Source organism: Nelumbo lutea, chromosome 3 (genome assembly GCF_056320005.1).
Source record: "Nelumbo lutea isolate HS-2025 chromosome 3, American lotus-T2T, whole genome shotgun sequence".
Lineage (NCBI taxonomy): Eukaryota > Viridiplantae > Streptophyta > Magnoliopsida > Proteales > Nelumbonaceae > Nelumbo > Nelumbo lutea.
The window spans coordinates 58,165,010-58,309,188 of NC_142686.1; the positions used below are offsets into that span (position 1 = coordinate 58,165,010).

The 144,179-nt window shown below is 37.2% G+C and overlaps 4 protein-coding genes across 8 annotated transcripts; 3 read left to right on the forward strand and 1 right to left on the reverse strand.

Annotated features, from left to right (window-relative positions):
* Window positions 1-7,121: 7,121 nt before the first annotated feature.
* On the reverse strand, window positions 7,122-8,179 carry LOC148865161 (photosystem I reaction center subunit IV A, chloroplastic-like). Its single transcript, XM_088975579.1, has 3 exons — window positions 7,888-8,179; window positions 7,613-7,678; window positions 7,122-7,437 (listed from the first exon to the last, which is right to left on the reverse strand). Exons 1-3 carry the CDS (start codon window positions 8,113-8,115, stop codon window positions 7,330-7,332), a joined length of 402 nt encoding a protein of 133 aa, XP_088831705.1. The 5' UTR covers window positions 8,116-8,179; the 3' UTR covers window positions 7,122-7,329.
* An 865-nt stretch (window positions 8,180-9,044) lies between these two features.
* LOC148865162 (uncharacterized) lies at window positions 9,045-52,259 on the forward strand. 2 transcript variants are annotated; one of them, XM_088974545.1, is made up of 7 exons: window positions 9,045-9,283; window positions 28,249-28,353; window positions 28,529-28,654; window positions 28,836-28,955; window positions 50,074-50,179; window positions 50,256-50,313; window positions 50,452-52,259. In XM_088974545.1, the coding sequence occupies exons 1-7, from the start codon at window positions 9,175-9,177 to the stop codon at window positions 52,033-52,035; spliced, it is 2,208 nt and encodes a 735-aa protein (XP_088830671.1). In that variant the 5' UTR covers window positions 9,045-9,174; the 3' UTR covers window positions 52,036-52,259. The 2 variants fall into 2 exon arrangements, with proteins under 2 accessions (XP_088830671.1, XP_088830669.1); XM_088974543.1 differs by having other exon boundaries at window positions 9,054-9,316.
* Window positions 52,260-60,290: 8,031 nt separating this feature from the next.
* On the forward strand, window positions 60,291-67,030 carry LOC148865163 (uncharacterized). Of its 4 annotated transcripts, none has more exons than XM_088975581.1 (8): window positions 60,868-61,104; window positions 61,469-61,552; window positions 61,639-61,684; window positions 62,417-62,619; window positions 63,376-63,443; window positions 63,645-65,471; window positions 65,930-66,047; window positions 66,131-67,030. In XM_088975581.1, the coding sequence occupies exons 4-8, from the start codon at window positions 62,475-62,477 to the stop codon at window positions 66,856-66,858; spliced, it is 2,886 nt and encodes a 961-aa protein (XP_088831707.1). In that variant the 5' UTR covers window positions 60,868-61,104; window positions 61,469-61,552; window positions 61,639-61,684; window positions 62,417-62,474; the 3' UTR covers window positions 66,859-67,030. The 4 variants fall into 4 exon arrangements, with proteins under 4 accessions (XP_088831709.1, XP_088831707.1, XP_088831708.1 ...); XM_088975582.1 differs by having other exon boundaries at window positions 61,664-61,684; XM_088975580.1 differs by lacking the exon at window positions 61,639-61,684.
* Window positions 67,031-128,470: 61,440 nt separating this feature from the next.
* On the forward strand, window positions 128,471-134,001 carry LOC148865164 (GDSL esterase/lipase At5g33370-like). Its single transcript, XM_088976921.1, has 5 exons — window positions 128,471-129,132; window positions 129,269-129,396; window positions 129,516-129,758; window positions 131,621-131,873; window positions 133,374-134,001. Exons 1-5 carry the CDS (start codon window positions 128,886-128,888, stop codon window positions 133,610-133,612), a joined length of 1,110 nt encoding a protein of 369 aa, XP_088833047.1. The 5' UTR covers window positions 128,471-128,885; the 3' UTR covers window positions 133,613-134,001.
* Window positions 134,002-144,179: the final 10,178 nt, after the last annotated feature.

Here is a 144,179-nt window from a genome sequence, read left to right on the forward strand (position 1 = left end):
AATGGGCAATTTTGACCATATCCATTCAGAACAACATGCTTACTTTGGTGCAAGGTAGAGAACTTGTATTCATGAATGATTTCAATCAATAACAACTAAGAACAACAAGGAAGAATAGTGAAGGTGCCAATTGGTTGGTTGGTAAGGTCTCCAACTGGTTGTAGCGGAGACAAGATCAAATCCCACTTGCACTAGGTTGGGGAGTTATAGGTGTACAGGATGACCTACCCACGTTGTGTAGCCTCATCACCCATAGAGATGGAAAAAAAAGGAAGAATGAAGTTGTTAAAAAGACCCTAAGATCAGCATGTTTTTGAATTTCTATCATCTTATTGAGACTGGACCTAATAGGCTCAACATAAGTAAGCACGTTAAATGAGCACTTGATAAATATTTTGACAACTGTCAAAAGTGGGTTTTAATCTTTTTCAAGGGTGGGCTGAGGGTATTTTAAAGAGCATGTGTCAAAAAAAATTTTAAGTGCTCATTAAATGTGCTTACAACATTGTGCCTACCTAATCCGAATTGCAATTTTAAGCCTTGTCCCAACTATATAGGGTTCATTACATAATCCTATTTTACTATTTCCACCTAAGTCCTTTTCAATCTACAATCTACCTCTACCTCTTTTAACCTCTTCAACTCGTAGTAGACCACTTCTTCTACATGTGTTATAGATGGTGTTTTACCCTTTATGCACGTGACCAAAACACTTTAATTTACTTTCTCTCATTTTATCATCTACCTATTGGAGCTACTCCTAGGTTATTTCGTATTATATTGTTTCTTAACTACCTAATTATCCTTACAAATGTTTCATGAATTTTCATTTTAGCTTAAGTAATATTCACCTATCACATAACACACTAGATTTACCCCTTTATTTTATCCACTCATTTCTGGTTTGAAAACGATAAACTTCAAAATCCATTTTTTTAACTTTCATTTTGACTGTTTCAGAAAAAAAAAAAAAAAACTTGTTTTTGCTTCTATTGTTTTCGGTCAATAGACATCCCATTCTCCATCATGTTGACCAAAGATGATTCGTTTCACCCCTTTAACATTGACAAAGCTGCCAAAATTAGGGGTAAATCTATAAATTAATTCAATAGGAAAGTAGGGTGAATTTGATCATAACCAACATTTGGACAATCTTTAGTTCCCAACCTCATGAAATTCCAACTCTTCTTGTGATATTGGAGCTATTCAATTTAAACCCATTGTTTCTTGGTGACCGGTAAGATGTTTCCAGCACAGCTGGTTTATATTATCCTCCAATGAGATCCAAAGGTTTTTCCCCCTTTCAGAATACAACAAATTTTCAGCCTGATATACCTAGGTCTAGATTTTAATTTCTTCAATTGGTTCCCGAAGATTTTGAGGAAATGACAAGACTATATTTTTTTGAGGTTTCTTCCTAAGAGATTTATGATTTCGTGGATTATATCTTCCAACACTAAAGAAAGCATGGTCTGAAGTGGTGAAAAACGATTCCAAGACTATAATTTTATAGAAAATATGGTTCTTGATAGAGCACAATAATAGGACATGTCTAGTTGGTTCAAACATGTTTGAATTGGATCCAATGACATCCTATCTGATCCAATTATTAAAAACTTAAATCTAAATTTGATTTGACATATAATTTAATCTAGGGGTTTCCAGTCAGATTGGATCTGAACCCACAAATTAATTTATGTAAATATAAAATACTAAATTTATTAATTATAAAATTCATATATATACATAATTATATATTAGTTATGAATATAACTAATATATAATTTATTAATTATGAATATAATATATATTATCAACAACTCAATATAACATTTTTATAGTATCTCGGTTAATAATTCATAAGAAGAGAGAGATTGAGGAGGATGTCACACATAAAATTAGAGTATAATGGGCAAACTGAAAGGGGTGCATCCCAAGTTTTATGTGAGAAGTGAACAACTAAGAAACAAAGAAAAAATTCTATAAAATGGTTGTAAAACTAGATATGTTTGTATGGAGTAGAGTGTTGGGAAATCAAGAAGCAATATGTCGAAAAAATGAGTTTAGAAGAAATGTATACTCTAAGTTGGATGAGTGAAAAAATTAGAAATGATAAGATAAAAAAATGAAGTCATTCAAAGGGACCTAGCATAACTTCAATAGGTGATAAAGTGAGAGAAAGTAGATTAAGATGGTTTGATCACGTGCATAGAAGACCATCAACAACTTAACACCTATAAGAAGAAGCGATCTATTGCAAATTGTAAAGGATAGAATGGTTAGGGGTGGACCAAAAAGGACATGGGTTAAAATGGTAAGAAACGATTTTAAACACCCATAATTTAACAATGGACATGGCATTAAATAGAATATAACAAGATTCATGTAACCAACCCATATGGTTGGGATGAGGCTTGGATGATGATGATGATAAAATTTAATTAGACTCAAGCGAACTTTGCAACCAATTCCATTATTAAAAAGAACAGAAGTTCTAAAATTCAAAATCAATCCAATTATATAAATGGATAAAATCCAAATATAAAATAATGGGATTGGGTGTTGGATTGAACATTAGAGAACTCCATTGATAGCCTTGATTTTTATAATATTTTTGTAATGTATTGTAAGCACAACATATGACTTGTTAAGTTAGAAGTTTGAATTTGTATTACATTAAAATGCTAATTTTATGTCATGTATCTCAGGGCCCGATTGGTTTGTAGGAATATGGGGATTTGGAATCGAAATTAGAATGGGCCATTCCAATTCCAACAGTTTGGTTGGGTGGAATCAAAATCTCATTCCCATTATTGGTGGAATGGCATTTCCCCATTTGAGAGATTGGCCATTCCCTCTCCCTCCTTTGTGAATGAAATTCTATTCTAGTTGGTTTCAATTCTCATTCCCTTTGAATCAAACAAATTATGGGAATACCATTTTGATTCCAATTTTGATTACAAACCAAACAGACCCTCAATCTAACTTTATTCTTGAACCATATCTTGTTACTTTAAGAGTAGGACCCTTTTCTAAGAGAAAAAATGAAAGAGAAAAAAACCTTTACAATGATGAATATGATGTGTGTAATGAGCAAAGGTACTACCCTTTAAGGTTTGATTGTTAATATAATCGACAAAAGTAGATTTAAAAACTGAGCCTCTTTTTCATGTATTCTACATTGTTGTTGTTATTCTTCTCATGGAGGATTTGCAACAAGGCTAGCTATGATACCATATTTGCTAAATTTTCCAATTAATGTAGTTGGATTATATAGAGAGAAATTAATGGTGTTTGATAAGGAATCCTTAATAGGGGTTGACCTAATCTTAATTTAGGTTAATATTGATGTCTTTGTTGAGCTGCTTTGAAGAAGTTATTGAAAGAAGCTTAATAAAAAACCATTTTTTGACTGATAGACAAACACATTTGGGCTTTTTGAATTTTGCACCAAACGTTCTCCCAAATGGGCACTGAAACTCACTAGAAGAAATCTATAAATGGAATACCTGAGTTCATTTCTTGCAAATAAAAATCCTAAAGGGAACTTTCATCAACTATTTGTAACTATAGCATCTAGCATGCTCTACTCTTGGAAAAGGTCGCCTCATTTAGAAAAGACATTCAAACATGCCATCAACATTCTATAGAGGCATGTTAAAACCCATAAGCTTTAAAATAATGTTGGAAAATTCCCTAAGGTAGAATCTACTAAGAGAACACACACACACACACAACTATTGGTCATCCGTCACGACCCCATTGCATTTTGGATATAGAAGTTTTATTACTCAAGATACTCAATGGGTTTTGGTTAGGGTTGTAAATAGATTGGATCGAATTTGGATAATATATCTAAATTCAATTTGATAGGTTATATCTAATATTTGAGTTTGATTTGAATCAAATAGGATATGCAAAATATTGGTTTGAACTCGATTTCACAAATAATTGGATATCCAACAAGAAATCCAATTTGATTGATAAAATAAATATGAAAATAAAATAAGAATAACATAGAGAAAAAAGTAAGGAAAAAAAGGGTTAGACACGCATCTAAGAAGCTAAAGAATAGAGAGTTAAGATGTGTTTCTTTGTTAGTCTCCCTAATTCCTCAATGTTCCATAAAGGGAGCAAAAAGAACAACATTTTTGTACATGGTTAGGCATATTTCAACCAATTAGATTGAATAAGAGAAGGAGGGAAGCCATACCCAAAACAATGGCGAGTAAGTGGTGGTGGCCTTCAATGGTTTAGCAGTGCAAAGAAGAGCTCCATCATTTTTTTACTTTTTTTTCTTATTCTTGTTTGGGTAGTTGAAACAATTGATGCATTGTAAGAGTAAAAACCCTCTTGTTAAAAGGGGAGGTTAGTAACCATTGATAGTTTGGGCTCTAAGAGGGGGAGGGGGTTTTGATGGTGGTCTGGGTTTTAAAGGGAGAGGGTGGTTTACTTTACCAAAAGTAAACTACCAATGGTAAGTCTTGAGTGACATCTTTACTTGCTCTCCTTTTTTTTTGTGCTTCCTATTTGTATCATTTGGCAACTCATTACCTCTAAAAAGAGGGGTGGTTGTTGACACTCAAAGTGGACCTCTTAACACTTGATATTTCAATTAAAACCCCTTAAATTGCAAATCTTCCATTGAGACATCTTTATTAATCGATGAGCCTTTACCATTAGGTATACCTTGAAAGCCTTATTTGTCAAGTTTTGTCCTAAAACACCCTTGTTTAACCTTCATTCAAATCAGATTTCATTCTAGCCCTTTCCAAGACAAAACCTTTCAAACTATACATCTACATCTTCAATATGTCACCTTACTAATCAAACACCACCAAAAGACTCAAAATGCCCTTTACCTACCAAATTTCACCTAAAAAATCCCTCATCAATCAGGAAAAAATGATCTCAGCAATTGATACATCATAGGACCACCTATCATTCTAGAAATTAATTGTCCTATTATTACCAATCTCCCAACCTATGCCCTTGTTAAGTAACTCTCTAGCCTTTAGAACTCCCCTTCATGCCTAGGCTACACTCAGGAATGAGATTATTGAATTCCCTCATTTGGCTCGAATAAACCTGCCTTTTCTTTTATTTTCTCTTGATGCGAAAGAGTTGAAATCACCAATTAAACACCAAGCCTCATTAGCAATTTCTGCCAGTTCCATACTTAACATTGTTCAATTTTATTGGGGGGTGGCACATAAACAAAAGTACAAAACCAAAATTTATTCATTGAGATTTCATTAACACTAACTTTCAAAAGGCAAAGATATAACAGTCTTTTTAGCATGTTCAGGATTGACTCTAGTTTCTATAAAAAAACCTAATTTATGGATACGATTGAGATCCATAACTTGTCTTGGAGGCAAGGTCTTCCTGCCTCTTTGACATTCCAACTAAGTAGATTCATTGTTCACAATGGAGATACTCGGACCCATATTGTCCATTCCTATCTTCTTCCATTTCACCATCATCCTCTTCCTCACCCTTATATTCTCATTATCACTTATACCTTCATCTTTGTCATTGTAGAAATTATCCTTCTTTTCGCATTTTTCATTGTCCTATACACCAGAAATGTTAATGTTGTTAGTTGTTTTAGCATTAGTGATAGTTGCACAAGACTAAGAAGGTTGTTGGATAAAGCATTGTTATTCTTCTCAGTGGCCTCCATTTTATTCTTTTGGATCCACTACCATTGAGGTGATGTTCAAATCAGCTGGCTCGATGGTAATGTGCCCAACATTTATGAACCTAGCCCTTGAGACTTCTTTAGCATGATCAACCTGGTGTCATGGCCTACTCTATTCCTTGAACTGCTAATGTCATGGCCTACTCTATTTCTCAACAAGCCAAATTGTTTTCATCCTAATACATCTAATAGAATTATCGCCCCTCATGGATAAAACAATTTGTACTCTGCTTTGTTAATTAATAGTTAGTCTATCTAGTTGTTGAATTACCACCCCACACCCACAAAAAAAAAAAAAAAAATCTAACCATTTAACAAAGATTCAATGGTAAACTTTTTTTTTTTTTTTTTTGTTTTTGCTAAATGACAACAAATCTGGGCTTTTATAGAAATTTTCAACAACATTCTCCTAAATGGGCACTGAGATTCCCTAGATGAAACTTATAAATTAAATGGAATATTTTGCTATGTTGGTTTAATAAAAAATAATTAAAATGAAAAAGGTAAAAAACAGTTGTTCGGGTCGAATGGATCAATGGTTCAACCACCTGAATCAACAAGTCTCTGACCAAATCATTGGCTTTTGGCAAAAGAACAGTCCAGGGGTGAAATGGAATCAGTGCCTGGATGACTTCTAGGCCAAACGATCCAACCATCCAGGTCAATGACGGTTTAAAAACCATGTATAGGTATGTTAAAATTCCACAAGCTTTAACATTATGTTGGGAAATTCCAAACCATGAACAAATTAATGAAACATTCAGTAACTTCAAAATTCTAAACAATTGTTTTTTCAGTTCTTATTGTAAGTTTCATGCAAAAAAAAAAAAAAATCTCTCTCTCTCTCTCTCTCTCTCTCCCTAAATTAATTAAAAGATTCATAGCCAATAAAACAAAGATCCATAATTACATTTCAACAATATTTACCTAAATACAACCAAATACACCAAACAACTAATAATTAATATAATTAAAAACACATCTATCTTCAATACTCACAACTTCTAATAAACCAATTACACATAATAGGAAAGTAGGTGTGTGAAACTGATCAGTTCATTTAACCAAAATTTCGAAATGAACCAACTGATAATGGTGGTTCAGTTGATAGGATCTCTGACTTGTTGGAGTAGAGACTTGGGATCAAATCCCGCTGCCACCAGGGTTGTGTAGCCCCATGAAGCAAAAAAAGAAAAAAAAAAGGAAATTGAACTGAAAAATGAACTCTTAAAAAAAATAAAACCAAAGATTATTCCAAAGCCAGCTGAAAATAGAGGTTCGGTTACTCAAGATCCTAAATGGGTTTTGGTTCCCAACAGTACTCAAAGATTATTCCAAATTAAGGCAACCCAATTTCTCCTTTGTTATGATTCAATATCCAAACACAGAATTCTCTAACCAGTAGCCCAGTAAATGGTTTTATTTAAGAAAAAAGGAATCTCATTTCTCTGCAGTCAAATGCTTGATTATCAACAGCCAAAGTTATGCAAATTTCATGTGGTATTCTGAACTGACTTGGACTTGAAATCATGAACAAAATATAAACAAATAAGAGCAGAAGAGAGAAAACAATACACAATTAGTGACAGACTACAATTTACTACCCATTTGGTAGTATAAGGCTCTCAGCTGATGGCTTCCTCAATCTCATCCAATGCGTAGTTGTTTGTAGACACATTGGCGTAGTTGACCTTGTTGAACCGAACCACGACTGGGTAACGAGTCTTTGGATCCTGTCGAGTGTAACAGATTCCAGCATTCAGAAGAAATCAATACAATGAAATGGAAACTTAGCTTAAAAGGGTTGGTCTCAATTGTTTGGTTCAACTCAACTCATCAAAATCTATTCAGAGGAGAGAGAGAGAGAGAGAGAGAGAGAGAGAGAGAGAGAGAGAGAGAGAGAGAGACCTGATCCACAGTGACTACAGAACCAATGCCATTATACCAATAGGATTCCTTCCTGAGAATCTTCACCTGAGGATAGATTGAGGCAAGAAGATGAATGAACCAAAGAACAATAACTTAGAAGTAAGAGACTAGCAGTAGAGTAGGAACGGTGTTCTTGTAGTTAGGGGTAATTAATGCTGTATCAGCTCATCCACAGCCACCCCTTTGCAGTGATCATTAATTCCATCACAAGAACGACCATCTCTCTTACTTGGTCAGAAGGAAACAATCAATACCTTAGCACCTCTCTTGGGTCCAATCGGGGGAGGCTTGGGAGGTGGGGCTCCGCCCTCCTTAGGGGCAGCCGGAGCCGGTGGCGCCGCCTCGCCCGCCGCCCGTACAACCAGCCGTGAATCTCTCCTAGTCGAGAAGGAGACTGCGTTCCTCGAAGAGTTTGTGGTGGACGTCAAGTTTGATGTGAGCACGAACCCAGAAGCTGCAGATGCCATGGTGCAGCTCGCCATTACTCCTCTCTCTCTCTCTCTCTTCTTCCTTTCTTTAATTTCTGAAAAAGCGAAAAAATAAAATAAAAAATATTTTTCGTTGGAAAATAGACAGACGATCTCAACTTTCCACCATTGCCGTGATGCCACGTCAGCAAAATATCCATCCTTTTCGGATAACCCCATCCCTACCGCTGTTGTAAAGATTTGTTTAATTAAAGTTATCCATAATTCCAAAGTTGCCCCCATTATTTTAATTAATTATGAATTTGCACTTCACTTGTTCCCAGCTCCCTACCCCGTAAAAACTCTACCCACAACACAATACACTATCCCGTGCATAGACGTGGAGCTTTTATGAGCGGGAGATCCGGACTTGATTGAGACTCTCACAATAGAGATTACCTTCTATCAGTTCAAGGCTGTCCCCACACCGGTCTAATTGTAACATTACATTGGAAATATCCCTTCATAAAATAAAAAACATACAAAGATATTCACAGCACCAGTTTTATGGTAAGTCTCATTCTCACGGTGGAATGTGAGGTGTCAATTATGAAAGGGGGATCACATCTGCGCCCTACATACGGCGCCTCATAAACACCCTACACGCACATCTCACCGTGCATTGAAAACATCAGTGGAAAATGTTTCGTTGAGATATGCGGTGAGGCGCATATGTCAATTCGTTGGAACGTATTTTGTTGGCGGGAGATCCCATCCCAACTCTGTTCACACGTCGAAGCATTTAGGTAAACCCAATCTAACACTAATCCAATGGTTAAGAATGTCTCTTCATGTGGGGACGACACTTGTAAGGAGCACAAAAGATTCGTAATAAAGTGCACGCTTGATTGAAAAAGGTAAGCAAATCGAACGGTGAAAACACAGTCAATGAATTTCTTATCGGGTTTGTTTCAAAATGGCGGGACTTGTGGCAGTTGAAATAGAGTGAGTTGCATTTGAAGCTTCAAGCTTAGCTGCAGCGTAGGGTCTGAAAGAAACCTGATCAATTTCTAGGGTTTTCTTTCTTCGTTAATTTTCTGCGTGCCGCAAGAAGGCGATGAAGAAAAATACAAAATGTATAATAAAGAACGAATTCAGATGCGAAGATCTCTACGAAGAGGCTTGGATGGAGTTCATGGCTCTAAAAACCTGTCTGGTTCTAGGACTGGCGACGACGTCCCAGGTTTCTCTTCTTCAAAATCGACCACAGACTCTGGTTTTCTTCTCACTTTCTGTTAATTCGGTCGTTTCCTCATGGCGGATTCTTCGAAGTTTGAACTGATCTGATTATGCCTAGATTAGTTTTTCTTTAACTTGATTTTGAATGAACATAACGGTTAAGTCTACAGCCTTTATCTGGGTTAGACCGACGAATGTTTTTAATAAATTTGTCCATCTTAAATCATTATATTGCAATTTTGGTGCATAGTGTTGTGATTAATCAAGTGTTGGTTGTGCTCATGCTCTGTAATAATATACCTGCCGATGGCTGCAATGCAGTGTTTTATATTAATACTTAATAATATATATTCCTGGATAATTTGGAAGTTTCATAGCAATTTCCATCTTGGTTTTGGTTATGGCATGACTTTCGTGCTTATTGAATGTTCTACAGAATTTTTGTAATTCTGCAGATAGAAGATAGACACGCATTTACATGCATGGGGTGCTAATCAAAAAGAGAAGAAAAGAAAACAAAGTAAATGTACTGCAATACCTGTTGGCATAGTTTGGATCTATACTTAGGTTTAATATAGTGTCATACTGTTTGTCAATCCTGTAAGAGAATACAATTGTTATGAGATGAATAAACTTAGATGGTTAAGCAAATATGAATATATAATTTTCAGGGATGCTGGTAAAACAATTGGATTCATGAGAATATGGTCGGGATGTTGGGAAATGTTTTGATAAGAAAGAGCTGGAAAGTTGTTGATGGTTTCTTTAAGAATGTTTAGGATTAATTGTATAATTTACTTTGTCCCGTATGATTTTTCTACCCAGTATGGGCTTTATTGCACTTTATCATAAATTTGTCCTCTTCAGCTATATGGTCTAATTTTGGTATTCATGGGAAAAAAATAGTTATGCAAATTGATGATTATAATAGTCAAATTTATCTTAAGAGTGCTCAAGAATGTTTAGGATTAATTGTATCTTTACTTTATCCCGTATAATTTTTGTACCCAATATGGGCTTTGTTGCACTTTATCATAAATTTGTCCTCTTCAGCTAGATGGTTTAATTTTGGTATTCATGGAAAACATTGTTATGCACTTTGATTATTATAACAGTCAATTTATCTTAAGAGTGCTCAAGAATTTTTATTTTTTATTAATAATTATGACACTCAATTTATCTTTCGAATTTAGTCTCAAAATAGGCCTTGTTAGTTCTGATCAAACTGCAGACTGCACCTATAATCTTAGCAGAAGTGCCCTTGGGAGCATTCCATTATCAAATTTAGGTTGTTGCGTAATTAACACCAACTTCTGCTAGAGCTAATATCAGATCTAAGATCATATTAACTAAAGGCATCAAATGGAAGAAAAGCCATCAACCACACAACAAACAAATTGTGTAGCATCGATGCTGTATTTTGGTTGTTGTGCATAATCAACAACCTTTCATGGTTCAACCATAGAAAAGAAAATGAACTTTAAAATGATTTATATTTGATACTCATGCATGTTACAAATTTCAATGCAATGACTTTTCTTTCTTTCTCTTTTTCCCCTCTTTTCTTTTGGATTAGAAGTGGAAAACTTTTATTAATAGTAAAAGGTGAAGGAAATACGTGCAAGGAATAGCTCATGTTGCAAAGATGGGAAGACCATCTTGTAAAAATTAAAATCCCAAGCTACTTCTACATTCATCATCTTCATCATCTAAGCCTTGTCTCAACTATATGGGGTTGGCCACATGAATCTTGTTTCGCCATTCTGTTCTGTTCAATGCCATATCCATTATTAAATTATGGGTGCTTAAATCATTTCTTATCACTTCCATCCAAGTCCTTTTTGGTCTTCCCCTAGCCTTCTAGTCCGTTCAATTTGTAACAAATGGCTTTTTCTAAGAGGTGCTGTAGAGGGTCTTTTATGCATGTATGAAACCATCTCAGTCTACTTTCTCTCATTTTATCACCTATTGGAGGCTTGGAGCTACACCTAAGTTCCTTCTTCTGACTTCATTTCTAACCCTATCCTTCTTAGTTTTACATTCATCCATCTAAGCATTCACATTTTTTTCATACTCATTGTTTGAACATGTTTCTAAATTGCCCAAGATTCTGTTCCTAATGAGGCAAAAAAAAAAAAAAAAGAAGAAAAAAAGAAAAAAAAAGAAATGTGTGAATGTATTCTGTTTTTCATGTTTTTTGTAGTGGGATCCCAAATTGTTGTCTATGGGTAGCTTTGTTGACAGTTTGGGACCAGGGGTCTTTTCGTCATTTTATAAGTTAGGTTTTTGGTTAGGGGCAGTTGGGTGCATTTCTGTTGAGTTTTGGTCTCTTGGATCTTTTTGTACAAAAGTTATCTTTTAGGTGTTCATTTGAAGTTAGTTTTGTTCCTAAGGAGTTGTTGGTGATAGGGGTGAGCAAAAAAAACCGAAAAATTGGTTAATCGAACCGGTCGGTTCGATGTTTTCAAAAAACCGAAAGTTTTGGTTCGGTTTTGGTTAACCATTTAAAAAAACCAGCGGTTAACTGAACCGACCGATATATATAAACAATAATATATATTTATATATATTATATATATTATATTAATATTATATATTATTTTTTGAAAATCTAATAAATGCCGAACTAAGACTTTTTCAGTTTGGCAGTAGACTCTAGAGTGTTCGCCAGTCTACCAAATTGGCGAACAGCTAGACTTTTCAGTCCCTTTCCCTTTCTTTCCCTCTCTCTCTCTCGACTCTTACTCTCTCAGACTCATTCTTCCCCTCTCTCTCTGAGCTCTCTCTCTCTCGACTCTCACTCTTTGGTGCTCCCAAAAATCAACGGATCAACAGGTGACAGCCTTTGGCACTCCCAACTACAATAGCTTCATCGGACCAACGGGCGACGACCTTCGGTGCTCCCAAAAATCAATTTTCTTCTTCGTTCTTCCCCAGGCCCTGAGCTCTCTCTCTCGTCTGTGAGCTCTCTGTATTTCTTCCTCTCCCACTCTCTCAGATTCCCACTCTCCCCGTCTCCAGTTCCTTTTTTTTTTTTTTAATTTTGAAGTCATAAAAAAACCGGAAAACATGTTGGTTAACCGGTCGCATCGGTTCGGTTAAAATAAAAACTGAACAAATCGGTTTGGTCCAGAAAATCACCCCACGGTCTGTGAGCACCCCTAGTTGGTGAGAGGGAAACATTCTAGGGGCTTATGTGTAAATATTTTAACTAGCTTGTCCAGCAAGCCAGTAAGTCTTATAAAAGAGAAGGGGGTTGTTTCTATAGGGATCTGTTGTTTCTTTCTCTCTTGTTTGAGCTGTAGCTCAGCCCCAACTAGGGTTTTCAAGCATTGGGAGAATGTGTTTTGAGGAGTCGGCCCATTTTGGCACCTTCCAATCCCTCCATTGCTGCGTGTCCACACGGGAGGCCAGCTTGTTGCCATTGTTATTGTAGCAGAACTGTTTCCAGGAGGAGTTTTACTTCAGGTTCACGTCTGAAATCCCTAAAAATCCAACTTATTTTGTTGTTTTCAGCTTGGTATTTCTTGTGCTTATTGCTGTATACTTGAGGTACTGCATGTAACTTGACCTTCTGTCCACATCAAGTGGTATCAGAGCAAGTTCTTTCCTTGGGTCTACTTCAAAGTTCATCTCTTTCTTGTGTTTTCTATATTATCATGGCTGCAAGGGGTGGACGTGGTAGAAGACCACAACATGTCACTGTAGAGGTTTTCCGAGAGGTTATAAGAGGACTGCAAGAACAGATTGAACACCTTCCTCAACTTGTAGCTCAAAATGCTGCTAGGGATGGTGACGTCGAAAGTGATTTGGGGCTAGGAAGAAGAAAACAAGCTCCTAGAGTTGATGAACAACTCACTGACATTATTAGTGAAGAATCAAGTGAAGACATTGAGCAACCTGAAGGTGATCAACATGGAAGGAATAACAACCAGCGGTGGGAAGACCAAATAGTGCAAGCTTTACAATCCAATCAAGGTCATGGTGTTCAACTTCATATTTCTGAGTTTGATGGCGAGTTGGAACCTGAAGAGTTTCTAGACCGGTTGGACAGCATTGAAAATTATTTTGATTGGAAAGAAATGAATGAAGAAAGAAAAGTGAAGCTTGTAACAGCAAAGATGCATGGGACAGCCTTAGATTGGTGGAAAAATTACCAAAGGGATAGAGAAAGGAAGGGAAAAAGAAAGGTTAGTTCCTGGGGAAGAATGAAAGAGAAGCTGAAATCCCAATTTTTACCACCAGACTATGAACAAACTCTTTACCAATGGGTGCAGAATTTAAGGCAACAGGAAAAGAGTGTGAAGGAGTACACAAAAGAGTTTAATAGATTAACTGTTCGGAGTAATACGTTAGAAACTGAACATAAAAAAGTTAGTAGATATATCAATGGTTTGAGGTTGCCAATACAAGATCAAGTCAGCCTACATTGCCCGTATAAGGTAAAGGATGCATATCAGCTAGCTCTAAAGGTTGAAGCTCAATTGAGTCGGAGCTCAGGGCGGAGGGCTAAGTTCTGTCCAAGGTACATCTTCATTAGTAGGTCGAAGTGTTGGGGTTGGTAGGGGTCGTGTGATCAACCAAACACGACCTACAGTCCAAGGGACTTCAAATGCAACAAAAAGCAGTCAAGGGCAGCCTACTATTAGATGTTTCAGGTGTATGGAGTTGGGACATCGTTCAAATGAATGTCCTAAGAGAAGGATTGAAGGGCAAACGCATTTGGTTGATGAAGTCACTGATGAACAACAAGGTGATATAGGCCATGTTGAGGATGGGCAAGTGGCTGAAACTACTGAAACTAGTGCTTTAGAGGAAGAAAACTTGGATGGGGATATTGAGGGTGAAACTCTAGTGATACAACACTCTATGGTTGCACCTCAAGAACCACTACCTGGGGATTGGTTGAGAAAGAATATCTTTAGAACACGTTGTACAGCTGGCGGGAAGTTGTGTAACCTGATTATTGATAGTGGGAGTAGTGAGAATCTTGTTTATCAAGAGATGGTGGATAAATTACAGCTCAAGACTGTTCAATACCCCCGACCATATCGTATTTTGTGGTTCAACAAAGGAAGTGAGGTAAAGAGTTTCTTCTAAATGCCTAGCTAATTTTTCTATTGGTAATACATTTGAAGAACCGGTATGGTATGATGTTGTCCCAATGGATGCATGCCATATTCTCTTGGGTCGCCCATGGCAATATGACCGTAAGACCATTCATTATGGGGACAAGAACACATACAGCCTTGTGAAAGACAATAAGAAGATAACTCTTAAACCAATGCAACTTGATTCATTTCCAAAGAAGGAAACAAAGCCAACCACTACTCTCTTCACCTCAAATAAATTGGCTCAAAAAGATGGGAATTTGGATGTTGTTTACGTGATGGTACAAAAGAAGTTAGCAAAGAAACACCTGTTCCAGAGTTGGTGAAGAAGCTGCTTCATGAGTATGCTGATGTGATGCCTGAAGAACTACCAAATGACCTTCCTCCCCTAAGAGATGTACAACATCATATAGATTTAATGCTGGGAGCAGCATTGCCTAACCTATTCACTATAGAATGAGCCCTAAGGAGCATGAGGAGTTCTAAAGACAAGTAACGGAGTTGTTGAAGAAGGGGCTGATCCGTGAGAGCTTAGGCCCATGTGCTGTACCAGCTTTGCTCACACCAAAGAAAGATGGTAGTTGGCGTAAATGTGTTGACAGTCTTTTCAAAGATAGATCTGAAGAGTGGATACCATCAAATTCGTATCCGAGAGGGGGATGAGTGGAAGACTGCATTCAAGACCAAGGAAGGTCTTTATGAATGGCTGGTTATGCCATTTGGGTTGTTTAATGCTCCTGGCACCTTTATGAGGTTCATGAGCCAAGTTTTAAGGCCGTTCATGGGGAAGTTTGTGGTAGTTTATTTTGATGGCATACTCATTCATAGAAAAGATCATGACAGCCACTTAGAACACTTGAGAGCAATCCTAGAAGTCTTGCGACAAAATTAGCTATATATAAATTTGAAGAAGTGTAATTTTATGACAGATTGGTTGGTGTTTTTGGGATATGTTGTTTCAGCCAAGGGGATTGAGGTGGATCAAGAAAAAGTTCAAGCTATTCAAGAGTGGCCAACACCAAAGACCTTAACTGAAATTCGTAGTTTCCATGGGTTAGCAACATTTTATCGTCGGTTTATAAAGAATTTCAGCACTATTGTGGCACCCATTACTGAATGCTTGGAAGGAGGTGAGTTTACTTGGACTCTTGCAGCTGAGAAAAGCTTCCAAGAGATAAAGATGAGGATGGCGAAGGCTCCGATATTGGCTTTACCTGATTTTAATAAGCTCTTTGAAGTTGAATGTGATGCATCCCATGTTGGGATTGGAGCTGTCCTTAGCCAAGAAGGCCATCCAATTGCTTACTTTAGTGAGAAACTCAATGATGCTAGAAGGAGGTATTCCACTTATGATGTTGAGTTTTATGCCATTGTGCAAGCATTGAAGTTTTGGAGGCATTATCTTATCCAACGGGAGTTTGTGTTGTATTCAGACCATGAAGCATTAAAACACCCTAACTCCCAACAGAAGATAAGGGGACGACATGCTAAATGGGTTGACTTTCTACAAGAATATAATTTTGTTTTGAAGCATAAGGCTGGACAGCAAAACCGGGTAGCTGATGCTCTTAGTAGGAGAGTTCACTTGGTGTCAACAGTGTCTACTAATGTTGTGGGATTCAGCTCCATCAAAGACCAATACCAAGATGACCCTTATTTTGGCCCTATTTGTAGAAGCTATACAGCAGGCGACAAGGATATTTGAGCCAAGTTTGTGTGGAATGATGGTTACTTATTCATGGGCAATAGGTTGTGTATTCCATCAGGATCCTTGAGGGCATTACTCATTGCTGATTTGCATTGCAAAGGACATTTTGGTCGCAAGAAGACACTTGAAATGGTCTCCAAAAGGTACTTTTGGCCAAGGCTACAAAAGGATGTGTTCTATTATGTTGATAGATGATACAAGTGCCAAACATCTAAGGGGCAACATCAGAATACAGGTTTGTATCTTCCCTTACCCATACCAGAAGCACCGTGGGTTGATATCATTATGGATTTTGTGTTAGGGTTTCCAAGAACAGCTAGGGGTAATGACTCTATTTTTGTTGTAGTTGATCATTTCTCTAAAATGGCCCACTTTATTGGATGCCAAAAGACTTTTGATGCTTCTCATGTAGCTAACTTGTTTTTCAAAGAAGTTGTTTGGTTGCATGGATTGCCAAGATCTATCACATCAGATCATGACACAAGATTCATTAGCCACTTTTGGAGAACTTTATGGAAGCATATGGGTACTACCCTACAATATAGCAGTACATTTCACCCACAAACAGATGGACAAACTGAAGTGGTTAACCGAAGCCTAGGCAACTTGTTGAGGAGCCTAGTTGGAGACTACTTAAAGCAATGGGATCTTATCCTACCACAAGCTGAATTTGCCTTCAATGATTCAATTAATAGGTCTACAGGGAAGACTCCTTTTGAGGTTGTGTACGGTCGGTCACCTAAAAGTGTTGTTGATCTAGCTCCTATAACAGGGTTGCGGCGAGTGAGTGATGATGCCGAAGCTTTAGCTGAATCCATTCGAGTGATTCAAGAGAATGTACGACAGAAGCTGAAAGAAAGCAACCAAAGGTATAAAGAAGCTAAGGACAATATCATTCACAATATCATTCACTAACAAGATTTTCCCATCTTCTGAGTCACGACTGAACACAGAATGGTCTACTTGACATTGTTTCATGCTAAAATTCTTTACTGCACTGAATCTGCCAAACCACACACGTGGAGGTTGTTTCAGTCCATAGATCGCCTTCTTAAGTCTGCAAACTTTACCATCCTCCCCCTGAGCAACAAACCCTGGTGGTTGCTCCATATATACTTCCTCAACTAGGTCACCATGTAAGAAGGCATTTTTAATGTCATGTTGGAAGAGAGGCCAATCATACATTGTTGCTAATGAAATTAACACCTGAACTGAACTAATCTTAGCCACAGGAGAGAATGTCTCCGTATAGTCAACACCATATAATTGAGAATAGCCTTTGGCCAGTAACCTGGCCTTTAATCGTTCCATACTACCATCTGGAGGATACTTCACTATGTAGACCCACTTACATCCAACAACATGCTTACCGGGAGGGAGAGTAGTAAGTTCCCACGTGTGATTGTGTTGTAAAGTAGACAATTCCTCTTCCATTGCTTGTCGCCACCTTGGAGAAGTAAGGGTTTCTTGGACAGTCTTAGGAGTGGAAACAGAGGATAGCAAAGATATAAAATGGCGATGAAAAGTGGAAAGGTGAGCAATAGAAACATAATGAGAAATAGGATGAGATGTACAACTACGTTTACCTTTCCGCAATGCAATAGGAAGATCAAGATCTGAAAGAGGTGCAACCACAGGATCCGTTGACAAGGATTGAACTGGAGGAGGGGCCGGTGCTCTTCTATGATTATACACTTGTGTGATTGGTGGCCTCTCAGTATTAACCTACATTGGGGAAGGCGGGGACGGAGATGGAACAGGAACCACGGGAAGGGTGTCCTCAACTAGAATTGGAAGTGGAACCATAGGAGCAGGAGGGACATCAATATTTGGGAAGAATGGAACGAACTCAAAGAAAGTGACATCTGAGAACACAAAGGACCGATGAGAGCTAGGGTTATAACACTTGTACCCTTTTTGGGTTTTGGAGTATCTAAGGAAGATGCATTTGGTAGCACGCGCATCTAACTTGTCTAAACCATGCCCTAAATTTTGAATAAAACAAACACAACCGAAGACTCTAGGGGTAAGAGGGAACAAAGAAAGAGTAGGAAACAAGACTGAGAAAGGGGATTGACTTCCAAGAATGGACATGGGCATCCGATTGATGAGGAAACATGATGTCAGAACAACATCATTCCAAAACGCTTTGGGATATTCATATCAAGCATAATGGACCGAGCAGTTTCAAGTAAGTGTCGATTTTTTTGTTCAGCCATGCCATTCTGTTGTGGGGTATAAGAACAAGAGGTTTGATGGATTATCCCATGGTGCTCTAAGAATTGCTGAAATGGTGTTGAGGTGGACTCTTTTGCATTATCTGAGCGAAGAATTTTAATATGAACTCCAAATTGGGTATGTATTTCAGCATAAAATTTTTGAAAAATAGAGAACAATTCACTTCGATCTTTCATAAGATAGAGCCATGTCATCATTGAAAAGTCATCAACAAAAATTACAAAATACTTGTGACACTGCTTTATTTGGACCCCAAACATCTGAATGGACTAAAGAAAAAGGACTTAAAACACGACTATCAACTTTTGGACTAAAAGAGACTCTATGGTGTTTCCCAAGCTGATACGACTCACAATCCAACGATGGAAGATGACTTAAGGACGAAACCAACAACTTCAGAGCCTTGAGTGATGGATGACCAAGTCTGCAGTGCCACTGGAGAGGAGTAAGAGATGATTGAAAAGCTACTTTCAGGCCACCACCATCAAGATGATACAATCCACCTGCCTCATGCCCTCCACCAATCTTCATCCACGTCTTGAGATCCTGAAACACACAAGAAGAGGGATAAAAGGTTATATAACAATTAAGTGACTTGGTTAATCTACTAACAAACATAAGGTTAAAAGGGAACTTGGGTACAATATAAAATAAGGGATAAGGATAAGGAGGTCAGATTAACATCACCAACACTGCAGATGGGAGAGGTAGAACCATTAGCAAGGGTAACTGTTTGAGAAGTAGATGGAGAAAATGAAGAAAACATATATGAAGTCCTGGACATATGACCCGAGGTTCCAGAGTCAATGATCCAGTGTGAGGGTTTGGAAGCCAAGCAAGCCATACCTGAATGGGCAAGAGTAGTTGTGTTTTGCTGAGAGGATGTTTGAAGAAACTTCTCATATACCTCACATGGGACACTCACCATTTCCTTCTCAGAAGCACCAGTAGATGTGGAGGGGGTCTGATCAGTCTACTGGTTCTCAGTAACTATACCACTGCTACTAGTCACAACATGATTAACCCAAGTGTTGGGTGGACCATGTAAATCATAATAGAAATTAACACTATGTCCCTCTAATTCATAGTATGTGCATTTCCTAGGTCTAACACTTCCTCTACCACGACTTCCCCTTGACTCTCGACCTCCACTACGGCCACCAGTACGGTTAAACACAGGACCACCTCGGTTCCCTAGAAATCCACGACCACCTCCACCACCTCTATTTCCACGACCTCCCCCTCTTGTCACCACAACACCAGACCTGTCCGAGAAAGAGGAAGACTCTGTAGGATCAATAGAAATCCTCCGAAGACGGGCAAGCACTTCCTCAAGAGAGGGGAGAGAAGATCCACCCAATATTTGTGCTCGAACAAGTTCATATTCAGCCTTTAAACCCACTAGAAACCTTGTCTCATCAAGTTGCTCTCGTTGTTGTTGCTGAACTTGAACATCCAGAGTCAGAGCAAGATGCACATTAAGCTCATTACGGAGGTTCCTCATGCTTGCATAATATTCTTCTAGGCTTTGATTACCTTGCTTCAGGTTATAGTACTCTTGGTAAAGTTGGTACACTCTAGTGGTATTATCTTGGCCATAGCATGGTCCCCGATTTCCTTAGCTGTATCCAGGAACATAAAATTCACACTAATTTTAGGTTCCATGCTATTCCACAATCAGGTCATAATTTGTGCATCCTTCTGTTCCCAATCACTAAACCCTAGAGAATCAGAAGAGGGTTTCTCCTCTCTCACATGTTTCACCTTTTTCTTGGCTCTTAAAAACACTTGTACAGTGTTGACAGGTGTATTATATGTACTGTACACAGGTTTAGTGCCCATAGGGGTATTTTTGTAATTTTGTAAACCTCTTGTGTTGTACGGCCAGTATAGTATAAATACTATGCTTCACTCGACTGAAGCAGTTCTTTTGAGGCCTTAACTCAGTAGCCTCCTCTTCTTCTTCTTCTTCTTCTTCTTCTTCTTCTTCCTTCTTTCCTTTCTTCTTCTCCTTCTTCTCTTGCTCAACATGGTATCAGAGCAGGACCGTCCAGGCCTGGAAAACAACCAGCTGAGGTCTCTCTCCACTGCTGCGTAGGAGCTATAGTCCTAATGCTCGAAGACAAGGAAGAGGAAGCATTCTCTAGTGCTGCGGTTAGTCTCCACTACCGAGTAGGGTTCTGCTACAAGAAAGTTGATTGTTCAACTTCCTAGCACAGAAAAAGGGTTCTGCTACAAGTTTTTTCTTCTTCCTTCATGGCTGTACTGGAGTTGCTCGGCTAAGAAGACTGTAGAAAACCATACCAGATGTACGAGGGGGGGTTCTGACCTGAAGAGAAGTTTGAGTCCATGGCTGTACTGCCTATTCACAGTTCGGGTGACCTAGGTACTGAACTGAATTTTTTCTGTTTATGGTTCTCTTCTTGCACTCTTTTGATGGACTGTTAATGTCCCAAAATCTGAGTAGGGACTGTCCCCCTTCCTCCGATTGTGTGTTGCTCTATTCAGCTCTCTAAGGGACTGTTGATGAACCCTAAACCCTAAGTGACTGTTCGGCTGCCCTGGAAAGTGGATATCAGCCGATTAGGTGTGGTGAACCACCACTCGTATTGCTGTTCCTACTGAGTTTTTTTTTTCGGCTGAGAAGCTGCATTAAAGTTGTAAAACTATAGGTCATTCAGACCTGGTTACACTGCAAGTGCAGTTCGTATATTGTTCTGTGGACTCCTACACAGTGTAGGTCATACAACTTAGTACTGCAGCTGTAGTGTTTGTGCTTTTGGTTTTGTGTAGCAGCTCTGTAAGGCAGTGTGCCTTTTGGTTTTGTGTACTTCTAAACCTAGAATCATGAATAGTGAAGATTCAGCTACATCTGGAATCTCCACAATGCTGAATGGAATGAGTGGGAGCAGTGACCTATCCTTCCCTATGGCTATTGTTCCTCTTGATGGGTTAAACTACCTAGAGTGGTCAAGGGGGATCAAGCTATACATAACTGCAAGGGGAAAAATAGGCTACATAAATGGAAGAATCAAAGAACCACCTTCTGGAAATGCAGAACATGATAGATGGGATCAGGAGAATAGTATGGTTATGTCATGGCTTTTGATCTCCATGCAACCGCAAATAAGGAAGAACTTCATGTGGGCTGAGACTGCAAATGAGATATGGGAACAGGAAAAATTCACATATTCTGAACTTCGACACTATGCCAAGATTTATCAACTGCAAGCAGCTTCATCTACTTGTAAACAAGGGGAGAGGAGTTTATCAGTTTATTACTCTGACTTGACAACTGTTTGGAAGGAGTTGGACCATTACCAGAATATTGATTGGAAGTGTGATGAAGATGCAAAATTGTATAAGAAAATTGTCTCACAGCAAAGAGTGTTTGCTTTTTTACATGGTCTCAATCCTATCTATGAATCCATCAGAGTACAAATTCTAAGTTCTAAGGATCTTCCTTCAATTCAGGAGGTCTATGCTCTTGTCTAGTCTGAAGAGAGTAGAAAAAACTTGATGAACAACACCGGAGGGGATGCAATTGTGTTGGCGGCAAAGGGGGGTTCCTCTACTAGTGGTGGACCTTCTTCCAAGAGAGGGGATTTCCAGAAGAAAGCAGAAGATAAGGAAAAATTGTGGTGCACTAATTGTCAAAAGCCCCGACACACCAAAGATACTTGTTGGGATCTCCATGGGAAACCAAAGTGGGCTCAGGATTTACCTAAGAAGCAAGGCTCAGATGTAATTAGAAGACCCGGGCAACAAGGTACCAAGAAACACCACATGGCCAACATGGTTACTCGGGAGAATCAACCCTCCATTTCTGCTGTGACTCAAACACCACATGGCCAACATAGCGACTCTGGATCTGACCCAAGGGAGGATATTGTAAACTCTTTCCGTGACCATTTGGAGCTTTATGGTAGAGCAATTCGCCAGATGGGCTCCTCCCACCGACTCTTTTGCATCCACATCAGGTAATCCTGCCACAACTTTCCATGTTGCTTCTCACGACCTTGACTCTCCATGGATCATTGATTCTGGAGCGTCAAAACACATGACTGGTATGTCCTCTTACTTTCAAACTTATCACCCTCTTTCTGGAAGAGATAAAGTGAGACTAACTGATGGATCATACACTTCCATAGCTGGTCAAGGAACTCTTTCTCTTCCCCTCGGCCTTACTCTTTCTAATGTTCTTCATGTTCCAAAATTACCTATGAATTTGTTCTCAGTCAGTAGTGTTACAAATTCCTTAAACTGTTCTGTGATTTTTTTCCCTTCCTATTGTGTGATTCAGGATCTGGCCTCGGGGAGGACGATTGGTAGGGGACGTATGGTTGATGGACTCTATATGCTGGAGAATACGGCTGGCCTTCATGTTACAGAGTCTATGAGTAAGTTCAGAAAGAGAAATGTATTTGTGGCATTGTCGTTTGGGTCATTTGTCTTTTGAGTCCTTGAAAGTTATTTTCCCAGAACTGTGTAAGTCAGTGTCTGTTTTTAATTTTTCTTGTCAAACATGCCAGTTAAACAAGCATTGTAGAACTCAATTTCCTCAAAGAAATAGTAAACTGAGTTTCCTTTTCACATTGTGCATTCTGATGTGTGGGGCCCTGTTACTTTACCTTCTGAGAGTGACTACGAGTACTTTATTACCTTCATTGACGATTATTCCAGATACACTTGGGTATATCCAATGCGAACCCATGAGGAAGTACAAAAATTTATCCAAGATTTCCAGCGGATGGTCTTCACCCAATTTCAGACCGAAATTCAAATATTTCAATCAGACAATGCAAAAGAATTTTTTCATAGTGACATCACAGAGTTCTTTGCTTCACATGGCTCACTTCATCGGAGCTCCTATGCCCACACGCCACAACAAAATGGTGTGGCTGAATGGAAAAATCGACACCTTCTTGAAGTGGCACAGGGTTTACTACTCCACATGAATGTTCCCTGTTGGTTCGGCTGTCTTAGTTTGTATGTTTACCTTTTGTTGGGTCTTAAGTCATTAGTTAGTGGGCCTTGTTACTGGGCCTAATCTTACTTAATGTTTATTTCGACTAGGTGTCCCATCACTAATCAGGGGCAATCTTGTCCATTCATGTAACATTATGTAATGCCTTTATATATAATAGATTAGGGCTGACCGAAGAGTTTACTGCCGCCCATTTCATTTCTGTTCCTCTTCTACTCTCATTCGACAGTCCTATTTCAACAAACATTCCCAAACGAGTTTGGCTTGAGGCCGTCCTTTATTCTACATACCTCATTAACCGAATGCCCTCTCGTTGGTTAGAGTACAAAGCCCCACATCAGTTTCTCTTTCCTAAGGCCCCTCTTCTTTCTATTCCTCCTCGTGTTTTTGGTTGTCGGTGCTTTGTTCAAAACCTATCTCCCACCCGAGGGAAATTCTATGTCTCCATGGATGTTACCTTCTTTGAGGATGAGCCCTTCTTTCCTATTTCTCCTCAGGGGGAGTGTAGGCATGAGGAGAAACTAGTTCAACTTCCTCCTCTTCCTACTCCTCCTTCTCCCCCTTCTCCTTCTGATCCTCCACCTTTTCGTGTTTTTTCTCGTCGTCGTAAAGGCCAACTAGGTTCAAGTGTTGTGGAGAATCTAGAAGTTGTATCTCAAATGCCATCAAATTCCTTGGGGGAAGATCATACTCACTCAGGTAACTTGACTCTTAACCTCCCTGTTACTAATGATCTTGACCTTCCCATTGCCCACAGGAAAGGTGTTAGGCCGTGCACCACTAAACACCCCATTTCCAACTTTGTTTCCTATGAGAACATCTCACCTTCATTTTGTGCTTTTCTTACCTCCATTGACAGTATCACTATTCCCAAGAATGTGGCAGAAGCTCTCTCAGTACCAGAATAGATGAAGGCCATGAAGGAAGAAATTGATGCTCTTCATAAGAATGGCACGTGGGAACTTGTTGATTTCCCTAAGGGAAAGGATCCAATTGGATGTAAATGGGTGTTCACTGTAAGCATGGGGCTGATGGAACCGTGGAGAGGTATAAAGCTCGTTTAGTGGCAAAGGGTTTTACTCAAGTATATGGAGTTGATTATGCAGAAACCTTTGCCTCTGTTGCCAAAATGAACTCTATTAGAGTACTTTTTTCTCGTGCTGCCAATCTGAATTGGGATCTTCATCAGCTCGACATCAAGAATGCCTTCTTGAATGGTGACCTTGAAGAGGAAGTTTATATGGTTCAACCCCCCGGTTTTTTTGGCTCAAGGAAGTGAACAAAAGGTGTGCAAGTTGAAGAAGTCTTTATATGGGCTGAAGCAATCACCAAGAGCTTGGTTCAGCATATTTCATACTGTAGTTCAGCAGAGGGGATACAAGCAATGTCAGTCAGATCACACACTGTTTGTAAAAAGAGTAGAAGGTAAAATGGCTGCTCTAATAGTATATGTGGATGACATGATTGTTACTAGTGACTGGAAGGATGAAATTCAAAGTTTGAAGGGCTTCCTTGCCACTCAATTCGAAGTGAAAGATCTAGGACCCGCCAAATACTTCCTTGGAATTGAGGTTGCTCGATCAAAAAATGGTATCTTCATCTCCCAAAGGAAATATGCCTTAGATTTTCTTAAGGACACTGGAAAGTTTGGGGTTAAACCAGCTGACTCTCCCATTGACCCCAATCGTAAGTTAAGTGACAGCCAAGGTGAACCTCTTAAGGATGTGAAGCAATTTCAGAGGCTTGTAGGGAGATTGTTGTACCTCTCTATGACTCGTCCAGATATAGCATATGCTGTTGGTGTCCTCAGCCAGTTCATGCATGCACCTAGGTCCACTCATCTTGAAGTAGCGGAGAGAATATTGTGGTATCTTAAGAAGTTCCCGTGTGCTGGCTTATTATTCCAGAAACATGGACATTTGAGAGTTGAAATTTACACAGATGCGGATTGGGCTGGATCTCAAAGTGACAGAAGGTCTACTAGTGGTTACTGCACCTTTGTAGGAGGGAACGTTGTTACTTGGAGGAGTAAGAAGCAAACCGTGGTAGCTAGATCCAGTGTTGAAGCTGAGTATCGTGCAATGGCACACGGAGTAGCCGAAGGTATGTGGATAAAGAATCTATTGGGAGAGTTGGGTTTTCTAGTGGATAAACCCATGACTCCACTCTGTGACAACAAGGCAACTATAAGTATCGATGTCAACCCGGTACTACATGATAGAACAAAGCACATTGAAGTTGACAAGCACTTTATCAGAGAGAAAATCATCACAGGCGAAGTATGCACTCCATACATCAGCTCTGAAGACCAACTATCAGACATCTTTACAAAAGGGCTAAACCATTCCAGACACCAAGGTCTCTGTGACAAGTTGGGCATGATTGATATCTATGCCCCAACTTGAGGGGGTGTTGACAGGTGTATTATATGTACTGTACACAGGTTTAGTGCTCGTAGGGGTATTTTGTAATTTTGTAGACCTCTTGTGTTGTACGGCCAGTATAGTATAAATACTATGCTTCACTCGACTGAAGCAGTTCTTTTGAGGCCTTAACTCAGTAGACTCCTCTTCTTCTTATTCTTCTTCTTCCTTCTTTCCTTTCTTCTTCTCCTTCTTCTCCCGCTCAACATACAGATTTAGCCCATGGCACATAGTTCTCACCATTTAATTTGATAGAGGTCATCTAAACATTTAGGTAATCAGGGGGAACCATAACACTAGACTTGTGTTCACTACTATCTCCCATATCTGATTTTTTTTTCTTCACTCACCTGTATATCACACCACAAAACCCTAATTCACTTTGTTATCCTCCACTTTCAACACCACAAAACCCTTCAAATGCACACCACACACCTAGTACTAGATCTGCAGCCAATCAACCATCAAATCACACTATAACACCTATACTACATAGAACACACTACAAACCAGACCTGCACTCGACTGAACACTGCACCACCCGAAGCTGCTCTCTTCGTACCATCGATTAGAGAGCTTCCTACAAATCACCACAAACAACCACCGCACCACAAACTGGAGGCATGGAGACCTCCTAAGGGAAAAAACGATCACTCCTTTGCAGCCTTTCTCTTAATCTCCAAGGAATTCTTGAGAAATCTGCAAAACCCTAGAGAGCTTGGCGATAAAAAAAATTCTGGGCAGATCTGAACTTGTTTTAGCAGCTCTGATACCATGTGAATAGACCGATTAGCCCTAGTTTAGTTCTAGTTAAGAAGAACAAGAACAAGAAGAAGAAGGAGAAAGAGAGAGAAGGAAGGGTTTGGTCTAGGAGAAGAAAAGTAACTCCACTCAGCCGGCCCACTTTGTATTTATATTCTATGTGTTGGATTACAAAAGACAATGTTGTCCCTCATTAAGTATGGGACAAAATTTAAACACAGTCAAAACAGACTATTCAACCTTAATTAGATAGACAAAAGACTTAACTACCCTTGTACTGTCGATCCTAACAATTACCAGCTGCCAACTTGATGCAACTATCCTCCTATATTTGGGCTCGGGACTGGCAGTGTAAGACAAGCTCACCCCAGAAGAGTTAACTTCTACATGTCAAAAAAAGAAAATAGAAACACGACAATAGCCCAACTACATATGAGGAATATATACTTACCCCCAATATAATTCTATCTATAATTCTTCTAGACAGGCTGTTGGACCTACCTCCCTTGTGATATGGTGCAAGAACCAAGGACCTTCCCCTACATTTCTCATATATTCTATTACTTGAGAGTCCCCTTCAACTTGTACTCGAAGTAATGCTGGACCAGTAAGTGGCTAAAATTTTTTGAAAATCAAAAGTTATGTTTTCATGAGTATCTAATTCAAAACAAGGGATGTTGGGTAGGTTCTAGATGGGGTTTTAAAGCTGATATTGCAACAATTGGCTCCCAAAAGCATATCAGTCTGAAGGTGTGCTTGCTTGGTTTTGACACTTTGCTAAAACATAACCAGTAACCACGAAAGGGGTTGGGAGAACTTAAGAATGTTCAGAAATAAGAAAAAAAACAGGTCTTGGTTATGCTGTTTAGGGACTGAAGAAACTTGATAAAAATGACAAGTGGATAAAGGAAGATAGGGAAAGAATAAGAGAAGAAATAGGGGTAGGGGAATGATTAAGAAATGAAGAATGAATAGCTAGCAAATTGTCTGGAACTGTTTGCTTGCATTTGTTCTCTTATTGCAACCTAATAATCAGACACCAGAAAGATGGAGCAAACCTCCACATTTAGCTAGCTAAAGTTTCTCTTAACTTCCTCCCATTGCTTTTATATGGTTAAGCATAGTTAATACAACATACAAGATTTTTCTCCTATTCTCTTGAAGTGATTCCCTAAATTTTTATAGCTAAGGTCTTATCATTCTTCCTTTTATTATCCTATCATTGGTTTTCTGTAGACGTATCTGTAGATGTTACCACAGAGCACAGACAAGTGGATAACATCATAAAATGTGTCTCTAACTTGCCTACCTTAGCCCATCCAGAAAAAAGAAACACATGCCTTTTTTTTTTTTACTTTTTAGTGATAAACTAATCATCACCTAGGTACTGACTGCTCAATATATCGCATGGGGAGGCCAAAACAATTAGTCATTGCCTCACTTCATTGACAAAACTTGTTCCTTTCATCTTGACCCACCCAGAAATTGGTCAAGTCCATGATATTGTTGAGAGTCCAACTCCAACCACATCTTTACATCCAACACTACTTTATCTTGGTGTTCTCTCACTGCAAGAGGATGGATACTTTTGTTGTCTATTGGCACCTCTTCATTAACTAAAGAAAGCTTTTGGTTTACTACTTTAGTATATTGATCATTCTGTGTCATCTACAAGATCTTGGATGCTGACTCGTGTAATTATATATACTTATCTTCGTACTTGTATACTCTTGTCTGTAGATGTGAACCAAGTGAAAAGAGTAAGGTTTGCATCTCCTGGTACTGTTTTTCCCCTCAGAGGCAAGCATGATGTGTTACATGCCGAGGGAGCTTACACACCAAGATGTAAGTTTTCCTTTTTCCTACCTGACAAGTGCTCAATTTTTCTGGGGTCCATATTGTTTCTATGACCAACTTATTTCCCTTATCTTTCATTTTACTTCTATTGTATCTTAGTTTTGTTTGTAGTGCCATAGTGTTATATATATTGTCTTCTATTTGATGGGAAGTTAATTTGCAGCTAATGATCCTAAAACTTCTGAGTATGCTTTTTATAAGAAAATAAGAGAAGCTGCTGGCAAAAATCTCTGTTGTCATAAACAGGAATACCACTTGAAGAAGTTTGAATCAAGTAACTGTACTGAAGGTATGTTGTTTTTTCTGATACCTAGTGATTCTTGTGCGGATTATTGAGGAATTAAATTTTTAGGAGACCATGTTCTACTGATTACTCAATGCTTCTTTTTTTATTCACTCAATTTTTGACCTTGTAAGATATCAGGATATAGATTTTTAGTCAGTCCTTGACCATGATATATACCATGCAGATTTGGCAAATGTGGTCAAACACAATTGTGAGGAGATAAGACATCTATTGTCCATTGAGAAGTCTACATCCATTGATCTCAGGAAATCCTTTTCACTAATTGGAGTCTCAAAGGATTCAGGTGTGCACTGTAATTGGTAGTTTCAGGGCCCATTTGGTTCATGGGAATAGGGGTCTGGAATCGGAATCAGAATAGTCCATTCTGATTCCAACCGTTTGGTTGGGTGGAATCAGAATCCCATTCCCATTACTGGTGGAATGCATTCCCCTATTTGAGGGAATGGCCATTACCTCGCCCTCCCTTGGGAATGAGAATCTCTTCCAGCTGATTCAGATTCCAATTCCCATCTGAACCAAACAGGTGGGAGGAATAGACTATTCTGATTCCAATTCTGATGGATTTTTTATTTTGACTGCGAACCAAATGGTTTCCTCTGCTTCTTGTTTGGAAACAGTGTGAGATTTTCTTTTTTACATTGGGAATATCATATTTCATCATCATCATCATCATTAAGCCTTGTCCCAACTATATGGGGTTGGCTACAAGAATCCTGTTTTGCCATTTTGTTCCATTCAGTGCCATATCCATGGTTAAATTATGAGCCCTCAAGTCATTTAAATTGGGAATATTATATTTGCTTCTTTCAATCCCTCTATTTCACAACATATCTTGCACGTCACCATTTTAATTGATTATTTTATAGCACTTCTTGTTTATATGAAATATTCTTCTCTATCCTATGTGTCAAATCTACTGCTTGATTGATTGTGATTGCTTTTGTTATGTGGTGTTTGATAAATCTGAAAATTCAGATTTGAAAAGTTAAAAAGATATTAAAAGTGTCTGAAATCTGAAGAGGCATAGATGCTTTTCTACTTTTTAGAGGATCTGAATCAATAAGTTTGTTTTTGTTGGATCATTTAATAAATAAAATGATTAAAATTAAAAAAATAATTAATGACTATAAAAATATTAAAATAATTAATAATTTACACAAAAAAATTAAAATAATTTTTAAAAATTTATGAAATAATTAAAAATTACTAGTTAATAAAAATAATTAATAATTAATAAATAAGACAAGTATATTTAATAAAAATAATTAATGTTTAATAAAATATTAAAAAAAACTATAATTAATAAAATTTATAATTAATATTTAATAAAAATATTATTATTATTCACCAAACCACCGTTGTTGCATGTTGCGGTGGTGGTGGCGGTGGTGGGAAGACGGGAGGGAGAGAGAGAGAGGGGGGGAAGCCGCCGCTGCAAGTTGCAACGGCGGTGGCAGAAGATAGGGCGAAGAGAAAGAGAGAGAGATGCCATTGCAACTTGCAGTGGCAGTAGCAGTGGTGGGAAGACAGGGGAGTGAGAGAGAGAGAGAGGTCGAATGGGGAGGGGTAGTTTTGACTTTTGGCCACGTCTGAAGCGCATCTGAACGCATTAAGTGACTGTCCTTAGTCTAAACATTTCAGATCTGAAAAAAGTTTTCAGACCCTATTTTAGATGCAACAACAAACAAAGGTGGCATCGGAAAAGCAATATTTTCAGATTCAGGCGTCTGAAAAGTGCAATCAAACACCACCTTAGTGTCGACTGTATAGGGGTAGTTTAGTCTTTCTATTTATGTTTAAGCTGATGTGTAATGTTTATGTTAAGTGATGTGTCCCATACTTAAGTAGGGACATAATAGTCAGTAGAAATGTGCTGAAATAAAAAATATGAAAGAAAAGAGTGTTTTCTTGAAGGGAGAAGGAAGAGAGAAGAAGAGATCTTGAGAAATAACATAACACAACTAACATAACTGCTGTGGTCCCCACTTCCTATCTATAACTAACATAACACAACTATTCTTAAAACAACACAAAACCAACTAATTTTCAACATGGTCTTTTGTTTTATTTGATAGAAACCTATAAATATAATCTGGCCGACTAGAGAAATTGACTTTTTTTTTGATAAATAGAGAAATAGACTTTTCTCTCTAGTTTGAACCAGTTTTCTCCTTCTCCTCTCTTCTCTTCTCTTCTCTTCTTCTCTCTTCTATCTCTTCTAATCTTCCTCTAATACTATTTCTAACAGAATTCTAGTGCAGGTCTGAACTTTATCATGGTATTAGAGCCATTGTGACAAAATCAGATTTGCCCAGAATTCTGTTCTATCGACATTCAGCCTAGGGTTTTACAGTTTTCTTCATCATCTGTTGGAGATAGGGAAAAGGGATGAAAAGGAGTGATCGCCCTTTCCCTTTGGAGGTTTTCATGCCTTCCGTTAGTGGTTTAGTGGGTGTTTGTGGTGGTTTGTAGGAAGCCCTCTAATTGATAGTACGAAGGGGGTTGTTTCAGGTGGTGCAGTGGACAGTCGAGTGTCAGGTTGGTTTTTGGTGATTAAATAGGTGGGCTATATGTGTTTCAGTGTGAATCGAGTGGTTGGTGAGTTGCTAGTGTTATGGTGTGTATTCAAGTAATTATGTGGTAGTTTTGTGGTGCTGAAAGTGAAGAAATCAGTGACGAGTATTGCTGAAAATTGTGACTATAGGTGGTTTCAATAGTGTGCAGTGTGGTGAAAAGTGATTTAGAAGTTTGATATATGAGAAAGAAAAAAGGAATTCAGATATGGGAGACAATAGTGAACACAAATCTAGTATTATGGTTCCCACCGACTACCTGAATGTTTAGATGACTTCTATCAAATTGAATGGGGAGAATTATGTGCCTTGGGTGAAATCTGTAGAGGTCTTTCTTAGAGCTAAGAAGAAAGTGAAGCATGTAAGAGAATAAAAACCGCCCGTTGACTCTCAGGAATATAGTGATTGGGAACAAGAAGATGCACAAATTATGACCTAATTATGAAATAGTATGGAACCCAAGATCAGTGTGAATTTTATGCTCCTAGATACAACTAAGGAGATTTGGGACCATGCCAAGAAGTTGTACTTGGGACAAGACAATACTACTAGAGTGTATCAACTTTATCAAAAGTACTTTAATCTGCATCAGGGTAATCAGAGTCTTGAGGAGTACTATGTTAGCATGAGGAACTTTCGTAATGAGTTGAATGTGTACCATCCCCTCACTTATGATGTTAAGATTCAGCAACAACAGAGAGAACAACTAGACGTGTCCAGATTTTTAGTAGGGCTGAAATCTGAATATGAATAATGAGAGCACAGATACTAGGAGGGTCATCTCTTCCGTCTCTAGAAGAGGTGTTTGCCCATCTCCAGAGGATTTCTGTTGGGCCCACAGAGAATTCTACTATTTCTGTATGTAATGAGTTGAATGTGTACCATCCCCTCACTTATGATGTTAAGATTCAGCAACAACAGAGAGAACAACTAGACGTGTCCATATTTTTAGTAGGGCTGAAATCTGAATATGAATAATGAGAGCACAGATACTAGGAGGGTCATCTCTTCCGTCTCTAGAAGAGGTGTTTGCCCATCTCCGGAGGATTTCTGTTGGGCCTACAGAGAATTCTACTATCTCTTACAGAAATAGTAGAATTCTCTATGAACCCATGTATAGTCATGGTGATGGGCATGTTGGTGGTTGAGATTCAGGGGGAGCTCGTGGCAGAGGATGTAGTAATGGTCCGAGGAAGTGTACACAATGTGGTATGGAAGGTCACACCATTAACTTTTGTTATGATTTGCACGACCCACCTTCAACTTGGGCAAATCATGTAGTGGACAGTGATGGTAATTCAAGATAGGATATCCAATAAGTTGATTAGATGCCCTCTACATCTATGGATGTCTTTGGGAAGGAGATGATGAGTGTCCCATGTGATGAGTATGAGTAGTTTATCTAGGCCACCTCTCAAAAGAATATACCTACTCTTGCACATTCAGGTATGGCTTGTCTGGCATCCAAACCCACATCTTGGAGTATCGACTCTGGAGCTTCCGATCATATGACTAGGACTCCAGGTGTGTTTTCCTCCTTTCACAGTGCTCCACATCACATTTTGTTACCCTTGCTAATGGTTCACATCCTCCATTTGTGGTGTTGGTATATTGACATAGACCCTTTATCCCTGCCCTTAGTTTTGTATGTTCCCAAATTCCCTTTTAATCTTATGCCTGTTAGTAAGCTAACAAAGTCTCTTAATTGCTCTATCATCTTTTACCCCGCTTCTTGTGTTTTTTAGGATATCAAGATGGGGATGAAGATTGGTGGAGGGCATGAAGTCGGTGGACTATATTATCTTGATGGTGGTGGTGATTCATCAACAGCTCTTCAGACAACTCTTTCTCCTCTTCAGTGGCATTGTAGACTTGGTCATCCATTGCTTAAAGCACTGAAGTCACTTATTCCGTTGTTGAGCGTCTTTCTGTTTTGGATTGTGAGTCGTGTTAGTTGGGGAAATATCATCGTGTTCCCTTTAGTCCTAGGGTTGATAATCGTATGTTGACTCATTTTTCTTTAGTTCATTCAGATATTTAGGGTCCAAATAAAATAATGTCATACAATGGTTACAAATACTTTGTTATTTTTGTTGATGATTATTCAAGGATGACGTGGCTTTACCTAATTAAAGAAAGGAGTGAGTTGTTTTCCGTTTTCCAAAAAATTTATACTGAAATTCGTAACCGATTTGGTGTATACATTAAGATTCTTTGTTCTGATAATGGCCACGAATACTTTTATACACCGTTTCAGGAGTACTTGGAACAACATGGCATTATCCATCAAACTTCATGTACCTACACCTTAGCAAAATGGGGTGGTTGAGAGAAAGAACCGCCATCTTTTGGAAACTGCTCGGTTCCTTTTACATCATATGAATGTACCCAAACGTTTTTGGAGTGATGCTGTGCTTACATCTTGTTTCCTCATTAACCGGATGCCCATGCCCATCATTGAAGGTCATTCTCCTTTCACCACTTTGTTTCCTACCTTGTCTCCTTTCCCTCTTACTCCCACGGTTTTTGGGTGTGTATGTTTTGTTTATAATCTTGGACCTGGAATGGAAAAATTAGATGCACGATCCACTAAGTGTATCTTCCTTGGCTATTCCCGGACCCAGAAAGGGTATAAGTGTCATAACCCCAATTCTTCATCGTCGAGATCTGACAGTTGTCTCCACCTCCTATTTCTGGCCTTGATTTTCCTATTGCCTTGCAGGAAGGTAAACACAGTTGCACACTTCATCCCATTTCCAATTATGTTTCAGTATCTCACCTTTCTGCTTCCCATCGTCAGTTTGTTTCTTTGTTGTCTTCTATTTCGGTTCCTACAGATGTCCAAGAAGCCCTTGCTTCTCCAGGGTGGCGCCATGCAATGGAAGAGCTCTCAGCTTTGGCTCATAATCACACATGGTATACACTGTTAAGTATTTACCTGATGGTAGTGTAGAGCGATTGAAAGCCCAACCGGTTGCCAAAAGCTATTCCCAAACATATGGTATTGACTACACTAAGACCTCTCCTATTGCTAAAATTGGTTATGTTTGTGTTTTGATATCTCTAGCTACTATCTATGATTGGCCTCTGTTTCAACTTGACATCAAGAATGCCTTTTTACATGGTGATCTCCTTGAGGAGGTCTATATGGAGCAACCACCAGGGTTCGTTGCTCAGGGGGAGGATAGTAAGGTGTGCAGACTAAAGGAGGCCATTTATGGACTTAAACAGCCCCCCCATGCGTGGTTTGGTAGATTCAGTGAAGTGATAAAGAAGTTTGGTATGAAACAGTGTCAAGTTGATCACTCAGTATTCAACTATGATTCGCATGCTGGGAAGATCTTACTGGTGGTATATGTAGATGATATTGTCCTTACCGGTAGTGACAGATTGGGGATTGATAGGCTGAAGACTTTTCTCTAGGAACACTTTGTAACAAAGGACATTAGTAAATTAAAATATTTCTTGGGGATAGAAGTAATAAGGTCTAAGCACGGTATTAATTTGTGTTAGAGGAAGTATGTTCTTGATTTGTTGGAGGAGACATGATTGTTAGGTGCCAAACCGGCTGAAACACCAATGGAACCAAATACCAAGTTGAGCAGTGATATGGGTGAGGAGTTTGAAGATCCTAAAAGGTATAGGTGGTTGGTGGGTAAGCTAAACGACCTAACCATTACTCAGCCAGATATTTCATTTGCAGTTAGTGTGGTGAGTTAATTTATGCAGAATCCTCGGGTTCCACATTGGGATGCAATTCTAAGGATTGTAAGGTATTTGAAGGGAGCACCTGGTCATGGCTTGTTATACAAGAGTGGAGGAAATCTTGAAATAGAGGGATACACTGATGTTGATTGGGCTGGTTCTGTAACAAAAGGTCCAATACAGGTTATTGTACTTTTCTTGGGGGTAATTTGGTGACATGGAAAAGTAAGAAACAGACAGTTGTGGCAAGAAGCAATGCAGAAGAAGTACTATTCTAAGTGATTAATCTAGTTGGCTAGGGAAGTGAATTGGAATAAAGATCTCTTAGCATACTCCATATTCCATAGAGTATTTATTGACATGAATTAAACTATATCGAACTTGTAATTTATTATGTAGAACTATGATACTCATATACCTCAACATGCCTAGTGTACTTGTGGAAACACGATTTGATACTGATATTGACCGTCAATGCTAAATTGTGCATGGATATATCCCAAGAGTAAAGTTTTTTCCATTGGTATGCATGGTTCTCCCAAATCCTCAAAAAGTTATGTATTTTTCTGTTATAAAAAATAATATAGGATCTTTCTTAACAAAGGAGGAAGGTATTCTTTTGATGTCTGGGGGTTTTGTAGTTTTTAGTAAGAGAGTTATTTTTTCCATGTGGAGGGATGGTGTTATGAGATCCAGACTTTCCATTGAACGAGGGACCAATGAGATTGGCTACATGTATAGAATTGCATCATGCCATACCTTAGAATAAATTGTACTTTCCCTACTTTTGGTAGTTTCTCATTTGTATGGGTGTTAAAAGTGACTTTACATCATAGCCTCATAGGTAATTCTTCTGGGATGAAATCTTGTCACAAGGAAATGGGGTAATCAATAATGTGGCATTTTGACAAACAAATGTAACCATGTTGGGTTGCTAACTCACATCAATATCTCTATTTTCATTAGAATCTGGGATACAGACCTAACAACAACCTGGAGCTCATTAACAAATTTACTAGTATGATAAACTTTGTAAAATTGGAAACTCCATTGTATAATAAACTTTGTAATATTAGAAACTTCGTTCAATTTGGTAGGATTTGAATATTTAGAAATTTATCCAAAAAACTAAAAGTAAACTTGTTACATACTTGACTAATTTGCCAAAAGCCCAAGAACTGCTGGAATGTGTAAAGCCAAGCCATTTTACCATTAAGACCATGACAATATTCCACCAAACTTTCACAGCTAACATCCCAATGGTTCTTACTCTTTAAGTAGGTAGCCTTTTCCTTTTGGAAGGTCTCACTCTGCTCTAGGTAGCCCATTCTGTTATTTGAACTCGAGAACCGTGTAGACTGTGATCAGTCCTACTCTAGATGAGAATTCAATAAGAAAAGTCAGAAAATAGAAGAGGAAGAAGAGAGAGAGAAAGAGAGAGATCGAAGGGAAAAGAATTCAGAGAAGAGTGTTGGTTGACTTGCACATTGTCGCCCCACTCAGCTATTTATATTAAAGATTTAAAACAGCAAACTTACAATATTGCCCCTACTAACATAACTTATCAACAACTAAAGAATAACAGAAGTAACTAACTTACTGACACTACTAACATGCTAACAGCTACACAAATGGTGCTAACAACTACGTAAATGGTATGCTAACAGCAACATAAATAAAGATATTATTGCCCTACAACTCTACACTCTCCCTCAAGTTGGGAGTAAATATCAATCATTCCCAATTTGCGTAAGTTTGTCTCCAACTTGGTCTTTGGAATTGCCTTAGTGAAGAGATCAGCAAGCTGCATGTCAGAGGCAATATATGGAAGACGCACTTCTTGAGAAGCAACTCTCTCTGGTAAAGTGTCGATCCACTTTGATATGCTTAGTTTTGTCGTGTTGAACCGGGTTATGGGCAATATTAATAGCGGCCTGATTATCACAATACAACATCAGGGTCTTCTCATAAGCAATGCCCAGTTCTTCAAATAGAGATCTCAACCATAAGACTTCAGCCACACCATTAGCCATAGATCTGTATTCAGTTTCAGAATTGGAACGAGCAACAACATTCTGTTTTTTACTTCTCCAAGAGATAAGATTTCCTCCTATAAAGGCACAATACCTAGAGGTGGATCTCCTGTCATCAACACACCCAACCCAATCAACATCTGTGTAGACTTGTATTTTCATGTGACCATTATCTTTGAAGAGTATGCCTTTGCTTGGACATCTCTTGAGATAAGCAAGAACCCTCTCAACTGCAAGAAGGTGAGTGGTTCTGACGGAATGCATGTACTGGCTTGTAAAGATACTGGGCCGAATGGGCCCTAACAGCCTCTCTTGTAATATCTTTTATTTTATGTAGATGGGCCACACTTAATGGGCCTGTTATTTATTCTTGTTTTATTTTTTCTTTATGTAACTGCCAAGCTGGGCACCTACTTAAGGTTATTCTTGTCATCATCAAATTTTTAGATCTTAATAAAATAGGGTTAGAGGAGAATGGAGAATTATTCGACTCCTTCTTCTCTTACATATTTTCTTCGCCATCTTCTTCTCCAGTACAGTTATTCAGACCTGTTTTATTCTGCTAATCACTAAGTTTAATCTTGATATTAGATGACTGATTTACATCTTGGTATCAGAGCGGGTTTAGTTCCTCTTCCTTCTTTTTCTTCGTTCCTGTACACTCTAAAATCAAGAGAGTGTATGGAGAGATAGGTTCTCTATAGTGTATAGAATCGCTTGCCTAGTTGGTAGAAGGGTTTGGAGAGTTTAGTTCTGGCTAGATTTTGCCAAGAAGTGATGTCGTTCTGCTGCTAACCGAAACCCTAGCCAACTAGAGATTTTCGAGGTTACCAGGAAAGGTGAAGCTCGGGTGTGGCACTCTGTGCTTGGAAGGTGTCTTGTGACTGCTAAAGTAGGGCGGTTCAGGTTTGGAAGAGTTTGGGTTAGTCTGGTAGGTGCGGCAGCATCTTCTCTCTTCCTTTCATCTACTGGACGAAGCAAAACCCTAGTTTTTCAAGCACCCGAGTTCTGGTTTAACTTCAAGTAAGTTTACATAGTCAAAATTTCTGTTCTTTGATTTCCGTTTGATTAATGGAGACATACGGAAGTGAGTTCAAGCAGGTGCCGGTTTTTGGACCTGCCTCAGTAGATTCCGTTTTGACTGGTGTTATCACAATTAAGCTAGATGGGACAAACTATCTTGCTTGGGTACAGTCTATAAAAATCTAAGTTTGTAGTAGAGGAAAACTCGGGTGTCTCACAGACAGTAATGTGAAACCCGAAGAGATAGACCCTGAATTTGAAAAATGGATGTAAGAGAACTATACTGTTATAGGATGGTTAGTCAGCTCTATGCAACCCCATATAAGCCAACATTATCTCTGGATGTCTTCGGCTAAGGAGATATGGGACAGTGTATCTGAGACCTATTCACAGAAACTGAATGTAGCCATAGCGTACAAATTGAAAAGTGATGCGAAAAACCTGAGACAAGGGGAGAAAAGTGTAGCAATCTACTACTCTATACTAAAATCCCTATGGCAGGAAATTGATGTTATGGAGACGGTGGTATGGAAGAGTAAAAAGGATGCTGAAATGTATAGAAAGTTGGTGGAGAGAAATAGGGTGTTTGAGTTTTTCACTGGACTCAACCTTGAGTTTGATATTATCAGACAAAATATTTTGGCTAGGGATGAGGTTACTCTTTCACAGGCATATGCTATGGTAAGTAGTGAGGAGAGTAGGCGGCAGGTTCAGTTGCAGAGTCCACCTACAGAACATTTTGCACATGCGGGAATGTAACCAAAGGGCCCTACTGAGAAAAGAGAGCAGGTGTGTGAATATTGCAAGAAACCACGGCATACAAAGGACACCTACTGGAAGCTTCATCCTGGACTTCTCCCTGATAGGTTTAAGAACAATAGTAACCCTAAGAAGGGTAGTCAGGTGGGAAAACCCAAGACTGCTAATGCTGCTATAGTACCTGAAGGGGGAATTAAGGAGAGTGAAGAGAAATCAGCCATTGAGCAGTTGGCTGCAATGAAGTTGGATTTTGAGAAGTATGGGAGGCTCCTAAATCACCTGGAAGCTATAGTTTCTTCAGCTCACCCTTTCAACAGTACATCATCTTCATCGGCTTTTGCTCACTCAGGTACTCGTGCTTCTGCAAATCATGCTTCAATTTCAGGTAATCATAAAATCCCTTGGATTATCGATTCCGGTGCATCACACCATATGACTAGTCTATCTAACCTTTTTTGCTCATATCACCTTCTATCTGGGAAAGAGAAAATATCCCTTGCTGATGGGTCCCTTGCCCCCATCTTTGGTAAAGGTGATATAAGACCTCTGATACCTTGTTCTTATCTTTTGTTCTTCATGTCCCTAAGCTTAACACAAACCTCTCATCTGTTAGTAGCTTAACAAAGTCCATGAATTGCAGCACAACCTTCTTTCCCACGCATTGTGTTTTTCAGGACCTGCAGTCTCAGAGGATGATTGGGAGTAGCCATGAGGCGAACGGAATATACTTGCTGGACACATTGAATCAAGCTTTGGGACCACCTCATGGAGTTGCCTTAGAGTCATTCGTGTCAGAGTCTGTTAACAAAATTTTTTTATGTCATTTTCGGTTTGGTCACTTGTGTTTTTCTGCTTTGAGTCATCTGTTCCCAGATATGTTTAAATGAGTGTCTTTATCGAGATTTCATTGTGAATAATGTGAGCTGGCAAAGCATTGTAGACATTCCTATTCAATTAGCAATAAAAGATCACGTTCTCCTTTCCATATTGTTCACTCTGATGTGTGGGGGCCATATCACATGCCAACCATGGGGGGTTACATGTACTTTATCCTTTTTATTGATGATTATTCGCGTTACACTTGGATTTATCTCATGAAATCTAGGGATGAAGTACCAACTATTGTGAAAAATTTTCATGAACTCATCCTCACCCAGTTTAATACTCGTATCAAAATATTCCGCTCTGACAATGCTAAGGAGTATTTTGAGAGAACCCCCTCCACCTATCTTGAAACTTTTGGGGTTATTCATCAAAGTTCTTGTTTCTACACTCCACAACAAAACGGGGTGGCAGAAAGAAAGAACAGGCATGTAGTTGAGGTTGCCAGATCCCTCTTGTTTGCATCCCATGTTCCTGTAAAGTTTTGGGGAGATGTTGTTCTTACTGCTACCTTTCTGATCAACCGTATGCCCTCCCGGGTCCTTGGCTTTAAAACTCCTTTTAGTCTTCTCTTCCCGGATGAGGATCTCTTTTCTCTTCCTCTCTGTGTGTTTGGATGTACTTGCTATGTGCATATTCAGTCACCAAAGGCACAAGTTTGAACCTAAGGCTCATAAGTGTGTGTTTCTGGGATATGCTTCCACACAGAAGGGTTATCGCTGTTTTGATCCAGTTCGTGGCACCTGCTTTGTATCTCGAGATGTCACCTTTGCCGAGTTGACTCCCTTCTTTAGTATTCCTCCTGAGTGGGAGAAATCTGATGAGCCCTTTGCTATGTCTCTAGTTGTTCCTCTTCCCATCCCTTGTAAGTCCGATCATGGGGTGTCCACCTCTTCCACTGGACCTACCTCTGATATACCTGCTTCTCCTCCTCCTTCTGCTCCTGCTCTCCAAAGGTGGTACCAAAGGCAGAGATTCAGACATGTGCAGGTTGTTTCCACTCATTCAGAAGAGCATCTTGCCACTCCCATCATTCCTGAGGAAACATGTCAGCCCTCTACTGACCCATCTCTGACTGTCCCAAACCTTGACCTTCCTATTGCTCTTTGCAAGGGAAAGCGGAAGTGTACAACCCACTGTATCTCCAAACACTTATCTTACAACCTTCTCTCCCCTTCCTACTACTCCTTTCTTGCATCTATTTCTTCCCATGTGATACCCAGGTCTGTATCGGAAGCATTATCTCAAGCTGAATGGAGATATGCTATGATGACTGAACTTGATGCATTACATAAGAACCATACCTGGGATATTGTGGACTTGCCGGAAGGGAAGGAACCAGTGGGTTGTAAATGGGTGTTTACCATTAAGTATCACTCTGATGGCTCTGTTGAGAGGTTTAAGGCTCGTTTGGTTGCTAAGGGTTACACCCAAATGTATGGCATTGACTATCTTGAGACATTTGCTCCTGTAGCTAAGATGACTTCAGTCAAGGTTTTACTTTCTCTAGCAGCTGCTTTTGATTGGCCCCTACACCAGTTTGATGTTAAAAATGCCTTCTTGAATGGAGACTTGGATGAAGAGGTCTATATGTCTCTACCTCCAGGAGTGTATGGGAAAGAAATGAAAGGCAAGGTGTGTAAACTACACAAATCTATTTATGGTCTCAAACAATCTCCTCGGGCTTGGTTTGAGAGATCTCTGGTTGCTCTTGTCTCCTTTGGCTACATTCAAACACAATCTGATCATACACTGTTCTTGAAGAGAAATGACTCTCTGGTGACCTTCTTGATTGTTTATGTTGATGACATTGTGGTCACGGGTAATGACATTGAAGAGGCCAGTAAATTAAAAGGATTTATCGACTCTGAATTTGAAATCAAAGACTTGAGAGATCTTCGGTATTTCTTGGGCATTGAAGTTGCTTCGATCTAAGGATGGTATCTTCATATCTCAACGCAAATATGTCCTTGATCTTCTTGCTGAAACTGGTAAAATTGGAGCTAAACCTATCTCCACTCCCATTGATCCTAATCATAAGCTTTCTGCCACAGATGGTGAACCTTTGTCTGATAAGGGAGTGTTTCAGAGACTGCTTGGGAAGTTGTTATACCTTTGCATGACTCGGCCAGATATTTCCTATGCAGTAAGTGTTATTACTCAGTTTATGCATTATCGCAGAGATACTCATCTAGCTGTTGCAGAAAGGGTTCTGTGCTACTTGAAAGGTACTCCAGGGAAAGGTATTCTATTTGCTAAGCATGGTCACATGAAGCTGGAAGCCTTTACTGATGCTGATTGGGCATGATGTATTGATGACAAAAGGTCCACCTTTGGTTATTGTGCTCTGGTTGCTGGGAATATTGTATTGTGTCTTGGAGGAGTAAGAAACAATCAGTAGTTGCTAGATCCTCAGCTGAAGCAGAATACAGGGCAATGGCTCATGGTGTGTCAGAATTACTATGGGTATGATCCCTTCTAGAGGAATTGGGGGTGGAATACAAGAAACCAATGATGCTCTATTGTGACAACCAAGCTGCAATCAACATTGCACATAATCCTGTTCAACATGATAGAACTAAGCACATTGAGGTTGATAGGCATTTCATAAGGGAAAGAGTCTCTTCAGGAGAAGTTTGTTTACCATTCATCACATCAGAAGAGCAACTGGCTGATATCTTGACCAAGGGAGTTCCAAGGGGGAATTGACACACTATATAAGCAAGCTGGGCATGATTGACATCTATGCTCAGCTTGAGGGGGAGTATAAAGAGACTGGGCCAAATGGGCCCTTACAGCCTCTCTTGTGATATCTTTTATTTTATGTTGATGAGCCACACTTAATGGGCTTGTTATTTATTCTTGTTTTATTTTTTCTTTATGTAACTGCCAAGCTAGCCGCCCACTTAAGGGCATTCTTGTCACCATCAAATTTTTAGATCTTAATAAAATAGGGTTAGAGGAGAATGGAGAATTATTCGACTCCTCTTACCTCTTCTCTTTGCCATCTTCTTCTCCAGTACAGTTATTCAGACCTGTTTTATTCTGCTAATCACTAAGTTTAATCTTGATATTAGAGGACTGATTTAAGGAGCTTCCCAAGCAATCGTTGAAACATAACTTTGTCTTCAAGGGGCTCTCCACCTTCTACACTTATCCTATGATTTTGTTCAATGGGTGTGTCAGCAGGTTTAACACCTAGCTTCCCAATTTCTTCCAAAAGATCAAGAACATACTTTCTTTGGGAGACAAAAATCCCATGTTTGGACCGTGCTACCATAATTTCCAAGAAATATCGTAGTTCTCCCAAAACTTTTTAACTCAAACTCTTGATGAAGCAATTGCTTAAGAGAGTCAATCTCATGGGTATCACTCCTTGTCACAACAATATCATCCACATATACAACAACTAGGGTCAAAGAGGAATCCATCTTAATGAAAAGGGTGTGATCTGACTGGGCTTGTACATAGCTGAATTTTTCAAGGGCTTGTCTAAATCTATCAAACCATGCTCTGGGAGATTGTTTTAGTCCATATAAGGCTTTATTCAATTGGTAGACCTTCTTCCCTACTTCTGTATTATAGAATCCATGAGGTAACTCCATATATACCTCTTGCAAATCACCATTGAGGAAGGCATTTTTGACATTAATCTAAAACAATGGCCATGAGAAATTTGCTGCAATGGATAGTAAACTTTAATAGTATTCATCTTGGATACTGTTGCAAAATTCTCCAAATAGTCTATGCCATATGTCTGTGTAAACCCCTTTGCAACTAATCTGGCATTATATCTTTCAACAGAGCCATCAACATTATGTTTCATTGTAAACATACACCCAACTGGTTTCTTCCCTTTAGGCCGATCAACTAACTCCCATGTATTGTTCTTTAGAAGAGCATCCATCTCCACCTTCATTGCATTCTTCCACTCAGGTACTAACAAGGCTTCCTACACTATTTTGGGAATGGTAATAGTAGCAATAGATGCCAAAAAAGACTTATAGGATGGAGACAAATGATCATAAGACAGAAACTGAGAAATACAATGGGTTGTAGATGATGTACAATGGCACTTCCCTTTATGAACTGCAATTGGAAGATCAAGATCATCCAAAGGAGGAGAAGGCTCAACAATGGGAGGCATTGAAGGTGTAAGTAAGGTGATCAGGCTACGTTCGAGGGTTTCCTTGAAGGGCGAAGGAAGACCGGATGCAGGTTTAGGGTTTGGAGATTGGGGTGATAAGAGAGTAGGGTAGGAGGATTGAATGATTCGAATGATGATCCCGCCATGAGACGGTCTCTCATTTATAAGGAGGGATCCCGAGGTCTCGAAAGGAAGGTATTGAAAGGGTTTGATTCCCATTAGGAAAGGGAATATTAGATTCACTGTCGGTCATTAAGGGGCATTGCTAGGGTTTCGCCACATGTCTTATGAAATCTCTCAAGGACTGACTTTCGTCTGAGGATTCTCATAATCTACATGTGCTACTTCCATTCGTGACCTACTTAATTGACGTGGCATTGGTGGCGTCATCATCCAATAGGCGTGTTTTACTAAGCCTATATGGCACATTATCACGCACGTGATCTTGAAGTTGCACGTGTAATCAATATTTAACTCCGGTTCATAATAACTCGCAGTTTTGTAATGGTCTCGGGCTCATCGCAGAACTACGCACATTCAAAGTTTATCGCAGAACCGTGTATGTCTAGACTTTATTGCAGGTTCACATAAGGTAGTGTTTACTTTGACTTGTGTCAAGTGTAAGTTTGTCGCGGACATGCAATGAGTCGTATGTTCATCATAGTTGTTCGATGAGTTATATGCTCATCGCAGGTAACCAATGGACTATGGACTCATGTAGACGTCCATGCGGTGCCTGTTTAGTGTTTTCTGTACTTTGATGGTCTGAGCGAGCACTATGTACTACAAGAGGTATCTCATTTGTAATGGGGGATAAAGGAATTATGGTACTTGAATCTAGAGCCGCAGAGGGAATTGGAGTCAGCCTGGATTGTTGATAACCAAAATCAACCTGCCTCCACCACCTGTGATACACCCTCAAATCCCAACATCTTTGACAACCCTCCTCACGACACTCCCCTTCAGTGGTTGGGACAGGTAATGGAATTTTTGATGAATGAGACCCCATCTCACTACTCTCCCCCTGAGAAGAAACTCTATGATAATAGGGTACATCCTCAAAGAATGTGACATCCATAGAAACAAACCGTTTTCCAAAAACAGGTTCATAGCAGCAATATCCTTTTTGATTTTGTGCATACCCAAGAAAGACACATTTTAAAGCAATGAGGTCCAAGAATCTGAACAAAGCAGGTGCATCCAAAGGTCTTAACAGTACGTTTGGTTGCCGAGAAAGGATGAGATGAGAAGGGATGGGATGAGAAAGGATGGGATGGGAAGAAAAAATTCATTTTCTCAATCCTGTCATCTTGTGTTTGGTTGATGAGAAAATTTTACATACACAAGAAGAAGAGATTTCACAAGCAATCTTCCCTAACAGTGCTACGCAATCTTCATTTGCTTCAATTCCCTAATCTTTGAAAACTTTTTCCCAACTTTTGTTCAGTGGGTGTGAGGCTGCAAACGGATCAAATCAAATTCAGATTGGGTGTAAACAAGAAAAACCAATATCCAATTTGATTCATACAAGTTGTCCTATAAACAAAAACAATGGCGACCAAGAAAATTAAAACCCAGAACGCAAAACTGCACAATAGTGGCTACAGATAAAGAGAAAACCCCATAAATCAAAAGGGTACCATTTCTCAATCCGATGTTGGATTCTTCGGTGTTAATATTGTAGAGAACACCTTCGTAATGGATTTTGCTCTTCAATGTCAAGCTAATCAAGCTGCCAATGTAGAAATTGGTCGACCCACCAAATCTTGATGCCTCTGCTGCCATGATTTTAGCAATAGAAGCAAATACAAGGCAGCATTCAGAGAGCTATTCTTTGCAATGAATAGAGAGAACCTTGGCGTTTTCCTTCTCAACAGCCGGTAGCATGAGGGGACCGATGAACGTCGCTGGAGAGCTATTCTTCATCAGGAACGTTGCCAGAGACTCAATCGTTGTAAACGGGAGGCAGTGAGTGTTGGTTGTGGAGCTTCAATTTTCTATGACTCTTTCTCACCGGGGTCGCACCATTTCGACACGACCCCACGTCCTTGATTTTGTGAATTGGCATCACGCAGTTTCCCTTCCCATCTCTACCAACAAACACCTAAAAATAAGAATCCAATGGGAATATTCCCATTTTCGCATCTCAATCGTAGAAACCAAACATACCCTAAGAGGAATGGTAAACAAGTCCTTATTGGGATATAATAGGTTAAATGGAGTTCTTGTTGTCATGGACACGTGAAGGAAATTGGTTGATGAGGTACATAGCAGTGTGGATAGCATCTCCCTAGAAACGTATGGGAACATTGGAAGTCAGCATAATGCTTTTGGCCACCTTCAATATATGCCTATTTTTCCTCTCAGCAACTCCATTTTGCTGAGGTGTATGGGAACAAGTCTCTGATGGATAACCCCATGGTCAAGGAGATATGAAGCCAATGGTTTTGCAAAGTACTCTTTAGCATTACCAGATCTGATAGATTTGATTTTGACCTCAAATTGGGTCAAAACCATTTGATGAAAAATCTGAGTTAGGGTAGGGACCTCATCTCGAGAGCGTATAAGTTAAACCCATGAGAAACGAGTGTAGTCATCAACAAACAGCAAAAAATATCTATATCCCCTCATAGCAGTGATGTGATATGGTCCCCATACATTAGAATGCACAATTTCAAAAGGAATACTACTTTTATTGCTTAAAGAATAAGTTGTTCTACAGTGCTTTGCAAGTTCACAACTTTCACATTTTAAACTAAACCTTTGAACTTAAACAAACTGGGAAATAAACTCTTCAAAGACCTAAAAGATAAATGACCTAGCTGATTATGCCAAAGCATAACCTGGCTTACAGACTGAGAAACTAATGAACTCCCCACTTCTCTATCTTCCCTATGTGAATGCCCTCTAACCAAGTAGATTCCATTCGTCTCATGGCCAATCCCAATTACTTTCCTTGTCTCTAGATCCTGAAAAACATGCTGATTAGGAAAGAAAATCACTGAACAGTTTTGATTTTTAGTGATACTACTAACTTAAAGCAGGTTGGTACTAAGTTTAGGAACATGCAAAACTGAGGACAATGAAATGGCACCAGACAATCTAGTGTTCCCTTGCTGGAAATGGAAACAAGGGAGTCATCAGCAATGGACACTTTGTCTCTACCAGAGGATAAGCAATAAGTATTAAACAATGAGGATAAGCTAGTCATATGATTAGATGCAAGGATGTGGTTCTTGTGCTAGAGGATGAAACACCATCAGTAGTAATTGCCACATTGGCATTCCTCTTTTTGTTTCTGAGTTTTGTTGGAATTAGATGTGGATACAGCTTCCAATATGGGTCCTTGGTATGCTTTGGTTTCTTGCAATGATCTCAAGCCAACTCCCTCTTGTCCTCTTTCTTCATATCCCTTTCTTTGTCACCCCCAAACTTTAGTTCCATTGCTGCTAGGGCTGATTCCATAGACTGATACTGTAGCATAACCTTTCTCCTACATTCTTCACTATACACTAAGGAATAGGTCTGAGACAAGGTCAAACTCTCCCTAGTGAGAAGTTGCCTCACAATGTCATATTTTGGATTCAGACCAGCTAGGAATTCAAAAATTCTATTGGTGTCAACCTGTTTTCTGTATGTCTGTGCATCCTTCTAACTTTCCAACTCAATTGTCTCTAGGTGATCAATTTCATGCCACAAAGACTTCAAAGTAGAGAAGTAAAGTGAGACTGATTTCTCTCCCTTCTTAAGATTATTGACTTCACATTTCAGTTCATAGGCCCTAGCAACATTAAGTGGCTGAGAATAGGTTTCTCTCATGATGTCCCAAATTTCTTTGGCAGTTTTGGCCCACAAGTAATTTCAGCTGATATGAGGCTGCATGGAATTGCACAACCAAGCCATGACCAAATAGTTCTCCTGAACCTATTTGGCATATATTGGGCCTTCCTTGTGTGGTTTCTTTACATCCCCCATTCCATAGCCTAATTTCCCTCTACCTCCAATAGCCATCATAGCTGATTGGGCCCACTCCAAGTAATTTGATCCATCAAATTTCACTGTGGTAATCTGAAAGGTATTTTCAATCATGTTTCCAGCCCCCAAAACACCCTCCCCTTGACTTTTTAACTCAGTTCCTGCCATCTCTACCAAGAATTTATCACAAAGAACTGTTTTTTATGCTGAAACAAAGGTAATTAACACCCTGAAATTGCTAACAGCCAACTTGGAATGCTGAAAAAGATCTAGCAAACACCTAGAAATTCTGAAACAGGCCTAATAATCTTCAAAAAATTCATTACCAACCAATCTGGAATGCTAAAAACAGATCAACTGTTACCCAGAAACTACTCACAGTCAGACTAATAGGATTTAAAACAGAGAACTGGTCGTGGGTTTGGGAAAACCCTAAAGAAAGATTAGGAGAAATCAGAAATAAACAGCCGCTCCTTCCAGATCACTCTTATCAGTTCCTGATTGGTGTCGATCTCAAAAAAAGATTGAAACTTACCCAAAAAAAAACTAGTCGCCACTTCCAATACTCAGTCTGAACCCTAATCTTGAATTTCTTTCCTTCCCCCTGATTCTTCCTGATCATCGGACTCTTTCCAAGGCTCTATAATCTCTTGAAAAGCTGCTGCGCTCTACCAATTATCTCCAAGAACCAGCTGATTGATAAATCTTGCTAAAACTTCCAAGTTCCAACCCTAGGAAGTTCCCATGTAGTCGGCCTAATTAGATTCACATGAGAAACCCTAGGTTGGCTCTGATACCAACTTGTCTAGTAGAGAGTGTGATCAGTTCTACTCTAGATGGGAATTCAACAAGAAAAAGTTAGAGAATAGAAGAGAAAGAAGAGAGAGAGAGAGAGAGAGGAAAGAATTCAGAGAAGAGTGTGGATTGACTTGCACATTGCCGCCCCACTCAGCTATTTATATTAAAGATTTAAAATATAGAAAACTTACATTATTGTCCCTACTTACATAACTTATCAGCAACTAAATAATAACAGAAATAACTTACCAACACTACTAACATGCTAACAGCTACATAAATGGTATGCTAACAGCAACATAAATAAAGATATTATTGCCCTACAACTCTATAGTCTCTGATACCAATTTTTATCAATGTTCAGAGAACTGGATGGGGCATAGAACCGGAGAAGGGAGAGGTTCACAGGTCAGAGGTTCGACCGGGGTCGAATCGGAGGTCAAACTGTAATGACGTGGCAAATACATATATATACTATGGGTCATATAAATACTATATATAATATATTTTACAAACATTTAATATACTGAAATATGGTGGATGGATGGTAAACTTCTTAATTTTTAAAACAAATGACTAGGGTTCAATACTTTTAATTTACATTTTCTTTAAAATACGTGCATAATAATGTAATATGTACAATAAAGAGTCATTATTTAGCATAAGCAAAGAGAAGGATTAGTGGTAATTATGTAATCTATATAAATAAGAGGTTTTCTGTTCAAATCTTATTAGCAACATTTTAAAATTTCACTTATGTATGGACCCGGGCGGTTTCATAAAACCAGGACCGGTTCACTGGTTTTTTGGTTAAATTGGCCGGTCAGCTGGTTTTCACTGGTTTTTGAGCAAGTCTGGTTATTGGAGTGTGGCCGAACTCGTCATGGCCTCGGGTCACGGTTCAGCTGGTTTGACCGTCTGGTCTGGTCCGGTTTTCTAAACAATGATTTTTATGTATTTGACCAACACATGAAAAGCCCTATGACTGTTGGAACACATAAAGCAAGCCATTTAACCATTAAGAACAAAACAAAACTGTATTTTTTTGCATGGTAGCAATATTATCTAATGGGATGCTATTATTATTGTTATGGTTCCTGGGTTTGGGGAGAAATAGATAAATTTCTCTCCATTTCCTGTACCAGATATCTCTCTGGGAATTCTCAGGTGCACACCATTTTTCTATCATTTATAGTAATCCTACTCTTTTCATTGACATTGTTTCCTAGTTTATACTCCCTCTATTCTAGCATTGTGCTAATATAGCTTTCTTCCTTCATTTCTGACACACCAAATATTTTCATGTACTTACCTTTTGAGATTATGTTACTTGTAAATTGTAATTACTTCTATGGTAATGAACATAGATGAAATAGATTTCCCTTTCTTTTCCCTAATCCTCAAAGTTAGAGTGACAGCGTCAGCATATTTTTGTTTGTCAATTAATGGATGCAACTTTAGTTATAAACACAATGCTGCACTCAAGTCATGTTTTTGAGTTTTCAGGGCCTCAGTACAGGTACAAAGAAGTATTTATGAGAAAGAGACAAAAACTATGTCAGTTAGCTGCAGAAGCATTAGCTCTGGAGGCTGATGAGTGCTGTTCAAAGGGGTTAGAAATAGCTCAATCAATGAGTTTTCTGTTATCTCTTTATCTTCTGTTATGAAATGGATACAAATTTGCTCAGGTATGATCTGGTTTCAGTGCTCCTTCAGCGGCTGCTACCTTCAAGCAAACCAAGCCAAGTATGATCTTTCAGTTCCATGGATGGATATGGAACTTCTCAGTTGTCACATTATTATCTTTCATAATTTGCCATAAGCCTATGTTGAACAGAAAATCAGTTCTTTTGCGGACTAGAACTGAAAATCAACTTTTTGTAGAGTTGCAAGGTTCAAAGTCTAAATCACGTGGAGTTGGACAACAGACATCAGTTGCTTGATTCTCATGACTTGGATATCCACTTCAAGGAACAGTCAAAGGATCCAACTATAAATCAAATGGAACCTATAGCTCAGCAATACTTGGATGAAGGTTTATTGGATTGTTGGTCCAATCAATCCAGAGAGGTCATCCCTTCACCGTATGACAAAGTGGATTGTGATTCTCTTTCAAATGTGTCTGCAAATGAAATTCTTCTTCAGTGCAAGCATGGTCAACCTGGTTTCATTTTAGATATTGGGAAAAATACGGTTTTGCACACCAAGAAAGAACCAGATTTTGGTATTGATCCAGGTAATACATTGGATCGGTTGTTGGAGCCATCCAAATTTGAGCACTCTGCTTGTGAAAACTTTTCTTCTAATTGGCACTTCTGTAAACAGTCACCTGGCCCAATTCAGAAGCTCAGTTCCCAAGTGCTGGATGAACTATATGCTCTAAATGAACCTACAGTAGGAACAAAACAGAGTACAAAATTCCTGGGTAAAGAATTATCAGTCACAAATTATGGATGTGTCACACTGGATCAGTTGTTGGAGCCATCCAAATTTGAGCACTCTGCTTGTGAAAGCTTTTCTTCTCATTGGCACCTCTGGAAACAGTCACCTGGCCCAGTTCACAAGTTAAGTTCCAAAGTTCTTGATGAACTCTATGCTCTGAATGAACCTACAGTAGGAATACAGCAAAGTACAAAATTTCTGGGTTGGGATGACAAGGATATGAAAAACAAAGCAGTTTTGTCTTCTATTTCTCATGATATGATGGAAGACCCAAGTCCAACTAGGACAACTTCATTTGGAGATGATCAGCAGTGTACTTTGAACAGTAACTTTGACACAAATTCTTTACAGATTAAGCAGAAATATTTCTCTGCCATGCAACTGGAATGGTACAATGACTCTTCATCTATCCTTGCCATTGATTGCTCCCCAAAAATCAGTTTATGGCCATACTTCCTTTCAGAAAATCATCCCAAAGAAAGGCGGTTTCCAGATGAAAAAGATTATTCAGTTGCAATGCCAAATCATTTTCTGATGTCCTTGTGTTCTGAAAATTATCTTGCTCAAGACTGCAAGGGCAGCATTCTCTTGAATCCTATGATGAGTGGAGTATTCAAAGAAAAGCTTTATCCAAATGCCGATACTTTGCTACATTCTGGTCTCAATTTAGATGTCAAATGGAAGAACCTTTCAATTACTGATTTCTTTAGAAAAAATCAGTTATCAAACAATCCTGATGTCCAATTTGCTGGGAAGGAAACAGAAGGTTTATCTTCTTTCATGCTTACTGGAGATAAAACCAAAAGTTGCCTGGACAGATCAAGCTATGCAAAGAACCAAATACACTTTGCCGAACTTATGTCTAATTTCCAGGATCTGTCATCCTTTAGTTTCAGGATATCTCTGAATAAGGAGGAAGCCTGCCCTTTTCTTTCTGACAGATCAAGTTTGGATGAATCTGAAAGAGAAATGTCTTCTGACTATAGTGAAGACATACATCTGATGCTTCCTAGCTTTGATCCATGATTTTTCTCAGGCTTGCTAAAGATTGGCTCTGGTTTAAAATTTGTATTAGGTATCTTCTATCACCACACCCCGCTTGATAATTTCTTTGTTTTGCTTTTGATAGGCATTACTTCTGACTATATTTTAGATGAGTGTTGCACTTGTATCACATTTTAGAGGGACTCGAATGTTCATATGCTTTGCAGTTCTAATCAATAGTCCAAATAGCATGACAACTGAGAGCATGTGAGCCTTTTCTAGCCCGTCAATGTTAAATTATACTCTAAAGGCTCCTCACAAGATTGAGAAATAAAAGGGTCATCACCAGCCTAATAATAGGAATTGGGAGAGATGGGCTACTATAAATTTTGAAAATAAAAATTCTAAATTGGGCATTCCATATTTCCATTTAGGCTCTCAGTTTGGAAGGAGTACAAATACAAATATGTACAGTGCATATGCATACAAAATACAAAGTTTTGTACTCTACATATTAGTATTTGTACTCCTTCCAATGGAAAGAGTACGGATACAAATATGTACAGTGCAAATACATACAAAATATAAGGTTTTGTACTCTACATATTTGTATTTGTACTCCTTCCAAACTGAGCCAAGGCTGTGTTTGGTTACAACGCAAATAAGTTTGCACTGATGCAAAACCATGGCAGTGCAAATGATTTGAGTGTAAATTCTGACCTATTTTTGTTTTCAACTTTTAGCTTATTTTGTTTGGTTGCAATACAAATGTAGTAAATTAAGACATGAAGCAAAATAAAGTAAAATCCAAAACAAAATTAAACGAGAATTTGCAGTTTTTACATTTGCACTCCCATGCATTTGTACTAGTGCAAATAAAATTGTACTGCAACCAAACACAGCCTTAGGTACTAATTACCAAAACAAATGGTCGGCAAAATGTCATGGGTCTTAATGCATCTGCCAAATAATGGTTACCAAGCAATCTATAGAATAGCTTCTGAACTATTCTTTCAAAAAGGGGTGAAAGGAAATAAAGTCGGTAAATAATGGATCTCCTGCACTTCTTAGAGATAAGGGAACATCAAACTTGATGCTAGACCTAGACCAGAAGGGTGTAAAAAGTAGGAAAAACAGAAAATGAAAGTATTACAGTAAGTGTTGGCAAAACAAAAACATAAGCTGGTTCCTTTCTAATCTCACAAATGCTTTGAAAATGTTTTTCATTAAGCATTTTGATTAAAAGATTTTGTTGCAAACAACTGAGTAAACTGGCTTAATTTTTCCTTTCCTGTACACTACACCAAACACCCTCTCTTTTGCTTGACAAAAAAAGCACCCTATTTACTGTTATCAATATGTAGACCAGATTTACTATTTTCAGTTGGAAGGTTGTTACAACTACTTTCCGTGTCAAGTAACAAAAATGTAATTGCAACCCTTAATCAATACACATCTATACATCATTTTCAGTATTGGTCATCTGCTACTTTAGTGTGTGTTTTCTTGCTCCATGAAGTAATAATTGCTCATTCTTTTCTTCTGGCTCATGTAGAACCTAACTCACATGGTTCAGTTTGGGAAGCAGGGTTGGCTGTCATTAACACTAGTGAACAAAATGGAACACCTTGTCATCAACCATCTAAAGTACCAGAACACCAGTATGTGTCAATAACCGCTTTGATCATAACTTTGTTTCATGTGAGGTTGTGAGGGCCCATTCCATTCTGATAGGTGAAGACGAATGCAATACAGTGTCCATGATGTCTTGATTCAGCAGTTTGTATCTGGTAGTTGGTACTAGTAAGAGTGTGGGATTTAAAGAGCTTCCCTTGCATAAACAGCTGAGCACTCGGCACTAGGAGGTTGTTGGGCTACACCCCACCTTATCAATGCACTATGTTTTTGATGCCTCTCCTGCACAAGTACGAGTCCTCTACAGTTCAACATTTAATTATCGGGCGAATCACCCTGTGTTTCGTCAGCTCTATATGCACGGGGTCCCATGCATCAGGCTGACATAGCATCTCATGATTGGCCCACTTCTTGTATGTCTTATTTAAGTATGTCATTTTCATTTCTACTATTGTCCATGAATTAGAGATGTAACCCAGATTAGGTTATCCTGTGGGTTGAGGTCAACCCTAAGCCTGACCCAACAGAATCTTGAAATCAGGTTGGAATGGATTGGAAACTTGTCTATTTAACTTGAAAATATATACACGGATAAGCTACCACAACCACATTCATGCAAGTTCACATATTATATATACACAAAGACATTACATTATGGTAATATTTTAGGGAAAAAACACCATCTCCACTATTCTTCTCACAATAAACATATTTCTATACATAAATCAATACATTTTTCAATAATAGAGTGTACAAGTACAACACATTAGGTTCTGTTTGGGCTGGGTTTCTCAAGGCATCAACCCTTATCCAACCCATTTCTAATTGGGTTTTGCATTTTTCAACCCTAACATTTTGTGTGTGTTGGCCGAACCCAAGTTGTAGTCTATGATCATGGACCAGGCTAGGCTGGGCTGGGCCGTGTTACAGATTTTAGGCCCCCACACCCAGCCTGATATTATATTTTATTACTATTTTTATAATAAAATATGAAACATTTATCTATCAATTACTAATAACTACTACTGCCATATGAAAAATAATTTTTTTGGTAACAACTAGAAAAATAAAAGAATAAAGATGAATCATAAGAACTTTTTCAAAAAAAAAAAAAAAAAGCGGTCTACTTCAGATTTTACGGATAGGAAGAATGGCATTTTATCATTTTACTGAGATGCAGGGATGGAGAATTTTAGCTTTATATTCTTATTTTGTTATTTTTTTAAACTTTGTTTTGTTTATTAAATTCTTTGGGGCTCTTGATACGAAACCGAAACGAAACTCACCGTAGATTGATAACGTGAGCCGGTGAGTTAACACAAGACGTCTACACTTCTCGCAATACAGTGGGCCGATTGTCATACATCACGAATCACGAAAAATCCGTATACCTGGGTCCCACATGTCAGGCTGATGTGCCATATCATGATTGGCCCAGTAACATGCTGGAGGGGAGACACGCCACCTGTCACGCGTCGTACTTGTCGCCTTCAACCTCCCTCGAAACCCGCTTATCATTTCTTTATTATTCTCGGTGGTCCCCACCCCTCCACGTCATCTAGCCCACTTGGTCCTCTCATGTCAGTCTCTTTTAAGGCGCTCGGCTACGGACTTCGGGGTTACCCAAATTCTTTTAACGAATCTCCATTCCTTTCACACCCCTCTGCCTAATTACATAACTGCCCCTCAAATTGTCAAAGCTTTTCCACAACTTTTTCCACCCATAAAATCTGGGTCACTTTTAATCCGGTTCTTTTTTCAGAATGGGAGATTTCTAGAGAGTACTGGGATGATCATGGCCGGGCTTAGCTGATATGATAAAAGAGAGAGCCCATGCCGGGCCCGGACCTAAACAGTCTGACCCAAGTTAGGGATTATCATTTATAGCCTAGCCTAGTTCAGCCTGAAAACACCCAGGCTTGGGCTTAGGTTTTTGTGTCCAAGCATAGCCCAGGCCAGCATACACCCAGATATAAATAGTTGGGATCTCGCGCTAACACTCTTCCAACATGATATAACACTGCCATCTCACTAAGAAACTGGGACCCATTAAAAAACTAGGATCCATCATGTGTGAGATTGAGATGTGTGGTAGCAGTTCATGTTGGAAGGGTGTTGGAACGTATCCTGTTGGCAGATGATCCGAATAACATAAATTTTACACATATATTAAGTAGCATAAATTCCAAATATAACCCTTCTATTATCCTTCCAAAATTCCAATTCCATGCTGATCCAAACACAACCTCGATGGTTTATACTTTATAATGAATTCCTAACTTCACTTGATCACTTCTGCATTCTACTTTTATTCCATTAACAAATCAGTCTTTTGAATTACTTCTATGAGAGATGATTGAGAGAGATGAAAGTTATTAGAGAGTCTACTGTATGTATTTTGTTTTTAAGGAATGTTTCCAACATAAAAGACATAGTCAATTCTACATTATAATAAAAGGTGGGTAGAGATTTCACTAAGGATCCTTGGTGGCCCCCCGTGAATCAGCTCGTCTCACTCTCACACCATGCTTGGATATTGGCGCTTCTGCATGGATGCATTGACCAATTTTCTTTTCAATGGGGAAAAGTGAAAATCAGAGAGTTCCAAAAAAAAAAAAAAAAGGGTTTAGCGGGGCACCAGTTTTCTTGGCCCCACGCCAGCCAAAACATGAACCTGAAAGGCTTGGTTTATTGTGTTAGGTTGAACTTCTTTACCCTAATCTCAGTTCTGTCCTGATAGCAAACTACATATCCCTCAAAATCCTCACTCTCTAGCCACCAAACGGATGTAAAGAAATAAAATTCTGAGTTAAATTAGAATTCTGTTCAATGATTTGAGGAAACCGTTTGATTGGTTGATTTGGCTGAACTGAATTGCTTATCTATTTGTCTTTTAGTGAATAAGCAATTTAGTGTGGTGTAAGTTCCTTGATTGTTAAATGACATGTTGGGATCACTACTCTATCCATCAATATTTTATTGCATGACTATTTATCCACTAAAAAACAAATCAATAAGCAATTGAGTTCAGCCAATTCAGCAATTACCAAACAGCCCTTAGACATGAAGACTGAATTGTAGTAATCACTTGATCAAGTTAATAGTTTTATTGTCTTGCTGCCAAAAAAAAAAAGGTCAAATTGAATTTCAATAGGGGTATATCTGAATTCAATCCAATAAGCATCTAAAGTTACTAGTTAAACTATGACCATGTTTAATGCTTTTAGGCTATGTTTGATTTGAAGGAAAAGGTAAGGAAAGGAAAGGAAAGACAAGGAAGCCTATACAAGGTTTATAAAGGTTTCCTTACCCTTCCCTTCCTTTCCCTACTTTTTCCTTCAAACCAAGCACTGCCTTTAGGAACCATTTGATAATGGTTGGTTTGGCTGAACTGAATTGTTTATCTATTTGTCTTTTAGGCTATGTTTGGTTTGAAGGAAAATGTAAAGAAAGGAAGGAAAATATAGGGAAACCTATACAAGTTTTGTAAAGGTTTTTTTTACATTTCCCTTCTTTTCCCTACTTTTCCTTCAAACCAAACACAGCCTCAGTGAATAAGTAATTAAGTGGGGCGTAAGTTCCTTAATTGATGAATGGCATGCTGGGATCACTACTCTATTCATGAATATTTTATTGCAAGATTATTATATCCACTAAAAGGCAAATCAATAAGCAACTGAGTTCAGCCAATTCAGCAATTACCAAACAACCCTTAGACATGGAGATTGAATTGTGGTAATCACTTGATCAATCCAATAGTTTTATGGTCGGGTTTAAAAAAAAATCAAACTGAATTTGAATAGGGTATTATCCGAATCCAATCCAATAAGAAATTCCGAATTAAATTATGGCCCTGTTTAATGCTTTTAAGGAAACACTTGATGATGATTGATTTGGCTGAATTGAATTGCTTATCTATTTGTCTTTTAGTGAATAAGTAATTATGTGGGGTGTAAACCCCTTAATTGATGAATGACATGCTTGGCTCACTACTATATCTGCTAAAAAGCAAATCAGTAAGTAGTTGAATTAAGCTAATTAAAAAAAAATATTAAATGGCTCTGGGGAAAAAGATTGAATTGTGGGACACCCCTCATAGGGGTCATTACTTTTTTAAGTGAACAATACAACATCATATCAACAAAGCTCATGTAATAATATAAGTCACTTTTTTATGAAGATAATAATATCAGGATTCAAAACTACACCGACAATTCATCCAACGCACCAGCTAAGCTATCCCTCAATTGGTTTGAGGTATATATGAATTTGATCCAATAAGATAATAAAATATCTAAATTTAATCCATTTTCATATTAGGGGTATAAAAATAGAATGAATCTATAAAAAGGAAATAAAAATATAAATATACCATAAAAATAAAATATCGAATATTAAAGAATGTTAATTATAAAAATGGCAATCAAATTGAGTTGCACATTTGCACCCTAGTTTATGATCAGCTTATATCCAAAATCGATCCAATTAGCAAACAGATCATTATTCGACCCGATTATGGCTACATGGATATCTGAATCCGACTGTACCATTTGAGGTAGTCCAAAAGATGTGACATGGGGCCCAAAGGGAATAATGAATGGCTAAGAAAGCATCATTAGATAAGAAGTATAAGATCCAGTCCCACCATATTGTACGGTCCAGATTGGCATATGGATGAGTCTAATATGTGTTGGTGTTACTATGGTGTCATGTGTACACATTCGTGATTCCATTCAAAATGCAAGGGCAATTCCGTCATCTAAGCCAACGGTACGTAACTTCAGTGAACGGACGAATTCGCATCTGCGCCATACAGATCGCCCCACCCGCGCCCTACATGCACATCTCAGCGTGCATTGGAACATCTCCCACAGTTTTCATTGGGAAGTGTCCCCTATGCACGGTTGGGATGTGCTATGGGAAGCAGAATGCGAATTTTGAACGGACGGGACGCCCTTTATCGCTCTTTGCTTGCTTAAAATATTTAATTATATTTTAATCAACAATTAAACCATAAATAATCAAATTAATAATCGTCTTTTTATTAAATAATTATGCTTTCGCAGAGTTGGCATTTCCTACCCGAATAATACTATGCAGAGGATGAGATGTTCTCCATATATGATTTTGATAAATGTAGGCAGAGTTTTTGTGGGTAAGAGATCTAGACTTTTCAAAGCAAGATTAATATGAGTCCCTGTCATATGAATCCATGGATTCACGAAACGTGTGGACTCGCCAATGAGACCACGTCGCCTAAGTATTAGACCTATTCATGGGTCAGGCTGGTCGGGCTCAGGCCGTGCTTTCATTCCGTATTAACATATTTTTCTAAGGCTTGAGCCCGAGCCCGGCCCGACCATCGGGCCTACAACTTAGGCCCGAGCCCAGCCCTCATAAAAAGGCCAAAGCCCAGGCCTGAGCCCGAGCTCGAAATTTAGCCCATACTATTACTATTACTACTATTGAAGCGACTGAATAGAGAGAGAGAGAGAGAGAGAGAGAGAGAGAGAGAGAGAGAGAGAGAGAGAGAGTTATAAAGAAGCTCGGGCTGGGCTTTTTTGACAAATCCCAAGCCCGGCCTGAAACACAGTCGGGCTTACTGTGTTAGGCTCAAGGTCAGGCCCGTAGGCCTAATTACATGACCAAGCCCGACCAAGATGCGGGCCAGGCCGGGCCGGGCCATCGGGCTACCCGACCAATGAACATGACTAACTTTAACGAGGTTTTGGCTGTTAATTGAGTATGCGGTTGAACCAGGGAACAAAACGACAAAAATTAAATTAACCCCCTCACATTTCGAACCCTCTTTCCCTCTTCTACTTTTCTCTTTTCTCCTCCATCAAACCCTCCTATCCCATATATCGGTTGAATCAGAGTCTCTTTTTCTTCTACTTCTTCTTATTTTTACAAAGGTGTTTCTAGTTCGTTCTTTGGACAGATCGAAGGTGACCTTGAACCATTCATGACAGTTTTGTAATAATAATAAGAAGAAGCAGCTGAGGTTTGGGGTCGCCTTTTATCTAGAGGTGTAAAGTGGGCCATGCCGAGTCGATATAGCATGGCCCGTGGGCAGCCCATGCAAAGTGCGGGCCATGTCGTATTGGCCTACGGGCTATTACGGGCCATGCTGCCCTTCCCGGTGAAAAATTTGGGGGTCATGGCCTGTGCGGGCCGAGCTGACCCATGGGCCAAGCCTTGGGCCAGGTTGGGCCATGCACCGGGCCAAAGTTATTTATTTAAAAAATTGATAAAAAAACTTAAAATTTTAATTTTATATGAAATATATAATTGCTTATATATACAATAGTTAAATAAATTAATATAATAAAATAAAAAAATATTTATTTTATTAATATATTATATACTATATATTATTATATAATTATAATTTATATAATATTATACAAATATATATAAAATAATATATAAAAATATATATCATATATATATAGGCCATGCTGGCCCACGGACCACAAGCAACATGTCCTGCTTAGTTGTGTCATGCCATACCGGCCTGTGGACCTAAAACCCCTGACCCAGTACGGTCTGCATGATCGTGTCGGGCCGGTCCAAATTTGTGCCAATCTACGAGCGGCACAACCCACTTTTATCCACCCTTACTTCATTACAAAGTGGACGTAGTTAACATCTTTGCAACTCCAGAACAATAACTTTACGGGAAAAATTCCTCCTAATGTTGGTAGATTGACTATCCTCTTCCTCTACAATAATCACTTCTCAAGTGTGATACCCCTAGAGATTGGAAACCTAAAAAACTTGCAACAACTAGACCCATCGGTGAATGCTCTCACAATCATAGGTCCCATACCTCGCATAATTGGAAACCTATCAAAGCTTGATTTCTTACGGCTTTTCTACAACAATTTGACTGGAACGATTCCGCTGGAGATCGGTAACATGTCATCATTACGGACGCTTGGTCTCAACACGAATCAATTGTACGGAGAGGTGTTAGACACCACCTCTCGCCTTGAATATGTTGACAGATTCTCCTTGTATTATGAAAAAAGATTTGGCCCAATTTCATAATTATGCAACACGTAACAAAGTCAATAGTTCAATACAACAAATCTAAGGCGTGAGCAACAAAGAGAGAAATTAGCGGTCCGAACTCCCTACTAAAGAGTACAAACTCCCTACACCCCCAAACTCTCCCTTAGTCCCCGACCCAAACACAAAGGGCAATACAAATGTAGTAATTGTTAGCATTACAGTATTTCTTTCTCTCTCTCTCTCTCCCTCTCAGATGACGAGCTTTTGAGTCCGAGAAAGTCGGTGGGAGAAGAAGAATAAGCGATAACTTCATTGTCTCACATGAAACACATCATGCAACTTCTTACCATCGACCTCCGTAAATCCGGTGAATCTCCGGCTTAGTTTCTCGTACTGATGTACCGGAGTGTCAGGCTCCGGCGACTCCGAGGCGTCGTAACCGAGATCCTGTTGTACAAGGTCGCATTCTCTCTTTCTCTCGCGCCCTGAGAGATTTTTGACCTTTTGTTTTTGTCAGATATGGATTGAACTATGTGATTCCTCTTAGAATGATCAGGAGTTTTTTCCCTTTTGTTCCTTCTTTTCTCTCTTCTGTCTCTCTCCCTCTCCCTATCATCCGATCTCGTTTTTCGAAGTGGAGTTCGTTTTTTCTGTTGTACAGGAATTGATTCTTATTCTTTGAGATGCTTTCCGCAGCTTTTTGGAGTGATTTTTTTAGTTGAATTCTGCTTTTTCGGGCTGAATCTAGTGTTTAATTCATTAATTGTTTTCATTTGCTTGACTATGCGTCTTTTTAGGTAATTATCTCTGCTTTTACTTATAGGTGATCTTCGGCTTAGATTCTGCTTCTGGTTTTGAATCTAGTTACTTTTGAGGGGCTCATTTGGTTTATTCCATCCCTTTTACGGTAATTGCCAACTTTTTTTTTTTATCGATGGGGTCTTGTCTGTTGTAAAGATCCTTTATTATTATTATTTTTTTTTTCTCTTTGAGGTTTCGAGTGTTGATATTGGTGCAGTTAGCCTCATTTTGGATGAAGGTACGTGAATTTGCCGATTTATTTAGTTTTCTTTTCTGCATTTTAGTTCAATCAACTCTTTTTATGGCCATGATGTGGTTTTCTCATGTAAATTTGCAGCATTTTTTAAAGGAAAAAATGGTCATACATTCTGATTGAGTTTGGTTCGTTTTAGTGAAAGCGATTTCTTATTCTTTTTTCAACTTTCTCTTCTTTCACTATTTCTAATGCGTTCTTGTGGCTAGGCTTCAATTAAGACCGGTAATTAGTGGATCGTGAGAACTTGCCTGATTAATTTTGGCCAAAGTTGCGGGAATTAGAAATTAAGGGTTTTTAAGCTGAAATTAAGGGTTTTACTACTAAGTATCAGCTTTGCTTTATGTTTCATTCAAGCGTATACCCTCTTTTTAGATTCTATCGATCTTTTTGGGAATCCCTATGCTCGTTCCTAGACTTGAAAAGTAGTTCCTCTTTTATGTAAAATTACTGCTGTTTTAGTTTTACTAGTTTCCCCATTTCAATCTACCATTTGGTTCTTCTCAGTTCTCAGCTATCTGCTCATTTTCTTTTTTTTCTATTTAATTCTTTTCGCCCAGTTTTTAAGGTGGGTAAATGCTACTGATGGAGTTCTTTCCTTGTCTGTTTGGGTTTCTCTCCTGTTTCTTGACACGATGCTTGACAAGTAGAGTTCGATGACATGTGTGAGCTTGTTTTTTGCCTTTGTTTTTGTTAACTTATCCTTCTCTGCTACAGGTCTGCTCCAGTTGTGGAATGGGGTTGTTTTTGTGATATCTTGGTCTCAGGTGCTGAAATGAATATGAACGGGATGCAAAATAGAAGAGCTCGTGATCTAGATAAGCCATTTCCCGGATGCATGGGAAGAATGGTGAATCTCTTTGATTTGAGTGCAGGCATACCTGGAAACAAGCTGCTTACAGAGAAAGCACATCGAGATGGTAATCTCTGCATATATTTATTTCCTTTTACCTTTGATGTTGTGGACTTCAAAGAAGCTGAATCCTATCACTGTGTTCATTTATGTCTATAGTTTTCAAATTTGGCTTGACCGTAGCTGTTTTTGTCATAGTTTCTGTATGAACTTTTTATTTTTCTAACAGATAGAGAGCATTAGGTAAGCCACAACATAATCATGTACATATAAATAAACAAAAATTAGCTTCAATATTGATTAAAACAAGAAACTATGCCTTCTTTTTTTTTTGGATTGATGACAATAGAACTGTAATGTGTCGCTTGAAAGTTTCACCATTAGATGAAAAATTACTTATTTCTAGGAGCCCCTTACTGTCCATAGGATTTCTGATTTGCACGTTATAGTTGGATTTGGTCTGTCAGCTGCATATATTAGACACGATTTAAAAAATTGTGAAGAATTTATATAATTCCTTTCTCCTAAGTGTCACATATATGTATTGAAAAATTCAATTTCTATATATTCATTAAATATGTCAAATGGCTGGACAGATATTAATCAATATTTCTGATATACTTGCTGATATTCAAAGGTCTGTAGTACATAGTTTCTATTTTCATGATATAAAAGTTAATAACTATTCCCTTTCTAGAGAAGACTACACCTTTTCTGAGAAAAAAAAGGAGTTACACATTAATGTCTTTTCTGAATTGCTGGTTTTATATTTATGTGCTAGCATCTTCCATTGGTTGTTGATGTAAATCTGATTAATGAGCAGGATATTTTCTTCCTAGAAGTCGATCAGAGAAGTCGGATCCCATCAGAGATCAGATGGAGGATAATCTAGTAAGCTTTCTGAAACCTCATTTCAGTGAACCATATTTATATTATTAAAACCAACTATGACTTGATTTATCTTGGGAAATATACTTTGCCTTTTCTCAAAAAATGACTATTTATCTTGGGAACTCAATATAATATCATAAATCACATGGCCAAAGGCAATGGTATCTTGACTCAGAATGCGTTCTGTTTGGGGACATACAGATAGGATACGAGTTGAGTAGGACTTCTTCAAGCAAGAAATCAAGGGGAACACCCATGAAGATGCTTATAGCCCAAGAAATGTCAAAAGAAACAGAGTCTAAGGAAAAACCACCTGGTGTGGTTGCCAAGTTGATGGGGCTGGATGCACTTCCAGGAAACCATCCTGACTCAACAGTAGAGAGAAGCCGAGCAAAAGGTTATTTGCCAAATTCTTTTACTCAACCAGGGACAATGCTGAAATATCAGCACCAAGAGAGGCAAATTCAACATGAGACTCATCTAGTTCAGGAGCAGAAAGAGTACAAAGATGTTTATGAAGTCTGGCAGCAATCACCAAAAGGCAAACGTCTTGCCACTGATGAAAACCTCCGCCAGTCTAAGGAATTCCAAGATGCATTGGAGGTTCTGAGTGCCAACAAGGAGTTATTCCTCAAGTTTTTGCAAGAACCAAATTCACTGTTTGCACAACGTCTGTGTGAGCTACAGTCTATTCCACCACCTCCTGAGACAAAACGCATAACAGTCCTAAGACCTTCTAAGACCTTGGAAAATAGCATATTTGCTGAGCAAGAGAAGAAGGATGATAGACAAATAAGGAAACAAATGCAAGTGTTTGAAGCAAATAAGTGGGACAAAGACAAGTCTAGCTGCAGTCCTATGTATACCAATCAAAAGGTTGATGTTTCTGCTCAACCAACACGGATAGTGGTCTTAAAACCTAGTCCTGGGAAGACCCATGACATTAAAGCTCTTGTTTCTTCTCCTCCCTCTTCACCGAGGTTGACACAAAATAAAGACTTCTGTGTGGAACCAGAAGATGGGGAGGCAAGAGGATCAAGAGAAGTAGCAAAGGAGATCACACGACAGATGCGTGAAAATTTGAGCAGTCACCGGAGGGATGAGATTTTGATGTCCTCTGTATTTTCCAATGGATACATTGGAGATGAGAGCTCATTCAATAGGTCAGAAAACGAGTATGTAGAGGAAGGAAATCTCAGTGATTCAGAGGTCATGACACCAACATCAAGGCATACATGGGATTACATCAACAGGTTTGATAGTCCCTACTCGTCTTCTTCCTTCAGCCGAGCATCCTATTCTCCAGAGTCATCAGTTTGCAAGGAAGCAAAGAAGCGGCTTTCAGAAAGATGGGCCATGATGGCATCAAATGGAAGTGGCCAAGAGCAAAAACAATTACGGAGAAGTTCTAGTACATTGGGTGAGATGCTTGCTCTTTCTGAAACAAAGAGTTCTATAAGATCTGGTGAAGATGATCCTGATGGGGGGTTTAGTGCCATTAGCAGCAGATCCTGTGGTGATGAACAAGATCTGATGACACTAACATCATGTTTATCAGGTATCAGGAATAGGGATGAAGGTGTGGGGGTATCTCCTGGAGTTCTACCAAGGTCAAGATCGGTACCTGCTTCCTCTACAGCTTATGGTAAGGAGCTAAATGTTGAAGTTCCAGATCCCAATATTGGTAAATCAATTGTTCCCAAGGAGGAGTCAAAGTCAAAGGGAGGGATATCATCATTCAAGGGAAAAGTTTCTAGCTTATTTTTTTCAAGGAATAAGAAACCATGCAAAGAAAAATCTTGTGCATCTCCCTTGGCTGGCTCTCAAGGTCATTCTCAGTCTACCCTTGCAGAGACGCCAGGGGTTGCAAAGCAGCTTTTGTCAGGAAGAAGTGATCATATTCCACAATGTGTTACTAATAATGGACTTGAAGGTGGCTTATCATCTAACTTAAGAGTGTTGTCAAACCATACTTCCTCATCGGCTTCCAACTGTGTAGGAACAAAACAAGGCAGTTTCACATACGAGGTATGCAACTTCCCTGTTGCTTGCTCTTATTGTTGTGTTATTCAAGGTTCAATACATGCTCCTCAGCAATCAATGACCTTTTTTCCATTATATTTAGATACCTAGAATATATGTTTTGAGAACCTTGATTGCTATCTTTGTATCAACAAAACATTCTTCCACTAGTCTGCACTGACCACTTGTATGTTATTCATTCTAAGAAAATTAAAGTTGACAATATCTGCTTATATTATGCTTCTATGAATTTCAGATCAACCAGAATTTGCCTAACAAATTCTAAGAAAATTAGAGAAAATTCACGTTAGGCTGAACTGAATTTTGATCTATGTTTCCTTTGATTTGCAGGCTGTTATCTAGACACCTAAACAGCTTGTACCTGTTTTTATTTTCATAAATTCTTTTTATTTACTCTTCAAAAAAGAATTTGCCTAATTAGTGAGATCTTTTTAACATTATAGGCAGTATCTCTAGCAAACCAGGAACAACCAAGCCCTATTTCAGTGTTGGAAGCACCATTTGAAGACGATGCAGACACAACTTCACAGCTCTCTGGAAATGTCAACTCTGACCACCAGGGTAAGTTGTTGAGATTCTCCCATGCTAACAAGTTAATCCTTTATTACCTAATCTAACCTTGTGCATTGCCTTATTTGCAACAGGGCCATCTGTGAACTTTCACCCTCTTAGATCAAACTTAATTGACAAATCCCCACCAATAGGATCAGTTGCACGGACCCTGTCTTGGGATGATTCTTCCTTAATAGCTTCCAGGCCAAATTCATTAAACTTTTCTAGGTTTCTCTCTGAGGCAGAGGAAGAACAAGATCGATTTTTATTTGTCCAGGCATTACTTTCAACTGCAGGCCTGGACCGTGAGGAACAGGCAGATATGATAATATCCAGATGTCATTCACCAGAAAGTCCATTGGATCCATCATTGATTGAAAAATGTATCAGTCTCCATGATGATAAGGAAATTTTGCATGAAGCAAAGCGCAGACAGAGAAGATCAAACAAGAGACTGTTATTTGACTGTGTCAATGCAGCCCTGGTCGATATGATGGGATATTCATCAGAAGTGAGCCCATGGGTGAGGGCGTGTAGCACTTTCCAAAGTAGGGCTTCAGTAGATGCACCAGTGACTGTGGACAAAGTATGGAGCTGTGTGAAGAAGTTGTATAATAGCAGTGAGGGAAGATGCTATTCAGCTGAAAGCGGGGACAGCACCAGCCTGGTGGTGGAGAAGGTTGTGAGAAAGGAGGTGGCAGGAAGGGGGTGGGAGGATGCCATGAGGTTGGAAGTAGATACAATAGGGAAGCAAATAGAGGGAGAGATGCTGGAGCAACTGGTCCAAGAGGCTCTTGTTGAATTGACAGGTTGGTTGTGATGAAGATGTACGTTATTTCAATTTTTTTTTCTCTATTTCTGTACCGTGATTATTACTTAAATTCATGGTGGTCTTACCAACCTCAATTTCTTTTATGCCACAAATTTTCATGTTTGTATTGTTTAAATATTTGATTTTCCCACCAAGTATATAAATATTTGCATTTACAATACACATTTTGTTAGGTTGCTTCCACTATCTTTATTTTTCTGCTGCTGACCTGCCGTTGTCTTATTTTGAGGGACCTCTTGCTGTCTCTATTATGTGCTTCTGGAAACTTAATTTACTGTAACCAGGCAATACTGAACCTTACCTCAATCCTTGCAGTGACTCTTATCTATTACATTTGGAAGTTTCACAAAAGATGTTCCACTTGACCTGTACCCGAAAAGGATTTGTTTTCTGAATCTGTCTGGGAATTCAGTCTTTTTCATTCAGTTTGGGTTATGTTATTTCCCATTTTTTTCATGTTTCAGAAATTCAAAGAGAAATAGACCAACCTGACTGGATAAACTTTCTAGTCAGTTTGAAAATCCCAAGGAATTTGGAAAATAATAGTCCTATCCTGACAAGTTCCAGAGAGGTAATCCATACCAAATACATGGTTGGATACTCTTGGATGTGGTTTCATTAGGGGTCTAAGGATGTATTAGATCTTGGGTTCACATCTCTCTGTTCACAGTTGGAATAATTCTTAATGACAATTCACAAATTCTACACCACTAATCCTTGAATCCAAGGGCCTCCAGCTTTAGCCTTCTTATTTTGGGTATTCTGCTTCTCTAAAAGGACTAATGGGGACTATGATAATACACATTGCACCTGTGGGACTGTCGGAGTTGAATTAGATAATAGACTATTTGTTTGTGTGTACGGCCTCCAACCTCCACAGTTAGCATTCAATAGTGGACTGTACATGTCATGTGCCAAAAACATCATTGCCCTCTAAAAAAGCAGCTCTTTGTACTTTCTACTGTTGCTGGGTTATATAATCTCCAAGTGGTTCTGATAGTTGAGTCTAATGATTGTTTGTAAGCAAAGCTAGACAAAGAAATATTCTGTTTATTAATGTGATTCTGAATCAGTGAGAGGACAATTTGGACAGAGTGGGTTTTTTAATATATGAAGGATGGAATAGACAGAAGTAATTCAAAATCTGTGTTTTTATTTCTATTATTTTTAAGATATTGCAAATTTCACTGGTTTTAACCTTTAGTTTATCTCATTTTTGTTACTAGTGAGTTAGCTCAACTAAGAGATACTCCACTTGGCTGCTTCCCTATAAGCTGAGTTATGGAGCTTAAAGCCATGCATCTTGGGTTATGCTAAGCTAGCAACTTAGATTCCAATTTTATAAAAGAAAGCTTAAATTAAATATTCTTTTTCCACATTGCATGAGATTAGCAGGTGAAAGATGAGTTTTGAGTTCTGCCCCGACCCAAGGACCAGCAGCAGCAGCAGCAACTTGTGTAGGTCTTTAACAACTAAAACTAATGGTGGAAATAAATGTATTACGTATTATATACTTTAAGCCACAAATGATTGCTATAACAAGTTTTATTTTATAATTTGGTGTAAGTGGCTGTTTGGTGACAGCCGAAGTGGCTGAACTGAAAAGCTTATTATTTTGTCTTTTAGTGATCTAAGGAGTTTGTGGGCTCCTTGATGACTGAAGCTGAAGCTGCTAAAGTTGGGTGGATTATCAGCAATTTCATCTGTCATCAAATGGCCCCTAAGTGTTATATTTTCCTGTACTTGAAGCTTGTAGGTATGCATGTATTAGGTTAGCCTTCCAAAAAGCAGAACATGAAAGAAAGAAAAGCTAAGGTGGGGGGGGGGGGTTTAACAAGCTCAAGTGACGTGTCATGTCAATTAGGCCAAATTGTCCAAGTTGTGTCAACAGCTGTCCACTTGTATCGACATGTATATATATACATCTCAGCTGTACAAAATTGAATTATCATTCAAATTCTTCACTGAGTCTTGATTTTCATGGTACTAGAGCCTGACCAGGTCAGGGTGTTTTCGTACGTCTCCCACGAATGTTCTCCATCAGGTGGTCTTCGTCTCTGACGCCGGTGAACTGCAACGTCTTTGTTCCTTGTCTCTGGCGGTGCTGAACTACAGTATCACCGTTCTTGATACCTTGTTTTTTTTGAAGTTTGAAACTCTCCCTTGTCATGGTCAGAGATCTAGATCCATCCTCTCCGTATTTCTTGCACCTGTTAGATAACCTTGGTGCTGTTCTTGTATCATGCCTCCTCACCGGAGAAAACTACCCAACATTGGCAACACACGATGCAAAATGCGTTGAGAGCAAAGAACAAGTTTTACCTGCTAGATGCTAGATGGGCACGTTAATTCAACCAGATCCTAAGGATAAAATGTAATTCCATGGTCATATCATGGATTTTCAATTCCCTAGCTCGAGAGCTCCATGAGAGCGTAGTTTATGCTGATACGGCTAGAGAAATTTGGAAGGACCTTGATAATGAGCTTTTGGTTGCTTCTTATTTCACCAAAATGAAAGGATTATGGGATGAATTTGGGATGTTGTCTACCACATTGGATTGTACTTGTGGAGCTGCAAAGGAATTGGCAGCCGAATGAGAGAAAGACAAGCTCTGTCAATTCTTGATGGGCTAGTATGCAATCAATCATCCTTGCTTCTGATCCACTTTCGACGATCAATCGTGCCTACCACTTATTATTCATATTGAATTAATTGTAGGCAAAACCTATGATGCATCAAGTGCAACATGCAATAAAGAATGTGAATGAATGATAAATTGACACGTTACAAATTACATATTTAGCATTGTTAAAATTTTATTGATATTTTGTGAAATGTAAACCAATGAAAAGTTAGTATACCATGAGATATTTTTAACCTGCTTTATTGAAATCTTGATTTAATATGCGGCCAATATTAGTTAATGCATCATACTTAAATTCTTAATTATAATAATATTTATCTCACCTTTACCATGGTAAAGGCAAGATTGGATCCAAATTCTCTGCTACAACCAACCAAAAAGACTTGCCAATAAGCCAGCTACCATCTTCGTGTTGTTAATCTCTATGGTGGAACCCATTCAATTGTTGTCCCTATTCCTTGAACATGAGCAATTGTTCTTGGTTTTTAGGCCTTCGACTGTTCTATGGGTCTCATAACCCTAGCTCTAGGCCAAATAACATCAATACTTAATTACAAAGTACACTTATATGGAATAGACCAATGCCTACTGTCTTGAAAATGCCACCAAGTTAGGGTTGTCATGAGTACCTGAATGCTTCAAGTGGTCCTTTTCACAATAGGATATGGGACCAAAACATTGTCACCAACTCATGGTGTCTCACAAGGGCACCTTGATGCAAGAGTCTGTTGCGTTCATCGCATCTGTCAATTGACCCCTGTTTTTGAATAAGGATAATACTACCAATACTCGCCCAAGACCACGATGTGATTACTGCAAAAAGATTGGCCTCGTTCTGGAACTCAAATTGTAGCCTGTGCCAATGCTGACCAAACTAATCATTCTGCAACATCCCTAGTGGCTGGTTTGACAGCTGATCAATATGTCCAGTTAATCTGATTGCTGAAGGCTGAAAAGCAACCAATCTGTGCCTCAACTACATTTGGTAATGCCCTTCTAATCTCTTGATACTTGTATTTGTTGGATTCTAGATAGTGGTGCCTCAGACAACGTGGGTTCAAACACATCATACCTCAGCCACCGTGAGCCTCTCTATCTGTGCATCGTCTGGTTTTGCTTCCTAATGGTGAAACTCTTAAAGCTACGCACATAGGCTCCTTCTTGCTTACTCCTGCCGTTGTTGTTCCCGATGTGCTTTATGTTCTTGGATTCAAATATAATTTACTGTCAATCAGCAAGCTCACCATTCAATTGGACTGTATTGCTGTGTTCTCTTCTACCTGTTGTTCATTGCAGGCATTCCAAACTGCTTGACAAGGAACCGGAGTATGGGATAATGATCGAGTAAAATTTGTTTTTATTCGACCAACTTTCCTCCAATATTTTGTATAAATACATTTTTGGGAAATTATTTATTTATTCATTTCGGTTTTAGACCATTTTTTTAGTTTATAGAACTGGTTTTGATAGAAAAATGGGCTACACAAGAGAGGGCAGCCACTACATCTCTGAGCCCTCCCCAAAGGGTGTCAATGGATGAGTTTTGGATTGGATCCTATCCGGTCCAAAATCAATTTAGACGGACCAATAAGACATATTGGATTGGATCAATCCGGTCTAATATATTTATTAGATTGGATTGTACTTGGTCCATCCACAACAAATTTATATTGGATTGGGTTGGGTTAAGCTAATATTTGATCCATTGATATAAATATAAGAATATATGTATTAATAGACTGGGTTTGGACTAAAACCAATCCAAATCAAAATGAATCTGAACAGATTGGACAGTCCAGACATTGAATGGGACTGATCCAAAACATTTATTGAATTGGATTAGACCTGATCCATTTATAATGGACTCACTTTAGACTGAATCGGATTGGACCAAATCCAGTCCAATTGACACCTCCCCCAAAACCCCTCAACCAGTCAACCCTGGTAAAGGCGGGATTTGATCTCAGATCTCCGCTACAACCAATTACCAGGAATCTAACTGGCAGCTTGGCACCTAAAAAGTTTTGAAGTACTGTACTTTTTTTTTTGCCAACGTAATAATGTGTTATTTCTCTGAGTCCAATGAATCTCAACGCTGTGCCCCACCAACCGAGAAACCTTCACCGAACCATGACTTGTATTTATCTTCTCAAATTTCGTCAACCTTCACCTCTGATAAGAGAAAGTTGAGGGAAAGTTATCAAAAAACGTCACAAATTCTGTTTAGGAAGTAGGAGTCTCTCTTATTTTCTGTCAAACCAAACGTAACCTTAACAGAAAACTTAGGATTTTGTCAATGCCAGTTAATTTTTAAATTAAAACTCAAGATTTTAATAAACTTTACCAAACATCTAGCATATTTAGAGAAATCCCATTTCCAATGGACGGTTCAGATTAGCCAAAGATTCCTCCACGTGGCAAAATCAAGTGGGTTGTCTTCCCCTACTTGTTTCTGCCTTGTTAAGCAAGCGAAACAGTTAGAACTTGCCTTGTTAACTAACAAACAAATAGTACTCCACTCTTTTGAGTCATTGGTAGCCAAGAAACAGGGTGGAGAATGGGAAAGAGCACCAACCAAAACTGCAATGAATGCAACGAAACAAGTCCAGAGTACTCGCAGACATTAAATTTGAATTGAATAAAACAAAAGAATGATCTTGTACAGGGACTCGTTGATGGTTACATATCCTCATGTTAACCACATCTCTGCTCCCCCTCGGCCGTGCACTCACTCTGGCTTTGTTGGCAATCAATTATGACAAGAATTTTGATTCAATGAGGTGGACCCCTAACTCCCTAGTTATTACATCAACCAGTTCATCTTTCTATTGTGTGTGTGACAAGGGATGACAGCCCATTTAGTGCTGTCAATAGGTCGGGACTCGGGAGTGGTCTGGGTCAGGGTAGACCCGGTCCGACCCGATAGGTGAATCTGCAGAACCAGTTCCCAATAGGGGTGATCATTTTTAGCTCAGTCCATCCTAACCTGGAAATTCCGGGTTTGGGACTAGGCTTTCTGTTCAGGCCTGGCCCAGAGCTAAACCTGCAAATTTTCAAGTCGGTAGGCCCGGACCAGTCTGCACATATTTGTATATCTATTATTTACACATATGTATATATGTTATATTTTACTTATAAATGTATAAAATAAATTTCATACACATATTATATGATATATAATATACAATTTTATAACATTTAATATTTTATACATAAAAGTAATAGGCCTTGAACTAGGTCCAGCCCATCCCATGATCACCCCTAGTTCCAAATCATACCCTATATAATCAGGATTATCATGACTCGATATGATTTGCTTATAATTGATAACTATGCTAAGGGGTGACAATTTCACCAACCCGTTTGAACTCACTCATGTACTTAGTGGGTTGTAAATGGGTTTAGTCATCCATTGGGTCAATTTAAATGTATTGGATTAGATTGGGTTGTGGGTATTGTTTAGACATTTCTTCATTTAATAACTCACATTTACAATTCATAACTACTACATTAATTTCTAATTAATTATTGAAAATAATTAGTGACTAAAATAATTTCTTGTTCGAATCAACATAGTTCACCCATATTAGCATGAACCCATACCTAGTCAAAATGGTTCAATGACTATCCAGTTTGGGCCAGTGCAGTTCACCCATACTGGTCTTAATTAACCAGAACACAACCAGTTGGTCCAATGGCTGGATCCGGACCATTTTGATTCAGGCTCAAATGTCCCAACTATACCCAACCCGAATCAACATGGATCAACCCATACCAAATGGCCCAACCACACTCAACATGAAATAAACCGGACCCATAACATGGTTTGGTTTGGATCAACCTAATCTGGTCCAGTCTAAATGTCTAAACTGCGTCAGCCCAAAGTGACCTGAATGGTTTGGTTTGGATCAACCTAAACTGCGTCAACCGCAACTGACAAAACTAACCCAAACCTGGATGGTTTAGTCCGGTTCAGTTCCGGTCATCTAGTCCTGTCCAAGTTCAAACAGTTTGTACTTCGCTTTGGTTCAGTTTTCAGGTTTTATTTTACCAATATCTGCACTGCAAACTGACGAAACAAAGTAAATCAGAATTTGGACTCGATTCATTTGCATTTCCATATTTTGTGCCGGTGCAAATCATATGGGTTTGTAAACAGACGATAGTTTTTGGCTAATCATGACACAATTCAAGTCTTCTTCATCCAGCTTAAGGAGGATAGTTCTTGTGCATGGTATCGCCACCCTTTTTCCTAAAGGGCGATCGAGCAAGTGGGTTGGTTCAACCCAAAACCCAAAACCCCTCCCCAACAGTTCAGGTTGCATTTAACAAAATTGTGCAATTATATGTGGAGTTGGATTGTGGATTAATAATGGTTATGTGATATTATTTATAGATTATGTTTTATTTTTTTGAGATTGAATTACTATATGGTTTTAAAATGTGGAATGTTTATGTCTAGGACGACCTGCTTTTTCCCGTTAGGAAAGATGAAGAGAGATGGGAGACTGAGAGAGAGTGAATGAGTGATTGAGAGAGAGAGAGACCTTTGGTCGGTCAGAAGCTGTCGGTTGGAGGTCATCGATCAGTCTGGGATTTTTTCCCGTTGGGGAAGAAGAAGAGAGACCAGAGAGAGAGAGAGATTGAGAGAGAGAGAATTGAGAGATGAGAGAGAGAGGGAAAGGCGTTTAGGTTAATTCGATTCGAAGAGAGGAAGATTAGAAAATGGTATTCGATGTTATATATGTATATAATATAATATAATATAATATATATAATATCTATTAGTATACATATTCCGGTCGGTTCAGTTAACCGCCAATTTTTTTGTTCTGTTTCAATCGGTTTTTTCAGTTGGTTCGGTTTTTCAATTTTTTTGCTCACCCCTATTTATGTCAGATTATTATACAAGGTCAAAGGTTTGGAAGGGACAAGGAACATCATGCATAAATTATTATTATTATTATTATTATTATTATTATTATTATTATTTTCTTTTATAGAACTGGTTCCATGGGTAGGCTTGGAACTGACCTTGAAATTGATGCTGTTCGATTCAAGGTATTCCAAACCGAAGACACGATTAGATAGTCTTGCCAATCAGACAAGGCCGAGTTTGAAGGATGAAGTCGTAGGCCGAGATCTACAACTAAGAGAAAGGTCAGGGGCTCGAGGAGTTGTTCCCTAGTTGGTATTCTGATGCTTAAGTTAATAGGATTGAAAAGGATGTGGCTGGGCCGAGCAAGTTGAAATAGCACTGGTCCGGGCTGAAGAGATAGTGCAAAGAGGTATTCAAAGAGTGCAATTCAGAAAGGTTCCTTACCTTGAGTGTGGAATACCTATTTATAGTTGAGTGTTTGTGTCCTAGATGGATAGGGATCCTGGGGTTGTTGAGATGAGGGTGTCCACCGAGGTCTTCGGGAGGTTTTCTCTTCCCTGGCAGAGTGTTCGTGTAGATAGCCACATGGCATCCTTGGCCAACTCAACCATCACCCGAACAGAAATCGTCAAGGCTAAAACCAACCTTGAAACCAATCTTGATAGCTAGGATAGGTTCTGGTTTCAAAAACTTGGAACCTACTCTACAAGGGCGTTTCCGGGTTCTACCTTGAAACTAAACCAAACCAACCCATGATCACACTTACTTTTTCTATATCTTGCCCAACTCAAAGAATTTCAAATACATGAGGTTTGGGTCCACTAATTAAAAATTTTATAAATTTCAAAGTCATTCCAACCCAAATTGCACCCCTATGAAAATCATGGCTGGGCCAGTGTTACAAGTACAACTGTAGATGATTTAAATTATCTTGAAATGCTATGATCATGGTTAAAAGTATTAATACTTCTCAAGAGTTTTGACTCATCGAAACTATCATTCTTTACATTTTGGTCTTCGAGTATAGTAGGCGTGCGAGCTAAGGTCGTTCAGATTGAGGTGAATCCCTAACCAAACCCAAGTTATTGAAATCCAACCCTAACCCTAACCCTAAAACTTTGGGTTGGGTTCAGGTTCAGGTTTGGGTTAGTCTTGGGTTTGCCTTGATGCGCCAAGTAGACGCAAAGGTGAACGGCTGAGATCTTTGTGTATCAACCTGCATACAAAGAGAGAATGATAGTAGCCGCACAATATAGGATCCGAGACACCTATCTCTCAAACAAAATGCAAAAGAGAATTGTCAAATCTGGATGGAGCCAAATTTGGAGGTTGCTTGACCTTCCAAGTTATCTTTTTGTTTTTCACACTTTGCCATCCTTGTGATAGTCATATATATAGATCTTTTCCCAACGTTCCCTTGTTTTGAGGAGGGAGTGTAACCTACTTGAACGTTTGGAGGGAAGACCAAGTCAAGGCCTCTCCAGATTAAGACAAATGTCCCATACTGACCAAGGATCTATCCACATGGTCATCCAGTATAGACTGGGTCAATGGAATATGGATCCAAATAATAACAATATTGGTATCTCCATGCATAAAAGCATTTTCAAATAAACAATCAAACAAATTTGTTTTTATAGAAAATAAATAAATAGGTAATAATTTAAAATGAATGATTGTGTATGAGAGTATTGCATGGAGATAATCGTAAAATAATCATCCTCCATCAACATGTGGCTTGTCACATGGCCATTGGATATTCCAACATGTTGAGGATTAAATGAGGGCCTATAACCACTCTACCATCATATTTATTTTCAATTAAAAATTAACAAGTAAAGAGGGCCTATGACCTCTTTACTTTCTTTTGCCAAATGTATTTATTTTCTTGATTTTAAGGTTCATGTTAATTCAATAATAGTATTATTATGTGTAAAAGAAACATGGTTATCATGTCTTAGAAAAATAGTTGTCTTTAAACTTAAAAATCTTTTATATGCAATATACATGTATAGATATATGGATATAAAAATACATATAAACATTTGTAGTGAAAAATCAATAAATATTATGCACAGTTGCATATATGTACGTGCATGAATAATGAATACACACATACATACAAATACAGCATTCAAATGATTATTCCATGCTTTTGCACCAATACAAATGAAAACAGCCCTGGACCTGGTAACCATTCATGAAAGCTTCCATTGAGGATGGGCAGTAACTATTGATAGCAAAGGTCTTGAATACTTTTGACCCAAATGTTGCACATGAAACTGTAACGATTAGTGTTTGGAAATTTGTGCTTGGGTTAGTGTTGGGAGCCCATGTAAAACTTAACAAATTCTCAATCCATTCTAACCCAAATTTCACCCCTTTGCAGGCACCCTTCTAGAAATCAACTTTATCATAAATGAGCATTCTTCTAGTTTAGTCTACTTCATTGTGTTTCTATGTGTTTATCCTATTAAACATTTGTAGTGGAACCGATCATGGGGCAGTGATCTTTACTTGTGGATTTAAACATTACATTAATCTGTAATTTCTATTAACCCACTATGACGGTAAATAATGTCTGAAAACCAAGTTCATACAAACTTGGGACAGTGATCTTTAATTGTGGATTTAATTAATTAGAGCTAAGTAGTTAAGTGATATGTGAAGCTACTACAAAGGCAAAAAAAAAGGAGCTAGGTTTATTAACAAGGAATTTTGTTTACTGGTTCTAGGTTTATTACAGTTCTTTGTTATCTATCGATTTAATTACTTGAAGCTCTTGTAGAATGTATACAGACCTGAACCTATATAGTAGATTTCACCCATTTTGATTGATAGCCATTCGAAGTGTCTATTTGACTGCCCATTTTACTTGATAAACAGACCAAAAATCTAAAATGAATTTGATTGTAGTGCTACTAATTCTTTTCTTCAATTTAATGAGCTTGGGTTCATACCTAAACATACCTTGAGGTTTCAAAAATTGACTTAAATATGCCTTGAGTTTTGACATAAATATACCCTATGGCCATTAAAGACTCTTTTACCCTTTATTAATTTTCAAATTTTCAAAACAGAACCATAAAACAAAAACCAAAAAGATAAAACAAAATTTGCTTATCATGTTTAACTTATGCAATGTAGGAAGAATTAATTAAGAGGACCCCTAACCCACCTCCCCATCTTCATTGTTTTCTCCTTCCTGAAAATCCTTGCTAACACCTCAATCTAACCGAAACTTTTTGTTTAAAATCCTAGTTTCAGCTTCTAGAACTATCTCCCAATCTCCCTCTATATGATCAGTATTCTCTTAGTTCTTTTAGGTATTCATATTGGCGTTGCTTACTGATGTTTTCATCTTCCAATGTCATAATTGATAATTCTAATTTCCCCACCTTGATATTATTGGCATCAAGTGTTGCTAGGTTATCTTGTATGAAGAAGCCCAATTGAACCATGCAAACAATGAAATGCCCAAGTTGAACTTAGAAGCACTGATCAAAGGGCATAATAAGGTTCTTGAAACAATAAAGAGATCACTTAAGTCCACTTAAAAAACTTAGGGTATGTTTAAGTTCAGTGGGGTCATCCCACAAGGTATATTTAACTCCACTTAAAAAACTCAAGGTATTTTTAAGTCAATTTCTGAAATCTCAGGGTATGTTTAAGTTTTTTATCCAATAATTAATTGGCAGGAGACCAATGTTTTCTTGGAAAAATGATTCTTGGTCTTACACTAGGAGTTTTCAAACCTTGGTTCTTGTCATGTATTGTAGGTTATGGTTTGGTTTATTGAGGATAACAATATTACCATGTCATCAGATGTAGCCACATCATCAGAAGATGATGTGCCAACGGATATGCGATGAGCTTGTGATAAGTTTATCGCATATCTCTCTGTTTTGTGATAGATCTCCACTAACTTGATAAATTCCATCAGATAGAGTTCAGTCTTGATAAACTCTATCTGATAGAGCTCAGTGTAATCTGATCTCCTAATTGAGTATTGTACAAAAACTCTAACTTTTGTATCTATAAATATACAAGGTTTGACTAGTTCCCTATCGAACCATTCTCATTCAATTCAAGTCTCCACTTATTTCTTTAACTTGGTATTAGAGCCACATTACCATGGCTTCAATCAATAGTTCGATAGAAGGAGGGATCAACAGCATAGGTTCGTGTGTAGATTATCGAACCAGGATTGATGCCTAACATCACTCATTATCTACCTATCAAGTTGAACAGCGACAACTATTTCCTATGGTGTGTGTAGATTATTCCCATTCTCAAAACTCACAAACTTATGGGAATAGTGGAAGGAAAAACTCCTGCACCTCCTAAAGAAATTGATGATCCAGAGGATCCATCAAAGAAAATTATCAATCCAACATTTGATCATTGGTACCAACTGGATCAGCTGGTACTTAGCTAGGTCATTTCATCCCGCACTGAAGGTATACTCGCTCAAGTTGTCGGTATGTCTTCATCAGCTGAAGTGTGGAGTGCGTTGGAAGAGTCATTTGCTTCACACTCCCGATCCAGAATTTTGCAATTAAAGAGACAACTCCAAAGTCTTAAGAAAGGTACCCCTTCAATTTCCGAATATATACAGAAAGCCAAAGGTATTGCTGACAAACCTTTCTACTGTTACTGAACCTGTCTCCCAACTGGATCTTGTTATGTGTATTTTGAGTGGACTCAGATCTGAGTATGAATCCATTATTACTGTTATTGCTAATCAACCTGATTTTGATAAACTAAGAATTTCTGATGTTGTTGGCCAATTACTTAATCATGAGTCTTGGCTTCGAGAAAATCACTATCTTAAGATAGATGATGGTGCTTTTGCCAATCTTGCTTCAGCTAACAAAAATCATTCCCAGCAATCCTAGTAGTCACGCAATAACTCACAGCGCAGAAGAGTTCGAGGCGGACGTGGCAATCAAAGTGATGGTTCAGGGCGTGGTAGAGGACGCGGCAACACCATTGTTTGCCAACTGTGTAACATTCCTGGCCATGGTGTTTGGAAGTGCTGGCGTCATTTTGATATTTCCTATCTTGGTGGTGATCGGCAGCCTGTTCAAAATCCTACTCTTGATCCAACTGCTTTTCACATTGGTTCCTCGCCTTAGTTTATCCCAGCTTGGTATCCAGATTCTAGAGCAACACATCACATTACGTCTGATCTGGACAATCTTCAGATTCGATCAGACTATTGTGGGTTTGATCAGGTAAAAATTGGTAATGGCACAGGTTTGGAGATAAAAAATATTGGTTCTTTCGTTATTTCTCATAATGACCATAAGTTTTACCTCGAAGATATTTATCATGTTCCCTCCATTACAAAGAATCTGCTTTTTGTTAGCAAATTTACCAAAGATAACAATGTTGTCTTTCAATTTCATCATTCTCATTTTCTATTGAAGGACCATATGGGGAGAGTTCTACTCCGCGGACCCAGTAAGGGTGGACTCTATCAATTTCCTGCATCAACATCTATCACTTCTACTCCGCCATCCGGTAGTACTGCATTTATTATTGAGGAAGCATCAGTTCGGATCTGGCATCATCGGCTTGGACATGCTTCCATCAAAGTGGTTCGGTGCGTGCTATCTCAGTTCGGTCTTCCCTATAATGGTTCATTTATTTTACTAGTTTGCCATGCCTATAAATTAGGAAAGAGTCATCGTCTTCCCCTCTCTACTTCATCTACTTCTTATAATCGTCCATTGGAACTGCTTTATTCAGATGTATGGGGGCCAGACCCAATTGAGTTCAATAATGGTTTTAGATATTATGTGTTATTTGTAGATGCTTTTTCTAAATTTTCTTGGATTTTTCCTATGTGTCAAAAGTTTGATGTATTTGATATCTTTCTCAAGTTTAAACGGCATGTTGAGAATTTATTTGATGTAAAAATTAAATTTGTTTAATTTGATTGGGGAGGGGAATACCGATGGTTCTCATAGTATCTCAATTCACAATTAATCGGACACCGGCTCGCCTGCCCTCACACTCATGAGCATAACGGAACCGTTGAATAGAAGCATCGCCATGTGATAGATTCCGCCCTCACCTTGCTGGCGTCCACCTCTCTTCCCTAGAATTTTTGGTCTGATGCGACTAAAATTGCAGTTTTCCTAATTAACCGCATTCTTCTCAATCTCTCAAAGGAAAGTCTCCATATGAAATTTTATTTAATCACACAGGCTGTGCATGTTACCCATTTCTGTGACTGTACAATCAACACAAGATGGATTTCAGGTCTTCTCTTGCATTTTTTTTTGAGCTATAGTTCCTCTCACAAGGGTTACTACTGCTATGATGTCAAGACAAGTTGCCTCTATATTTTCTACCTTGTTATCTTTGATGAAAAGTTGTTTCCTGGTTTGCCACAACCGACACCATCTTCGTAATCCAGTATTGATGGCGTCACTCTACTTCCAGTTTGTATAAATCAGCAAAGGGGGTCTGTTCTTGCATCTCCTTCGATGACATCTCCTAGGACTAATAATATGTTGTCTGCACCCAGATCAGACAGCTGCAACAATGATGCTAAGAGTGCTGGACCTGTTCCTACATCAGATGAACTTCCGCACACTCAACCCTAAACTCAGCTGGTTCAGGATCTCTTAGACTCCACACAACTAGTCCTTGCTCCTGCTCGGTGCACTCACTCTATGATTACTCGGTCCATGCGCTCTGAGGCCTTTCTGACCACTCGGTATCCTCTTCCTCTTTCTTATAATGCATCTATTGTGGCTATTGAATCTGAACCCACTAATTACTCCCAAGCCTCTAAACATCGTCATTGGTGTGATGCGATGTCCAAAGAATTTTAGGCTCTTGTTCAAAATAAGACTTGGGACCTCATACCATCTCAATCTTTGATGAATGTGGTCGTCTCTAAGTGGGTATATAAGATCAAAAGAAAATCTGATGGATTTGTGGATCGCTATAAAACCCGACTACTTTCTCAGGGATTCACTCAAATACCAAGTGTTGATTTTTCTAACACCTTTAGTCCCGCTGTTAAACCCACCACCATTCATACTATTCTCTCTCTTGTGTCTCCCATCAGTGGGTCATTCGACAACTGGATTTTGACAATGCCTTTCTCAATGGGTTTATCACTGGGAATATCTATATGCGGAAACCTAAGGGTTTTGAAGATGCTGATCGCCCTACTCATGTGTGCAAACTGTCCAAGGCACTCTATGGACTTCAATAGGCTCCCCGGGCTTGGTTCTCACGCCTTAGCACTAAGCTTGTTGAACTGGGATTCCATACTTCTTGTCGTAATCCCACTCTTTTTATTTACTCTCATGGTGATCATCGTATATATTTGTTATTATATGTGGATGATGTTATACTCATCGGGACTTCCCCGACACTCATTAAATCTGTGATAACCAGTCTAGGCCGAATGCTCCAGCTTAAGGATCTTGGTGACCTACATTATTTTTTGGGTATTGAATCTTATAGAGATCGCACTGGACTTTTTCTTTGTCAGTGTCGCTATATCATTGATCTACTTCATCATGCTGGCCTTGATGGTGCAAAGCCTCTCTCCACTCCCATGGCGGTGACTACTAAGCTCTCCAAGCTTCATGGATCACCTCTCTCTGACCCATCTTAGTATAGGAGTATTGTTGGAGGACTATGTATCTCACTCTTACTCATCTTGACATCAGTTTTGTAGTTAACAAGGCTTGCCAGTTTTTGCATAATCCCACGGATGAACATTGGATTGTAGTCAAGCGTATTCTTTGGTATCTTAAACATACCCTAGATCATGATTTATTCTTCTCCTCTCAGGCCTCTACTCGTCTCATTGCCTTCTCCGATGCTGATTGGGCTAGATGCCCTGATGACCGCTGGTCTACTGGTGGCTATTGTATTTATATTGGCTCTCACCTATTGAGCTAGAGTGCTAAGAAGCAACAGACAGTTGCCAGGTCTAGTATAGAAGCTGAATTCAGATATCTTGTAAATACTACTATTGAATTAATTTAGTTACAATCCCTCTTAATGGATCTCGGAATCTATCTCTCATCAGCTCCTTCACTTTACTATGATAATGTGGGAGTGTGTTATCTTGCTGCTCATCCAATCTTTCATGCATAGACTCACCATATAGAGGTCGATTTCCATTTTCTACGGGATCATCTTCTCAAGCAATCTCTCTAACTTCATCACATTCAGTCTCTAGGTCAGCTAGCTAGCATTTTTACCAAACCATTATCTTCCCTGCGCTTCACATCCATAGTACAAAAACTGCATATGCTTCCAAAGCCCATTTGCTTGAGGGGGCATATTGAGGATAACAACATTGCCATGTCATGAGATGTAGCCACATCACCAGAAGATGAAGTGCCAACAGATATGCAATGAAGCATATCTTTATCTGTTTTGTGATAGATCTCCACTAACTTGATAAACTCTATCAGATAGAGTTCAATCTGAGTAAACTCTATCTGATAGAGCTCAGTGTAATCTGATCTCCTAATTGAATATTGTACATAAACTCTAACTCTTGTATCTATAAATATACAAGCTTCGGCTAGTTCCCTATCGAACCATTCTCATTCAATTCAAGTCTCCACTTATTTCTTTAACTTGCTTTTCCCTAAACAACATGGGAGACCTTGTGGAGGAACCTTTTTAAGTTGTTTGTATATTATACAAATGAAACCTCATCCTAAACACCAAAAAAGGATCTACTTTCTTTACTCTTTAGATGATTCTATGTTTTCGTATTGAATAATTCAATAGGTCCTAATATAGAAATTCTTTATAGCCGTTGAACTAAGTACTAATTCTAATTTTTTCTTTGCATTTTTTTTTGTAGGTTGATATTACATACTATGCAAGGAGCAATAGTGATCAACCGATGGATGAAGACTTTTGGTTAATATTTTTATATGTTTTTTGATGTTTCATATGTATTAGAACAATTCATTTAACATTTATAATATACCTTTTTTTGTGTAAATTATCTTTTAAAATATAAATGTATGAATTCTATTTGAAATGAGTATTTATTTTGCTGAATTTTATTTTAAAATCACAAGTTTTTAATGATTCTAAAATTGAATATGATAGCTGATCGAACAGGTTTCAACTATCTATTGTAGTGGTTATAAATGCCACTACAAGTTCAATCAAACAAATCTATTGCGGCAGTTATACAACTTCAATCAAATAGATCTATAGCGATAGTTACGAACGCCACTACATGTTCACTAAAATAGATCTATTGGGGCATTTTAAATGCCATGATAGGTTAACTAAAATCGATCTACTATGGCGTTTATAAAATGCCACTATAGATGTTATATTTATTGTGGCATTTATATATGCCACAAAAGACATATATAAATTAATTTTTTTAGCTTATATTGGCATATCTATATGCCACTATTAACCAATCAAATGCTACTATAGGATTATTTGTAGTGGCGTTTATCTAAATGTCGTTATACCCTATACCGATGTAATTTTTAGCGGCATAAGATGATACACCACAAATATGCCACCATAAATATATAGTGGCGTATAAACTGATATATAGCGGCATAAAAAAATGCCACTATAGATATTTTTTGTTCTAGTGTGTGGAGCTTTTTTTAACTAAAATGCCCATATTTGTGTATTTGGTCCGTTTTTAATTATGAGGGTTGAAAATATAATTTCAATTAATGTTTCTTTACCTCATTTAATCTCTTCTCATTGACTCTTATATTTAATGAGAGTGTGGGATTTTTCTTGACTGAAATGCCCATATTTGTGTATTTAGTCCATCTCTAATATGGGTGTTGAAAATGTAATTTCGATTAATGCTTTTCACTTCATTCAATCTCCTCTTATTAAGTTTTATATTTAAGGTATTTACTCTCATTCTCTCTTATTAAATCCTATACTTAAGTTATTTTTCACTAATAAATGCTACTAATTAGATTTATGTCCAATACTTTTAACAATATAAACTCATATATTTTAAAACTTACTCAAAAACAAAACCATATTCTTTATCAAGTGATGACTAAGCAATTCAACCATTTGAATCAAATTAGTCAACCCATGAAGTCATAGTTAGATAATAAAATTTTTAAATAGGAATAATATAAAAATTCACAAAAATATGGAAAAAATTAGACATATTTATGATATTTTTATTAATCAAATTAAAAAATAAGTGTAATAAAAAAGATTTTTTTTATTAATGATGAAAATGAAATATATAATCTAAAACTAACCAAAAATAAAATTATTTTCCTATTTGATGAAGACCGATAGTTCAACTTTTTGGTCAAATGTGTCAACATTTAATATCATAATTAAATAATAACAATTAATAAAATATAAAAATACAAAAATTAAAAATACATAAATTTTACGAAAAAACATTTGGGCACATGTATAGTATCATATATTTATCATATCAAACAAAAAATAAGCTTACATAACAAATTTATTTTTACACACTTAGAAATAAAAAAAAATGTAGAAAAATTTGAAAACATCTATAATTCTATATTTACACTACAACTAAAAATATGAATAAGATTGTGAAGATTCCTTTTGACTAAATCACCCATTTTTTGAATTTAATCCTATTTAATTGTGAGGTTCAAAATGTAATTTGAACTACTACCTTTTACCTCATTCGATTCTCTATCTTTAAATCTTACATTTTTTTGATAAATGAACAAAAAAAGATACACTAAGAAGATAAAACATTACAAAAAGAAGAGTCTAGCCAAACAAGTAGGCCTCTCAATGATACCCAAAACTTTGCATCCCAATATTAATTAGGTGTTTATGTAATTGGATTCAAATTTTGCAATATACATTTGATTAATAATGAAAAATATAAATATAAAAAATAAAAAAAGATATGAATTTTATAGAAAATTTTAGATACTTTATTACTATCGTTATTATCATCTAGAATTGCCATGTGCAAAGCACGTGCCCACTTACTAGTATTTATAAGTGTAAAAATGAAGTTAAGTTGTATTGGGTTGGTCAAGACCAATATGTGATTTGGGCGCATACCATTTTTCATATAAAGGCTACACCCTTGTCCCTTAATCTTAGTGAAAGAAGTACACATTTAAAAGAAAAAGAATCTCCATCTTTTAACTTATACCATTATTTTTTTTTTACTTTTATTTTTGATATTACATATTAGACATTAACCTTTATCACAAGGAAACTCCAGTTATGCAAGTTTGATGTTAGGCCTTTTTACAGTCTATCTCAGAAATCATAAGTTAATTCCCCAAATGTATTTATCCCCATCCCTATAAATAGCATCCCCCTTGTGAACTATGAATCTTCCCCCCTTGATACTGACTCGAACTATAACTATAGGATCGCATTATGAATTCTAAGGTGGACTGAACTCAAATATCCCCTTGATATGCCTCCACGCCTCCATATTTAGGGGGGCACCCAATGACCATCTAGCTATTCGGTCATCACTTACATCATTACTTGTTTTTTGTTTCACCAAAGATGTACTTGATTAATAAAAAATAGGATGTGCCCAAATCAGTGTCATAAATTGCTCAATGAGGGACTTCCCTTCCTTTTCCTACTTTTTCCTTCAAACCAAACACAACCTGAAGTTTTTCTTAATTACTTATCCACCAAGAAAGTTAATGCTGTAATCCAATAGGACTAAAAAATTTAATTAGGAGAGCCTTAGGTAGATTTGTTCATGGGCCAGGTAGCCCAACGGCCCAGCCCGGCCCGACCCACACCCCGGTTGGGCTTGGCATGTAGTTAGGCCCGTGGGCCTGACCTCAGGCCCAAAACACCAAGCCTGATTATGTTTTGGGCCGGGCTTGAAATTTGTCAAAAAAGCCCGGCCTGAGCCCGAGTCCGGCCCGACTAATTTATGTAATATAAAATACATAATGTTTATTATTATAATATATATTAATAATTCAATATATACAATTTTTATTTTTTTTTCTTCATAATCTCTCTCTCTCTCTCTCTCTCTCTCTCTCTCTCTCTCTCTCTCTCTATTCAGGGCGCTTCAATGATAATAGCGGCATGAACTTTAGACTTTGGGCTCGGGCTCGAGCCTTAAAAAAATTTGTTAATTAAGAGTGAAAGCCTGGCCCATGAACAGGTCTACTTAGGCGTGGTCCAACTCCACTTTTTATTTATTTATTCTTTTGGATAGCCAAGCCAATAGGACTTAACTTATTGGATGCCCAATAGAGGAATAACGATAAGCCATCTAAACAGTAATCATGGTAGAATGAGATATTTGTTAAAATTATGATGCTTGTGCCTTAGGGGACGTTCTAATTGTTGCTGATTTCAAAAATAAATCAAAACCATCTTTTTTGAAAACAGATTGCTTCTTAAAACAAATGCACAAGAAACATATTATTGATTGTGTATGTATTTTTTGTTTTCAAAACTGCAACAAAAAAAGCATGTTTTCATTTGATTATTCAATGCCACGTTCCATAAATCATATAATTTGTATACTAGAAAATTTGTTTTTGTTTCAAAAACCAATATGTTGTTGGTTTCAAAAATATGTATTGGATTTTAAAACAAAACTAACTTGTTTTTCCCTTTGATGACAAAAGCAGAGTTGAAGACATGCTTTTGTTTTTTGCTGATGTGGCAATTCCAAAAACAAATGAAAACAAAATCATTCATGTTGTAGAACACCCCCTAGTTTTTAAATTATTCAAAGACCAATTTAAGTGAAAGGAAAGATATGAAGAATCATCCATATAATTGATTTGATCTAAGTAAAAAAATGATAAAAAGAAAATAAATTCATTAGGAAAAGAAATGAGAAAAAATAACAAACTAAGGATGCTAGATTTAGAATAATAAGAAAAAAGTCCACTTGATTTGTCCAAGAGAAACTAAGAACTAGTTTGACCTTTCTTTTATGCATTGAACTCTCCTAAACATTAAAATAAACTAATAGACCTTGATTTGCCTTTTTTTTTCTCATTTTTACTCCTTTTTATTTGGTCCATAATTTTGGAAGTGCTTCTACCATATATTTTGAACTATAAAAGCGCATAAAATGTCTTTTGCATTAAATCCCTAAATAGCCATTGATAATTGAGGCTTATGCTGTTTTACACCTTAATTAGGGGTGGCCATGAGCCAAGCTCAAGCCCAGTTTGCCTTGATTGTGAGGCTTGCGGGTCTAATTGAGCCTGGTATATAATAAATATATATTTTTTATTATATACATACATGCATACATACATATATATATACATATACATACATACATATATATATTTATATAATTTTTATTATATAATAATACATTTTATATGTAATATTTTTAATTTTATGCATAATAGTAAATAATTTTATAATTATTATTTTTTTGTATGTAAAATAAAAATAAATTTTATAATTCTTAATTTTTGTATGTAAAATAAAAAATTATTTTTATATGTATAATTTTTATTTTTTAGAAAAAGCTTGGTTTGCAATCGAGCTCGAGCCGAGCCGAGCGAAGATCGAATTGTAAGCTTTTGAACCGAGCTGAGCTCGAGCTCAAGCCTAACACTATTTCTGCGAGTTTAGCTTGAATAGCCAAGTATTTAGCTTGACTCGGTTCGAATCCACCCCTAGCCTTAAGCTACACTTCACGCCTCAAGATTTAAGCCTTTTAAAACAATGACTATGATACTAGTTTGACTTGGTGAATGACCCAACAACTAGGTGAACCTCCAATCCACTAAGGCAGTACTAAAAAAAACTATTGACTTGGTGAATGACTCAACAACTAGGTTGGTTGAACTTTTGATCCAGTCAAATGAACTGATGGTCCATTGATCCAAAGGGGAAATGGTTCAAGTTCTAGGTCTGGTTTTAGAAACACTGAGTTATAGGCCTATATTCATGTAAGATAATAGTCTTCTTGCAACCAAAGGAAATTGTTTTATAGCTTTGTTCATTACTTATTGTTGTTAGACTTGGACCAGTCAGACCCGTAGAACCAAAAACTAGTAGCCAAAATGGTTTGTGGTTGCTCGGTTCTTAGAAATATTGACTTAATCAAATTAATTAACCCTGTTTTCATGTGTCAACATATTTTGTATCCTCTAATACAGTTTATTGTATGGTTTTGAAAATCGGACCAGACCAAATGATCGGACCAATTAACCTGGGAACTGGTTAGGTAACCGGTTTCATTTCACCCTAAAACCACTTTTAGCCAAAAACCTTTGATTTGGTCAATGGCCCACTAACTTGGACGTTGAACCATCAACCTATCAACCCAGACAACAGTTTTGGCCTTTTTTATTATTTATTTATTTATTTATTTAAGTTAGAATGAGCCATCCATTTGAACTGAATAGTCTGAGTGTTCAACCTAGAAATAGGTCACTAAAATGGTTACATGTCCAATCCGATTTTAAAAACCTTGATTTATTGTTTCAATCATTTTTTATATGTAAAGTAGATAATCCATAACCATTTTTTTCTTTTAGTTTTTTAATTGAACAAGTCAAACAGTTGAACCAGAGGATTAACCACCTTTTGACCCATAATCTAGTCACATGATTCATTCAATATGTTATCTTTGCAACATTGGCTTGTAGGCTTGCATATGCCACAACCCATGATACATGAAAACTATAAAGCTTTAGAATGAAAATTAATACAACTGACTAAATAAGACATGGAGGATGGGAAAGTAGGAATGGAAGTAAAGGATAAGAATAAAAGGAAGAATCTCTTTTTGTTCTTTTTGAATTTGGAATCAACTACTTATATTCTTTTGTAATACGGTAAATTGCTAAACCTTTCCTCTGAAGTTTTTGATAGTTGCTGAAACTTCTCATGAAATTTGGTAATTGTAATCACATCTCTTGAATTTTATAACACGGTTACAAGTAGATCCCTTCTGTTAGAATCCTCTAACAAGAGGCATGAAAATGTCCAAAATAGTCATGCAATTATTATTGATGATGGCTTGTATAAAAAAAGCAATTCAAAATTTATAAACAACAATGAAAAGAGAATTTAAAGTTGCAGCTTTATCTAGGGGTATAAATGGTATTCAAAAATTTGAATTCGAATTCGAGGTTTGACATAATCAATTGAATTCGGATTATTCGAATGTCATTGGCAGTCAAATTCGAATAAAGTATTTTTACCATTTAATTAATCAAATCGAATTCGAATAGGAGTCGATCCAATTCGATAAATATTTGATTCAATAATATATTATACGTATATATCGATATTAGTGATGCAGCTATTATTTATATTAAATAAATATATTGATATGTTATTTTGTTGGAGTACAAATGTATAATTAATGATGAGTTTTAAAATTTTCTTTTATAATATTATTCTAATAATAAAGAATTAAATGAAGAAAGTGACGCTATGACTATTTTTCGATCAAATAAAGTAACATTTTAATACTTGTTATATTTTAATAATAAAAAACTGAACGAATATAGATGTCATGATGATTTTTGGAACAATTAAAATAATATTTTAATATTTTTTATCAAAAGGCCTGTATCAAATTAATTATTTTGTACTTTTTATTTATTATTCATCTTTCTTCTTCCTCGGTTCAGTCTGCAACATTTTTTCTTAGCAATTTCTTTTGTTTTCGTCTATAACTTGTAAGTTTTAAGTTAATCTTCCTTTCTTCATTCTTTATTTTTTTTTCTTATATACAAGTGTTTTTTATTCTTTATTCCTTTGTCGCTTTTTCTCTCTTTATCTCTTCCTATCTCTTGCTCTCTTTCCCTCTTGATGTTGCAGAGCACAGAAACATGGTGGACAATCTCTCCGTTGCAGAACACACTAATGGCAATACTTGTCGCAGTGACAGATGGCTATGATTAATTTATTTATTTTCTTGTTTTTTGAATATTAGATTGACAGGGAATGAAAAGAAAAAATTCAAACCGGGTTTCTTCTTCTTCCTCTTCTTCCCCTGGTGAAAGAGGTTGGTGTTAAAAATGTATTTTGATTTCGAATCGAATTCGAATATTCGATTATTTAGACAAATTCGAATTTGATGTCTTGCTTTAAGAAACCGTCGGATATTGAATCGAATTCGAATAATTATCTATTTAATCGGTTTCAAATTCAAACCAAGAATGATTCAATTCGAATTTGCTCCATTTACACCCCTAGCTTTATCTTTGAGTGATTGATATGGAGGGCATATTTGAAAAATAAATAAATTTCAGAAAAGAGATTGGAAGGGGTTGGGCTAGTGATTCATATGAAGAAAAATTTCGGAAAATAAACGTTTTGGTCAAAAGTAAGGGCTTAGGTATTTTGGGCATTTTCAAGCATCTTTTTAGGGGATTCTAATAAAGGGGATGTACTATCAACTATGTCAGAAAGTTCAAGGGAGGTGATTTCAAGTACCAAACTTCAGGGGAGGTTTCAGCAACAGATAGAAACTTTATGGGAGGCTTCAACAATTTACCCTTTATGATATAATGCCATTTTTTTTTTCTTGCTTTATGGGGTTACACAACAGAGTTTCCCAACCCCCAATCCCCCATCCCCTACCCGAGATTTGATCTCACAGATCTCTGCTATCATGAGTCAAAAATCCTACCAATTGAGCCACCATCAGTTCTTAATATAATTTCCATTTCAAAAATGGCCAAATTGGCCCTTTTAAGATTTTCATCCAATTTCTTTACACTTCAAATATCTTATACTAAATTAACCCTTCTAGTAAAGCATAAAATAATGTTTTTTATGCATAAAATAATGTTTTTTATGCATAAACCTTGTTACAATATGAAATATTTGTTCATAGGAAAAACCTATGATGCATCAACTGCAACGTGCAGCAAAGAACGAGTAAGTGCACTTTGCGAAATGTGAACTAATGAAAAATCAGTATACCATGTGATATCTTTAACCTGATTTTGAAATCTTGATTTAATATGCAACCAATATTAATCAATGCATCATACTTAAACTCTTAATTATAATAATATTTATCTGTTACAACTAATCAAAAATACTTACCAATAAGCCAGCTACCATCTTCGTGTTGTTAATCTCTATGGTGGGACCCATTCAATTGTTATCCCTATTCCTCGAAAATGAGCAATTGTACTTAGTTATTAGGCCTTGGACTGTTCTATGAGTCTCATAACCCTAGCTCTAGGCCAAATAACATCAATACTTAATTACAAAGTACACTTATATGGAATAGACCAATGCCTACTGTCTTGAAAATGCCACCAAGTTAGGGTTGTCATGAGTACCTGAATGCTCTAAGTGGTCCTTTTCACAGTAGGATATGAGATCAAAACATTGTCAATAATTTAGCCTAAATTAGGGTGGTGTTTGGCGCTTACTTGGCCCAATAAGTCATGGATTTTGGCCAAGCAACTTACATATACCTTATAAACAAGGGCATTGTCCCTTATGGTGGGGACAAACCGACAAAGCTTAGTTGAGTATGATTAAGGGAATGCATTAAAGAAGAGATATTCATGTAACAAAATACAGGTATACAGATTGTTTTTCTTGTATGCCTTAAAATCATCTTATACCACACATCAGCAACATCATCATTATAATAGTTATGAAGTAATATGATGACTTTAGTTCCACAAGAAATGCTTGAAATTGGGAAAGATGATGCCGTATAAATAATTTATTTTTTATCCACCATTATAATATTTTAATATAAAATAAAAGGTTTACAATTTGATGATTGTTATTGGGGCCTAAAGTTTTTTAGTTTTTTAACCATTAATAGCCTTGAGATCAAGGTTTGGGGGTCTGTTTGGTTTGCTTCCAGAATTGGAATTGAAATCTCTCGGAATAGGAATTGGAATGGCCATTCCCATAACCTGTTTGGTTCAGACAGGAACCAAAACCGAAATTAGAATCAGGTGGAATGAGATCTCATTCCCAAGGCAGGGGGAGGGAATGACCATTCCCTCAGATGGGGGAATTAACGTCATTCCACTAAGATTGGGAGTGAAATTCCAATTCCGTCCAATTAAACGTACAGTTGGAACCAGAATGGGCCATTCTGATTCCGATTCCAGACACCCCTATTCCAATGAGCCAAACAGGCCCTCAATACATATATGGGCCAATATGTATTGGTTTTTGAGGTCATGGATGCATGACACAGGTTGTGGAGTGGTGGAACTCTTTTGACATCAGTACCCAATACTAAGAGAGTATCTAGGAAACTATTCAAATTCAAATGAGTTAACTTTTGTTATGACATTCGTAGCAGAAGAGAACTGAGTACAAATTTGTGCCAATAAAAATCCCTAATTAGTAATTACTATAATATATAATTTTTTTTGGCACAAAAAATATAAGTAAGAAGATTTGAATCATGATCTTCAAGTTAAAGTACAATGAATCCACTGCTACAACATGCTCCAATTATTTATCACAGTTACATGAATCTACTTTGCTCTTATTAGCGGATGTAAGATGTTTGTCAACAAATATTTAAAAGTTGATTATTAGAATTTATATATTTATAAATACTAATACAAATTAAATTATATTGAATTTCTAAGAATTAAGATGTATAAATGCATATTTTAGTTCTTGTATCATTTTTTATTAAGGTTATGTTTGGTTTGAAGGAAAAGGTAGGGAAAGAAAGGGAAATATAGGGAAACCTTTATAACTCTGTATAAGTTTTGCTGCATTTCCCTTCCTTTCTCTACCTTTTCCTTCAAACCAAACACAGCCTAATTGTATCCTCATAGTTCACTTGACATAAACCATTACCTTATTTATTTTCTGTGCATTTGACTTTTTAATAATTATATAAAACTTTAATGTTATTTACATATTTTATGGAATTTATTTGAGTTTCCTAATGTATTTATCTGTATCTTATTTTCTTCGCTGTATCCATCCATATTCAAAGTGTATAATGATATGTTCCTAAAAATTGCTTTTGTGTCTCTGGTACTTTTAAACCCAATGAATAAAGGGAGAATGATGGTTCAGCCAAGGGTCAGAATTTTTAGGCCCAAAGTACAGATGGTGTAGGTGCCGATTCGGAATTGATGCCAATTCATGGGCAGGCATTGGTGTATAAAGTGGGGGTATTTGACATTTTGAATGTTTATAGATCTGATGTGGAACTTAGAAATTTACATTGGGCCTGTCCATACTTTTCCAATGAATCAACTTATTTTGAGGCCTTCTTGGGAACTGTTTTCTGATGTAGATGTGATGTTTTTTAGGTGTTTGCGTATCATTATTCTGCACATAATTTACATGGAATCTCCCTGCCATATCAGCAGAAAGCTATCTCTTGGAGGATGATCATTTCCTTTTTTCATTTTCCTTGTTTTTTTTTTTAAGAAATGAAGTTACTCAAGCATTTTGATGAATTTGTTGATTTAGCTAGATGGAAAGCAAAATTAAGTTTGTGTACAAAATATTGGTTCAATTTCTGTGCATTATTGGGGCTCATTTCAGCTCAGTAGCCCACAATTGTCTAGGCCTAGGCCTAAATATTGGGCCTGCTTATTTAACAAATCAAAGCTAAGTTTCTTAAATCAAATGAAAACTCTAACCTAAATTTATCATGGGGATGGTGGGTCTTAAACAAAACTTTTAGGCATTCCTTGTGACCAGTAAGAAATGGTCATTTGCTGATGACCCAGTAATTGAGATGGTCACTCAGCACCTCTCCAACTTTTAATATAGAATGCGGGATCAAACCTGTATTACAGTAGGTTCTCTATGGTAAAGCCAGTAGGGACTCGGATTCGGTCCTCACAAAACGGTGTTCATACTGTCCGTGTAGCCACTTGCAACCGTGTATTGGGAATATCTCATACTTGTATGTTTTTATTCATAGAGAGATATTCCTAATACACAAGTGGCTGTGATGTGAACAGCGTTTTGTGATGACTGAATCCGATCTCAGTCAGTATACCTACATAAACCTTGTTCTGTCCCCACGCCTTAATACCTTATCATGTTTAACATGTAATATCATCCAAAATTGTTTTAAATTATTCATAGGGAGATATTCCTAAAATTGCACGTGGCAATTTTAGATGGTGAAGATAGTGATATCATCCAAATTATTTTAAATTTTGTATATATTTTTATGTATATAAAACAATTTTATATTAAAGATGATCCAAATGTTTTCTACAAATATTACACATTTTTTTTTATTTTTGTCTTTCTTTAATTTTTATTATTTAATTATGACATCATGGCTTGACTCATTTGACCCAGATGGTTGAATTTCCTATCCACCACCTAGACAGAGGACAATTTTATTTTTTTGTTCAACTTTGAAAAAAATGAGATTTATTGTTAAAAGTATTGATATAGATCTAATAACAGAATTTATTAGTGAGAAAATATCTTAAATATATCATTTATTGAGATGAAATAGGCGTTTGCCCCTCAAATATATGACTTAATGAGAGGGATTTGAATGGGGTGAAAAATAATAGTTCAAAATACATTTTTTGTCCTTACAATTAAAAAGGGACTAAATTCGAATTACATTTTTTACATTTGTTATATTTTCATGTGCATAAAAAATAATTCTTATTTATGACACTTATTTTTTGTTTAATATGATGAATATACAATATTAGAGATGCGCCTAAATGTTTTCTTTTGCAAAATTTATGTATTTTTTTAGTTTTATTATTTTTTAAATTTTATTGTTTAGTTATGACATCAAACATTGGCACATTTGAATTAAAAGTTGAATTGTTGATCTGGACCAAATAGGAAATAAATTTCATTTTTTGGTTGGTTTTAAAATTTGTGTTTCATTCAATATAAACAATTCTTGTTATGACACTTATTTTTGTTTATTATGGTTAATATAAAATATTAGAGAAATGACCCACATGGACACATTCAATTGACCCTAGATGGTCAAATTGGGTTAGCCACCACTTGGATGGAAGAATGGTTTCATTTTCTTTTTCTTTGTTTTTGTTAATTTTAGAAAATGATAAATTTCTAAAACCTACCTTGAAGTGTTTGACTGTTGTAGAAATCTCCCATGATTGGTAATTGCAATTGCTTCCCTTGAACTTTCTAATATAGTTGCAAGCAAACCCTCTCCCTTAGAATCCTCTAACAAGAGGCACACAAATGTCCAAAATACCCATGCAGATATCATTGAGGCTAGTTTTTGCATAGCATAATGCAAACTTTATGCACAACAAAAAAAGAAAGTTTAAAATTGCAACTTTTTGAATGATTCATATGAAGGGAAAACTTATAAAATAAATCAATTTTGGAAAAGAGGTTGGAAGGGTTTGGGGTAGTGATTGATATGAAGGGAAAATTTGGAAAGTAAACATTTTAGTCAAAGTAACAAAATGGTTATTTTGGACATTTTTATGTCTCTTCTTAGAGGATTATAAGAGAAGGGGTCTACTTGCAACTATGTTAAAAAGTTCAAAGGAGGTGGTTGCAATTACCAAATTTTAGAAGAAGTTTAAGCAATGGTTAGAAACTTTAAGGGGGGTTTTAGCATTTTATCCTTCAAAAAGGTTTCATATTGTTAAAAAGTATATGATAAAGATCTAATTATTATAATTTATTAAATAAAAAATACCTTATTAAATACAAAATTCAGTATGATAGAATGTGAATTAGTTCAAATAAATTTAATGAAAAGAAACTAAAAGCAAAAATACCATTTTTGCCCCTAATAAAACATGGACAACCACTCTATTATTCTCTATTCGATAAACTTTGTTTTCTATGCAAAAGTGTTAGGGGTACTTTTGGAATAAACAACCACGGATCTCTATTCGACAAATTTTGTTTTCCACTCAATTTAGGGGTGTTTTTGGAATAAACAACTATGAAACATTTTCTACTTAGTTTAGGTGACTATGTTACTATATTCAAATGGCAAAACAAATATTACTTAATGAAAGGTTGATTAAGTAAAAATGTTGCAAACTATAAGGGGTGTTTTAGTAAAATGCAAACTATAGGGTAGGTTTAAATAAATTTGTCAAACTATAGGGGGTGTTATAGTAAATGGCCCTATAAAATAAAAAGTAAATATACACAAAAAATTTCAACTTCGTGTGGATCGAACATGGAAATTTTAAATTACAATTATTATTATTATTATTATTATTATTGTTGTTGTTGTTGTTGTTGTTGTTGTTGTTGTCATTCTTACTACTACTACTACTACTACTACTACTACTACTACTACTATAACCATTGGTTCATTTGAAAAGTTGGATCACTGACCCAGCATCTAGACAAGAAAATAGTTTTACTTTTAAATCAGTTTTAAATTATATATTTTATCTACATTATATAAATATTTTTTGCTTATTACACTAAATTCTTGTTTGATATAATTAATATATAACATTAGAGATTTATACATTTTTTATAATTTTTGTATTCCTATGATTATTTGTACTTCTTTTACTTTTTAAAGATTTATTATTTAACTATGACATCATTAGTTAATTCAGTTGATTTAAACCAATAACCCACCACCCAAAAAGGACAATAGTTTTCTTTTTTTTCGATAAAGAAAGAAAAATAGGTTGATTGTTAGGTTGACTTTAAATTTTATATTACATTTATATCATTGATAAAATTAATTTTTATATATAATATTTATTTTTGTTCAATATAATGAATGTATAATATTATAGATGTACCCAATATTTTGTTTTTTTATAAATATTTAACTTTACCTTTGTTCCCAAAATTTTATCTAGTTTTTTAATTTTTGTGATTATTTTTATTTTCTATTAAAATGTATTATTTGACCATGACATCATTTCATTTATAGGTTGATTTTAGATTTGACATTCTATTTTCATCATTAATAAGAATACTTCTTATATTTCATACTTATTTTTTGTATAGTATAATGAATATACAATATTAGAGATATGCCTAATTCTTTTTGTTTTTTATATTTTATATTTTATTTTATTTTATTTTTTATTATTAAAGTATGGCATTGTTGATTAACCCGTTTAAACCCAAATGGTTGAATTTCTTATCCACCACTAGGAGGGAAAGAAAATGGTTTTGTTTTCAAATATTTTTTTCAAAATAATTATTTTTATAGTAATAAAGTGAATGATGTGGATTTAATTAGTGAAATTTAATAATGAGAAAAATATATGTTCAATATATGATGTAATGGGAGAATATAACTTAGATACGAGATTTATAGGAAAATAGTTTTATTTCAAATTGGCTTTAAACTTTATATTCCATTTCCATCAATAAAAAAATAATTATTATTTTCCATACTTATTATTGTTTAATATGTCAAATATATGATGTTAAAAGGGTTCCAAAATTTTTTCTAATTTATATTTTTTTTTGCATTTTATCTATTTTTTGAATTTCATATTATTTAATTATGATAATATTATTTTTTGTATTTATGAGCATCAAGAAATGACTCACTTTGGGCCGAAAATGGAGTCGTCACTCATCAGATACGAAATTGGTAGTGATGGGACCTCCGAGAATGATAATAAAATCATTTTGTTTAAATAGTGACTCCAATAGCCCGAAGCACTAGCTAAACCAGCCTAGGTAAGACTCGGATGGGAGAGGGAAGGGGTTAGGCACCCCTCTCCTGGGTCCAATAGGTGGAGCTCCCATGGGAACTCAAACAAGCATGATCACAGGTATGCAATTAATCAAGCGATGCAAAAATAAAGCAAGTAAAACACAAGAATAAACTAACACCAAATAAATTAAACTTCCTACATTTTTATTATTTTATATATTTTTATTTTTTATTATTTACATTTCTTTTTATTTTTAATTTTTCCAACTTTTCATCTCCATTTTATTTATCCTTTTATTTATTTTTATTATTTTTATTTTTTATTTTCACTTTCTCTATTTTATTTTTATCGACTTTTTTTTGTTATTATCTCATGAAACCCTATTTGTTTATTTGTTTTATTTTCACTATTCTACCCAAATCACCAAAATTGGAAGATAACCAGGTGTCTAGGCTAAGCAAATCAATGTGCAAGAAATATACAAGAGACTTTGCTACTAAATTCAATTTCGAACATGATGATCAATAGACAAGGATTCAAAACATTCTCAATCTCCTCATTTAAACATAATTTAATCTTCAAAAACAAAAAAGTAATAACTCTAAACCAGACACATATTGGCACTATTAGCAACATTTTTAGAAAAGAAACAAGGACAAACAATGAGACCGGTAATGATTCATCCTTCACAAGACTTCGGAATACATGTATGTTCTCAAATATCACATGAGGGATACAAGAAAATCAGGGGACGAGGATTAAAATGAGAAAACAGGGGAGCTCCCTAGATCTCCCTAGATCTCGTCAATCCCATGATAAAATAGGGGAAAATAGACAAAGAAATGAAAATGAGAAAACCAAAGCAAGGGATAGTAAGGTGGTAATGAGAATTACCTAAACTAGATTTAGCCTAAACTTGATCGATACCGTAGAGAATGGGAGCTCTGTTTTGGTCCAAAACCATATTCCGTTGATTCACTAAGAGGGCTCTTCTGTTTCTATCACCACCAGGTAAGGTTCAAAGTATCAGCCCGTATCGGCCGATATGTGTTGTTCTAGGACCCCTCTGATATGCCCCTACAATGGGTGTATCAGGGGTCTGATCGGTTTAGGGTGTGGAAGAGGCCTAAATCGGCTTCCCCAAACTAGTTGCAAAAAAAAATAAAAAAAATACGAAAAGCTGTATCAATTCACCCGATATGCCCATATCGGCATATTGGGTGTATCGATATTTTGAACCTTGCCACCAGGGAGCTCGCCGTTGCTAACGATTCTGGTTAGCCAATGACAAAAATAGAGAAGATAGAGAACACATTGTCTGGTGGTTGGGAAAAGCCACAGTATTGGAATCGTCGCCGTCGCTGCTCGGGTTCCACTCGAATGAAAGAGATGATGAATAGTAGTAGCTTTCAAAAATGCCTGAATGAGGAGCAAAGGGAGAGGGATACGGTGATGATAGAGATGATGAATACTCTACCGCGAGGGGCTTTGGTGCAATGAAGGGCTTTGATGCCATAAAAGACTTTAATTCCACAAGGGACTTTGATATTGATATAATTCAAATGAGGATTTCATGATCTAAATAGATAATTTCCATGTCTAGTGTGTGTTAGGCTACGAAAGATTGATACTCTACTGCGAGGGGCTTTGGTGACAAGAAGGGCTTTAATGCCATAATGGACTAATGCCACAAGGGACTTTGATATTGATATAATTCAAATGAGGAGTTCATGATTTAAACAGATAATTTGCATATCTAATGTGCATTAGACCATGAAACATTGATACTCTACCGTGAGGGGCTTTAGTGCCATGAACTGCCTTAATGGGTTTGGTGCCGTGAAGGGCTTTACTACCATAACAGACTTTAATGTCACATGAGACTTTAATGCCGTGAGGAGTTTCGAAACAAATTTGACTTAGATGAATGATTTTTTACTGAAACTTGATGAGGTAATGATCTTTAACTGAAACAATGATGATTTCTATATTCAGGATGTGTTATGCCACAACTAAATTATCCATAAAACATTAATATTTCACCACGGGGGACTTTGGTGCCATGAAAGACTTTGATGCCGCGAGGGGCTTTGAAGAAAATATAATTTGCGATCAAACACTAACTTCTATGTCATAGGGCGGAAAGTAATATGATTATCTAGAAGCTAGATAATTTAAAAAGCATGGTATGATTAATTAGAAAATGCAACTCATTATGTAATGAAATGACTTTCAAATGGAATTTTTTACTAATTAATTGAGGAAACACAATGCTTTTTTCCTCATAAACAAAATGATGTATAATTAAAAGCCAAATACAATGGAGATGATATGCAAAATTCCATATTCAAATGATTTAAAGCAATGGATACTCAAAACATAGTTGAATTGGGGAATTTTCTAGACTTGAAAAAGAGACAAAACTAGTCACATCCACCTCGGAATGGAATGATCACCACATTTCAAATTTGAAAGACATAAGCATTGGATGTACAATGGTTGTTAATCAAAGATTCATATCAAGAAACACACATTAGAAGGGGGGCTGCCCCAATTTAGACTAATTATGTAGGATAATTCACAAATGAGATAATTGCTAAATTTTACACAAAGAATATTATGTTTCATTAGAAACGGTGTTGATCGCAAGTTTTAAAAGAGGGGTGAAACTTAATTTATTCAAACTAGGTTGATCGATACTCTTGTCACACTTCAAATGATTGATCACTTCACCTTCTTTGTCATCTAACTTTTGATGAAGAGATTTTTCTTTGAATCATTTTGCCCCTAGATTTAGAGGATCACTAGACTCAACTTTTCTCTTCTTCTTTTTTCCTTTTTTTGGCCAACCCATTCAGGTTTGTCTAATGTTAATTACCAATTGGTTGCCCTAGTTTTTCTTTAATGCTTCATTTTCTTTTTTTTTTCAATTATGCACACTTTCCCCAACTTTTCTATTCATTTCTTCTTCTCTTTTCCTTTTGTCCTTTCCAATAAACTTGTTGAGATTCACATGCACAATTGGACATATGACATCCGCTTCCTAGGAGGGTTTATTTGAAGGAATGGTTCCTGTAAAGGCTTAAAGGGATGACTAGCGAAATAAAGAGGGTTTGACAAAAATAAATAAAGCAATCGACCAAAAGAGGGCCTCCCATCATTTCTCAATTAAATACATAAGCCATAGGAAAGAACTACATGTCGAGCCCAATTTGAGTTCTACTAACTTAGGGGTATTTATGTCATTTGACATATTTAAGACTAGAATATTCTAAGATTACTCAAATGAAAGTGATTCTTTTTCCCTTCTTTTATATTCTTTCTTCTTTTTTTCTTCTTGTTTTTCTTAATTTTTTTTCTAGCCCTTGGGAAAGAAGCATCCTAGGAATTTGGTTGGTTTAACAAAGGACTAATGAAATCAACTCAACGGGCTAACTAGCGGTATTAACAATGGTAAGGGGTTTAAGGTAAACAAAACGACCAATATTCGCCTCCAATCCTTTTCTTGATTAATCAACAAAACGCTAGGTTAATATGATGTCTGCATTCTGTGTTGGCTTAGGAAACAGATCAAATGGAATGCATACCCATCGCAAAGACTTCAACCTTATGACTACCCCAGTTTGAGCTATCAATGATGGACTTATCTACGGACATGCCTGGGAATGGATACTATTGTTTTGGATTGATAGGGTTGCCTTCCTTTCCTTAGACATTTCTATCGATGGATCTTCAATTAACAATCATTTTTCATAGAGTTTTGTCTTTGACGCCTATCTTGAGCTTGCAATCCAAGAAAATCATGCTCGTGCAATCTTTTTAAGGGAAGCAACCATTTATCTCTTTCCCATGCTGAAAATCCCCTTATTAGAACTCATTGTTTTATTCAAAGCAAAAGGTCGAACAATAAAATGAAACAACTAAGTAAAAACTTTCATTAATACGAAATACGAGTTGCACAATGATCAAGTTCATTTTCAAACTACTGAAGAGTAAAAGAGAACTAGAGAGGAATAACTAAAAAGAAGGTCCTATTGCATCAAAACAACTGAAGACATCTTCTAATGAATCAGCTTCTTAGGCATTGGTGGTGCTATATTTGGCATTTCCCTAGTGGGGATTGAATACACCCCGATCGATGAGATCTTGAATAGCAAACTTCAACGGCCAACAATGATCGGTTGTGTGCCCCGGTCCTTGGTGATAGCCACAATGAGCATTTCCATCATATTTCTTTGGATTGGGTTCTAGAGGTGGTCTCCATTTCAATGGCCGGAGATATCCCTTTGAAACAAGAAAAGATAACTAGGCATGAGAGCATGGTAGTTGGGTGAGTACCCTTCTTTCTTTCTTATGGGGTGGTTGGCCATTTTGAACGATTTGGGCCGGAGCAAGGGATAACGTGTGTGATGTCGGCTTAGGTAATGAAGATGCATGAGGCAAAGTTGTTGGAGGTGAGATTAATATGACTAATGGTTTCTTAGAAAATGTAGATTCATTAGGTGAGCATCCTTGAACGACTAGTTTGGAAGATGAGGATACTAGTTGAGGTGGTGATTTATAGGTTGTGGAAGTGGGTATGGATTATTGGAGATGTACATAGCGAAATTGACTGAGGTGGGATTGATATGACAAATGGTTTTTTGGCCATTATGAGCGCATCGAATGAACATCCATGAATTTATGGTTTGTAAGATGAGGATGTTGGTTGAGATGGTGGTCTAATGTTTGTGGGTGCATATGTGGATGTTATGAGGGCTGGCAAGGACAAGGGTACACCATATGGGGGTATGTGACATGGGTTTGTCCCAGCTTGAGATAACAACTGATCCATCTTAGAATACAAGGCATCCATCATTTGCTTGAGCTCTTCAAACTCTTGGCGAGTTATAAACCAATCGTTAGCAAGAGTGGATATTTTTTTGAATAAAACACCAGGCTAGAGAAGCTGAACTTATTATGAAAAATGCAAAATGGATGGAAAAAGAGATGGTGAAAAGATGATTTCATGATGAATCCTTCATTAAGCACAAACTATGTAATTCAATAATTATGTCACTACTACAATTATCATTAGAGAGCATTGGCAGCATGTCCAAGACTTTTGTCTTAATCTCATTCGATTCTTTTATTTCTTACATTCCCTTTCTTATTTTCATCCTAAGGAGCATCGGATCTCGAAGAATGGATACCACATGCATGAAAAAATATGAAGGGGAAACCTGTGTGTGTGTGTGTGTGTGTGTGTGTGTGTTCCACTGGTTAAGTGAATGAAATCTAAGATAACATTCTATGAATGATATGGCTGAGGTAGGGTAGCACCTATCAAGGGGGCAACCTAGGGTTGTTTAGTAGGTACGAAGAAATCTAAGATCGCAAGCCAAAGAGGTACACACTGATTAATAGGATGCCTTGACATCTTATGATAATCATAAGTGTAATCAAACGTCTTTCTTGTACCAACCATGGAAGTAACTAAGGAAGTGGCATCGAAAGCGGAATAAGCTTTCTCTTAACCGTTCTATCTAATTAGAAAGGAGAAGTAAGGCACTTACAACCTGAAGGTTCAACTTGTTGGTAATTACCAATGGCAGTTAGTACTCCTTTCACTTCCTAGGATGGCAGAGGGCCTATAGTCAGACCACGGATTCTTGATCGAAATTCATGCTCAATTCTCTTCTCGACGGTGACTATGCCCTTAAAATCTTTGAAATCCTGATATTTCATGAATGTAAAGAAAGGTGGCTCTAGGGTCTTTAAAAACAATTCAATCATTTCTTGCAAAGGGATGGGAGTCTTCAACTGAGTAGCAATAGATCTCCATCGATATGTGTATTCAATAAAACTTTCTTCAAGCGCTTTCTGCATGCCTTTTATTGTCTCTCTTCTTGGAGCCAAGTCTATGCCATAACCAAGCTGCTCCAGAAAAGCAATAGCCACTTGGTTCCAAGTCTTCTTCTTATCTACTTTAAGTGATGTAAACCATGCTAAAGCCTCACCCTTCAAACTCCATTGGAAAATCTGAACAAGGACTCTCTCATCTACTTCAAGCTAAAACATCTCACCACAATATGTGCTTAGATGCACTCTAGGACAACCTTTTCCATCATACTTATCAAACTCTGGGATTTTAACACATTTTGGTTGCTCCAAATTTAGGAGTATGCACAACTCACTGAAATTTGGTGCAGGAGAGGGCTGAATGTTCTTTAATTTCTCCAGACCTTGCTTTAACTTGGCCATATCTTCACATATGGGAACTACACTTAGTAGCAACATTGTGCTCGCTGAATACTGGTATTGATCACCTGTCTCAATGTATGATTCTTTGGGATTATCTAATCTCAATAATAGAATATTCTCTGTGCTGGATGTCTTGACTCTCTTGGAACTAGATACCATGGTCCTGAAGAAACTCTTTAATTCAGAAATGTGATTGGTAGCTTTCTTTTTTATTTGTTTTTGCTTTTTTTTTGTTTTTTAATAAAAATTGGACAATTAAAGGGGATAAGGAAGCTGTTAAGTGGTACGTAATGGAGGTTTTGCCTAAGGCCACTAAGGTGGGACATGCATAATGCAAAATGTATGTGAAAAAGCATGCAATGATAACAAAATATCGAGAAAACAATGGTAAAACCAATCTGCCCTTATTTTGGAACCAGATGGAGTGAACACCAGGGCAGATAAAAAAATATGCATGAAACTGGGAGTGAACCGACCACCTATGTAGAGGGTAGGCTATTATGAGCTGGCTGTCTAACCAAAGAGTCCAAGGATATTAATGGAAAGGCGGGTGCTAAGGAGCTAGATGTGATGGATGTTGGTTTATTAGGTTCTAGTTGCATTAGAATGGGAATGGGCAAAATAGGGATGGACCTTCCATAATATCTTTCTTTGTCATTTTTCTCTTCTCTATCTTCTCTTTTTTTTTTCTTTCCTTTATTTTCTGTGTTTTTCATTCTTCTTGTCCTCACCTTCTTTTTTTTATTTGATTTTTTTTATTTATTTTCTTTTGATTTTATTTTTATTTTGGGTTTTCTTGTTTCCTAATTAATTAACCGAAGGAAAATGGTTGACTTTTCCTATTTAGATAATTTGGTTTCTTTTTCTTCATTTTTCTTTGTTTATTTTTTTCTATTTTTCTTTTGATCTTTTTTATTTTTTATTTGTTATGAATTTGTACAAGAGGCTTATTGTTATTTTTTGAATTTTTGAATTTTGACGATATATATATATATATATATATATATATATATATATATATATATATATATATTTTTTTTTTTTTTTCTTTTTATTTATTTGTGCTATGATTGATCACTCTTAATTATTCAAAAGAAATATGTAGAAATTTTCTTAAATGATTATGTTTCTTTCATCTTCCTTTCCTTCTTTTTTTCTTCTTTTTTGTGTTTCTATTTTTTCTGATTTTTGAATTTGTTATTGTTATTTGTTATTTTTTATTTTTCATATATTTGTATTTTTTGTTTTCAGTTATAATTTTTTTTGCTTTTTATTTTATTATTTTTTGACACTTTTCTTCATTTTTAGATTTTTTAAATTTTTTGTTTTCTTTACTTTTTTTCCTTTTTTCTATTTAAAAGCTTCCCCTTTAATTTGCTCTCTTTGAATTCTTTTGTACTTATTATTATACTTTCTTTAATTTTTTTTTGAGAATTTTGATTATTTTATATGTTTTATATTTGATTTTTTTCTTTCTCCTTGTTTTTTATTTATGATTGATATTGTTTTTGGACTTTTATTTGATTTTTATTTATTTTTGGATTTTGATTGTTTTGCATAATTTATGTTTTATTTTTCTTTTCACATATTTTCCTATTTTTCTTTTCTTTTCTATTTTTGTCATTTTTTTTGTTGATGGATTTTTTTGTTTGTTTTTTTTTTGAATTTCCAATTTTGTTATTTTTTATTTTGATTTTCACATATTTTCTTTTCACCTCTTGGCATTTTATCTAATTTTGTTTTGTTTTTATAATTTTTTTACTTTATGTTATTATTTTGATGTGGCTAATATCCTAAATAACTAGGCTGACACATGGAGTATGATGCATGAGGGGTGGGTTTGATGCCTTGACTCAAAGCTCCAACAAGATCGACAGCCTTTAAACCTCCACCCATTGGACAAATTGGTTTCTCTGGTTGGTAGTTGGTTTGAGAAATTTCAGCATAGTGTACGGGTACTTCGATCCCGAGGCATAGCCTACTAGTCTCTTCTAATAGGACATGGGATTCTACAATTTAATGCAAATGGTGTGCAAAATGTGAGTATATCAAGCATGAAAAAAGTAAAGTATGGGAAGCAACAACATAGAATCATCACATACAAGTGTAAATAGCATGATTAACATGCATTGAATGTTAATACACCCACTAAAAACAAATTACACAAGAAAGATATTCACATGCATTGAACTTTCAATCTAGGAAAGTATACTTATTTGGAAAGTGAAATTATTAAAAGCAAACCCCCCTTTTATTTCCTTATCATAAACATTTGCATTTATTTATTTTTTTCATTTATTTTTGTTTCTTTATATTTCTCATTTTTGTTGTCTTTAGTCTTAAATCTTGAACACATTTCAGCTTAAGACACTCTTTATTCAATTTCCAATAAGACCTAAATTGTTTACTCTAAGTGAATTTTCAAGGCATCTCCATGGTTCACAAGATTACTTTCCTTGAAAGATTTTAAATCCTCTCCCCATTTTTGGCATTTGATCATATTTATCCTCAAAGAATATTATTGTCAATTCTCCCAAACATCTCCACAATAAGAAGATCAATGATTTAATCAAGTTCAAGAGAACTAAACCTACCCAAGAAGCTAGAAACTCATTCAAATTTCAGCATTCCAAGTCAATAAACATCGAAAGAACAATTCTGAAACCTCTTCTAATGTCTCCCAAGATAAACAAGTTCAAGAATCAAATATTTCAAAGAAGATACTTATCAAAACTAAATTAGCCTATGTTTCTCTTTTACAGCTTATTATTAAGAAAAACAAGAATTAAACTTCTACCCTAAAACTGATTTATTCTACCTCATAACACACAAAGCCCAATGAATCTCATTTGTTGGTATTCTATTCATGATTAATCTAGGAACATAATATTAAACCCCCACCTACCATCCTAAAGCTAAAAGACCCCACAACTCTTATCTTAACCCCCAACTTGCATGCTTTATTCAACACTCTTGGATTTAATATGTGTAGCTTATTTCATCACAAAAATCCCATCCTCAAAGTTTATTTCCTTCAAGCATTAATTCCATCAAAATCAAATGAGAATATTCATTTCTAGACAAATTTCCTAAGGCAAAATTTCCACCATTTATCATCATGAATAGTAATTTCTCATTACAAACCTCTCACCAAATACCATCTTGCTTATCATACCCTTAATCTTCCAAAGCTCTTCATGAAGCATAACATTTCAGCATTTAGAACAAGTCTAGACCACAAATATCTATCACAAATAAGTTCAAGAAAAATCACGTAGAACTCTTCTACTCCATCATAGATATGTTTTCAAAAACTTGTACCTTTCAAACATTATTAGAATTAAAGAGGACCCCGAACCCAGAAATTTCAGCATAGAGCATGCCTCTAAATCAAATACTCTTCACACACTTGAACCCAAAAGACCCCAAAACTCAAACATTTCTGCAATATGATGATTCCAAAAATATGCATTTTCCACATAATGAGATCAAAAAGAGCCCAAGAAACCCCAGAAATTTCAGCAATGGAAGTTCTTTCAAAATCATCACCCCTTACACTCTTGAAACAATAAGAAACTAACACCCAAAAATTCAGTAGTGATCTTGCATTTTTCACATATTGGGGGTCAAGAGAACCGAAAACCCAGAAATTTCTACAATAGGGATGCTTTTAAAATTCACATATTCCACATTCTTGAATCAACAAAAACCTAAAAACCCAAAAGTTTGGGCAATGAAAATGCTTTCAAAACTTCATTCTCACACTCTTGAAATAACAAGAATCCCAAAACTCAGAAATTTCAGCAATGATAAAATTTTCAAAACTTCATTCTCACACTCCCGAATCAACAAGAACTTAAAAACCAAAGGTTTAAGTAATGAGAATTCTTTCAAAACTTCATTTTCACACTCTTGAAACAACAAGAATCCAAAACTTAGAAACTTGAGCAATGAGAATACTTTCAAAACTTCATTCTCATACTTTTGAAACAACAAGAATCCAAAACTCAAAAATTTAAGTAATGAGAATGCTTTCAAAACTTCATTCTCACATGTTGAGGATCAAAGAAACATCCAAAATTTAAAGATTTCAGCAATAGAAATACTTTCAAAACTATCAAATCCACATGCTAACAAGAAAAGCAACCTTAGACCCAAAATTTCAGCAATGGCATGCTTATGAAAACAATCATCAAACCCATCATATGAAGACTAAAAACAACCCTATACCCAAAACCTCAACAATGGCATGCTTATAGAGAAACATCAAGATCCATCATGTGTTAAGTTAGTAAACCACATGAAAACAAATGGTGTTTCAGCATGAACATGTTATTACAACCATCCAAAACCATTCCATACTAGAGTCAAGAACAATAAGTAATCTGAAATTTAAACATGAAAACAAGTATCCCATCATTCCCCATCATGCCATGGCTTTCAAGAATGTAAATTCATCCAAAATCCCAAACCATTTCATGCCAAATCAAAACTTGGAGGATCCTACATGCTATCAATTTGTATCATTCAAAGAAAATGAAGTGTGAGGAAGAATCTTATCTCTTGGATATCCTCCAACAAGCATTAAATAAGGAAATCCAAGAATACCAAACTGAAATGGAGTCTTTAAGATGTATTTCAGCACTTCCTAGCTCATTCATATTGCAATTTCCCATGTTACCTTAAGAGCATAGGCATGAAAGCATCCTTGGATGGATAGTGAGATTTAATCCACACGAAAGAAATGTTTGAAGTACCAATATCCCAATATTAGAAACGAAGAGGAAATAGATTTTATTGGCAAAGGAGAACGAAAAGGAAGCAAACTAACAACTATTGTATGAGGGAAATAAGCATGCATTCATTCTAGCAATTATCCTAAGAACCTACAATTCTCAACCACCCAATAAATGCAAACGAAGAGACAAACATGCTCAGACTAGAGGATGCAAACAACAAGAAACCTAAATATCAATCCAAAAAGATCTAACCTAAGGTTAAGCATGTTAGCAAAATGGAAAGGAAAACAAAGAAATAAGAGAACTAGGATAAAGCAATCAAAATGTAACATGTAAGTATACTAGCAAAACAAAGCTAACTTTATTCAAAAAGAAATAAACAACTTGGGCACCCCATGTGGGCCCCACCTATTGGTTCAAGTAGGTCTCCCCAGTGGAGTCACCAGCCTATGAGCATTGGGAAACGGCTCACTTTGGGCTGGAAATGGAGTCGTCACCCATCAAATACGGAATTAGAGGTGATGAGACCTTCGAGAATGGTATTAAAATCATTTTGGTTCAATAGTGACTCCAATATCCTAAGGCACGGACTAAACTAGCCTAGGTAAGAATTGGATGAGAAAGGGACTCCCAAGTCCAATAGGTGGGTCCCACATGAGAACTCAAACAAGCATGATCACAGGTACACAATTAATCAAGTGATGCAAAAATAAAGAAAGTAAAACACGAGAATAAACCAACACCAAAGAAATTAACTCCCTACATTTTTATTATTTTATATTTTTTTACCTTTTTATTATTTACATGTCTTTTGATTTTTAATTTTTCCAATTTTTTTATTTATCCTTTTATTTATTATTATTATTTTTTTATTTTCACTTTCTCTCTTTTTATTTTTATCAACCTTTTTTGGTTATTATCTCATTTTTTTATTTATCCTTTTATTTATTATTATTATTTTTTTATTTTCACTTTCTCTCTTTTTATTTTTATCAACCTTTTTTGAAACCATATTTGTTTATTTATTTTGCGAAACTATTCTCGTTATTATTACTTTGTATGATTTTTTTATTTTCTTTATTTATTAATTCTTTCTTCCTTTTTTCATTTTTTTATTTACTTACTTTTTTTATTCATATTATCACATCTTACAATCACCCGGGCTCCCCTTTGCTCAATTTATTTGTAATTTTATTTTTTGCTTTTGTTTTTTTTTAATGACTGAGCTAAACTATCTTCCCCGGTCAACTACTCGTCTCACTGATTATTGAATTGGATCGATTAAAATCAGATGTCTAAATATGCTAAAAATTTGAATTTGAATCTATGTTTTACATATCCGTCAAATAATGAATCAAATTCAAAACTCTCATATTCTTATAGGATTGAATTCAGATATGTAGCCCTTACTAAATTGAATCCAATCCATTTGCATCCCTACTTATATGTTGGCTCGGCCTAACCTAGAAGGGTGGGTCAATGCGAGTTTACCGCATCACGCCATCACCCGACCCTCTTTAATTCTCCATCTCAACATGTAACAGCTTTTGCCACATTAACCACAGAACCATGATCAATCAAGAAACTAAACCACCACGACTCAATATATAGAACAAGTGGCTATTATACTATTCAGAATTGACATGTATATGGTAAGTAGAGGTGTTCATTACATGGTTTTCAAAACCGGACCGGACTGGAAAAACTGGGAGTTTCCCCTAAAAACCGAATTACCCCCCAAAACCATTGATTTTGGTTAACAAACCGCTGAACCGGGTGATTAATCGTTCAAATGGTTTTGACCATTTTTATTTTTTTGAATTTTTTTTATTTTTTGTTAGAACAGGCCAAACATTCAGTTCGAACAGTCGGACCGCTCGACCCAATAACCGGACCCCTGACCGGTTCGGTCACTGGGTCGGTTTTAAAAACCATGATACTTCATTATATGGTTCAAACCGCCTTACAAACCAAACCAAATTAAAATTGGCACTTTGGTTAGACCTACATATAATATATAACGATTTAATTTGGTTTGGAATTCTTTAATTTTCTGGTTTTGGTTTGGTTTTCTGAATAATGGAATTCACCTTAAAATAATAAAGCATAAATATATATAATAAAAAAAGACTATATTTGTCATATATATATATATATATATATATATATTTTCTAATGGTGTTAAGCTAGGGGTGATGGGACAGGCTTGGGCCAGACTTTTAAATTGAATAGCGTATAATATGCATATACATTTATTTTATACATCATATAGTGTAGAATATTACATATAATGTATATTATAATTGTCATATTATTGTATTTGTATATAAAATATATAAGATAAAATAACAAACATACATATTATATATTTTATGTATAAAATATGGGTCAGGTCAGACTTGAAGTATTAAGCTCGAGCCTAGCCCTAAAATTTGTGGGCCTGATATGGGCCTAGGCCCAATCTGGACCTGAACACAAAACTTAGGACATCCAAGCCGGAAATTTTTAGATGAAACTTGTTTAGACCAAACTGAAATGATCAACTCCAAGTTAAATCCAATAAAATGGCCCAAATGAAATTAAAAACCATACCAAACTGTAATAAAACGGTTTGATTTGATTTAATTATTATTTTATAAGCTTTATCTAAGATATTCACTAAACCGCACCGACAGTACCGTGAACACCCCTCATGAATCATGATAAGTAATTTCATAAAAGCTTACGCTTCAACCATGGAGGCATGGACTAAAAGCAAAATAGTTGAGTATTGCAACTACTTTTGCTTAAAGCTATTCTGTAATAAATACTTATTCTTTCATTTGTACAGATATTTATTTCATGGGACAAGGTGGAAACAGCAAGGAAATTGTATAGTATGCTATGTAGAACTGATGGGAACTCCATTAAATATTAGAAGAACCCAAGAATGCTAGGCCCATGTATCAAGCTGACGTGTTGCATTATGGTTGGCCTAGTATTATGCCTGGAACTGAGGAACTTATGTACATCTTCCACCTGAGTTGGGTCCATCTCTGTCGCAGACAAAGAAAACCACCACTACTACAACTAAACTAGGAAATTTCCTAGTCCCAATGCCTGTTGGCGCAAGAGTCAAGATTTGCAAATTGACTGCACTTAATAAATCAACGGGAAAAAAAAAAAACCAAAATCGTATAATTATTTTTAAGTCAAAATCAATGTTTTAAAAAATATTTGGAAACAGAGCCGTTCTGGCCATTTGTAAGCATCAAAGTATTGGTATTGGGTACCATATCAAATAATTCGGATACGAATATGCTTTGGAAACGCATGGATACAAATGAAAGATATATAAACGCTTGGATACACTAGTGAAATGCATACAAATCACATCAATACATTAATCATACTAAACAAAAAGTTGAATTATCTATGAATAAGATATAAACACATGAGAAATGCATACTTCAATAGGTTATATGAAGAGAAATATTACAATAAAGAATAGACTCTAGAACATTCAAACATTGTACAATAATTATCACTCTTTCAAATTTTATTAATTTTGGGAATATTTATTAATTTAGTATTTTATTTAAATAACAACTATTTTTAAATAATAAATATGTTTTCATTTTTAACATATAATGTTTTTATTTTACACATAATTGTAAAATAAAACAAATAAATCATTTAAGGCAGATAAAATAAATTATATTTAATTTTCAGTTTTTATTAATTTTTTTGGGAAAATTAAATCTTAAATTAGTTTTTATAATTATAATTTTCCGTTTTCCATTAATGTTGTTGGGAAAAATTATTTATTTATTATTTTTATATAATAACTATTTTTTCAAATAATAACTATGTTTTCATTTTTAACATATAATTATGTGTAAAATAAAATATATAAATCATCTAAGGTAGATGAAATATATTATTTTTATAATTTTTTGTTTTTATTAAATTTTTTGGAAAAATTAAATCTTAAATTATTTATTTTGGTTTTCATAATACTATTTTTTAACTTGTATTAAGGATGAAAAACAATCCAAAAGTACTCAATGTACAATTTTGTCAAACTAGACACTGATACACCTCCATATCAATGTGTATCAGATCATATCCATTGATACGGTGTGATATGGCCCGATATGGAGGCATATCGTATCGATACACACGACTCATAGGGTATGTATCCAGTCGTAGCGTGTCTTGTATCCATGATCATGGATATGGATATGATACGCCCTGTATCGGGAGTATCGTATCGATACCTTAATCCTTGGCCACTGGTTTTCAGGTTGACAGTTCAATCGTCTGGTTCAAACGGATGGCCTGTTCTAACAACAAAAGTTAGGAAATGGCTAAAACCATTGAATGGGTCAACGGGTTGATGGTTTAACCACTCGGATCAATGGGTCATTGACTAATTCAACATTTTTTGGCCAAGGACCAAGTTTGGGGTAAAATGGAACTGGTTGCCTGAACGGTCTGACTGTCCAGGTCAATGGGAGTTTGAAAACCATGATCAAAACAATGAGTTTAAGGGGTAAAACAGTAATTGCAATATGAAAAATAAGCCATTTTAGGGCTGCTCCTTAAGGCAATGCTTAATATAATCATTTACCATTTTGGTAAATTTCATGAGGCACCTTGTTTTTTTTTTTTTTTTGATAGCTAGGCAAATAAATTTGTATATTAGGTAAGGCAGGACAGAAGTACAAGAAAATGGTTATATCCCTTCTTGCTTTGCTCCTCAAAAACAGTTATTTTAGTAGCATATTAGGCTGCTCCTAAAGGCAATTCTTGATATAATCATTGACCATTTTGGTAAATTCTATTAGATATCTTTTATTATTATTATTATTATTATTATTATTATTATTATTATTATTATGATGATGATGATGATGATGATAATAGCTAGGCAAATGAATTTGTATATTAATTAAGACAGTAAATAAGTACAAGAAGATACCAACAGGTGGTGTATGATTCCACAAGACATTAAAGCCAACAAAAAATTCACCCTCGGCTACACTATCAGCCTCATAACTTAAACATTCCTAGGGACTGAATGAAACATCTCCACGGAACCGCCTTTATAGTTAAAGACTCCGACAAAAAGGGGACCTTCCTCCATTGATTTTCTTTCTAGAAAGAGAAGCTTTCAAAATAGCCATAAGTTCCATTTGAATAATGCCAAAGATGAGTTTAAATGCATTCACCCGCAGAAACCAAGAAATTTGATATGTACCTTCACTCTTAGGCTCCGTTTGGTTTGCAGGAATAGGGGTTTGGAATCTGAATTAAAATGGGCTATACCAATTCCAATTGTTTGGTTGGGCGGAATCGGAATCTCATTCTCATTCCTGCTGGAATGGTAATGGTATTCCCTCATTTGAGGGAATGGCCATTCCCTACCCCTCCCTTGGGAATGAAATCTCATTCATACTGATTTTAATTCCCATTCCCATTTCTATGTGAACCAAACAAACTATGGGAATGGATCATTCCGATTCTGATTATGAACCAAATGGACCCTTACTTTTTATACATGGCTCCATCACATTTTACAAGTAAACCATCGTCCCTTAGGACCCATTTGGTTTGCAGTTCAAAATCGGAACTGGAATGGTCTATTCTCATAATCTGTTTGGTTTAGACATGAATGAAAACAAGAATTGAAATCAGCAGGAATGAAAGTGGTCATTCCCTCAAATGGGAGAATGTCATTCCAACAGGAATGGGAATGAAATTCCAATTTCTCCCAACCAAACAATTGGAATTGGAATAGCCTATTCCGATTCCTATTCCAGACCCCTATTCCTGTGAACCAAACGGGGTCTTATATTTCTAGGGATAAAATTCACCAATGAGATAGGACAACCTGAACATGATTTAGAACCCAAGCTGGGTTTCTTAATATTCCTTAGAACACTTGGTCATATTTCTTGCCAAATATAATAGAAAACAGTTTCAGCCCTGACATAGTATGGAAACGAAACAAGTTGAGAAAAGCTTCAAAGGAAAGAGAAGAAGTAGAACTACTAAGAAGAAGAATTCTTCACTGAACAATTAAGAGAGAATTCTATATCAAAAACTTTCTTAGCCTTTTCCTAACTACTTTTTATATAGATATACACCCTTATGGCTCATATTCCTAATCTAAAAACACTCCATAATAGAATCCTACTAAAATTCCTTAAAAAATAAAATCTTAATCTAAGAAAACACTCCAAAATAGAATCTCACTAAAATCCTTCAAAAGGAAAGTCCTAATTGAATATAAATTCAAAATAATGTTATCTTGGTAAAAACAAACTAAGATGGAAACTCTGTGATGGTGCCAAAGTGGTTAAAACGTACTAAGAATTCTTGTGATAATGCTATATCGGTAAATATTTACTAAGCTAGGTTGGTGACGTTATTTCTGCTTCTTATGTATCTTACAATGGTCCCAACTTGCATAGAACTTATTAGCTTCCTTCTGTGCTGCATCATCCTCTCCCTATATGTACTAAGAGGGATTTTCGAAAACCAACTTTATAAATATTTACTCAGTTGGTTTGAATCCTATACTACATCGAGCCCATTCCAAAAAGATTTTTTTTTTCTTGTGCAAAATCATATATCAGATAACTTTGGTTGAGGAAATCAATCAGAGATTGGTTTGCATTATCTATTCTCAAGCTCCAAGGAGTAGCAAAAACTACTGCTTTAGAAAACAAAATTCGTCTTGTTCATTACACAAGCCACACTCACCATCCACCCTGATACCTCTATTTCTAAGCATATCTCATGGAGGAATTTTTCAGCTTCCGAATTTTGCTAAGATGTCTTACCAACTCATCCCCCAAAGGAACCATTCTTGCCATCCATAAAACAGAGGTTTTTAATTTTGACTGTAAAGGAACCACTTATATCTTTAATAAAATTAATCAAGATTTCTGATTGGAGTGGAAATGTTTCCATCTGTTATTCCATTATATAATGACATAACCATTGATTTCTCATGCATAAACATGCCCATTAAGTAAACATTCTCCTTAAATCCCTAATGCATCCATTTAGTTTATTAAATGTGTGACAAGTTACATTGATACACACACATATATATATATATATATATATATATATATAAGAGTTTTTTAAAGTGTTACATATTCTAACAAATATTAGAAATGTGGAACAATTAATTTACAGAGTATAAAGAAAATGCCATTCTGCATGTTCAAGTAAGACCAAACATATCTCAAAAAGTTTATAACAACTGAATCAGGATACAATTACAAAGTTTTTAATCTTTTCCAAGATAGGTTGGGGGTCTTTAAGAAATTATGTTTCCTGCAACAGTGGTAGCAGGAGAAACCCAAGAAAACCCCCCCCCCCAAATATCACATCAAGCTGGTGTTGATTAAAACATTGGGGTGTTCAAAAATCACTGGGGGTCTCTGGTTTGTTCTGTGACCACTTTGCAAGAAATGTGATCTCAATGTTCTTATCAAGTATGCCTATCTGGTCTGGATTAGGGATCAACATTATTCGGTTAAAATCGAAAAATTAAACCAAAAATTTTGGTTTTAATTTTTAGAATTAGAAATACAATTAACCGAATTAACCAAATTCTGCTATTCATCATATAATATAATATAATATATATATATATATATATATATATATAATATTATTGAAATTTGGTTTTAATTGAACAAATCGAATGCTCACCCTAGAGTGATATGATAACAATCAATTTAATTATTGAATGCGGTATCTGTATATAACTATTACTAACCCTTGGACAATATATAAACACACACAAATAGTGTGTGAGAGAGAGATGTGCCACCCAATATTGTAGGAGGAGAATAGTAAGAAGACTATGATCTAGGAAAAGACCAATTCAATCTAATACAGGAACTAATTAATGTGACTAAGTAGCAACCCAAGAATTGTCATGTTCCTTCTTTTCACATTTGGCACCAAAACTGACCTAACTAGAGGCAAAAGAGAGTGAAGAGTGTAATATATTGCCTGGATAAAATGGGATTAATTTGAACCATATTTATATTTGGTAGAGTAGGGAGTTCATTTCATTCGTACAAACTGAAGTGAATAGCCGAAAAATGGGTTGAGGATTTCCTTGAATCCACTTATTAGGTTAAATTGTATGGGGCCATGGGGGTTTGTTCGTTGTAGAGTAGTTGGTTTTATGGAGACTGATCTTAAAGCTCCTTCTCAGCATTGAGGAGAAGCGGAATTTTTAGATGGGTGGTTGATTCAGCTACTTCTCCCTTTTGAGTTCGGCTTCATTCAGTTAGTGCAATGACCGTTCAAACAGTCTTTACAGTCTTGTGTTGGGAATATCTTCATACTTATCTACTTTATTTTATGAGGAGATGTTCTCAATGCAAGGTTACAAGAGACTGTTGGAACAGTGTGAGCATGGACATAGACTTGCACTGACTGAAGCCGGTCTCCTCCCTCCAACCCATAATGCTATTCACATAGGAAATAATCAACTTTAACCAGACCTCCTTACTGATCGACATCTTCATTAATAGACCACCCTTGAATCCGTGATGACAAGTTTAAAGGAGACTTTGTTATATACTTAAGGGTAGGGATGATTACTAGCCACCTGGACATCAAAAACAGCCTACCTACTACCGAAAGCTACAAGAACCAACACATGAAAGGGGTAACATTTCCTTAACCACGCATGGTAGTTATCAAATCTTAAATGGGAATACTTCAAGTTTGAGTAGGGGATTTTTTATCAGTGTGGAACATGTCAACAAGTTTTTGGACCTCTGATGACTAAACAATTGAAACCAATCACAATCAGATTACTGAACCCACAAAACAGAGAAAGGTGAATTTTCCGACCGGCTTACTCAGGAATTCAGGCTCCATTTACTTTTTGGTAAGTTATTTTTTCGGGTAAATGCATTTATTCAGGTAAGTACTTTCCAGTAAACACTTATCCGAGTAAGTGCATTTACCAATGTTCTTTTTTTTCATGTAAATAAGGTAATGACCATTTTACCCCTAAAAATCCAATATTAAAAGGGGAATTTTTGTCCCATTCAAGTATTGACAACTCCCCCCAGCCCCAAGTGGAAAAGTTATTTACCCACGTAGGAGATGGATACAGGTAAGTGATACCCAAGAAATAAACTTTCCCTAGTCCCCACATAAATCTGAAAAAAAAAAGAATATAGCTTTCTTGGTCAATGGAAATCAAAATCCCATTAACCAACTTTCCCCCCTCTCAAAATCCAGAAAAAGAACGCCCCCTCAATGGAAAGATGGTTATTGGATTAGTGTTTCTAATCCAATAAATTTGTCTATTAGGGCCCATTTGTTTTTTGGATTTTGAGAGTGGGGAAAGCTGGTTAATAGGATTCTGATTCCCATTGATTAAGATAAATATGTTCTTTTTTTAAATTTGTGGGGTTCACAAAAAATTATTTTCCTCAGGTAACTTACTTGAGTAAGTGATACCCATCTCCCACTTGGGGGGAGTTGCCAAAACTTTGATGGGATAAAATTGCCCCTTTTAATAATGACTTTTTATGGATAAAATGGTCATTGTCTTTTTTACTTAAGAAATAAAAGAATAGGGGTAAGTGCATTTGCCTAGGGAAGTATTTCCTAGGAAGTACTTACTCGGATTAGTGCATTTACCTAGGTAAGTAACTTCCCAAAAAGTGAATGGGGCCTTAGAATTATCTGTAATGTGTAATGGAGAAATCAAGCTAACCATATTAAGTCTGCATTGAGGACCTAGCACTATGCACGGTGGACAAGCAATTCAGGGCCTGTTTGGTTTGCGGAAATAGGGGTCTAGAATCAAAATCTTAAGGCTGTGTTTGGAAACGATACAAATAGAGTGTGAATGCAAATATGCAGAGTATAAAACGGTTCATACAAATGCAAAGTTGGGTTAGTTTTGCATTGACAAATTTACCTTCTTACCAAATAGACTTTTAGCTGTAATGGATGCAAACACGAACCCAATAAAGTATATTCTGTTTTTAACAAAACCCTACTTTGAATGCAAATTTACTTCTTTTTTATCAATGCACATTTACATCTCACTTTCAATGTAAACATGTATTGGAAAATGTGTTTTCTGTCATTTGTCAATGTATAAATGCATTCTTACCAAACACTAGCAAAACTGAACTGATAAAGGAAGATTTGGCCCGACCTCGTAACCACTCAACACATGGCAGAGGCAACAGCTCGACATGACAGTACGCCCAAGGCGCAAGCTCCGAAAGAAGGAACCAGCGGTCTGAGCTCCCCACAAGGAGCCCGAACTCTCCCTTTGACCCCAAGCCTTACGGGGAGCACAAAGGGCAACAACCCGAACTGGCCTGCCCCAGGGAAATTCGGGCCACACCTCTATCCGAACTCAAGACTTCACCTCGCACACCACTCCAACACTTCACCTCCAGGACGTCAAACTGCACAATCGTACTTGACCTGACACCAAAGGAGTCTGTATCCTGAGGCGGCGCACCTGATTGACTTAGGATCAGACACTTGACAGTCGCACTTCAACGGCTATCTGCCACCGCCACCTCCAGTCATAGAGACGGCTCCGACAAAGAGAGCAATGGCAGTTGTCTGCCCCAATAGAGGTGATGACACCCGAACTGGCAGAAGTGCAGAGGTAATGATACCCGACCTAACAGGAGCTTGGGAGTGAGTGTGCGAAGTGGTTATAAAAGGCTCCCTTCCCCCCCACTAGACGGAGGTATGTGATAACTTTGCACCATCTGGTTTTTTATCTTTCCTTTGAGGAAATACTAACTTGAGCTTTGGAGCACTCTCACTGGGTTCTTCCCCGGAGATTACTCGCTTTCTCCTCCATTCGGGTGAGCCTGGAGCTCCCAAGCCAATAGAGTCGGAACACCGTGAGGTAGCAGCCAGGGTGGCATCTCTCCTAGTTAGGCCAAACGCAAAATGGGATGAGGAGCCCTGGATCCTTCACGTAGATGGCTCCTCGAACTAACAGGGCAACAGGGATGGAATAGTTCTACGCGGCCCGGGTGGCACAAAATTGGAATACGCGCTCTGCTTTGAGTTCACGACATCCAACAACGAGGTGGAGTAGGAGGCATTGATAGCCAGGCTGAACCTAGCACAAAAGGTAAGAGCAAAACACATAGTTATTTGCAGTGATTCCCATCTTGTGGTCAACTAGGTTACGGGTGAATCCGAAGCACGCAAGCTAACTATGATTGCCTACTTAGCAAAGGTAAAGGAGGCTCTGCCCAACTTCCAGTCACACTTCATCAAGCAAATCCCGAGGTCAAAGAACACTAAGGCCTATGCCCTATCCCAATTACCCAGCATCAATCACAATGCCATGAGAACCGCGTACATAGAGGACTTACCTCAGTCTAGCATTCTCGGTAGAGTAGAGGAGGTCGCTCCCGTCCTTGAAGCAGAGCTGAGCTAGATCGACCCACTCATGAGCTTCTTGCTAGATGGGACCCTCCTTGCGGACTGCAATGCAGCCAGAAGGGTGCAGCGCCAGACAGCCAAATATGTCATAATAGACGAACGGCTGTATCGATGGTCCTACATGCTCCCCTACCTGCGTTGCTTGCGACCTGCCGAAGTCGAGCTCATACTCTGCGACACTCAAGAAGGTCTGTGCGACGGACACTTGGGGGGCAAAGCCCTCGCCCAAAAGGCACTTCGACAAGGGTACTGCTGGCCAACGATGAAGGTAGAGGCCGTTGAGCTCGTCAGAAAATGCGACAAGTGTCTGAAGCATGCCAATATCCACCTACTACCGACCTCAAGTATCTCACCACCCCATGGCCCTTTGTGCAATGGGGCATCGACCTCCAGGGGCCATTCCCGCCAGCAACAGGTGGGAGGAAGCTCCTAGTGGTGGCGGTAGATTACTTCACAAAGTGGATAGAAGCTGAACCTCTTGCAACAGTTACAGCTCGAAACGTACAAAACTTCTTTTGGAAGAACATAGTATGCTTTGGGTTACCTTGGGTACTGGTCTCCGACAATGGCAAGTAGTTTGAGGACATCAAGTTTCAGGAATGGTGCCAAGATATGGGGATTCGGTAGAACTTCACATCGGTCGTGCACCCGCAGGAAAATGGTCAAACAGAAGTAATGAATAGAGCTATCCTCCGCGGACTGAAAGCGCGACTATACCGAACTAAAGGGTTGTAGACGGACGAGCTACCAAGTGTTCTATGGGCTCACCAAACTACAAAAAAAACTACCACGGGAGAGACCCCCTTTAAACTCACCTTCGGCACTGAAGCGGTAATCCTGGCGGAGATCGAAGTACCTACACTACGACTAGAAGCATATGATGATCAGACAAATGAGACGAGTTATGTACCAACCTCGACCTACTGGACGAGGTAAGAGACCTTGCGTACATCTGGACCGCAGCTTACCAGCAAAGAGTAGCTTGGTACTACAATGCCAGAGTAAAAAATGGAGCTTCCGCGTCGGCGACCTGGTTCTCCGTAAGATCATGGCACTCGAGCCCGGCGTGGGCAAACTTGGACCGAATTGGGAAGGGCCTTACCGAGTAAAGAGAGCGCTCGGGGGAGCATACGAGCTCAAAACTTTAGAGGGCAAACAAGTACCCCGAGCGTGGAACGTCGTTAACTTGTGACGATACTACCTATAGATCACCAAGCGAAGTGTACTAAGTCGCTACCAGAGCCTAAGGGCTAGAATGCCGAGCCAACAAGGACCTCAGCATGGGCAAGCAAAGGCAAAAAATGCCAACCAAAAGCTCAGGCAAAGTGCTAACAACAAACTAATAGGGACATCGGCATCTCAGAGGCCAAGTGTTAACACCAAAACAGCCTGCACGAGTGCAGTAACCCAGGCAAAAAACAGATTGGGCATATGGTCAGTTCGGCAATACGGTCAGTTCGGAAGAAAGAGTGACCAACACTTAACCAAAAGAAAATCATTCCATTGCAAAAATACTTTATTTATATTTGCAAAAAAAAACAAAAAAAAAGAAAAACAACAGAAGCGAGCTCACAGGCCCGGAGGTACTTCTTCACCATCAGAAGGCACTTCAATGATACCCGAAGGTCCTGCCTCATCCTTAGAATTCGGTTCACCGTCAGCAGCATTGGCCATCTCCTGAGTAATGTGCAAAGTGGCTATGGCGCTAATATCGAGCTTGGGGTACGTATTCCGGATCATCCACCGGCTCAGTTTAAAGCCCCTTCTTCTTGGCATCCTCGATGCCCTAAGAAAAGATCTCTGTCCTCTCCCTAATATCCTCTCAAAGGTATTCGACCTGATGCTGCAAGTCCAGCCTCAGGTCTGTCATATGCTTCACCACCACTCCCATGGCCTCGGTGTCTCTCTGAGACCTCGCCAACCTGTCCTATGCAGTGCGAGAAGCCGCTTTAGTAGCCCGAAAAGCTGCCTCGGCAGCGCGGGAAGCCTCTTCGGCAGCTCATGTCTGCCTTGAGCTCCTTTTTGCTTGGGCCGCTAAGGCATGGATGGAGGAGTTCACTTACCGAAAGGAAAAATAACAAGTATTCAAAAGAGCAATAGCAAGAAAGGTAATGACAAGGAGCCCGACAAGAAAGTCGTTGACTTACCACCATGACATGAGAGGCAGCACGCCCAGCTACATGGTTCAAAGGAAGCTCGTTCCACGCCGTGACCTCATCAGGGTAAATGGCCTCCCTACTTTTTTGAAGAGCATGGTTCGGCGACAACACGCTCCTGAACCTGCCTTGGCCTCCCGAGCCTGAAGGCCCAGCTCGTGTATAAGCAGACTCAGTGTAAGTAGGAGCCCCGTATAAGCAGCCTCGGCGTAAGGGGCCCCTGCCACTTCTTGTACTGGAGGGGCCATCTCGGGCTCCCTGGACGGGTCCACTGACGGGTAGCCCAGTACCTCAGGCTCTGCATCCCGAGGCAATTCGACACGAGTCCGTTTGGCGACTCACTTCCTCCTCTTCATGACATGAAACAGGTTCCCATCGCGAGTCTTCTCTACGTCCTCGCACTTGCAAAAAGAGCTCGGCATCAGGAAAATGATAGAACGAAAAGCAAAACAAAAGGCAAGCCTTTGAGCAAGGAACCTACCCGAACTCAGACTGGCCTCGATGAGCTTGGCCTCCGTCAGATAATGGTGGCATTTAGGCCAAGCCGTGCCCATTCCCGGAGGCCCTTCGCCGTCTCCCTATCAAGCGTAACACCAGCATTGGGGGCAGCCGTCCCCCACTCGGTTTGGAACGGCCACCCCATTGCACTTTGCACCCCGAAGTAGTCTCGTTTCCACACCGGGACCTTGTTGGGTAGATCATGTAAAAGCTTAAACCCCGGGCGAGGAGATAGGTAGTACGCCCGCCTATGCCCGGGAAGGGGACCCGCTTGCTTCTTAAGCATTAGAATGGAAGAAAAGATCTCCAGGTCTAGAGGCAAGATCTATTCGCAAAAGAGGGAGATAGTCCCAACCAAGTTACGAATAGAATTCGGGTGAAGCTGGCAGACGATAACGCCGAAGTGGTTCATAACCTCGACGATAAGGGGGTGGAAAGGTAGGCGCAACCCAGCGACAAGCTGCTCCCGGAATATCATGATCTCATCGGGACCGTGTTTCCAAGGGAAGTTGCCCGAGGGTATAAAGTAAGTGTATTCCCTAGGCAAGTTGAACTGGGTGATAAGGGAGTAAAGCCCCTCAGGCATCATGGTCGAGGGCCCAAACTTGTCTAATGTCCAACCTCGACGGGAGGAGGACGCCAAACTACCCAAGGCGACTCGGCCTACGGGTTTGAACTCTTCCTTGAGCTCGAGCTCTACCTCGGATTCACTAAGGCTGTCGAGGGATACAGATTCGTAGAACCTGCATCTGACCCCCTCGAAGAACTGTCTGAGCTATCCGAGCTAGACATCGGGAGGAAAATGATACCAGGAAGAAAAGTGGACTCACCTGGAAAAAAGGCAAACGGATACGAAAACTTGGACGTGAGCTCAAGAAGCAAAACGCAGGAGAATGACAATGAAAAGCGACTGGGGTCCCCCACTATTTATACCCACAAGTGACCAAAAACCGACTGTTCTAATCGAGGCGAATCCAACGGCCCACGATCGCGCTGACCGCACGTCTCCTAAGATCGAGACGTGACTGGCCGCACGTCTTTTGAAACTGAAGTAGCGTCGGCGCACTTCTCCCCGCATTAAAGGCGGTAGCGATGCATTTTTCAAATTTGAAATAACGCCGACGGTCACGACTCCCAGCGGCACGTTTTTTAAATTTTGAAATAAACGCGCACTGTCACATCTTCCAGCATTTATAAATGGATTGGCGCGCGTCCTAACTTTTTGGCTCTCGAGAAACCCAAAAATCTCCTGACGAACACGCACTTCGCGCTATCAGTCAAACCAGTCCAATGTACGTGTCAAATCCACCCGCCACCTCACAAACTCCCCGCGCCAGGGCAAGCCCCTTAGCGTGAGGAGTAGGGGGCAATTGATGAAAGAAGATTTGGCCCGAACTCGTGACCACTCAACACGTGGCAGAGGAAAGAACTCGGCACGACAATACGCCCAAGGCGCGAGCTCCGAAAGAAGGAACCAGCGGTCCGAGCTCCCCACAAGGAGCCCGAACTCTCCCTTTGACCTCGAGCCTTACGAGGAGCACAATGGGAAAAAACCCGAACTGCCCCCCCCAGGGCAGTTCGGGCCACACCTCTATCCAAACTCAAGACTTCACCTCGCACACTACTCCAGCACTTCGCCTCCAGGACGCCGAATTGAACAACCATACCTAACCTGACACCAAAGGAGTCTGTATCCTAAGGCGGCGCACCTGACTGACTTAGGATCTGACACTTGACAGTCGCACTTCAACGGCCATCTGCCACCGCCATCTCCAGTCACAGAGACGGCTCTGACAAAGAGAGCAGTGGTGGTTGTCTGCACCAGCAGAAGTGATGACACCCGAACTGGCAGAAGTGTAGAGGTAATGATACCCGACCTGATAGGAGCTTGGGAGTGAGTGTGTGAAGTGGTTATAAAAGGCTCCCTTCCCCCCTAGAAGGAGGTATGTGATAATTTTGCGCCATCTGGTTTTTTATCTTGCCTTTGAGGAAACACTAACTTGAGCTTTGGAGCACTCACCGGGTTCTTCCCCGGAGATTACTCGCTTTCTCCTCCGTTTCAGACACCTTTTGCTCCAGCCAGAGGTAAGATCGTTAACAGCTAGCCGCCGGATTGCGCACCATCATGAACCAAAGTGCATATTTACCCTGAATCTGGATTTATACTTCATTTGAATCATTTTCAAACGCAGCCTAGATATTTCAACTTTTTTGACGAATATAAGGAAAAACTTTATTAAAACTGAGAAAAGAAAGAAAAGAACGTAAAATAGAGATCAGTCCAGAAAGAACAAGGCGGCAACGAAGCTGTAAAAACAAGTTTGATAAAACAGACACCGTGAAAGCACTGTTGACTCTATGTGTTGAACAAAGAGGCTGGAAATGCTACACGCCTACACCCAATATGTATATAAATGAATGTATAGTGGTCCTAGATCAATAGTACAGGATTTATAGCGCGTGGTACCAGCACCGCCAATTTAATTTGCATTAAAAGAATTTTATAAACTACAATTTCTGGAATCAGGAAATGCTGTGCCATATATTCCCTCTCTTTTTGACTGGACATATCTGGATTTTGTTATTAGATTGAGTGGGACCTATTGATTCTGCAGTTTTGAGGGAGTTCAAATCAGTCCCACGAGTTTGCCCCTCACAACGTTTCACAGTACATCTCCGTCGTGTATTGAAAGTATCTTCCGATAATAACATCATCATTTTTAGAATTATCATCAGATGATGTTTATAATACATGGCGGAGATGCGCCGTGGGATGTTGTGAAGGACAATCTTGTGGAGGAGATGCGCCGTGGGATGTTGTGGAGGACAATCTTGTGGAGGGCTGATTTGGTTTCGTTTTGAAGTTAATTTCAATTTCATTACTTATGGAGTATCAAGACTAAAACTAATGCATATGTTCTGATTGTGAATACTAGAAGAAATCAGTATGTCTACTATCATATTCATCTACTTATTATCTGATTTCCCATCTTTCTGAAGATTAATTAAGATTTTCTGTATATGATGACAGATGGGAGAGACCAGTTTCCACCATGAATTTTAGCAAACCGGATTACTTTGGGGTGTTCTTCCACATGTATTCCTAAAATTAAATGCGCTACATTAAAAGAAAAAATGCATGCTTTTGAACAAAAAGCAAGTAAAAGTGTTTCTGCATGTTTTTGAACAAAAAGCAAGTGAAAGTGTTTCCGGTTTAAGTCAAGAAAATACCCTTGTATAGATATGCTTTTAGAAAACAAAAACACCAACATGTTTATATTTTCAAAAAGGGTAACTTGGGCTATTATTGGATATGCTGCATATGCATGGTTGTTAGAAAATAAAACCTATTCAAGGAACTCACTTAACAGTTTAAGCTTTTAGGTTGAACGGTTATTTGAGATGGTATCAGAGCCACTTTGACCAAGTGGTCTAGTGTTTGATTCTTGTCACCCCCAATAAAATTAATTAAGTTTCAGTACAAGGTATGTGTGGGCATGTGTTGTCCATGCTTCAACCCAATGGGCTTTCGTGTGAGGGGCCATTTTAGAGAATAAAACATATTAAAGGATCTCACTTAACAACTTAAGCTTTTAGGTTGAATGGTTCTTTGAGAATGCTGTATTTTCTTTTAAATCCTCTTACAGATGCTACATTAAAGCTTCTATGTATAGATATCACTAACTAACATTTAACTAGATTTGAATCTAAAGCATGGTTTTTGAACCGTTGTTGACCCGGATGGTTGGACCGTTTGGCTTGGGAACCATCCAGGCAACCAGTTCCGTTTTACCCCAAATCCGGTCTTTGGCCAAAAAACTGTTGAATCAGTCAATAACCTGTTGACCCAGACGGTCAACCCATTCAACGATTTTTGGCCATTTTTTATTTTTAACTATTTTTTATCAGAATGGGTTGTCTGTTCGAACTAGATGGTCGAACCGTTGACCCCGAAACTTGTGGCCAAAATGATTCCATTTCTAGGTCATTTTTTAAAACCATGGTCTAAAGTATAAATAAAAGTAAAATTAAAAATCAAACATATAATAAAGATAAACTGATATAAATCAGAATTTGTCTAATTATTGTATTGATCAATGAAACATGCATCATATTAAAAGCACTAGATGAAAATATGGTTTTGAAAACAAAAGTTCATCAAGGACATATTTTGGTTTCATTTTGAAAAACGGAAAATTTACTGGCCTGGAAAACCAAGAAGATATTTTCTATGGTTTTGTTTTAATAATAAAATAATTACAGTTTTTTCAAAACCAACTATAGGACCCGGTTTTCCTGAAATCACACCACAAAACAACTCACACCGGAGAGCACCCCTTTTAACTTTAACATAGTAAGTTTTTTTAAAGGTAGTAGAGAGGTTTAGCTTTCAGTACTATTGCTAGTATCTATATATGTTTTAATCATTTTTATTAATTTCTGTGATGAAATACCCTAATTACTACTATTACCAACACTGTTAATTGGAGTTTAAATTTCATGGTTGTTGCCGAATTTATATACAGTTATTAGTCATTATCATCATCTTTACGATTTGATGGTGATTTGGGTGTTGCTGATGATGATATGGGAGAGAGTGCATTAATGATTAAATGAGAGAAGCAACAACACAAACCAACACAAACCAATACATTTATGAATTGGAGATGAAATACGTATAAACTACTTATGAGTTAGATCTGGGTATGGCAAATATACTATCACCATCTGCATATGGTCGATGAAAAGCATCTTTTGTTCCAAATAACAGCTAAATAGGCTTAATGAGATTCCTACACCTACCAGTGGTTAGCCAATGTGAAAACAGGAATTTAAGAAAGTAACCCAAATGCCCCCACTAACCATGCTAGAGTTTCAAACAATTTCTAAATGGGATTAACTAGATTCTCACACCCATCAGTGGTTAGTCAATGTGAAACAGGAATTGGGGTCGTTTGATAAGTTTTTTTGGGAAGATCTTCTGGCAGTTTTGACAGTTAAAAGACGCATTGAACTTTTGCATTAAGATCTAAGCAGTCGATCTGAAACCTGTTTGGTTAAGGCGTGTATTTCCGTGCATCTTTCCATGTGAAGACAAATAAAAAAAAAAACAAAAGCTCTAATTGGAGCTTTCCAAAAATTGCCTGACTTGAATTTATCACATCTTTTCGATGCATCGACTTTTAGTGGCTAGATCTGCTGCAAACCAAATGAAAAAAAGACTGAATTGCAGTATACTGGGCTTGTAAATAGAAGACAGACCATGCGAAAAGACGCGTCAAGAAAGCCGAAGTAACCCAAATGACCCACTAAACCATGGTAGAGTTTCAAACAATTGCTAAATGGGATTCTCACACGCATCAGTGGTTAGTTGAAAACAGGAATTAAAGAAAGTAACCCAAATGCCCCACTAAAGCATGTTAGAGTTCCAAACAATTGCTTAATAGGCTTGATGAGATTTTCACACCCATCAGTGGTTAGCCAATGTGAAAACAGGATCTAAAGGAAGTAACCCAAATGCCCCACAAAACCATGCTAGAGAACTAACCCATGTACCAACCAAACAGGACAAACTCGCATGAATTGCTGAGTTAGATTACTTTGGTTTTCCTTGGTCCTCATTTCTCACTCTTTTGGTGGTAGCTAGACGGAGGCCATTAATTTTGTCCACTACATATTACCTTGCAGCTAGCAACAATTCTATATAAAGTCTGCCACAGCCCTAGCCTTCAATATTACTAAATGAGCGAAGAGAGTAGTTAGAACATAGAATTGGAAATTCTGTCCCAAGATTATTGCTTGTCTACAACCATCTCTCCATGGAGTGTCTTCCTCTTCTTGTTGCCTCCCTGGTGGTGGTAGGCCTGGCAGTAACTCTGTGCACTCTTGCTCCACAGGCTGAGGCCCGTGCATTCTTTGTGTTTGGTGATTCGCTTGTTGACAATGGCAACAACAATTACCTGGCCACCACTGCTCGTGCCGACTCCTATCCTTATGGCATCGACTACCCAACTCATCGACCCACCGGCCGCTTCTCTAATGGCCTCAACATCCCAGACATTATCAGTCAGTCTCCAAAGCTTAGTTTCCTCTTACTTCATTCTGCTAACTTCATGTCTGGAATCTGGATGATGCTTTGCATTAGAAAACTACTTTTGAGTTTTGACACTGTTGGTTGTATATATATATGTCCTATCATCAGGTGAGGCAATTGGTGAGGAGTCTACACTACCCTACCTGAGCCCAGAGCTCAGAGGAGAGAAACTACTAGTTGGTGCCAACTTTGCTTCTGCTGGGGTCGGAGTTCTGAATGACACAGGAATCCAATTTGTAAGCAGCATTAATGATATATCAAACAGATTCACCAAATCTGTTGTTATTTGATAAACTGACATTGCACTAACCCAGGTCCCAGTAAATGTAAATTAAAATTCAACGATTAATTGCAGGTAAGCATCATCAGGATCAACCAACAATTGCAGTACTTCCAACAATACCAGCGACGTGTAAGTCAGATGATTGGAGAAGAACAGACACAGCAACTTGTGAACCAGGCGCTCGTCCTCATCACCCTTGGTGGCAATGATTTCGTTAACAACTACTACTTGGTGCCGTTCTCGGCAAGATCTCGCCAATACTCTCTCCCAGATTATGTTCGCTTTGTCATCTCTGAGTACAAGAAAGTTTTAGCGGTAATAATGTCTTCCTTAATTTGGATTTGCATCATATGCATGCACTCATGCACACTCAGCTCTACTCTGTGCTTTCATGGAGTTCTCGCTTTACTCTGTTCATAGGCATCTTGTTTTTTGTTCTTGTGAGCAAGCTGGGTCCTCTTCGTACGCAAGCAGAGAGAAAGGGAGAGGGAGAGGGAGAGAGAGATTTAATACGAGTTATATCTGCTTGCCCGGTTTCTGCATGCACCATTAAAGCATTCATAGCCAACTACCGTGCATTTATAGAAGGGAACGAATCCCATAACTCTATCGTGTTCAAATCAACCCTCTACAGTGCCAATGAGTCTGAATCTGCTCCACAATGCGCGCCACACAGCGTGTTCTGGCTGGACATTAGGAGATGTTCCCAATCCAGGGTGAGATGTGGCTGTGACGTTGGCGTGAGGTGTGCTCCTGTGAGGAGCAGATCCCAATTCTGTGGTAGGCCACGTCAGTTTCAATTACACAGGTCCCACACATCCTGCTGACGTGTGGTATATTCATGGTTGAACCAGTAAAGTTGGTCCCACACAACTTTCCTTTAAATGTTTCTTGCTTTTGTTATTTGGGTGGGCATTACTTTAAACATTTTTTTTTATTTTCCACTTCGGATTAATATCCCATAAAAGTGTGCAATATATGCATTTCATTTCAAAAAATGTCCGGGCATGGGGAAAATAAGAATTTGACATTTCCCTAAATGTCTGATGCACAAAAATCCAATCATTTATGATTTTTACTGTTTATTTAATAAATGATAAAATCAAGGGAAATTGTCTAAAACTCACTATGAGTTTTCAGCATCTCTTAAACTCACCACAACTTTTTAAAACGTCTAAAACTCACCATGCCATTAAGCTTTTATTTTCCAAAACACACCTTCTGTTAGTGCACCATTAATGTTTCTTAACAGTGGTGTCCACATCAGCATAAATAACATTTTTTATGACCAAATCACCCTTGAATGGCGAGTTAGAGGAAAAGGGTCTTTTTCATTTTTCAATTTTCTTTTTTTACATTTTTAGTGTTTTGTTACAATTTCTAATATTTTTTTATAACTTCTGTTTTTTTACATTTTCTATTTTCTACAATCTATAAAATTTCCTATATTTTTTTGTTATTTATTTGCAATTTTTGTGTTTTTCTATAATTTTTGTTGTTTTTTCTACAATTTTTATTTTCTGATTTTGTTTTTTAATTTCTATATCTATAATTTGAAAATAATTTTTTATTTTTTGTGCAATTTCTATAATTTTTTGCAATTTTTTGTGTTTTTATGTATTTTATATTTGAAAATATTTTTTGAACTTTTTCCTTTTTTACATGTCTAAATATTAAAATATATGTATATATTTTATATTTTCTTTGAAAGTTAAAATGGTAATATATTAACAGCCGTTAGTCACTTTAACGCCAAGTTAGTGACATGGTGAGTTTTAGACATTTTGAAAAGTTATGATGAGTTTAAGAGAAATGCTGAAAACTCATGGTGAGTTTTTGACAATTACCCTAAAATCAGACAGTGGTTTAATGCACAAGAGATCGGATCTGCTCCTTACACAGGGTGCCTCACATGCATATCCTACCATGCATTGGGAACATCTCTCATACTTATAAGCTATTATTCACGAGAGATATTCCCAATGCACGGTGGATGTACCTGTCAGATGTCGATGTGTGAGGAACAAATCCCATTCTTGTAATGGGATCTCCCGTTCTCATGGAAGATGTTCCCAACGCATATCCTATCATGTGACCAAAATTTTAAGAGCCACCACATTCAAGAAGAATTACTTTTATTGAACGTCTGACATTCTGTGTATTGTGTATTAATGCAGAGACTGTATGAACTAGGAGCACGTAGGGTTCTTGTGACGGGAACTGGGCCCATGGGCTGTGTCCCAGCTGAGCTAGCCACGCGTAGTGTGAATGGTGAATGTGTAGTGGAGCTGCAACGAGCTGCTGGCTTGTTCAACCCTCAACTGACTGAGATTATAAAGCAACTCAACTCTGAAATCGGTTCAGACGTCTTCATTGCTGCAAATACAAATCGGATGCACATGGATTTCATCAGTAACCCACAAGCATTTGGTACGTTTGAGAATGGTTGGGCTTAGTGGCTACTTACGTTTGGTCTAATTCCATAAAGTTTGTATATAAATTAATGTGGGGTTTGGCCCTTCTTCTGCTGCTTTCTATGCGCTGGGCCAGGTTGGATTTGGACTGCAATTTAATTTCTTGGACCACCCACCTGTCCATGGATCGGTCTAGCCATTGCTGAATCTAATGTGGACCCATTATCCATAAAGGCGCATGTGTATGAAACACTAGTGTGTTAACTCGTCATTTATATATAGTACGGCTATATACAGTTGTGCACGTAATAGATCCTAACACTATAGTTTCGAAAACACCCTTAACAGCTCTTATATCAACCCTTTATTTTTAGAAACAAAAGCCATGGGTAAAATTGATATTTTATTTATTTTCTTTTGAGACATTAGGGTCCAAATGTTGTTTCTTACTCTGCCTAATAAAAACAATGAAAAGTAAAGTAGTTGCAAACTATTAGTGGTCTCTTTCTCGCTTTCCTTAGTTCTGTATTTTTTTTTTTTTTTGTGTTTGAGTAATGTTTATATTTATTTTCAAAAAAAAAAAATCTATAAGGGGTGTCTTAGTCACACACAAAATATAGGGTAGGTTTTGGTGTAAATATGTGAAATTAGGGCTGCAAGTCAGGCTGGGTTAGGTTGGGTTGAGCCAACCATAGTCCAACCCTAAGTTTTAAATCCCCAATCCAAAGTCAACTTCGCGTTAGGCCCAACCCAACCTTCTTCCCATCCCTTTAAATCTTAACTCAACTTTTATTACATATATTAATCCTATATTTTAATTAGTATTTGTTTGTTGATGTTTTTATTGGTTTTTTAAAGATAAAATTCAGAAAAAAAAAAAGTGTTTGAAAAGACTATAATTTATTATGATGACTTATAATAGATCTTTTTTTATGGGCAGCAAGCTATGGGTAACAAACAATAGAGATGAGATAAAAAATAAAATATTCAGAAAACATAAAATATGTTATCAAGGTTTTAATATTTCCAATTAGGATTAAGTAAATCAATTGTCTTAAATGAAATAAATGATAGTATGTGGTGGTAGCTATATAACTATCATGCATCTAAATAAATCAATGTATGATATGTACTACAGAGTCGGGTTTGGATTAGGTCGGATTGTCTGAGGGGTTAACCCTAATCTAACCCGAAGTAAAGTCGGATTCATAAATTTCAACCTTAACCCTAATCCAAGCATCAACCTGACCCAACCCAACCTGACTTTTTCAGATTGGATTAGGGTTGGGTTCAGCTGACTTTTTCGGATTGGGTTAGGGTTAGGTTCGGACAAACCCAACCCAAGTTGTATATGGGTGTTAAGTAAATGACCCAGACACAAAAGAAAATCAAAATTCTTGCTTCTTACTTTTCTTCAGAAGAAACCATGGTTTCTGACTAAATGACCCAGAAAAAGTGTAAGAACACAGTTCATGGTTGATTTATACTCTTTTCCTTAACATTTAACTTGAACCAGGTTTTGTTACATCAAAGATAGCATGCTGTGGACAAGGGCCTTACAATGGGATAGGACTTTGCACGGCTGCCTCAAATCTGTGCCCCAACAGAGATGTCTATGCATTTTGGGATCCATTCCATCCAAGTGAGAGAGCAAACCGGATTATTGTTCAACAGATCCTGGCGGGATCAACTGATTACATGCGCCCCATGAATCTAAGCACTGTAATGGCTCTGGATGCCAAGATGATGACTTGATAACTGCTCCATATTCAGGCTTCCTTCTAGCTAGATAGCAGGTAGTGTTACTATTTATTGTTCATGGCGTTTGCTTGCTCAGAGTCAGAAGTCTCCACAGTAATTAGCATGGGCGTTTGCTTTCACGTCTTGCTGCAGGGCCTTCAGCTGTCTTCTATTATCCCAGGATTTATAACTCTAGGGTTAATTATATTAATCTTTCAAATTGTCTGTTTAATTCGTTGGATGTGCTTGGGCATTAGTAAGGGTGGTCTTAATTAGCAGAGATTAATTTATGTTTTGGTCGTATTGAAAGGAGAAAGGTGTATCTTTAATGGAGGATTATAGGTCAAATTCAAAGACTGATTATGGAGTTCAGAATTGCAATAAGACTTATATTATGAGATCAATTAGTGATTTAGTGCATTTGATGTTAAAGCCATTGTTACTTAAACCAGAGAAGAAACATTGGTCTTGTCTTTAAGGCTGCGTTTGGAAACGATGCAAATGGAGTGTAAATCCTGGTTTAGGGTAAATTTGTATTTTGGTTTACTTTTGCGTGTTTGGCAACATTACATTTATGTATTGACAAATGACAGAAAATACATTTTTCAATACATATTTACATTGATTGTAAAATATAAAATTACATTAATAAAAAAGAAGTAAATTTGCATTCAAGTGGGCTTTTTGATAATAAAAAATATATATATATATACACTTTATTGGAATTCGTGTTTGCATCCATTACGGCTAAAAGTATGTTTGGTAAGAAGGTAAATTTGTGAATGCAAAACTAACCCAACTTTACAATTTATATGAACCGCTTTACATTCTACATATTCATATTCACACTTAATTGCATTGTTTCCAAACACAGCCTAAAGTAACTAGCCTGGTCTACCGCTCTATTAAATAAAAGATTTTAGATACGGAAAGATGGTTTGAAGCTTTCAGATTTTTGGTAGTTTTAGACTTTCTCAAATTTTTTAAAATGTGGATCTTTCTGACTTCCCATCTTTCATTACCAGAGAAGAAAATATTGTTTTTCTTTTTTGGTTTAACAGTCTTTGAAAAGCCAGAAAGATCTTCAAAGAAGACTCGACAAATAGACCCATAATTTTCAAATGGACCCATAATTTTTTCAAGTGATCATCATGTCAACATCTTTTTTATCTTCCATGGAGAAGAGCTCTGCAATATTAGCGGACAGATCAATTGTGCAATTATAGGGCACCTCCCAACCCAAACTGTCTTAACGTAAAATTCAACAAGGTCACATCAGATGATAAAATCCACCCGCCCGCATTAACTGGAGACAAAATTGTACACACCAGGCACCTGAATGAGCCATTCAACTTACCAATTCACGCTTTTTGTTTAGGGAATGTTTAAGCTGCATTTGGTTGTAATGCAAATGTAAATATGTACACTACATATTTACCCATTTTTTTGTTTATGAATATAAGCAATGTTCACATTTTAAACTGTTTTTGCATTCATCTTGTTTGTTTGAAATCGGTACAAAAGTGTTGGTCCATCATTAAATGCTTCAACTATCTTATGCTCCAGTGCATTAATTTTGATTAAAAAGTTAATTATCAAAAGAACACAAAATTGTATAAAAAAAATAGGTATATTCTCTTTTCAGAGTACAAAACTGTCAGAAAATACATTTTAACTCTGATAATCATCACATTTTTTATATTTCAAACAAATGTGAACCAAAATACATAAATACCCCAGTTTGACATTTGTATCACAAACAAACGAAGCCTTAATGTCAAAACAATATTAGGTCCTTCTTAGCTTGAGCTAGTAGTTAAACCATCCAGTAACCACAAAACAATCGTTCTCATCAACATCTACACCTGTTTTTGTGTGTGTGTGAGATAGATTTTTATTCTTCTACACGCCCCTTTATGCAAAAGGGTATCTGACTTTAAGTGTGAATAAGTACAAAAATACTCATAACTTATGTTAAAATTTAATCAATTATGATGAAGATTGAACATTAGACCACTTGCTTAACCTATCAAATCTTCCTCCACAGACTTCAGCTCTTCAGGTTTCGTTTCAGATTGATTATTTTGCACCCTAGCAAGCGCTGGCAAGTATTAATTTGTTTGGTTCTATTAGGTTCAATCAAAGCCAGCTAAAATAACTAAAGTTTTCAGTGCACGTATACATGACAAAACCGTTGAGGAGCAGATAACAAAGATATCAACTTTTGCAAACTCAAAGTTGGGTCTTAATTGGGGATTTAAACGATACAATCAATTTGTAGGATTACGAAGGGAGAAAAATGAAAGCTCATAAGCCATCAAAAGCTTTCAAAAATCCCTATGTTTGTTCAATTACGCAAGCTGCAGTAGTGTGTTCGTTGAAAGCTCCATGAGAGGTAGAGACAAGTAACCAGCTGTGCATTCATGGTACTACTTCACATGGTTTTTAAAATCGGATCGAACTGGCTGGTCAGATTGGAAAAATCAAAAATCGATTGATCGGTTCTGTTTTATTCCAAAACTGTTATTTCGTTAAAAACCATTGATTTGATTAGTAAACTGTTTATTCAGTCGGTCAAACTGTTCAAACCGTCCAATAATTTTGGCCGTTTTTTTATTTTTTTAAATATTTTTATCAAAACGGGTCACCTATTTAGTTCGAACAGTTGAACCGTTCGATCCAAAAACCAGACCCATGACCGGTTCGTTGTCCAGTTCTGTTTTAAAAACCTTGCAAGGTCTAGGTCACAGAGATGATGCAGCTTGACAGGTTAGCAATCTAGAAGCAAAGTGGCTTTTAATACAATGAATCCACGATTCATGTGCTTTGCTATCTTCTATAACTTTTGAACACTATTGAATAGTAAAAGTCACGATGAAGATGTTAGAAAGCGCTTGAACACTTTTTGCTATTCACTTTTACTTTGTGTTTTCTCTAATTTTGCATTCCAGGCATGGATTAGTGTAATTCAATGGTCTATGTCGCTTCAGTTTTGTATAACTTGCATTCAAGGATCAAAGTATTGTATTGGACAAAAAAAAATGGATACAATATAAAAATACATATAAATTTTATAAATACATTAATAATACTAAATTTAAAATTAAATAACCAAAAATAATGTATAAATACATATAAAATAATATTTTAATGGTATATATTAAAAAATAAATTACAATTAATATAGCAGGATATAAAAATGTCATACAATTGTGCTGATAATACATTAATCAAGAGTCCAACACACACAATATATGCACATATTATATTTTAATATTATATCAATTATTTTCTATTTATTTATTTTTACTTTTTTACATTAACAAAAAAGTCAACCAATGATTAAATTCAAAAAAATAATTTAAAATATCAATTAATAATTTATAAAAATATATAATCTCAATTTAAAATATATCAAATCCATTAAAATTTTCTAAGATACATATCATATGCAAATTTGTAATTTTTAATTACTAAAATAGTTATTCAATTACTAACATTTTTGTTTCTATAATTTTTCTAAAAATAAAAACATTTTTTTGATATAAATGTTGATTAATAGATTTGATAGATTCTACTTAATATTATGTTTATATTTAATCTAATGTAAATGAAATTATTAATTAATGATTTATATATAAGTATTAAATAATTATTCTATTAGTAATAATTTATTTGTATAAATTTCTTGAGATTGAACTCATCTTTGGGTGATAGATTATTTATTTCATTAGTTTATAAAATATTAATTTTAAAAATTATTATTTTAAAATTTTAAACATAAATATGTATTTAGGTTACATGTACATACTAAATTTAATAAATCCTATTTTATATCAGTTATTAACATAAGAATTAAGATGGCTTAGCGGTTTAAGGTTGTTTTAAGGATAAAGTGCAATGCACGTTGGCCGATTTGGATAGGCCTATAAGCGGTATTCGGAAATTTGATTCTGAATTCGAGATCCAACTTAAATGAATCGAATTCAGCTATTTCAATCAAATAAATAGTCGAATTCAAATTTAATCTTTATACTGATTATTTAATCGGATCAAATTCAAATATGACTTGATTCGATATATTTAAATTTATATGCATAACCCCATTGTATCTATGTTTCTTTAATAGTTTGAGGGTATAATGGTAAAATCATTTTACCCAATAAATCTTTTTTTGCATTCAAAAATCTGGTGCATCCACCAAAAAATCCCCTTTCCCCCAAAAAATCAGTGAAGTCTCCAAAAAATTTCCTTTCCCATTCGAAAATCCAACTCTTCTGTACTTCTCTTACTGTGTATTCTTTGAAGAGGCAAAATGGCAATTGGAGTCGGAGAAATATTGCTGCTGCAACATTCCTTTACAAAATTTGGTGCTAATACTTTGTGATGATGAGGGATTTGGCCCTCCAATGACATTGTGACATGTGGCATCTTGGAACAATTGGGTGACACCCAGAACCACTTAGGTGACAATTTACCTTAGCCAAGATGATGGTGTCTCGACCTGGCGACCTGGCAACCTAGCATAGGCGCCGAATTGGCGACTTGGCGACCTGGCACAAGCGCCGATCTAGCGACCTCGACCACAACTCAGGTCGGCTAGAAGCACCTCGTCTAAGGCCGACCTGCAGCACCCCGTCACTGGCCGAAGTGACCTCGCCGCAAGGAGCGACCTCCCTCGAGGGCGTGCCGGCCTAATTGAGGTCCAGGTGGCAACCTACGAGACATGCTCACCAACAAATTTGGCATGCATATCCCAACACTCCCACGATCCTTGGAAGTTGGCCCACGTACCGAATGTTCCGGAGGGTGGTCAATGTGCACGGCGGTTGCCTCCGGGAATCTCAGACCACTTAGGCGACCTCTCGGAAATCTCGGATGCGGTGCGTGAAGCACACATCAAACAATGCATATATAAAGGCACCAACCCCAATGACATAGGGGGGGCAAGTAAGCACATTCTAGCTTTCATACTTTTATGATTTTTAAGTTCGCGATTTACTACTAGTTTACTAAATTAAGCATCGGAGCGACCTCGCTGGGTTAGCCACCCCGGGTCCTCTGAAATTGATTCCTTGCAGGTCTCTAAAGAACTACAAAGTTCAACAATCATTGCAGCTCGGCATCCAGGTCCTCACCCAGCAAAATTCTCCACTTCGGCCTTTGAGTCATCAGCCACTTGGAAGCAGACCAAATGACGAGGTACTTAGTCCAAAATTGATTCATCACTTTGCACAGGCAAAATGGCGAACGAACAAATTGGAGAAACCCCTGCTACTGCAACGTTCTTCACAAAGTTTAGTATTATTTGCAGCTCTCCAGCAAAGATCGATGCCCATGTTGGGTCGTTTTTGTCTAAGATGCGGTTGTTGTCAATGACTTATCGTGGACGATGAGGAGCATTAGCGGCATGGCGGATCAACTAAGGTTAGATTTCGACTTGTTCTTTTTGCTTTCTCTTTCTATAAATTTTCTAGTGTTTATAGCTTTTTGATTTCTTCTTTTGCGTATTATTTAAAGTGGGAATGGTTGCCAGATTTAGGTTTAGATTTATCAAAATTGTAGCTACTATATTTTGATTCTAGGTAATATTTTTGTATTTTAATTCACAAACAGAAACAGATAACCTTCCTTGTATTTTAATTTCTTTATTTTTATTAGAATTAAAATTTTATGTTTTTATCCAAACCTAAATAGTTGAATTCAAATTGTTCGAATATTCGACTATTCACTTGAATTCGAATTTAGTTATTGATTTTAAATATTCAACGAATATCAAATCGAATTTGAATCGTTATTTATCCGATCGGATTCAAATTCGGATATATCTCAATTCGATCTGTTTATATCCCTAAATTTGGGTACGAATCCCTCTATTGTCATCTTTTTAGTAGAAAGGATAGGCATCCGTATCAACCTGATACGCCCCTACGCACGCAGGATACACTCGATACCGATCTCACTGATTGTTACTTAGCTAGCATCAAGACTTTTTGAGTTGCTAAATGATTTACAAATTGATAGAAGGTGCCTAAGGAGATTATCTACATAGTTTTCTTGTGTTCCAAGTGTTTCATTGAAGAGCAATATCTACGTGCCAACATCTCACAATAGGTGTTTTATTTTCCTAGGTGAAATGTGTGTTTCCCAAAATTTAATCCTCAACCCATGTGAATGAGTTGATTCAGATTGGCTAATCATTATTACTTTTAGGTTATTTTATTTAGGGTTTGATAACACTCAATACTACATTTGGGCTTTATCTATTCTTATTTCTTTTATTTATTTATTTATTTTTTAATATCTTTTGAAGGGCCACACAACAAACAAGGTAACTCATCCTTCAACCCAGGTGAAACCTTATCAACCAGCCGGTTGGCACCTTGCAGCCATTCTTATTTCTTAATTAAGATGGTTGCTTCTGATAAATTATATGTAGTAAGGGCACTACCAGCTATTTATTTTGTTGCCTAAGATCTTTATTTTTATACATGATCCATCACTGTTGATGTTAGACCTAAATACAAGTTAATCATAGCCTCTGATAGGCTATTTGGGAAAAAACACTATGGATTGGGTTTGAGTGCTTTTTGGCTATTTTAGAGCTTCTTACACATCTAATAGTGCCTACTTAAAAGGGATGAAGTGCAACAACTTTTAGCAATCCCACACATGGACAACCAATAAGATATGTTTGGCACAAAATTTGGGAATCCTGAATTGTCATTCATTTAGTCATTTGAAGTAGGGGTGCAAGTTGGGCTGGGTTAGTTCAGGATCAGGTCAAACCTAGCCCAGCCCAAGTTTCTAAACCCCAACCTTAATCTTTGACTAAGAGACCGACCTAACTTTTTTTGCTATCTTCTTAAACTCTCATCAAGTGTCTCAAATTCTCTTAATTTTTAACTAAGAGACTTTCATTGAACTTAAATTACCATAGACAGACCATATTTTTTATTGTTATTTGCTTGTTTGATGTTTTTATTGGTGGAGAGAGTTGGAGAACAATGGGAGAACTGGTGGGTAAGCCTCCTGAAAAGCCTAGTTTTGCAGCTATTCTTGCTTAGAATTCTAACCCTTTTCTAGTGGCCCTTGATCCACCGTTGGTAGATGTTCCGATCAGGGATCCCTCCTTCAAGTGGGGAGAGCCTACGCTTTTGTTTTTTAACGAAGAAATAGAGAAATCTCTCAATCCTCTGCATTTTTAACCGGTTGTGAAAAGTGTCCACGACATACCTTCCCTAGCCAAGAATGCAGTGGTGGTAACTGCTCTGGATCCAACGCACGTTCCAATCTTATTTAAAGATGGGTCAGAGTTTCTGTAGGTTTGTCTTCGAGACGTAATCCAACTTAAGGATTATCTATTTCGATTCCTCAAATGGACTCCTGTAATGGAATTGGGATGGGAGACTTCAGTGGTACTAGTGTGGATTTCTTTACCTAAACTCTAGTAAATCTATACAATGACAGATTTTTGTGGTTAATAGCACAGGTAGCCGGAAGAGTGTTGAAGGTTGATCAAGCTACAGCTTGTGTGTTTGTGTGTGTGTATAGAAATTGATTTGTTAAAGGACAAATAGATTCATCAGGTTGGGTTGAGAAGGGTAATAGCCAATGGTGAAATAGATTCATCAGGTCACTAGTAAGGTGTGGGAAAACCACTTGGTGGTCAAAGCAAATCAGATAGAAATAATCGAGATTGGGAATGACCAGGCAGAGGAAAAGATGGGTAATGAAGTTAGAACAGAGGCCGCCAATCTAGAGATGAGTGGGACGGAGGTTCATCCTATTGGGAATAATCCCTATATTTTCCTTGTGCAAATCAAAGAGATCTTAACCACAAATATCAAGCAAGCAGTAATGAAACAAATAACCAAATACAGCGGGACCAAAATCCAAGTCATCCACGATCAGCAATAGTAATGGGATACTATGTTTTTCTATCTATTTACAACTAGATGATGAACATCAAAAAAGCTCTTGGATTCCAATGACAAAAATCATAATTAAAATGGATAACGAACAAGAAATTTCTCACCAAGAGTGGAAGCATAACAATGAGGCAAGAATAGATGCTGAAGATAGATTTGTCTTTCTCGTTTCATCCCTTGTAAGTCTTCTTTTTCTCAAAACCCCTTTTTTGTTCTCTGATATTTTCTAGAGAGTTGTTAGAGTTGAGAGAGTGGAGAGTGAGTTCTCTCCAATTCATTGGTTAGCCAAGGACATATTGGCTTGCCTTGCAAGTTAAAGCAAAAAGTCTCTTGACTTTCCACCCCTTTCCTTTTTGTCTTTTTCTTCTTTTATTTTCTCTAGCTTTACTGTGGGCCCCACATCATAAGGAGGGAACCTCAATAATCTCCCCCTCTCAACTTATGAGGAGGGTTGCACCATGATCAAACCTACAATGCTTCTACAATATTCAAAATTTTCTTTCAATAAGGTCTTGGTCATCATGTCTGTCCCATTATTGTCAGTGTGAATTTTCTCAAGTTGTACTTCCTTTTCTTCAAGAGCATTCCGAATCTAGTGGTACCTCACATCAAATATGTTTGGACTTAGAATGAAAGCTTAGATTCTTACACAGGTGAATGGCAATTTGACTATCACAATGAAGTGTAAATTTTTCTTACTACAAACCAAGTTTATTTAAGAACCTCTTCATCCACAATATCTCCTTGCAAGCCTCTATGACAGCTATGTATTTATCATCTATAATTGACAAAGCTACACATTGTTGCAACTTGGACTACCATGACATTGCTCCCCTAGAAAAAGTGAACAAGAAGCCTGATGTAGATTTTTTAGAGTCAATGTCACCTACCATATCAGCATCTGTAAACCCTTCAAGCATAGGTTTACCACCACCAAAACACAAACATACTTTGGATGTTCCTTTCAGATACTTGAGGATTTCACTACAAGCCAATGCTCCTTGCCTGGATTGGAAAGAAATCTACTAACCACACCAACTGCATGTGCTATGTTTGGCCTAGTACAAACCATAGCATACATAAGACTTCCTGTGGCAGAGGCATAGGGAATGTTCTTCATTTCTCCTATTTCTTTCTCATTCTTTGGGCTTTGATCATCAGACAATTTGAAATGATTTTCTAATGCATTACAAACCAGTTTTTCTTTATCCATGCAAAATCTCTCAAGCACCTTTTCTATGTAACTTTCTTGTGACAATCACAATCTCTTGGATTTCCTATCACAAATGAGATTTTCGTACTCAAGATTTTTTGAGCTAGACCTAAGTCCATCATGGAAAAAGACTTGTTTAACTAATTTGACCTATCAATTTTTGTATTATATTTCCCAACAAGCAATATGTCATCAACATATAGCAAAAAAATATCACCAAAAAAATACTTAGTGAAAACACAATGATCTGAAGTTGTTTTACCATACCCATGCTCTGTCATGAATGATTCAAACTTTCGGTACCTTTGCCTTGGAGCTTGTTTCAAACCACACAAACTCCTCCTTAACTTAAAAACCATATGTTCTTTTCCTTTGACTTCAAATCCTTCCGGTTGTTTCATGTGGATGTCTTCTTCCAAGTCAACATGGAGAAAAGTCATATTGATGACATTTTTTCCACTAGAAAGAAAATTTCATCAAAATCAATGTCCTTTTTCTATCCAAATACCTTCACAACCAATCTTGTTGTGTACCTTGGTTGCGACCTCCTATCTTCATGCTTCAACCTATATACCCATTTCTTCTTGAGTGTCTTTTTACCCTTGGGTAGTTCCACCAAATCATAGGTATGACTCTTATGCAAAGAATCCATCTCCTCTTGCATAGCCTTGAAGCATTCTTTCTTATGCTCACTTTCTTGAGCCTCATGATAGCTTTCGAGTTCACCTGCATTTGAAAGCATTATGTACTCATTTAGTGGCTACTTTCTCAATGGTTGGCGTTCCCTAGTTGATCTTAATTCAGTTGGTGGCTCTTGAGGGTCTGCTCCCCCTGTTCATCATCACCGTTGACATTTTCATTGGGAACATTCTCATTATTTTATGAATTCACATTTTCTTGTTGCACATCTCCCCTATCATTTCTGTGCACCAAAGGAGGAGACGTTGGATCCAAGTCTACAAGTTCTTCATCATCTACTTGAGGTTTCTCATTTTTTCAAAGTCTTTAATTGTTTGGTCTTCAAGAAAGACCACATCTCTACTTCTGTTGATTTTCTTTCCCATTGGATCCCATAATTCTCTTTAGAATGGTGCAGTTCATTCTCTTATCTACACCATTTTGTTGTGGGTCTTAGGAGTTGATTGCTCATGTCGAATGCCATAGTTTTTACAATAATTCTAAAATGAAACTCCATATTCATCACCATTGTCAATACGGAAACACTTGAGAGGTCTACCTGTCTCTCTTTCAATCATAGCATGAAAAACTTTAAAGACATCTAGTATTTGGTATTTAGATTTCAAAGCATAAGCCCATACTTTACTACTAGCATCATCTATGAAAGTAACAAAGTAAGATGCACCACCAAGAGTTTTTACTTTCATAGGCCCACAAACATCAGAATGAATAAGTTCTAAAAAATGCTTTCCTCTATGAG

Bases quoted from the DNA above. Each gene is read 5' to 3' on its own strand.
- LOC148865162 (XM_088974543.1), top strand. From the start codon at position 9,175: ATGTATAATAAAGAACGAATTCAGATGCGAAGATCTCTACGAAGAGGC. The intron at 28,655-28,835 runs GTATGTTGTTTT...TATACCATGCAG, and splicing joins ATCAAGTAACTGTACTGAAG to ATTTGGCAAATGTGGTCAAA. The intron at 50,314-50,451 runs GTATGATCTTTC...AACTTTTTGTAG, and splicing joins CTTCAAGCAAACCAAGCCAA to AGTTGCAAGGTTCAAAGTCT.
- LOC148865161 (XM_088975579.1), bottom strand. From the start codon at position 8,115: ATGGCGAGCTGCACCATGGCATCTGCAGCTTCTGGGTTCGTGCTCACA. The intron at 7,679-7,887 runs GTATTGATTGTT...ATCTATCCTCAG, and splicing joins GACCCAAGAGAGGTGCTAAG to GTGAAGATTCTCAGGAAGGA. The intron at 7,438-7,612 runs GTCTCTCTCTCT...TACACTCGACAG, and splicing joins CTGTAGTCACTGTGGATCAG to GATCCAAAGACTCGTTACCC.
- LOC148865164 (XM_088976921.1), top strand. From the start codon at position 128,886: ATGGAGTGTCTTCCTCTTCTTGTTGCCTCCCTGGTGGTGGTAGGCCTG. The intron at 129,397-129,515 runs GTAAGCAGCATT...GATTAATTGCAG, and splicing joins ATGACACAGGAATCCAATTT to GTAAGCATCATCAGGATCAA. The intron at 129,759-131,620 runs GTAATAATGTCT...GTATTAATGCAG, and splicing joins AGTACAAGAAAGTTTTAGCG to AGACTGTATGAACTAGGAGC.
- LOC148865163 (XM_088975583.1), top strand. From the start codon at position 62,475: ATGAATATGAACGGGATGCAAAATAGAAGAGCTCGTGATCTAGATAAG. The intron at 63,444-63,644 runs GTAAGCTTTCTG...GGGGACATACAG, and splicing joins ATCAGATGGAGGATAATCTA to ATAGGATACGAGTTGAGTAG. The intron at 65,472-65,929 runs GTATGCAACTTC...TTAACATTATAG, and splicing joins AAGGCAGTTTCACATACGAG to GCAGTATCTCTAGCAAACCA.